This window comes from Anoplophora glabripennis, unplaced genomic scaffold (assembly GCF_000390285.2).
Source record: "Anoplophora glabripennis isolate ALB-LARVAE unplaced genomic scaffold, Agla_2.0 scaffold395, whole genome shotgun sequence".
Classification (NCBI taxonomy): domain Eukaryota; kingdom Metazoa; phylum Arthropoda; class Insecta; order Coleoptera; family Cerambycidae; genus Anoplophora; species Anoplophora glabripennis.
Genome location: NW_019416558.1, coordinates 79,527 through 196,221, shown reverse-complemented (window position 1 = coordinate 196,221; position 116,695 = coordinate 79,527). Strand labels below are relative to the sequence as shown.

Here is a 116,695-nt window from a genome sequence, read left to right as displayed (position 1 = left end):
AAAAAAAGAGCATCGGGTTGAATTAATTACCTGACCAATAATATAAAATTATAGTATGAACTGAACTAGTTTAAATTATTAGATTAGGAATAAAAATATAAAAATTCTATATCAGAAAATGAATAAGAATAATCTTTTCATTTTAGTATCAATTCTAATAAATAATAAAACGCAATATTACACAACACTTTTAATTAAAATTTTTAACTTAACTTTTTCCTTTTTCTCTGTTTGGTCACTATAATTTACTTTATCATAAAAGTAATTAGAAAAGTAATTGCTAAATCCATTTTCCATGTAACTGTAATTAAATTAATATGATTCCTTTTTTAAAGAATATACTTTGTAATTGTAATTAATTCCTTTTTTTAAAAAAGTAATTTGTAATTGTAACTAATTTTAAATTACAAATAATTACCCAGGTCTGGTCATAGGGGGTGGTTTTTAGGGATTGACAATTTCAATTCTTCAAAATTACTTACTTAAAGATAATTTCAACCTATTACACGCTCGAACCTAGAATTCTATAATTATTTTCGAATAGAGGTAGTTTTCACCCCTAAAAAATAAAATCAACCCCCGGCACTGGGACAACTTTGAAGTAGAGGGTAAGTAGAACCTAAATCCAAATTTTTGTGCAAATCGGTGCTGTTTGGGAACATTATACAGTAACGCCGTATTTTACCTTCAATGACTGGACTAAAATTGGTTGACATAACCGGTATGTTATTAATAAACACGGTTTGATAGGCTTTGTTTGTGGTTTAAGTAAATTATTTTATTTTATTTTATTTTTAAATTTCGCTGGCCCTGACAGACAATTTCAAATAAGAGGCAGGACATACTAAAAAAAGTTCAGAAGAGAATTATATTTAAAAAATACATTTAAACTAAAACGCTAAACTTGACACTACAAACACTAAATCTAAATAAATATACTCAATAGAAGTAAACAGTTGCAAGCAGCTACAGCATGTTTATAAAAATGCTTAAGGGCATATTTAGGAAAGTTAAAATAAGTATTATTAAAGAGTTATCATCTGAATCAGTGCTAGACAACTTAAATTAATTCTAAACAACATACAAACATCACCAAAATTATACCACGAATGATACGCATGAAATGAAAACTAGTATACATTGTGAAATACGGTTCTGTGCGAAAGCGCGGAGATTGGGCAGTTCGATCCCTTTCATCGACCAATAATTTTGCCGCCACGTGCTTAATCGTTGTTTATGCGATCAAAATGCTGCTCAATTTACTTTACACATGATTTATATTATGACTACAGGGTAACAGTGGCAGAACAGTTTGAAACCATCAACATATAAAAGAATATTAAGTTACAAGGTTATCAGAAATATCATTAATAAACGTACTGGATAATAGCGGGCCAAAAGCTGAACCCTGAATTATGTTCATGAAACATTATAAAATTTACATTTCTTTTGCAACAAATATGAGCTAACACTTTGATATTTTACAATTTTTTTTTTTATTGAAGCATCAAATATGTACAGGGTGCCTCAAGCTCGATAGTATGGGCCTACTGTGAGGATACAAAAGATTTAAATAAAATTTCGGACACGAGGTATTAAATGAAATGAGGTAAGCTCCATTTTCAATCGAAAGTATTATAGGACAACGCACTTCTAAATGAATACTCACCAAAGAAGCCTATTCTGTAGTTCAAAGTAACTACTACAATGTCTTCATCTAACAAAAACTCTGGACCAAACGCTGTTACAGAAGAATTGCCTTCTACAAAAGCACCACCGTAGAACCAAACTAACACCGGCAAAGGATCCCTCTGATACAGTGGATCCTGAAAAAGACATTGGAACGTAGAATAAAATTAACTTCATAAACTATAGCTGAAGATGCATGAATTATTGTTCTTTCTTCCGATATAATAATACTCGTAGGTATTCTCCAATATTTTTTTTTAGTGGTGGTTCTAAGTGCCTAAAATGGGTTGTTTGCATAAATAAAATTATTTAATAATGTAATAAGATATTCAATTACCGTAGGAGTAAAAACATTCACGATCAGACAGTCTTCAGTTCCTGAGGTAAACACACCACGCGACCTCACGAAAATTTGTACGCAGGCTGGACTTTCTTCCGTCGCATCCAAAACTCCTTGCCAAGGTTCTGCAGGTTTAGGTGCCTAAAACCATCAAAATAAATGAATTTGAACCGTCTGCCATTTTACAGCTGATATTATGACAAGTCAAATACAAAAAAAACTTAATTTCATTCTGTGAACAAATAATCCGACACCACGAAAAATGAACAAAAAAAACTTAGCTTAAATTCTCAACGACAAAGTCACATCTACACTGAGCTGTTCACATTGTAAACATGTTATTGTCTACAGTTGTACCGAACACTTTGTACATCTAATACCTACCCGAAACCTGAAGGTCCCCACTGGTGGCCTGCCGTAAGGAATACCCCTGAACGACCAGAACGGTCTACCTGAGAACGTCCTGTTTGTGCGTCCTTGGACGATGCCGCTTGACGTGGAAACCTGAAGAGCTTCATCCTAAAAATAAACAATGTCAAGATCAATGTGAACGCTCTGCCTCGTTCGATGTCATCATAACAACATCGATGAAAATAAAAATTAAAAAGCAATCAGCACATTTATAATAAAGAGATACTGCACGCCATCAGTATTTTGAAGATCGGTTAAACACGAGTGGTGGATCATCAGCGCAAAATACAGAAAAGTCAATGTCATTTCTATTCTATTATATAGTCTGTTTGGAAATGAAAGAGAGTAATAAAACCCCGAGATAAGAACCGGCCATGGGCGTGGTAATATTTCGTTTCAGGTAATTATCGGGTAACACTAATGCTAACAAAAATGACAGGGATTGGAAAATCGACTATCTACAGACTTTTAAAGGAAACAAAAAATGAACAAGATACTGTAAATCCCCCAAAATCATCTACAGGGAGGTCAAAAGTCGTTATAGATGATTTCTTCAAAAATGTCATTCGCAGAAAAGTACACTCATTTTATTTTAAAAAAGAAATACCAACGCTAAACAAAATTTTAAGTGAACTTTCAGAGGACAACGATTTGCCAAAAATCAGTAGAAGCAAATTATGGGCCGTCTTACGAGAGTTGAATTTTTGCTGGGAAAAGCAGAACAGGAAGTCAGTTCTTATCGATAAAGATGAAATTATTTGTTGGCGAAGATCCTACTTAAGATCAATTAGAAAATTCCGTGACGAAGGGAGGAATATTTATTATCTAGACGAAACTTGGGTCAACGAGGGATATACTGTAACAAAAGTATGGCAAGATAAAAATGTAAAAAGTTTTCGACAAGCATTTTTGGATGGACTTTCAACAGGGTTCAAGGCACCTTCAGGTAAAGGGCGAAGATTAATAGTGACACATATAGGTAGTGCCAGTGGTTTTGTAGATGGCGGTTTACTTTTATTTGAATCTAAAAATACAGGTGACTATCACGAAGACATGAACGCAGATGTTTTCGAAGAGTATTTTACACAGATGTTGGATCTTATTCCTCCGGGGTCTGTAATTGTCATGGATAATGCCAGTTACCATTCACGGCAGACCGAGCGGACGCCTACGACTGCTTGGAGGAAAGCCGATATAATTCAATGGTTATCCGGAAAAAACATTTCTTTTGAAACAAATATGGTGAAAAAGGAACTTTTGACACTTGTCAATCTTAATAAAGATCAGAAAAAATATGTTATCGATGAAATGGCAACAAATCGCCAAATAACGGTACTACGGTTACCACCTTATCACTGTGAACTTAACCCAATCGAATTAGTCTGGGCGCAGGTAAAAGGAGATGTAGCGCGAAATAATACGACGTTTAAATTAAGTGACGTGAAAATTTTGTTAAAAAATTCCTTGGAACGAGTAACTGCAGATAACTGGCAAAGATGTATACATCATGTACAAAAAGAAGAGGAGAAAATGTGGGAACTCGATAATTTAATTGACGTTACTGTGGAACCTATCGTTATCAATCTAGGAGACGAAGATAATTCATCAGAATATTCAGAGGATGAATTTTAATATACCTACTTTTTTATTTTCTTTATTGTACATTTATACAACACTACATTTACTCACCATAATTTGAATTTTCAAAATACATATATTTTTGTGTGGAATAAAAGTCTATTCATTAAATTTAAATAAATATTTTGATAATAATATTGAATAATTTTATTTGAATTACTAAAAACCCTCTTAACCCGGTTATGATGCTTAAAGTAGCCTCATGTTTTGAAATGCTGTTTTTATATTGTTTACTTATAAGAGAAATGGACCGAGAAATTGAAGCGGCATAGACAAAGACGGATTGTCGGGGATTAAATTTTAGCTACCTGCTACAATTTAGTACAGTCCGATTGCACAAAGTTTTGTTAAAAGTACACCTCATCTATACTGATAAAACATGATATAAAAATATTGAATATAAGCACCAGTACTACATTTATTTACGATTTGCATAGATAATGAGCTTTTATTACTCTCTTTCATTTCTAAACAGACTATAGTCGGTATCTGTTTTAAAAGTAGGTTGTATGGATGTTTCATATATGTACTAACGCTAATTTTTGTTGGAAATAGTTCTAATATTACGTAGAATGATAATTGCGATATGCGCCCGCTGAAAAAGTTGTGCATAATTGTTAGCGCAAGAAAATGTGAAAAAAAAATTTAAAAAGGCACATTTTTCTCCCTTCTTTCGTGGATAACTCGGAGAATATTGACATTAGAGAAAATAGTAAAAGGAAAAAAATTTCGTTTTGAGATTATCTTCGAAATAAATGCGGTCCGAAATTTTTATGTGCATTATTGTTGCTGTAGTACAGTATAGACCGAAAAAAAATTCGTGAAAAAAATTTTTTTTTCATGAATTTATTTCGGACCCTGACTTTTAGAGCAGCCATATAAAAAATATGGTTCTGAATACTTCATGACATGGTAATATTGCAGAAATTTTTTACCGAAATAGGCCGGATAGATTTCGCACAATTGAATTGTTAATTAAGAAAATACAGAATTATACTTATTTTTCAATTCTCTCTCACGGTAAAATCAATGAGTATTTTGAATTCCCAATTTTTATACATACTCTTTGGAGTCTCAAACTATCAATCCCCATTTAAAAATTTTCCATTTTATCCATTTTAGCAACAGTGAAAATTTTTTCAAAATTTCTTCGAAAAAATACTTATAAACATTTAGAGCTGGAGCTATTGTATTTGCATATCCTTCAAATGTAATTATAGGATCAAATAGAGGAAGAATTGACGAACAAAATCCACTTTTGATCTTGTGGATATGATGAATCGTCATCGGATCTGAAATCTCAAAGTTGAAGTGAAAAGAATAACAATTGAAGGTAATACCTATCTAAAAATTTGAATAAAAAAATTATCATATAGATAATAAACAAAAAACAAGACAAATAAAGCGTCAGTTGTTTTATAGAGAAGAAAGGTAGATTTAAAAAAGCTTACTAATCTGTTTTCTGTCGATTTTTGTATAGTTTTTACGACTATTATTGTATAAGTACATTAGCATTTTGTTAATAAGGTTTTTTTTCTCTCTCTCTCTAAATAAATAATAGACTATTACACACAGAAAAAAATAACAATTGAAGGTACCTAATACCTATGTAAATATTTTAATAAAAAAATTCTCAAATGGATACTAAACAAAAACAATTCAAATAAAACGTCAGTGTTTTACAGAGAAGAAAGTAGATTTAAAAATGTTTTGTCAGTTCGTTTTTTGTTGTTTTTTTATCGTCGTTCTCCGTTGCTTCGCAAAAATAGCCAGATATTATGATATAACCCAAACGTATTATTATTATTCAGCAAACCCTTTGTTCAGCTATTAATTGTTTAAAATCTTTTGTTTTTGTAGAAAACACTTGTTTTGTAGAGACAAACATCTTTAAATATTTCGTTTATTTCATTTTTATATTATTTGCAACTGTATTTTTATTAATTTTGGAATCATCGGTTTCCATTAATTAGATTTGTAGCCGAAAGCAGTTTCGGTAGGTACAACAAAAACCAAATAAAGCAATTGTTCAATTGTGTTAATCGACCTTCAACTTCCACAGCAATAAAAATAATAAACGAGCCATTATGAAAGGACGTTCATTTCAAATGAATGTTTAAAAAGGAATTCCGATTAATTGGACATTTTTTTATAAAAATCTGTTTCTGCATCTTGACTTGTCTTCGCGGTTGTCTACTATACAGAGATGTTATATGTCAAGGCAATTTGATACCCTTAATCATTGACTTGGCTATGCCTTGGCATTTCTAATAATAGGTGTATTGCAATTTATGGCATAATTTAAGCATATCCAGTTGATACCACAATTACTGTGGTCGTGATAACAAAGAAAAGTTCGTGAATAGTTAAGTTCTATGATTTCCATTATAAAATGTGTGTTTCCTTTATAATATACTGACATACATATACATAGTGGTCCATTAAAAACCAGAAGTTTCTAAACATTTTTTTGGGACGCAGGATACGAACATTATTTAATAAAAAGGGGCTACTTACAAGCGCTTATTGAACCAAATTTGATCATCCACGGAACCTATGAACTGCTGTGATTTTTTATATAAAAAATTTACACTATACTACGTTATAATTTCTAAGAAACGTTTATTTTCATTATTTTTACAAAGTAGCGAGTCTGATTAATAATTTTGTGCAAGCAACATTCCAGTTCAATAGCTGCAGATTTCCTCCATAAGTGGCACATCATCTTAAATCGGCCGGCAAGCGGCATATTGATTTGAGATCATCTCAGTTTCTATAATGTATAATTAATGTATCTTGTCAAAGGTAAGTAGATGCTTTCGAAACTCTTTAAATGTGGTACAGAGCTATAATACATGTTGACAGAATCAAAAATAAAAGTTATTAAATTTATTTAAAAAATTAAGAAAATTGCTTAAAGTAATTTTTTATTATAGAATACAGGAATACTTTCTATTTTGGCTGCAGAAATGAAGATTAATTTAAATGTACTTTTAAAAATTCCTCTTGAGAAAACTGTAGAAGAATGAACTATTATATATTCAACGATATTTTTCTGTAAGAAAAATATTGTCAGTTTTTCTGCTGTTCGAAAAATATAAACAAAACTCACCAAGTTTTGTCTCCTGACAAATCTAACACTTTCTGCATATGCCACTAGCACTACCAAAACTGCAAAAACGATACCGGTGGAAAACATTTTAACGTTGATTTAAAGCAATTTATTGTACAGTTTCCCAAAAAAAAAAACGACTAGATTCGGCTAAACGTCAAAGGCTTCTTTAGATGAAGCTCTTCTGAAAAACGGTTTCGCACTAAGCGAAAAAAGTTTGCCACTAAATTATATATTTCTATTTCAACAGGCGAGGACCCATCTGTCGGTGGTATAAAAACGCGGAAATTTTTTTTGGTCTAGGTCGACGCGTGGCCCTGAATTTGAGAAGTTCGACGGCTGAAGAAGTGTGATGATTCGAATTATTTGGCATTTACAAAATTAATGGGCGGAATAACACACTCGGTACTAACTAGTTACAATATTCAATACGTTCAGAGGTACCTAATTACGAATTCGTAATTTCTTAAATGATACCCGTCCGCGTAGGCGTTTTTTTTCCACCACGTACACGGAACTAAACTAACAACTGTTATACAGGGCGTTTCTTCAATATGGCGAAAAACGACCTTTTAAATGGATACGTTAAAATTCAGTTTTTGTTTTATTTCTCACAGTTGGAAAAATGACTACAGCTACCCTTAAAAGGGTTGTTTCAAAAAACCCATATTTGGGTGAATCGTATATCCACGGAGATTTTTGGCTTTCAAATATCACTACAAACGAAAATTTTTCTATGCGCCTACAAAAAAACGTGGGCTTAACTTTTGATTTCACAATATGTTAAAATAATTCGAAAAATGTCATACTTTTCTTCCTATTTAATTATGTATCTTTTCAAAATTCCCTAAAAAGTAATGTTTTTTAACCCCAGTTTTGTCGATTTTTTCGATTTTTACAATAATAATCATGATTCATTCGATTTGTAACTAGTCATATTTTGTAAAATTTAATTACAAAAATTTTATTCCTCTTCCATTTTCGCCTAAAATCAACTTTCGAAAAGATACATAATTAAATAGGAAGAAAAATATGACATTTTTCGATTTTTTTTTAACATGTGCCGCCAAAAGTTAAGCCCACGTTTTTTTTTTGCTCATAGAAACATTTTCATTTCTAGTGATATTTTAAAGCCAAAAAGCCAAAAATCTCCATGGATATACGATTCACCCAAATATGGACTCTTTGAAACAGATACCGTCTGGACTAATATGCTATTCCCAATGTGCGATTTTTTGGTTAGACAAAATAGTTTAATAAAAATAATCCTTTTGACAAAATCTTAAATAAATTTATTTTTTTTTCACAGGTGGAAAAAAATCAATAAATAGAGAAAAAAATTAAACCATACCACAAATATGTGAAAAAACTTAAACTGTACTACAAATAAATAGCCTGAGACAATATCTTTTTAGCACAAGATTGCGGGGTCGAACCAGTCGAGTGGTGTGACGTCACAATTGCTTTTCGAACAGTTTGGACCGTTTTAGATATTTGACGAATCATTTTCCATTGCAGTTTCGTTCTCTGTCACTCCGTTAGTTTTATACAGTTTATTTTAAAATGAAAAGGTGACAGGCATTGTTGATTGTAGATTTTGCATAATAATTTTGCAATCCAGATTTTGAAAAAAAAATAGCAAATTTTCAACATTTTGCACAGCGAAAACCAAGGCCCGTAGATACTTGAAAATCTAATTCGACCAATGTTTAAACAAGCGCCAGAGCTCGCCTAATTGACGGATTCGAATTTTTCAAAAAGCGTTTGAAAGCTTGAGAGCCCTTCTATATGTGATTAAATTTTGAAGTATCTAAGGGTCTTGGTTTTTGCTGTGCAAAATTTTGAATATTTGCAAATTTTTTTTCAACATGTGAATTGCAAAATTATTATGCAAAATCTATACAACCGATTTTGATGAAATTTGGTGTNATTATTTATTGTTTAAAATATAAGCAAATGAGAAATTAACTCATTATATTACTAATTTTCGACATATTTTGAAAATAATTGTTGTTTAAACAATTTTAGAATATTTAAATAAATTTGTTTTTGATCTTTGATAAACTTATATTATGCACTTACCTTTGATACAAGTGGCCGCGCTCTCCTTCCCCCACCTACGCCACCCGTACTATTTTCTTGAATTTCTGGCTTGCATAAATAACTTTAAACACGTTTTAAAGTAGGTTGCCAATGAAGAAAAGTATTGCAAACTTAGACCTGGTAAGTACTCGGATTACCAAAGGTATTTTTCGATGTTCCAGTACATTTAGTGTAAATGACAGTTAACTTTGATCGGCTATAACTACGTAACTAATTGAGCAATCGATCTGTTTTTTTTTAAAGAAGCGTCTTTCCAATAACTTTTAAAACCTGCTTTAAAAAATTTGATAAGATTGAATATTCACAAAGTTATTGTAATTGTTTATAAGTACAAAAATTCGACCAATGTTTAAACAAACGCCAGAGCTCACCTAATTGACGGATTCGAATTTTTCAAAAAGCGTTTGAAAGCATGAGAGCCCTTCTATATGTAATTAAATTTTCAAGTATCTAAGGGCATTGATTTTTGCTGTGCGAAATTTTAAAATTTTTCAAATTTTTTTCAAAATCTGGATTGCAAAATTATTATGTAAAATCTATAGAACCGATTTTGATGAGATTTGGTGTGATGAGTCTTCATAACATGAAGTTTTCTTGAGCCAAGTCCTATACCCCGTTTAATAACCCCAAAAAAAATCCCTAAAAAGTAATATTTTTAACCCCATTTTTGGCGATAGTCATGTTTTGTAAAAAATTTAACTACAAACATTATTTCCTCTTCCATTTTCGCCTAAAATCAACTCTTGAAAGATATATAATTAAGTAGGAAGAAAAATATAACATTTTTCGAATTTTTTTAACATATTGTGCCGCAAAAAGTTAAGCCCACGTTTTTTTATGCACATTTTCATTTTCATTTCTAGTAATATTTAAAAACCAAAAATCTCCGTGGACATACGTTTCACCCAAACCAAAACAGATACCGCCTAGTCTAATAAACCATTAAAGAACAATGGCTCCTTTTAGAAACTTCTCTGTTCCTTGCATTTTTTTAATAAAAGGCTCCGTTTTTAGTAAAAAAATAAACTACATGTGCATTAACAACAAAAAATCATTAACAATACCAAGATAGTGAACGAATTAGTTTTTATTTCAGAGATAAGAACTATATACTTCATTATCTTTTTTTATTTTTACCACTCCTCAAATGGAAGAACAGAACATTTTAAACGATTGGTTTATATGACTTCAATGGAAAGTTTTGCATTTGTAAACGTATTTTTTTAATAAATTTTAAAAAGAAAACTTATTTTATTTTCCTACTAGACAAAACGAAATATTTCAGTGAAAAAATGCAAGAGACAAAAGAGCTATTATGTGAGTCAAATTTTTGAATTCCAAATATCCAACTCCGTAAAAAGATACAATGAAAAACCGTTAAGCATTGCTACTTTTAACCTTTGAGGGTGGTCCCAGATAATTAAAAATATTGATGTAGGAATGACTGACAGAATAAAGTAACATCCCAAATTGCTTTTTTCTAAGTTTCTCCAACTGTGAGAAATAAAAGTACTAAATTTAAAGAGCTTTTTGGACATCAATAACAACGAAATCAATCTTTCTATCGGCTTCTGTAGTTTTTAAATTCGAAAATTAATTCTTAATCGATGTCAACCATCTGCATTTAACATTTCTCTTGCATGTTCTTCATCAATTATTACTTGAAATTTAAGAAATAATTCAATAAAGGTCAATCATATTACTTGTATTTAAATACAACGGCAGCTGGAAGAATCTGGCAACAGCGCAAAACCTCAAAGCTAAACGGACAAGGTCATAGAGGCTGCTGCTGAAATTAAAAAAATAGCGGTCTTCTCTTATGGCTCTGGCTCTACTATCTGACCTGACCTTATAGATATGATCTATTATACACTTTCATATGAATTACAGACACGGTAAAAAATTTGTTTATTAGGTCAAGTACATTGGTTTAAATGTAGCAAAAAGGTGCAATAAAAGTCATGACAATCTGATAAACATTAGCATATTTAACAGTGTTTTTGAAAGAGTATTAACCGAGAGCCAACATCTAATAGTTGTACTGCTATTTGTTTAACTAATTTGTGCAATTACAAATCATCTTGATTTTATAATGGTAATATTACGTAGCTATAATAAAACAAGTTTAATTTTTACTTCCACGTAACAACCTTTACTTTACAAAAAAACATTGTATATGGTGTATCCTTCAGTTAATGTTAAAAATAATCCGTAGCCTAAAAACACTATTATAAAACGATTAACAGAATCTTGTTGACTTTGAGACGATTGAATGGCAACTTTGTTCTGCGAGTGTGAAGTTCGTGGGTGTGCGCACTTTGTAATTTGAAACACTGTCATTATTTTCGTACATTCATGCTTAGCGGAGATATGAAAGTTGAAAGTTAAGCGACCTCTTGAATTGAAGGGTACCTAATTGTTTAATTAAGAATTTGATTAATCTTGATACGGGTCTATTGCCCTGAAAAATATTCTACTGTAAATTAGTAAAGTGTAATAATATGTCCCCTTCACATAGTAATTATAATTAAGACATTTTAAACAACCTCATTGATTGGAGGCTCCCAAATGTTATTGACGATATGTCGATATAATTAATCAATCACAGTGTGTGTAGCGACCCCAAATGCATATGGAACCGCCATCGATTTTCTCAAAAAGTTTTAGAAAAACTAAAAAATCCGGTAAGCTACCTATTACGGCGCTGACCAATCCAAAACTGCATTCTCTTTAGCTCCTCCAATTTTCGAGATTTTGAATTTATTTCCTTAACGGAGGCATTTGCGCAAAAGTGAGCCATCACAGCGTGTTCAGCGAGTCCAAATGCATTTGGAAAAGCACTTTAATTTTTTGAAAATTTTTGTTTTTCAGAAAAACATAATTCCAATCAATTTTTAGTTCAGTGAAATAGAACGCTCACTAGTGTCGATTAACCAATGAAGCTCCAATACATTGTTCCAAATTTTCAAACCGCCATCTATCGCTCAGCAACTGCATTATATTGCGAAAGAATTCTTGAGCAGGTACTGTAACAGCCTCACATTATCCCGTAAATTAATTGAAATTTTAATGTACAGATGGCGCAGTTTTTCCCAATAAATTGAACTATGTATGTACATTGAAAAATAATTCTATGAACGTTATGTATATTACGTTAAACTAATAAAGAATTTTCTTCTTCTCAACCCTAGATAAATGATACTATAGATAGGAAACTTGAACAGATTTCGTGGTCATTAACAGCGCTAACTGTTGACACTTTCTCCAACTTCTAATGCTTTCCTTTTCTAGGAATGATCGGTAATACAGTGAGTTAAATTACCTGTAGCCGGTAAAAGATGCAAGCGCCATCTAATTGTACGCTCTATAACTATATACCAACCTACTCAATATTTGTTTTAGGTATTCTGCCGCCGCTAAATTTAAAATTACANGTGTGAAGTTCGTGGGTGTGCGCACTTTGTAATTTGAAACACTGTCATTATTTTCGTACATTCATGCTTAGCGGAGATATGAAAGTTGAAAGTTAAGCGACCTCTTGAATTGAAGGGTACCTAATTGTTTAATTAAGAATTTGATTAATCTTGATACGGGTCTATTGCCCTGAAAAATATTCTACTGTAAATTAGTAAAGTGTAATAATATGTCCCCTTCACATAGTAATTATAATTAAGACATTTTAAACAACCTCATTAATTGGAGGCTCCCAAATGTTATTGATTATATGTCGATATAATTAATCAATCACAGTGTGTGTAGCGACCCCAAATGCATATGGAACCGCCATCGATTTTCTCAAAAAGTTTTAGAAAAACTAAAAAATCCGGTAAGCTACCTATTACGGCGCTGACCAATCCAAAACTGCATTCTCTTTAGCTCCTCCAATTTTCGAGATTTTGAATTTATTTCCTTAACGGAGGCATTTGCGCAAAAGTGAGCCATCACAGCGTGTTCAGCGAGTCCAAATGCATTTGGAAAAGCACTGTTTTTCAGAAAAACATAATTCCAATCAATTTTTAGTTCAGTGAAGTAGAACGCTCACTTGTGTCGATTAACCAATGAGCTCCAATACATTGTTCCAAATTTTCAAACCGCCATCTATCGCTCAGCAACTGCATTATATTGCGAAAGAATTCTTGAGCAGATACTGTAACAGCCTCACATTATCCCGTAAATTAATTGAAATTTTAATATACAGATGGCGCAGTTTTTCCTAATAAATTGAACTATGTACATTAAAAAATAATTCTATGAACGTTATGTATATTACGTTAAACTAATAAAGAATTTTCTTCTTCTCAACGGGTCACGTGCAGAAAAACCGGCCTTCCCAACGTGTTCAGCAACCCCAGTTGCGTAGGGTACCGCCTTTAGATGAGCATTTAAATTTTTTGATAATTTTCATGTACTATCGATTTTCTCCAAAAGCTTTAGGACACAGAAAAATCCGATGAACTATGACGGCCTTGATCAATCCAAAACTGCATTCAGTTTCTCTCTAGCGACACGCCACCAGTTTTCTGGATTTGCGATTTTTCTTCTTCAAACTACATTTAAGTTTTTGTTCAGTAGGCAACATACAATACAATACGTGTGTATATTTGGCTGCATAAAATTTCTAAAATCATATGTTTTATCGCAGTAATCAGATTTTAATTTTTGTTGGACAGGCAACATATAATACAATACCAGTGTATACTTGACTGCATAAGAATTATTTATTTTTTTATATAGTGCCGTAGTTGGCAGTTTTATTTAACTATTTGTTGTATAGACAACATACATATAATTTTGCATACTTGGCTGCATAAAATTTCTCAAAATTTTCTATATCACCAAAGTCGCCAGTTTTTTTACTTGTATTTTTGTTATAACTTAATAGGAAATATGACGTTCTATTAATGAGCTCAGAACTGTGAAGGATTATAACTAAATGCATTAAAAATGAACAATTGTAAATAAATCTTCCTTTATTTATACAACAGTAATATAATTTCTGTATTTACTAATGTAGCTTAATAGTTCACAATAAAAAAGAAATGGGAAAAAAAGTTCATTCTTCCTCAATACAGCAAATGTGTCACATTAAAGAAGACTTTTCATTCTGCTTCATACAATTATTTGCAAAGTTGAGACAAAACCGTCTTTAGATGAACACTTTAATGTTTTGACAATTTTCATGGTCGTATAATCGTATAATCCATGGAATTTTTCCAAAAGTTTTTGGTCTCCGAAAAATATTAAAATAATCCAGTAGACTATAATGGCACTAACAAAGCCAAATCCACATTCAGCTCCTCTTTAATTCCGCCAGTTTTCGATATTTTCGATTTTTCTATAACGGAAGCACTTTCACAAAAACTGACCACCACAGCGTGTGTAGCCACTCCAGAATCGCCTCTAGAAAGGCATTTTAATTTTTTGAAAATTTTCAAGCTAAGTACTAGACATAGGTACTAGATGATATTGAAAATTGATATAGGCAACCAATACAAGTTCTGCTTGTATTATTGGTTGCCTATATACAAGTTTTTAATTAACATTAAATACTTATTTTAAATAATTGATAAATAACTAATGACTGATGCCTTTTCAAAAACAAATATTTATACTTTCACACTATATCTGAAACGATTCTTATATACTTTTATTTAAATTATAAATTAAAATTAGTAGTGTAGTGTTAGTTGCATGTTATTAAAACGAAAACTGCTAAATTCTTGATTGTACTACACTTTTGAATTGAAGAGTTATGAAAAATTGTATCTTTGGGATTTCTGGCGAAAGTTGACATCAATAAAAAAAGTACCCAATGCAAAAGTTGTTGGTCATACAAAAATCTACAACTTTTGTAAAGGTCACTTTTTAAGATAACCCCAAAACTTCCGAGAAAAATGCTAAAAACGATTTTTTCTGATTTTTCGTTTCTAGGAAATGGTAAGAGATACGGGGTGGCTAAAAAAGTTGTTTTTTTATACCTAACAATTTGCCGCTTAGAAAGTGTTAAAATTCCAGGGTAGAAAAACCCGAAATTTTGCAATTGTTTAATTTTTTTCTGGTCTTAAAATGTAAGTTGTAGATTTTGCACGATCTACAACTTTTGTATTGGATACTTTTTCGTTTGACGTCAATTTTTGCCGGAAATTCCAATAATACAATTTTTCATAACTTTTCAACCCCTCAAATCAACCCTCTGCCGCCTCTGCTCACGCATTTATTTATTTTTTTCGTTTATTATAAGCCCCCACGTAACAATTTTTTGTTTTTCCTCTAAATAAGCTATTTCGATCGGTCTATTTCCTCCGTTTTAACGCAGTTTTTTTATAAAATTAGTTTTTGTTGTAAAGAAATTTGTAATTTGCCTCTTTTGAATAAGCTGCATTGTAAATTACAAATTTCTTTACACCAATTCATATTTAGACAAACTGTGTAATAAAATCCATAAAAATGTATTGCTGGTTGCCTATTTGCTATAGAGCCCTCTTAATTTCAGCTCAAAATTGGATTACGTAAAAGCGCAGCTAGACTTTATCGCCCCGGATGGACGATTTCGCCCTAAACCATTCGGGGTGTCGGGAATGGTAAAAACAGTTCCATAGCGAAAATGTTTTTATTGAGATGTAATAACATTGTCATTGTGAGTAATAACCTCGAAAACACTTAACGATAATCAAAACTTGTAGACAAAAATATTTTTATTGTGAATTTAATGAAAAAAAGTATCACATACAGTTCAGAGTTGCGAAAATCTATATACAACAATCATCGATTAAAGATAAATAGTTACCTAAACGAGGGTAGGTAGATGACCTTACGAAAAGAAATAAGTAAAAGTCAAATCAACTTCACAAACATAAAAATCCAGTTATAACGTCATACATATATAAAAAATAATGATATAGCTATAACTTTTAATTTAACTCTGAATTATTTAAAAAATAAGTTTAAAACGATAATTAGACGGACGCCTTTAGCTAAGTGGAGGGCGGGGTGTGCAAAGCGACGTGGAGTGCCTGCTGTAGCTCGGAGGGCATCGCCTGGACCAGGTTCTGGAAAAACGTCTCGTCCGACTGCACCTGCCTGACGATGTTCAGCATCCTGAAGCCCTCCGGGTTGGCCGGTTCGATGGACTCTCTGAAGAACGCCTCCGCTATTATGTTTATTATCCTTGGAATATTTGAATTATTTGCACCTGGGGACAAAACCGGCCAGTTACGGACATGAACACGTCTATTATATCTGACAGCGCGAATCAAACCAGCATCGTAAAGGTGAGACCATTGTAAATATTGTTTGATTTTTATTGCCGTCGAGATATACCTCAAACGTCCATTACTACCCACTGCTTACCCGCAAAAGGAAAAATTCCATATAATTGAATGAACTAGTTTACCCCAGCTAGGGCTTCATGTAGTGTGTGCCATCTTGATACTTTTGAAGGTTTTCTGATACTTCTGGAGAAGATAAATAGAAAGTAGTTCAAATGTACCAGCTTAGATACTTGTGAAATAAATTGCACGGTGTAAATCGGTTTACGGTATGTTGACCCACTTAGGGCATTTTTTAATTTTGGCTGTTTTTTATAGTGTCAAGTAACTTATTTTTCGTAAATTGTTTTTTTTTTGTTGAATCCAGTGATGTGTGATATTTTTCTACAACTTATTTATATACTAATTAATTCAAAAAGATGTTTCTAATTTATTCGAATTAGCTACAAACGATTTAACTAATTTTAGATTAGTAGGTCACTCTCTGCCAGTCAAATAGGCAAAAATGGCTGGTTTTTTTGGCACAATTTAGTTCAGTAAACAATGACATGTAAAAATTAGGAAAAATTCCTTATAATTGAATGAACTACTTTACCCCAGCTGAATATTAGGGTTTCGTTTTCAAAATAGCGTCCACAGTTCGCAAAAAACAGATTCTTTCATTAAAAAAAAAAACTAAACATTTTAGAAAAAAATATTTTAGACAAACGTAGAACTTTTTAAAACAAAAATTTTGAGACCAGCCTGATGTCAACTGATAAACAAATGTATTAGTTATTTCAGAAAAACAGCCAAAAATTGCAATTTTTTAAATTTCTATATATCTAAAACAAAAAAATAATTTTTTATGAAACTTTCAGAATATGTAGTCCTTGGCAACTAGAATAAATGCTTTTTTGTAAAATTACAAAATATTTTATAGTTTTTATAAAAATTGAGTTTCTCAATGTAAAAAGATTTTTTTATGAAACTCTCAGAATATGTAGTTCTTGGCAAGCAGAATGAGTACATTTTTATAAAATTGCAAAATATTTGATAGTTTTTGCATAAATGGATTTTTTCGAAAAAATATATTTTTTTCAAGTTCCAATAAATCATACAGTAATGCATTTACGTGACCCATTTTAGGCTTAAAATTTTCTCTAAGAATTGTATTTTCCTGTGCAAATTGTGCACGTATTGCAAAATTATTGGAAATATGCGAAAAATCTACCGAAACTTTAACTTTTTTTTCAAGTCGAAAAATGTAGATCTCCTCCTTTTTGTTGAAATTTAATCAGAATAGCATTAATGCCATATGAAGGTCGACATTTTTTTACGAACTTAAAAAAATATATCTTTTTTTCAAAAAATCGCCATGGCCTCATTTTTTAATATTAATGTCTGAAATTTACACATGCTGTAGTTGAATACTTTTACTTCAATATAAAAAATAGTCCGCAATGACCCCCTTTATTTACAGGAAATATAATTTTGTTGGGCCCCGTAAAATTGTTGCATTGCTCGACACATTGATGCGCATGGTGGGAGAAAGACTGTCATGTGACTGTTGTATTTGTTAGTCGTAGGACATTTTTTTTTAATTAGTGAAAAAATTTCCGCTTTCAAATGGCAACAATGCTATTCCGATTAAATTTAAACGATAAGAAAAAGACCTACATTTTTCAACCCGCAAAAAGAACTCAAAGTTTCGGTAGATTTGCTGCATATTTCTAATTATTTTGCAATATGTGCACAATTTGCACAGGAAAGTACAACCGTAAGAGAAAATTGTAAGCCAAAGATGGGTCGCGTAAGTGCATTACTGTATGATTTATTGAAACTTGAAAAAAATGTCTTTTTTTCAAAAAACTCAATTTTTGCAAAAACTATAATATTTTGCAATTTTACAAAAACACGCTTATTCTACTTGCCAAGGACTACTTATTCTGAAAGTTTCGTACAAATTTTTTTTTTCGCTTTAAAAATATGTTTTTAAAAAATGTGATTTTTTGCCGGTTTTTTTCAATAACTAATACATATTTTTTTCAATTAGCATCAGACTGGGCTCAAAATTTTTATTATAAAACGTTCTACAACTTTTGTCTAAAACATTTTTTTCCAAAATGTTTATATTTGTTTTTAATGAAAACATTTTTTTGAGAACTTTGGACGCCATTTTGAAAATGAAGCCTTAACATACAGCTGGGATAAAGTAGTTCATTCAATTCCACAAAATTTTTCCTAATTTTTACATGTCTGTTCACTGAACTAAATTTTGGCAAAAAACCAGTTACTTTTGAAGATTTGACTTTCCTACTATTACTGGCAAAGAGTGACCTACTAATATAAAATTAGTTAAATCGTTTGAATGTAATTCGAATAAATTAGAAACATGTTCCTGAATTAATTCAATACCTTTAAAATAAAGTAAAATTGTATAAATAAGTTGTAGAAAATTATCACACATCACTGAACTCGACAAAGAAAACATTTTTTATGAAAAATAAAATAAGTTACTTGACACTATAAAAAACAGCCAAAAATAAAAAATGGCCCAAGTGGGTCCACATACCGTAAAGCAATTTGTGCCGTTCAATTTATTTCACAAGTATCTAAGCCGGTACATTTGAACTACTTTTTATTTATTTCCTTCAGAAGTATCGGAAAACCTTCAAAAGTATCAAGATTCAAGAGGGCACACACTGCATGAAGCCCCAACAGTTTTTTACGTGTCTTTGAACACTGAAAACCAACTATTTTCGACAATTTGACTTTCCTACTATTACTGGCAAGGAGTGACCTACTAATATAAAATTAGTTAAATGGTTTGTAGCTAATTCGAATAAATTAGAAACATGTTTTTGAATTAATTCAATACCTTCAAAATAAAGTAAAAATATATAAGTAAGTTGTAGAAAATTATCACACCACTGGATTCACCAATAAATAAAAAAGATTAAGAAAAATAAGTGATTTGACACTATAAAAAACAACAAAAAATAAAATATGCCTCAAGTGGATCAACATATCACGAAGCGATTTACATCGTTCAATTTATTTCACAAGTTTCTAAGCCGGTACATTTGAACTACTTTTTATTTATCTCCCCCAGAAGTGTTTGAAAACCCTCAAAAGTATCAAGATGGCACACGCTGCACTCTCCCATCTTCAAAGTAAAGACAAGTGACTTTCGGGACTTTTATCAATTTTTTTATTTATGCTGCGGTATAATACTCGAAAAAACTACTTAGGAAACGTTGCAAATAAATATTTTCAGACAATACAACAGCCGACTTACCTAAAACATGTTGATTATTCTGCTCTATAAGATCACATAAATATCCGTACACGTGTGGGGCCTCGTCGGCGTCCTCTATAACGGGCAACCAAGAGAACCACAAGGGAATAATCTCGTTCAGGTTGATCTGGGAATTGTTATACTTCATGATCTTCGTAATGGCCGAGATGGCATTTTCAGTCGCGTTGATATTCCTGGGATCCTTCGATTCAGGATCGGTGATCACCTCCACCAGGGCAGGTAGGATTTTGGCCAGTTCGGCGGCGAACTGGTCTCCACCAAACTGGGCCAGGACCCCCCAGCCGTACGCGGTGGCCTGACGCACCTCGCAGCTCTTGTCCTTGACGTAGACGGCGAGCGGCTGCAAGAAATATCCCTGGTATTTGGCACAGGCTGGACCGGTGAATTCGATGACGTCGTCGAAGATGCATATGCCCCACTGGCGGTCCGCCCAGCCCCGGTTCGGCGTTAACAGGCTGACGAAGTGGCTGCAGATCTGGTCAAAGAAGGGCAGGAAGTTGTCTCGGTAGACCATGAACATGGCGTGCACCACGTCGGCGATCTTGCTGAGGACGTATATGTCGTCGGATTCCTCGTCTTCGAGCTGCTCCTGCACCTCCTGCAAATGCGAATTCTCAATTTACAAAAATAAATAAATAAAAAAAAACAAATAAATTACAGACACACACACGTTTGGCAACTAACCTCATCGTAATCCTCGTCCAGGTGCTTCTTATGCCTGTCGTTGGCCCTCTCGAAGTGCTCCTTCATCAATTTATCGATAATCCTAAGTATCTCAGTCATGGACTCCTGGTCGATGTAGGATGGTCCCAGTTTCTGTACGCATCTGGCCAGAGAGTCCAGCATCACCATCAGCACGTCGCTTTCGGGTTCCGTGTCGATGGCCTTGAGCAGTTCGGGGCAGATGAAGCGCCACATGTCCCCGACAAACGCGGGACCCTTGCACGTGGCGCACTCCAGCAGCGAAGGGAGCGACTCGGCGGCCGCGTTCCTCACGCCGTCGTGGAAATAGAACTTGAGCATAGGCACCATCAGTTTGACCGTCTCCTCGGCGTAATTGGCGAAGCCTTCTTTCAGTTCTCTGGCGTAGCAGACCAGCATGCTGCAGGCCGCCGCTTTGTCTTCCAAGCCTGGGAAATCGTATCAGATGAGCGACGAGATTAAAATGAGGTGTTTGTTAATAACTTAAGATGCAGGGCGTGCTCCACTACACGACAGACCTTAAGGTCAAAGCCTGTCCGATTGGGCAACTGCAAACGTTGATAAAGGACTAATTTGGCATCGTAAAACAAGTGGTTGTAAAGATAAATCGGATTTTCCACCATCATGGGAGATTCGTTAACTTAAAACAAAGCCGTTGGAAAAATAAAACGTCTAAACTGTTGGATCAGAGAATTAAACAGGTTGTCAGCGTACTCCAAATGTCGACTAATTGACTTTGTTAAGTGTATCAGGCGTGTCTACAATAATTTAGCTTCATATTTGGACGAGACTAGACTTCCTGACCAAAAAAGAACTAAGAAATTGTTTCTATCAAAAAAATATATATATGGGCTAAGCAAATAAAATGTTTATTTGAAAAAATTCCTATTATTGTAAAATTGTCTAAAGGAACATAATACAAGACATCTCTCGTGAGTCAAAAACTTTGATTAGCTAACTTTTCTATTTCTAGTGAGGAAAACAGTTTTTTCACTGCAGGGAAAACCATCAATTTTAGCGAAAAATGACTCACATGACAGGTTGTAGGGAATAAAATTATCTACAAAATGCGACTTGTTAAATTAAAATCGGTTAATAAACAAAAAAGTTATTGCAAAAAAAAACAAGAAAAGTGCCCATTTTTTAATTTGTTTATAACTATCGCATTTATTGTTAAAATTTTATAAAACCTATGACAAGTTGAGGGTTTTGTCATACTTTAAAAGTGTGCCAATAGTGGGCGCTGTAGGTGCAATAGTTTTCGCACAATTCAATTTGTTTATAACGGAGGCTCCAAAAGTTATGAACTTTAAGCCTCTGTACAGGCGTTAATTTTCAACCAAACATGATTCTGAAAGCGTCATTGTAATCTTAAAGTCGTAATTAAGTTACCTATTAAAAAATATCACCGTTTTTTTGACATTAACATTCTCAAATTGTGCATTAAAAAAGCGTGCGTTTTTCGCTTATAAACAATTTGAATAAAATTGTTGCTATTTATGCTAGCTATCTCACCGAAAATAGATACAATGCATAGCTGACAAAAAAATACAAATTTAAAAAAAAAAGCACCCTCTACGACCAACAGGAGCCAAGATAATTTTTTTTTTTTAAATCATAGCGCAATTGTTTATAAACATTAAGACTTGAAATTTTTGCAAAATATAGTTTACGACCTAAACTACGATTTCCCGTGAATTGCATTGAAAAGTGTTGAAAATTAACGACTCACGAGCCCTTTAAAGAGAAGGTACTTGCTAAGTAAACTGTCCGGCGTGGTGTTGGGGAAAGCTCCTCAAAGCCAGTCGCGCGCGCGAGAAAAGTGAAATTCAAAGTTCAAAGTGATGCATGCTGTAAAATTTTGCAATATCTGGGCTTTTATTCATTGTAGAAACTTCTTTTTTTTTAAACTGGGGTAGCTCGATGAAAAAATACCAATGGGCATATTTACGAATTCGTAGAATAGCCCTGACCCCAGAAAAAATGCATCTGAATTTTTTACTGAATCTTTCTGAATCTTTTCCTGAATTTTTTTTTACAAAAATGTCAAAAATTATTGTTAAAACGAAATATTAATTAAACTTTCAATTTCGGAATTATTTTACTATTATTAAATAAATAAATGAAGCTATCGTTCATTTAAAAATTTATTTTTTTTACATATTAAGCCAAAGTAAACTTATTTTTTCAATATTTTGTTAGTTACTTAATTACGATTTAAGTAAAAATTCACAAATTATTTTCAAATTATTATTTATTGTTAAAAGGTTTAAACAAGAATAAAAAGCATTTGAATTTATTGCAAAATTCTCAAAATTAAAAAATATTAATAAAAATAATGCGGTCGATAAAATTACAATTTTAACTTCTTGAAAGGCGGTGAATTTGATTCCATATCATTTTCTTCTCCATTATCATATGAATCTTTGCAACATAATCAAAATTAATTCAAAAAATATTAATCACAACAATTTTCATTAATAGATATAAAGCAATATAATACGACAATTTAAAATTTAAATTTTTTTCTATTTTTATGAGAAATAATAATTGAAAATAATTTGTGAATTTTTTAATTTTACGTTTAAATAGCTAACAAAATATAAGCTTACTTTGGTTTAATATGTAAAAAAATAACTTTTTAAATGAACGAAAGCTTCATTTATTTATTTAATAATAGTAAAATAATTCCGAAATTGAAATTTTAATTAATATTTCGTTTCACAATTTTTTTGACATTTTTGTAAATTAAAAAAAAAATGCATTTTTTCTGGGGTTCAGGACTATTCTACGAATTCGTAATATGCCCATTGTTATTTTTTCGTCGAGCTACCCCAGTTTAAAAAAACGTTTAAAGTTTCTACGATGAATAGAAGCCGAGATATTGCAAAATTTACAGCGCGCATCAATTTGAACTTTGAATTTCACTTTTCTCGCGCGTGCGACTCGCTTGGACGAGCTTCCCCCACCACCACACCGGACATTTTACTTAGCAAGTACCTTCTCTTTAAAGGGCTGGTGAGTCGTTAATTTTCCACATATTTCAATGCAATTCACGGGAACTCGTAGTGTACGTTGTAAACTTTATTTTGCGAAAAATTCAAGTCTTAATGTTTACAAACAATTGGGTTGCAATTTAAAAAAAAAAAATTCTTATCTTGGCTCCTGTTCGCCGTAGAAGGTGCTTTTGTTTTTAAATTTGTATTTTTTTGTATCTATTTTCGGTGAGGTAGCATAAATAGCAACAATTTTATTCAAATTGTTTATAAGTGAAAAACGCACGGCACAATTTGAGAATGTTAATGTCAAAAAAACGGTGATTTTTTAACTTTTGGAGCCTCCGTTATAAACAAATTGAATTGTGCGAAAACTATTGCAGCTACAGCGCCCACTTTTGGCACACTTTTAAAGTATGACAAAACCCTCAACCTGTCTTAAGTTTTATAAAATTTTAACAATAAATGCGATAGTTATAAACAAATTAAAAAATGAGCTCTTTTCTTATTTTTTTGCAATAACTTTTTTATTTATTAACAGATTTTAATTTAACAAGTCTCATTTTGTAGATAATTTTACTCCCTACAAGCTGTGTGAGAGTCACTTTTCGCTAAAATTGATGGTTTTCCCTGCAAAGTGAAAAAACTATTTTCCTCACTTATTTGTTTAAATTGAAAAGTTAGCTAATAAAATTTTTTGACTCACGAGATGAGAGATGTCTTGTATTATGTTCCTATAGACAATTTTACAATAATATCGCAGATGGGAATTTTTTCGAATTTTTCTTTTTTTTTTCGCTAATTTTCCTGGTCTAATAGGCTAGAATGATGTTTGCTACTCGCTATGTACACTGGACTGTTAAGGAACAGAGAAAAGTATTATTTAGTGAAAAAATAACTCCTACGAATAAAAGATTTGACCCTGAATGCATTTCCAGCGTAGTAAAACATGGTGGTGGCAATTGTCGTCGCAATTTAACGATAGAGTACATAAAATAACCAAAAATAGAAAAACAACACACAAATACATATTTTTTTTTTTTACTCACCAGCAGTGCGTATTCCGAAATTCTTCTGTTCGCCCAAAGACACGAACTGCCAATCGTCGTCGCCTTCCACCCCCTGCATGTCATCGTTATCCAGAAGCGCCACGTCCGGCTTCATGGAAGCCGTTCTCATTACTGGTCCCATAACCAAAGGTAAGTATTGTTCAAAGCTCTTACCAAGAACCTAAGGGCAAATTAATAAGTTCATCACCGCAACCGTAACGAACAACGCTAAACGTGTTCACCTTGCAAATCCTAGACCAAGCCGAAATTAAATAACTCGTCTGCGGATCGTCGTCCGGTAACTCCGCCCCATCACCGTGCGTCTTCAGGAGCATATCCATAACCTCGGTGGCGTCGGCGCTGAACTTCTTCGACCCCACGGCCATTCCGATCAAAGTAACGCACTCGATCGCCTTACCTGAAATATTCCGCAAATAAATTCAGACACCTAAGAACCTTCATACAGAAAAATACCTCTTAATAACTTCAGTTCTTCCTTGTTTGCGTTCTGTATGATGTACTTCAAACAGGGCATCAGTCGGTCGTAGTAGGCAATGAATTCAGTCTCGGCCGTGTCGGCGACACTCGCGATTGTCGTCACGACCTGCTCCAGGACCAGTTTGGTGCCTTTCTCTACCAGTTCTTTGAATTTAGCCGTGAGGATGCCCTCCAGTTTGCCCATGAGGGCATCCAGGTAACCGCTGAGGATGTGCTTCGGGCAATCCTCGGCGAAATTTACCAAGGCGGCTCCTAGAATTTTTTTTTAACATTTTATTTAAATGAACCGAAAAAAGCAAAACTAACAAGACTGATTTTCCCAACTTGTTTTTTTCTATAAGCTTAAACTATCAATAAAAGTTCGTGACAGCAATAACAGTTTTTCTTCATTTTCAACCCCACTAAATATTTAGCATAAGTTCATTAACACCCCGTATACAGGACATTTCAGGACTCTCTATGGGTTTCCGCTATCAGGGGAAGGTTATACTGTACTTAAATACAAAATTGCAACAAAGGACGTTAATATAGTTTTGTTTCCATTAATAATAATAATTAATGAGTATACGGGTTCTTAACGGGCAACAAGTAATTAATGGATAAGCAAATTCTTTATGGGTAATGAGTAATTAGCGTATAACCCAGTTCTTAAAAGGTAACAGAGTATTTAGTGGGTGAGTTCTTAAAAAGTAACGAGTAATTAGTGAGTGCTTGTTAACAGATAATGAGTAATTTCCAAGTAAATGATTTAACAGGTAACAAATAATTATCAGATAAGCCAGTTCTTTATGGATAGTGAGTAATTAACATCTAAGCAAAGAGTTTTTTATGGGTAACAAGTAATTAATAGCTAAGCGAATTGTTAACGAGTAATGAGTAATTAGTAGGTACGCGAGTTTTTAAAATCAATGGGTATTTAAAGAGTAAGCAAGTTCTTAATAGGTAACGATTAATTAGAAAATGAGTTCTTAACAGATAACGAGTAATTACCAAGTAAATGAGTCAACGGGTAACAAATAATTATCGGATAAGCGAGATCTTTATGGATACTGAGTAATTAGCATGTAAACGATGAGTTTTTGGTGGATAACAAGTAATTAATGGGTAAGCAAGTTGTTAACAAGTAATGAGTTATTAGCGGATAAGCGAGTTCTTTAAAATCAATGGGTATTCAGAGTGAGTTCTTAATAGGTGATTAATTAGAGAATGAGTTCTTAACAGATAACGAGTAAATACCAAGTAAAAACCAAGTAAATGAGTTAACGGGTAACAAATGATTATGGGATAAGCAAGATCTTTATGAATATTGAGTAATTAGCATGTAAGCGATGAGTTTTTGGTGGGCAACAAGTAATTAATGGGTAAGCGAGTTGTTAACGAGTAACGAGTTATTAGCAGATAAGCAAGTTCTTTAAAATCAATGGGTATTTAAAGAGTAGGCGAGTTCTTAACAGGTAACGATTAATTAGAGAATGAGTTCTTAACAGATAACGAGTAAATACCAAGTAAATGAGTTAACGGGTAACAAATAATTATGGGATAAGCGAGATCTTTATGGATATTGAGTAATTAGCATGTAAGCGATGAGTTTTTGGTGGGTAACCAGTAATTAATGGGTAAGCGAGTTGTTAATGAGTAATGAGTTATTAGCTGGTAAGCAAGTTCTTAAAAATCAACAGGTACATAGCAGGTAAGCAAGTTCCTAACAGATAACGAGTAATTAGCGATTTCTTAATGGATAGGGAGTAATTACCAAGTAAGTGAGTTAACGGGTAACAAGTAATTATAGGATAAGCAAGTTCTTTATGGATATTGAGTAATTCGCATGTAAGCGATGAGTTTTTGATGGGTATCAAGTAATTAATAGGTAATGAATTGTTAACAAGTAATGAGTAGTTAGCTGGTAAGTTCCTAATCGATAATGAGTAATTCTCTGCAGGTAATGAATCACTGTGCATGAGTCCTTAAAAGGTACGAGCAATTAGTGGGTTCGTAATAAATAACAAGTAACTAGCATGTTAGTTCTTAACGAGTACGAGTAAATAACAGGTAAGTCAATATGTAATGAGTCATTATTCAGCGAGTTCATAATAGTTAATCGGTAATTAGAACCTTAACGGATAATGAGTAATTAATAGGTAAAAGGTAAATACCGGTTATTGTAAATGGGTTCCCTAGTATTAAAATTGACATGTATTCGGCTTCCCTAGTAATAATTTTATCGGGAATTGGGAAATATGTCAAAACTACTACCACGACCGTCAAAAAATATATTTACACTTACCGGCGTGAGCTTGGACCCTCGGATTACCGTTATCGTCCAACAACATCAGCAGTCCCGGCACCACCCTGTCGTGAAACTTCTTCTCGAACACCGGGGCGAAATCAGTAGACATCTGCCCCACGGCGTTGCAAGCGGCATACCTAACTCTAGGGTGCGGATCCTGGAGGTATCTGAGGACGCCATCCATGACGCCCGGCACCCCGTCCATGATCTGAGCGAGCATACCTTCCATCTGCTTGTGACAACCCTCCCCGATGGCGCTGAGCGCCATCAGGGCGGCATGTCGTTGTTTCCAATCGGGGCTGGCCAACATCCTGGGGATGCTCTGCGTTACGAGCGGCAGAATGATTTTCCCGCCTGAAACGGTCGATCGTTAGAACACTCCTTGATTAATACGGTACCAGGTCAATACCTAATCCGCAGGCTAAGCGATCCAAAGCAGCTTCGGCTACGACGTTGTTACAGTCGTTATCTTCGTCTAGAAGCTCGTCGGATTCCGCCCAACCGTCTTCCTCCTCCAGGTCGGCCATGAATTGTAATATCAGCGGGATGAGCTGTTCCATGTACTTGCTGGCATTTTTCCTGACCATCGCCGGCGCCATTTCAGCCAATGTGACCATAACCTACAATTTTTATTGTAAAATGCTAAACGTCAGGACGTTGACAGACATTGGAACAAAACGTATGTCAATTAAATATAGTTTGGATTTGGATATAATTTTACTGAGACAAGTACTGAGAAAATTAACACCGAAATTAAACAAAATCCTTGAAGCAGGATCCTTATTCCTATACCAACAGAAAGTGCAGAGCATTTGAAAGTTATTTTATTTCCTTCGCGTTTGCAATTAAATTTCGAGAAAACAAAAACAGATCATTCAACAAATGATAAAACAATTTAAAAAGGCACAAATGGTTGGCGACGTGTGAAGAAAGGATGAAATCTTCATCAGCAAGTCAATAGGCTGTCCAAATACAAGTCCACATCATAGTTAATGACAGATATATAAAAGGTGTGTTTTGGTTCCGACAGAGAACGGTTCTAGGACTGTTCAACTTAGTTGACCATTTCATTCATAAGAACATTTAAGCCAAGACATACTTATAAAACAGTTGGGTAACTATTCTGAACTGTTTTAAAACTGTCCGCTGACAAAACCAAAACAAGCCTAAAGAAAATTTAAAAAACGCCAATGTATTTGCAAAAAATTTGAAAAACTTTTAACGAAAAGGTTATGTTAAAAAACCCAGCAACTGGCCTCAACAATGTACACTGGGAGTATAATTAAAAAGTTTGATTTCGAAATTCCTTTTTAAGTAATTAAAATTTTTAAGTTTTGTCTGCGACATACAGAAATTCATAACAAATGTAAAATAGGGCAAGTTGTTGTTATTCCGAAAACTAACTCGGATTGTTCGAAAATAAATAATTATTAACCAAATAACACTCATTCCGGCATAAGGCAAATTTTTGGAAAAAATCATTAAAGGCAAAATAGAATTGAAATTCAATTTCATCCCCTTATTACTGATGCAAAATTCTGGAGAATTTCTTTTCGAAGAATATTCCTGAGAGCAAACGAGAAACTATTTTAAGGTATATTACAATATAAAGAAATTTAAAAAATTGGATTTTCGTTGTTTTGTTCCTAAAATGTCTAGTTGTTCATAAATTCTATACCGGGTGACCCGAAATTAACGCCACAAAATTTGATCATAGATTCTTAAGAGAAAGAGTGACCGCAAAAAACCTGTGACTTTCCCCGTTTTTTCACAATTCGCAGAGAATTTAAAAAAATACATAAAAATATATTTTTTGTCACAAATTACTTGTAAAAAACTGAAATTTCAAAAATTACCCCTACTTAGGGGTTGAAATAATACCAAAACTGATAAATTTCAATATTACTAATTGATATAAAAACTATTAGCATGTGAATTATCTTAATATATTTTTTTTTTTGGAATTTTTACAATTATTTCTGATAATCTCTATTTTTGGGGATGATTCCACCCCTGAGTGTGCTTAGGGGTGGATTTTTTAATTCAACATTCACATTTTTCAGTCATGAGAACAAATCTTTCTTTGTATTCAGAATTATTCGATAGAAAAATTCAGATGATAATAGTTTTTATATTTATTGGTAATATTAAATTCTTTATTTTAAGAGTCTTTTCAACCCCTAAATAGGGGTGATTTTTGAAAAAATTTTACGAGTAATTTGAGACCAAAAACATATTTGTATCTATTTTCATTAGTTCTCTGCGAATTGTGAAAAAACAGGCCAGTTTTGCGATCACTATACGGAACCCGTTATTTTTTTATTTTTGCCTAGTGGTCCCCTCTCTCGGAGACCCCTAAATCCACCCCTAATAAGTCTTTTCTTATATCTCAGAACCCTGTTGTACAAGAATCACTAATTTTGATACAAGTGCTATGCTTTTTAGCGGGAAACCCCCGTAAGACACCTTTTTCATGGGGGCAAAAAAATTTGGTCGCATATTTGAATTTCACAATGTTTTCAAGAAAAATGGCAAAATGTGATCGAAATGCATCGCCAGCCACCTACGATTAATAAGTAGTATTTCATACAAATCATGATATGCATTCGATAAATTGTTACATTTTTCTCAAAAACATTGCGTTTTACGAAATAAATATCGAGATAAAAAAATTCCTAAATTCAATGGCTTTCTAGCGGATAATAATTTTTAAGAAATTCAAATATGCGACCAAATTTTTTTGACTCCAAAGACAAGGGGTCCCACAAAAAAGTGTCTTAAGGCAGATCCCCGCCAAAAAGCGTATCACTATCAGATTCCACATATCATAAAACCTCTGTGTACCAAATTTAGTGATTCTCGTACAACAGGATTCTGAGATATAAAAAGACAATTCTTAGGGGACGATTTGAAGGGGTTGTAACTCCGAAAAAGGGGGGTACTTGGCAAAAATAAAAAATACTGGTTCCCTAAATTTGTCTTAAGAATCTGTGACCAAATTTCAGGACAGCCGATATATCGTTGCAATATTATTGGAAATGTATTATGCAAAGTTTCTATTATTCACTGAAATGCTCTAAAAACTTTTCAATATCAAGAAATATGATTAGTTTTATTAAAATTATAATTTTGTCAATTTATCAATTGTGAGAAAAAGCATACCTTTTCTGCCGAGTAGATGAGTGTAATGTAGACGTTACAGAAAACAAAGAAAATGTATAACAATAAAAACAGCGGGTATCGCCAAGCACCAATGCACGTGTGTATTATGAAAAATTTGTGCGCAACGCTCTCCAGAATTTTGTTCTCAGTACTTTTCGGAAAAATATTTTTTAAAATTCACAAACGTTTGTAGAGAAGTAACAAGAACGTCCTCGAGCTCGCATCACTACACCTTATGATCTTAACCTCCAAATCGCAAACAACCAAAATGAACAATGTAGAAACAGCTGTCAGCTCCCGACAACAAAAAAACCTTTCCACTTCCAACGTTTCATCAGACTCAAGGTCCTGTATATCGCAAAATATGGATGATACGGTTCTAGTGACCACAAAAAAATGAGACAGAAAACGATGCCGAAGATGCGAAATATGACAAATCAAACTCAATTGTGGTTAAACATTAAACAAATGGAAATTACGACGCATTCACCTAAGCTGCGATTTATAATTTTCAATCATTTCTTGGCCAACTTTTCCCCAGCTATTTCAATAGGGAATCAACAAGTAAGACAACCTCAAAACATCAAATACATAATTAACATAAAAAATAATCGACTTACTTCAAGAGCCAACTGCCTCCAGCTGTCCAAAGCGCCAGCGTCGCTGAAGATCTTCATGCACATATCGTAGATCGGAAGCAATTGAGGCCTAAGATATTTCGGTGTGTTCTCCGCCAAATCGATGAGAACTTTCAAGAGAGTATCGTCGTTCTGCTGCTGCACGCTCTCCGCTATAACGTGCAGCATGGGCGCCAGCAGGTCGGCGTAGTGTTTCAATATCTGCGTCTCCTTGTCGTTAATCAAGATAAAGGCGCCTACGGCCCGTACGGCCTGGAATCGCACCTCGTAGGCTTCGGTGGGAGCGAGGCTCTGCAGCAACATCTGTTTGATGAGGTCCAGGTAGTTGTTCTGCTGGTTGCCGAACACTCCCGGCACGCTGGTGAACATCTGGAGGGCGGCCTCTTTGAGGACCGGATTCGGGTCGTTTGCGCAGTGGAAAAGAAACTGTGAAATAATGTATTTTCTTTAAAATACAAACAGGAAAGGACCTTTAGGGTTAGAAATTACGAATATATAGCACAATGACTTCATATTTCAATAGTTTTTTTATGAAGTGCAGACTGAAGTTTTTTCTGGTAGTTATTTTAGGTTAGGTCCAGTAAGTTAGGTTAAGTCAGGTTAGATTTAATTCTAATGCGTCAAAACTTCAGATTCATGTTCAGGATCAGGAAGTCAAAATCGTTTGTTTGTTTTCTGAATTGTCTTTAATTTTACAATTTTCCAGAAAACGATATTCGACTGTCACAAAATGACTTCAGATTTACAACCAAGAGGTTAAAATTAAAGTATACATACTTAAAAAATTATTGAAATCTCATTTATAATAAAGGAAAATGTGCATTGTTTTTAATTTTTACGAAAATAAAAACTTCACATCCATAGTTAGCAATTCTAAAAATAGGCTCATAATCTTTACTTATTTAATCCAGATCAAATGGTGATTCATACCATTGTCCCATATATAGAGCTTGAAAGGTTGTTTCTTAAAACACCGAAACTGTACCATTAGTCACACTTTCTTTGAATATAAAAAGTATTTGGCTAGTTCAATGGAACAATAAAACAACTACCAGAATTTTACACAGAACAAACATATTTGTCACAGTTCATTATTTTTAGAAAACAGTGTACATTAAAAAGTTTCACAGAAATATTTTTATATGTTTATCTTTTGCAATTTTTTAATACCTATATCTTAAATTTGTAAACGGAAACGCTTAAATAACCAACAAAGTCGAGTATATGATCCATTACAAAAATGCATAACTTTTTTTAATGAAAAATAACTTTATAATTCTTTTTTCAAGACCAAATTTGATTACGCTTCACTTATTTGGATCTGTAGCTTTAAAACAAATTGTATTGCAATCAAGCATGCGCAAAAAATTTTAGTGCTCCAAATTAAACAGAGTATAACCCACAACAATTCTTGATAAACTTCTATTTTTGTAGCTTACAAAATCAGCAAAAGGATTTTTCTATAGTGTTTTAACACAAATCGAATAAGACTCTTTTTGATGGTCAAATATTTTAAGTATGTTCACATTTCTAACTTTATATGAGGTATTTGAAATCTTTATTTACTAGGCCCAGGAACAAACATTTTTAAATTTTCACTTTTTACTTTATTGAAAAACATAAAACCATCTTTTTTTAATTACACTTTTTATGTATACAACTATTCATTTTTATTGTATTATTAGTAGAAACTCATAGTAATTTTATTTCATTCCCTTATAGGTATTAAACTAACTAAAAAAATACACTGACAATGATTTTAAGGACTTACCTGTAGAAATTCAGGCCACTGGTTGTTTCCATCATCATCTATCAAATTCCTTGCAACTTCAGCGACAACCTCACACACTTTATGCCTCAGCTGTTCGGTCTGTACCTGCTGTACGGCCAGCAAAACCTGGTCTTTCAACTGCACCTGGCTCTCGGCAGGCAATTTTGGGTAGAACTCCATAAAGTCGTTGGAGAAGACTCTCCGCAGCAGAACTGCGGACATCTGTCTGGCCTCATCGCCCAAGTTGGCATTATGGATCGCCCCCAACAGGTGACTCACTTTCGTTTCAATAGGCAAATTTGAATAAGCATCCTTAGAAAAAAAGACATAGCTGTAAAAATTTATATTGCCACTAAAACTAGATGCGAGTTATTGATGATTAAGCGAAATAACGATTTTATTAGCATTGGCGCCCTTTTTATCTATTAATAGCTAAACAATTAATCTATCTAGCAATTCAGGGGAACTTGTGTTCTTTGGTAAATTATCATTTTTTGATGCAAAAACACTTGGTAGGTCGTAGGATTCTAGGGTATGCCTTAGCGATGAATCACGGCCCGGTTTATGAATATATAGGACCATGCTGTTAGAGCGGTACACGTTGTGAGCATGAAAAAAGTTAGCATAAAATATTAGAAAATAATCTCTAACACTGCGTAAATTTTTAATTGGCTGGGAGATAATTAATTAAATATGACAAATACTTACCTCTGCTTGAGTTCTGATATTATTATCTGTGGATAAAAGTGATGTCAGTATTTGGTAAAATTGCTCTTGATCGGCGGCCATGGCGCCTACACATGAAAGAACGATGACAAGTAAACAATATGGCCAACATAAATGTTAGTAACAAGTTACAGACAAAACAATGCAGCCACCTACCTAATATATCTTAGTAAAGATCGGGGATATCAAACTCTGTCTATATCACCTTTTATTACAACAAAAACTGATCATTACATTTCGATAAGCAAAATGCAACACAAAAATAGTTATATATGCAAATATTTGTTATTTTATACATTTGTAGTGGCACTTACGTGGCAATGTAGATTTCGGTATAACCGACAGAGTTATCTTTTTGACAACAAGAAATGTCAAATTACTGTCAAAAGACTCAAAAGTTTAAATGTGTACGAAAAAACAAAACCACGTTTCATAATTTATTAAAAACTCAAATTCTTAAATAAAAGTTAAAAAGTCTTAAGTAAAAGTTAATAGAAGTTCGTTGTCACTAGATTAATATTATTTCACTTAACTTGCTTTTTATTGATTGTTGGTTGCTATAACCTATTTTTGTTTCAAGATGCCAAAAGTTAGATCAACATCGGGTGCCCCCCGAAAACAAGGGTTTAATAAATCCAATCATTCTATGAATCCTGAGAGACCCAAAGATGGGGTGAAAGGTGTAGCGAAAGTGCGTACCAAAGGTACCATCAAGCGCTTGCAAATGTACAGAAATTTCAAAGCGAAAAGGGATAAAACCGGAAAAATCTTGACGCCTGCTCCTTTCCAGGTATTTATTTGTAAAATAATGTTTAAGGCGTATTTTTTAACATCAATAATTTTTAGGGCTGGTTAAAATCTGGGACCATTGCTAGAGTTGAGCCGAATCAGAAATGGTTTGGCAATAGTAGAGTTATTTCACAGAATGCTTTACAAAAGTTCCAAACCGAGTTAGGAGCCGCTGTAAAAAACCCTTACCAAATTGTTATGAAACCCACTACCTTACCTATAACTTTGCTGAATGAAAAAGCAAAAAACGCCAGAGTACATTTATTAGACACTGAGAGTTTCGAAAGCGTGTTTGGACCAAAAAAGAGCAGGAAAAGACCAAACATCTCAGTGAAGGGATTAGAAGAACTAACTCAGTTAGCTGAAAAAAATGCAGGTGAATATAGTAACGAAAAGGATTCCAACATCATTAAAGATGACGGTGGCATCCGAGACCTTCCCAGAGATTGGGTTATGGCTGCGGGTCAATCCAGGAGGATCTGGAACGAGCTTTACAAGGTAGTGGACAGTTCCGACGTGCTGTTACAGGTTTTAGATGCAAGAGATCCCATGGGAACTAGATCTTCGTATTTGGAGAAATATTTAAGGACCGAAAAACCACACAAGCACCTCATATTTATTTTAAACAAAGTGGACCTGGTGCCCACTTGGGTCACGCAGCGTTGGGTCGGTATTCTAAGCAAGGACTACCCCACTGTTGCTTTTCACGCCAGCATAACGCATCCCTTTGGAAAAGGATCGCTAATAAACTTACTGCGACAATTTGGTAAGTAATGTCCTTGTTTGTAATACAGTTAAACAAGTTAAACTTAAGCTGTTTAGGAATGAATATCCAAGGGTGATGACGGTTTTGTGGAAGAATCGTCATCTACTATTTTCCTCCTTAAGTTTAACTAGTTTTCTTACTAAACAAGTGCTCCGCTCTATTTTGTACAAATCTTAATTTACGTGCTTAATTTACAGCAAAATTGCACATTGACAAAAAGCAGATCTCTGTGGGATTCATCGGATATCCGAATGTAGGGAAATCGTCTGTTATCAACACGCTACGGAGCAAGAAAGTGTGTAAAGTGGCTCCGATCGCTGGGGAAACTAAAGTGTGGCAATATATCACCCTCATGAGGCGCATATATCTCATAGACTGTCCGGGGGTAGTGTATCCCTCTGCTGAAACGGATACAGAGAAAGTTCTTAAAGGCGTGGTTAGGGTGGAGCTGGTTAACAATCCCGAGGACTACATAGCGGCGGTTTTAGAGAGGGTTAAGCCAGAATACATGAAAAAGACTTACAAGGTAGACGATTGGAAGGATCATACGGAATTTTTAGAGAAATTGGCGCAACGCTCTGGGAAATTGTTAAAGAAAGGCGAACCGGATATTGCCAGTGTAGCAAAGATGGTTTTAAACGACTGGCAGAGAGGAAAGCTTCCTTTCTACTGTTGCCCTCCGGGTTTTGAGACTCCTTTGGAAACTCCCGAAGAAGATAATACAAAGGAAGAGACTTTGAGTGTCGTGCAGGACTTTAGGAAGATCCGTGTTGGTCTTACCTTCGAAGGAGAAGACGTAAAGTCGTTGGAACCTATTCAGAACGTCGAGAATGCCGTTGAAGAGTACTCGGAAGATAAATCCAGCGCCGATTCTACTATAGATAAAAGTGGGAGTGTAGAAGACAGCATTGATGACGATGGTGGTTCCGATTCAGACATCAGTTTTTATTCTGACATGGACAGTGCAGAGAATGAAAAAGAAACTCAGTATGCAGTGTCTAGTAGTGGTGCTTTTACAGTTGAAAACTTGAGCAAAGCAAAATCGAAGAAGAGTAAATCTGCGAAGGGCGATGAAGAAATAATTTCTGGGAAAAAATTGACGAGTAAACAGAAAAGGGCTGTGGAAAGGGCGCAGAAGAGGAAGAAGATTGGAAGCAATTTCTACGAAGTTACAAATGTTAAGAACAGGAATAGAAATAAGAAGAAAAAAATTGTTTAAGTTGTGTTGGTTCTCTTGTCTCTTTCTGTTGTTTAATAATAATAAAGATTTCTTTTTGAGTATATTTTTTTATTTAGGTACATAATTCAAAAGGTATTATTTAAATATATTGAGTTTATTCTTTTTTCATACATATTGATACCCTAAATATTAAGGTAGAAGTTTTTACTAGAATAAATATAAAATTTGTTCAAGGTAATACGTATTTATTTTCAAATGTCTGCTTAAAAAAAATAATTAACTACATCAGAGAAATACATAAAGAAAATTACATCAATGGCCAGGTATTTATTGTCATATTATAAAACAGTCGAATAGAAATTAAAAACAGCAATTTTTAATTTTTTTAATAAAATGTTTCCCTATTTTTAATATTTGTTTCACCCTGTACACTTATACGTGTTTTTGATGTTAAAAGGAAAAGGAAAGGAAAATTTATTATATGATTAATATAAGGAATATTTTTAATAATTTTTATCTGAATATCTTAAAGCTTGTCTGAATCAAACTAAATGTATTGGCCAATTTTTAATTTAGAAATAAATGGTGTTATTTTATTCAACCATTTAAAATTCCTACAAATTTTAACACTATCAAAATATGGAAAAAAATTACACATTTTTCGAAAAATGTCACGTTAAGCGCCGAAGAAAATTTTGATATCTTCATCACTGGGCCTTTACTATATCCTTATGGTGCCTTTCAAACCAAGCCTTTATCCATCAATAATTTTTACAAGTGAAGTCCCTCTGCTGCAAAATTGTCAAAAATATAAAACAGACACCGGTGTCTGCACTGGCCCTGTGATTAAATGTTGCCTTGCTAGGCCAAAGCAGACACGTTTTGCAGACACATCATGATCGATCACAGGGCCAAAACAGACACATTTAGTAGACATATCCGAACCTGCATTTTCTGACAGGATATATTATAGTGGCGCGGTAGAAACGAGTGCATTCCAAGAAGCAAAATCCGGAAAATAACCACATATTGTGAAAATTGCGACGGTAAACCCAGGTTCTGTTTAGATTGCTTCAATGTAGCACATAATATTACCTAATAATATTAGTATAAGTAAATATTATTTACTTTGTTTTATTTATTCTACCATTTTTATTTTCAAAATGAAAGTATGTTGTTCGAGTTACTTTCATCGATTTCGTTTGTGTTGAATGTATGTTTATTTTTTTTCAAATAAATGACTTATAGGATCACTCTGTGTTATTTTGCTAATTACATCACTGTGTCTGCTATGGCCGAGTCATAGAATCCCAAAAAAGCAAATCATCAGGGGACCACATTAGACACACGTCATAAAATCAATGCACGACGCGCTCAGGCCTGCCCACATATACGGATATTTGCGAATGGGCCAGAGCAGACACTCCACCATAGGAATTGTAGATTGAAAGTGCCTGTTCGGCACATTTGGACAAATACTGAAGCAGACACCGATGTCTGCGCCAGCCCAGTGACTAAAATAACGAACAGATACCGGTGTCTGCCATGGCGTTTAATGTGTTAAAATAATATTTTCCCTAAAATTATTTTGTATGCCTAGATTGCTCTTTTTCAATGTTCAGAAAGCAGAAGTTATCGGAAGAATTAAAGTTTCTAAAATCGAATTTTATATAGCAATCACTAGAATTTTTTGTTAAAAATGTACATACGAAATATTGACAAAAATTTAGAAAATATATATTGATACAGAGCTTATACTTTACAAACTGGAAAATTTTTAAAATCTATCTGGAAATATGGAATTTTCTGGTCAAAACTGGGTATGCATCAGGTTTATAGAAATTGTTCAAAATAATGGTTATTTCAAATCAGATGCAATTATTGATTATGAAAATTTACCAATATACCCTATATGTAAACCTGAGATACTCGAAAATGATTCAATTTAGTGAAATTAACCAACATTTGCATAATTCTGAATAAATTAGTGTCCAAATGCCTCAAACTTGAAATTGAAATAAGAATAAAAGCAGGGATATTACAAAAAACAAATCTACCGCCCCTGTTTAATGGATTACATCCACTTTATGATCCATTTTCGTAAAAAGTTACCCTCCATCCTCTAAACTATGGAGTGTAAAGTGTCTTCCCTTCCATGTCAACGAAAACAAAAATTAGGGGTGCATGAAATGTAAATGAACTGGATCCCATTCAATCAGATTGTGACCGAAACTTTGGCTTTCCATAAATGGAATAATTTCCATGACGCAGTAGTATCTATCTACTTTCTTATAATATGTATTATGGACTATTGCGAGAAAGTTTTTGATAGCTTTTCCATCTGAATACTTCGTGGAAAGGAGTTCCAGAGAAGTTGCCAATCTTCTTACAAAACAGACAGTGAATTTGTAACAAGCTGTTACAAATTCGCTTCTCATTACAGGGATCTCGGAAACGACAAGAGATGCAAACTAGCTTAAATAGGGGCAAAGTTGCGTAATCAAGAGGCCGACATTGTGCCTCTAAAAAAACAAGGTTAACGTAATTAGTTTTCGAAATATTTGAAAAAAAACGAAATTTTGGAAATTCGTTTTTGTTTAATTTCACCCTTGTTTGAGGAGATTTTGAAAAACGAAGAACACTTTCTCATGGCCACTTTTTGCCCTCTATGGAATGACATAATCAGTTTTTATATGTAATGTTTCGTCTCTCCAGGACCATCATCCACTTCGTCTCTCCAGGACCATCATCCACTTCATTTTTTTAAATACAGCCCTGGAAATTTTATTACATTTTTTGCCTCAGACTAACAATACTTAGAGCATACGATAATTCAAGAAATATAGAAATCAAAAAAAATTAGATAAATTTGGAACGAGTACATTGAAGATGATTTTTTCGAGACAAAACGTCTTAATCTGGTTCGGGCTGAGGCAGTACAGTATTGGGAGTCATGAAGGCTTGCAAAAAATGTAATAAAATTTTCAGGGGCGTATTTAATAAAATGAAGTTTACAATGGTCCTGGGAGACGAAACGTTACATATAAAAATTGATTCTGCCATTCGATAGAGGGAAAAAAGTTGCCATGAGAAAGTGTTTTTCATTTTAAAATATCACCTCAAACAAGACTGAAATGAAACAAAAACGGATTTCCAAAATTTTGTTTTTTTTTTCCTAATATTTCGAAAACTAATAATGTTAGTCTTAATTTTTTAGAGGCATAACGTTGGTCCCCAGATTACGCATCTTTGCTCCCACTTAAGCTAATTCGTATCTCTTACCGTTTCTGAGAACCCTGTAGTGAGAAGAGAATTTGTAACAGCCTATATGGTTCAACCTATCAAAGTGACTAGCACTGCATCAGCTGTTAAACATACATTTGAAGTTGATAAATTTGTAATAATAATTAATGCCTCCCAAAACAAAAAAAATTGGCACGTGGTCTACGACAGCGGTATTCAACCTGTGTTCTGTGGAACCCAGGGGTTCCGCACAACCTGGTGAGGGTTCCGCGACTCAGTCAAAAATTTAGAATTTTATTATCGATAATTACAAAATTCTAAAAAATTTATACTCTTAAAACTTTTTATTTTTATAAGTATACGAGTATAAGTTACTACAAGATCTTTATCTATTTATGCAAGTGCAAGTAAGTCGGCTTAAAACTTATAAGCTGGCGCAGCATTCGTCGCATTGGTTACATCGCCTCTCCCTTGATTTTTGGCCAGAAATTTATAAGGAATATCCTGAAATTGCTGCCCAGGCAATAAATGTATTAATGCCATTTGCAACTACATACCTACCTGTGCGAAAAATCATTTTCCAAGTATGTGACAAATACAAAGTATCGCAATACGCTTAACGCAGAATCTGAAATCCAATTGCAACTTACGATAATAACACCGGATTTTAACATATTATGTAAAAATATTCAAGCACATCCCAGTCTTTGATTATATTTACTCTTTTTTTAATTACTCAAGAAATATTTACTTTAAACTTTAAAGTCTTACTTTAATTTTAATTAGTGGAATATTTATTTTGTTAATCGTAGTATTTATAAATATATTAATCAGTAAAAAATGTGTTTGAAAATTTTTTTTAGGTACGGGGGTCGGCAGGGTTCCGCAAGTCGTAAAAGTTTGAAGACCGCTGGTCTACAATACAAAAAAGTTTGGGAACCTCTGCTTTAAACTTTGCAAAACAATTTAGAACCACCTTAAAGTTATGCCGCAACCCGTAATACAAGTGTGTATTATTAAATCTTCGAAAAATAGGACTTTTTAAATAAAAACTCACACTTCGGAAACAAAACTACGTACAGCCTCTACACTGAAGTATATATTTGAGTACTTCGATTCAATACACATATAAAAATCAAAACAGTTGGTCATTGTGATACTTATTCTAAAATAAATAAATTAAGATTGAGATAACATCTGAGTTGCCTCCGGCGGAGTCACCTCGAACAGATTCTGCACCCATACGGTCAAATTTCTTAAACCTCTATGGTACCACCTGGGCTTGTCCTTCCACTTCACCCCCAAGTAATACACGGGAACACCTAAAAAAAATATATAAGTGGTTTTCTATGGCACCCCTTCGATTTTTACGTACCCGACAACGTAATCGCCGCTCCAATCACCGTATTCCACGGTTGCGTCGGAATGGGAAACAGTACCAGGAATACGCAGCACAAGAGAAATATAACAGGTATGGCGGTGTTCACCCGTATGGGTCTCGGGGCGTCTGGATGCTTGTGCCTCAACCACAACATCCCGGCGATACTGGCGGCCACCGACAGCCACAGGATTTGACCGTAGTAGTTTATTAGGATGTAAGCGTCGCTTATCAGCAGCATAGCCAGTGAAGTCACACACTGGAAACGATAAAGGTTCTTAGAGGAAGATGTAAGGTCACTTAAAACTGTTTTTATGCAAAAAAAAAGGTTTTAGCATTAAGGTAAACATCACAGTTTTGTGGTTTTTGTTAGAGCGGGCCTAGGGGGTTCAATAGCGGAGAGCCTAGCCCGAGAACAACAAAGGGCGGTTAAAAATTGTTTTTTAGGTTATGATTTACATGTATTACCCAAACTTTAATAATAATGTATGTTGTATCATAAATAAATTCTAGCAATTGTGATTTAAATTTAAATTTTTAAATCAAAATCTACATTTTTTAATGCCTATTTTGTGTTGATAAGCGTCAGAATATTTACTTTGTCCAAAATATAAGCAGCCATGTCGATATTAGGTCTAGAATTCTAATATTTGTAGCAGATAAGAAGAATCAGGAATTTTCTTATGTCACTTTTCATTTCGCTGCCCCATTTTCAAAACACAGGGTGTCAAAATTAAAATTTTAAAAATTATTTTTATTTTTGACACCCTGTATATAAAATTACTTAAAATCGCGTTTTACAATAAAATACACTCTTGCAACAGTTGCGTACTTATTAAATTAAGCTAGCAACAATGCGGGATCGACTTCTGTATTTACAGTTGTTGATAACCACTGATAGTGACGTCATTGAGCGACGACGCGCAGCTGCGAGGCCTTGTATTAAAAGCGGTAACGGCTCTAGATAAAATTTAAATGATACTACACATTTACTTACTGTAAAAATTAAGCTAGGAATGGGAGTGCTCCTTTTGATGTGAATGAACGAAAATAAATCAGGTAAATGCCCCTCCTGAGATCCAGTCAAGAAAAGTCTCGAAGACGTGAATAAAATGCCGTTAACGCCCCCGAAGGTGGAAAGAGCCACGAATATCGGCACCAACCAGGTCCATTGTCCAAACATTTTGGCACCGAAAGACTGAAATGAGATGTATCACTACAACGTACAATAAGCAGAGGCATAACATACAACATTTTTTAATTTCATCTCAATGATAAATCTCTCTTTCTAACTCATTTCTCTCTTTCTTCAAAAGCGAAATAACCTTGTATTTAAGTCTGCATAGATAATATAAAACTAGTGTTAAATTCGTTGTTATGCCACTGGGAAAAGTTAAAAATATAAAAAAATACAGAGAGCCTTCGTAAATTATTGCAAGTCACGTGACCAGCAATTTTATTCCCTTCACGTTGGTAATTAAATTTCGGTAAAATTAATGATTCGTTTACGTGTACAATGACAAACCATTGCGTCTACGCTCGAGATAATCCGATCGCCGATTGGTAGAATGAAAAATTACACCAATGAAAGTCGATGAAACAGATGTGATTTAGTATAATTTTGATCTCATCGTCTTATTTTACCGAAATTTAATTGCTAACGAGAATGAATGAAATAAAATTACAGTTTCGAACAAAATTACTGGTCACTGTATATAGTTTGTCCTACCAGAGCAACTGCCGGCGAGCTCTCAATTTCAACACCGGAAAGCACAGCAAAATAGGCTACATTCGCAAGAACGTAAACTCCTGTTACCATGGGAAGTGCTATCCATATAGCTCTTGGCAAATTCCTGGAAGAAGCATTATTTTAATGTTTTTTTTATACCCACGAATGTTCAATTGTTGATCGATTATTTCAGTTTTAATTTTGACACTGAATATTATAGTTGTTTTGTTTTCTTGTTTCCGGATCATGTCAGATCAGATATGATCAGGATCAGTAATCCCCTTTCCCCTATGAATCAAGCTTTTTCTGTTATTCAAACTTTTGATCACGATCACATATTTAATCTAACCCTAACCTTAAAATTGTGGTGGTTTCTTTTTTCTCTAAGAAGGCAATTACTATTTTTATTTCAATTGTACACAAAAGAATAGGTATACTTAAACGATATTTAAAATCAAATTAAATGTCAATAGTAAACAAAATCCTGTTCTGTTCGGAATTGGATTCATGAATAGTTCGTGTTTGTCTGATCCTGATTCAGTGATCATGATTCAAAGCTGAGAGCAAAAGAAAATGGCTTATATTTCCCTTAATATTAATATAGTGTTTAGTTGTTTACTGTTTAGTGTATTGGATGTTTTGTGGTGTTTAGTGATTAGTGCCTTCGTTTTCTTTTGCACTGTGATTTCGAATCACTGTCAAATAATAGCCAATCGTGTTTTTAACGTCAGCGTCGTCAGCCAATCAGTTGTCTTGTTTTCAAATTATAATCACGACCGATGTTACGACTAGAATAAGTTATTTGCGTAAGCAAATATCTACTTTAGACTTTACCAGGTAAATATAAACGATTTTCTTTAATGAGAAAATATTGAACCCGAATTTATAACAATGGCGTCAGTAAGACGAAATTACTCAATTGTTTCTGGTTGATTAGAAAGGATAAGCACTCTTTTGCAATTCGTCTTCTTGAACCTTTCTAATATTTTTCACCATTCAACAAATCTTAAAAATAAGTTACTGTAATTAAGTGAAACAGCTGATCCGTCATTTGCACCTTGTTTAATGATATGTTTATTGCGGTTTTTAGCTATAACGACCTTTTTTTTTTCGGAATTGGGTCACATTCACTCAAAGCGATTTTCTAGGTTACCGACAGGTGCGGATATATCATTTACACCGTTAAAACTTTTAAATTCCTTCCAATAAAATGGTTAGATGCTATCTAAAAACAAAAGAAGAAAAAATGCAAGTATCTACTTAGATGTACTGAAGTCAAAGTAAATAAAGAGAGAAAACTTTTCTATAGCATTGTATAAAAAAAATCGTTGAAACAAAAATTCTATTCCATTCAAATAACGAGCGTTCAAATAAAAACGTGGTCAAGTTGGTTCTGAAAATTTGGACGTAGGGCGTAGCGTATAGCAAATGAACTTAAAAGTCATCTGTCAAAGCGCTGTATCGACGCTTTGTTATTGAAACTGACAGCTGCTATACAGCTCGTTGAGAAATGAGGTTGAGTTGGTCGCTATAAGCTACGCCCTACGTCCAATGTGTCAGAGCCAACTTCGACCACGTTTTTATTTGAACGCTCGTTATAAAAGCATGTGTTTAGCCGAACCAACGTAAACAGGGTGTCCTTTACACATAAATAATTTGGAAAATATGGGTAGTAGTTGATTTTATTTAAAAGTCAATAATACACGGATGACAGTTAAGAAACTCATAATAACCAATACCATTCTAATATGTAATATGTACAGGGTGTTCACATATCCTCGTCTTCAACAAAAATTAATCTGAAATTTTAGCATTTTGGAAAACAATTATATATGAGAGTATTTATTGCATTTTTTTATGTGTATAAAAAATTAAGTAGGTCTTGCAAAAGCAACAAAAAATGTATTTCTTGTGTAGATGGAGCCCCTTTTTATTGAGAAAAATTATTCGTTTGAAGATAATATAACTATTCGATAAATTGAAAAAATTAAAGTAGGCCAACTGCCTCTAAATATGGAATATAGAAATTAATTTTAAATTTCAGTTAAATTTAATTAATCTAATAATTTTTCTGAAAAAATATATTACATATTATTTTTTAACCAAGCAGAATCGTTTCCTAAAAGTTCCTCCAGTTTCCACGCAAAAATGTATTGTCCATTGAGGCCAATGGTTAAGACGATATGTGGACACCCTGTATATATGAAATGTTAGAAAACCATTGACTATTTTTGTGGTTTTTAACTAAATAGTTTATTATTCAGTTCTAAGAAAATTAGCTACTATATTTCTATTAATTTCTTAATAAGAAACAAACTGTATACTGTACATACTTTTTCGAGTATCTGGAATATTTTTATAAATTCTATAGTCAGTTAATTAGGAAATTAAAAAATTACTTGTGGATAAAAATAATAGTGTATGACACGTGTGAAAATGTTTCTTATTCTAACAATAAAATGCCGCTTTTAATCTCTGTTTACAAGGATTTAAGTAAAAATAAACGAATTGTTCTCTACATTTCACGTGGGGGAACACCTTCATCTTTTAAATTTTGTCGCGATTCTAATTATACAGTAACAACTGAGTGTGTACTTAACGTCAAATATGAATTAAATATTCAAGATAATAGCGAACACAATTAAATCCAAACAATAAAATTTTATTATAAACGTTGACTTAGCACTTTAATCCTGTTACGACAAAGCAAAGTGACAGAGGGTATAAACAAGATTTTATAGATATGACTACCATTAAAACTGAGATATAAAACGTATTTATATACTGAGAATTTGATATAGAAAATATACGACAGGAACTTATACGACCGTATTTAGACCAAAATGTGATGGTGTGAAGCAATAAAATGTAATCTATCTATAACGTGGTTCAAAATAAAATGGTCAAGGAAACTAAAACGATAATTTCCTATACATATCAGTGACATTGCAGCGAAGGTCGCCCTAGTGTGCTTTGTTTAAACATTTGTTTACTTGTTGTTTCTAAAAATGTTTAATTTTTGTCATTCATGTTAGAAGCTTAGGGATTGTTTTATATCTATACTGTTCTTAGCAACCTATGGAAATTTATACAAACGGCCGCGCTAATGCGCGGAGAGTTTTTGAAGGTTAAGTGTTAAGTTACATTTTGTTGTCGTGAAACGTCAAAGTTGTCAAAGTTTACAAACTGTTCAAGTAAAAAATCTCGCGCGCGCGAGAGCGGCGCTCACGCGCGTGAGCGGGCCTGGTGCTCCTCCCGCGTGCAGACCGTTCATTTCCGTTAATTTTTACTGCTGCTAGCGCGTTTATTATATGAACTGTCAATGTAAAACTTTTTAGGAATAAAAGTTTAATCCTTTGTTTAATTGTCCCTAAAATTTCGGATACGTCCAATAATGTTAAAAAAAAAGCTATTGTTTTGAATACTCGCTGCTAGTTCCCTTGGTTTAAACAATGGACTGTATATTGGACTGAATTTGTTTATTTATAGTAATCTAACAATAATAATATTAATATTAGTTATGTTCGTGAACACACATACATGGGCCCTTTACGAAACTCTCCAACGTACTGCTTGGCTGCTGCCCTCTCGCCCGCGGTCACCCCACCACTCCCGCACTGCTCTCTAGCGACATTATAGGTCTGTTCCAACAATAGTCAGGGACTGGTTCCGAACCGTCAGAAATGTGCATCCAACTAATTCTTGCGATATATTCACTGAAGACACATTTAGAACTTAGCTGGCCAAACATTTCGAACGGTTCGGAACCAATACCTGACTCTTGTTGGAACAGACCTTATGTCTTACCAGCTATCTTGAGACTTGGGACCAAAATGAGGCCTAGGTGATTTTTCTTTTTTTATATTACCGTAAAAATAGTCTCTAATTAATGCAAAAAGAGCGAATTCCCGAGCGGCTTTTATTTGTCTAAACGCTGTTTTGCACGTTCTACTTTGGACTACTTAATTTCAACAAATGTTTCGTTTGCGATTCGTTTCTTCGTATCAATTAGAACCTATATCTACGATATTAACTTCTATCAATCAACTTGCAATCAGCAACTTGCCGAATAAAATTTCAAAAACCTGAACACGTTTTGATTTTATTCTAAAAAAAAGGTCAGGCAGTCAGCGACTTACCGATATGCCGATATGATAGACGATAATAGATCTTTTTTCTGGGGTGGTCCGTACACACCCCTGCTCCCCCTTAGCTACGCCCATGATTAGAATCAATATAGGGTCAAATGTAAAAAGTATTAATTCCATAAAATCTAATTCCTATGAATTTAAATGTTTTATAGCCATTATACTATCTTCCTACAGAGTGTTTTATAGCCATTATACTGTCTTTATAAACGATGTTTCGGTTTATGTTTTGATTATTCCTTCATAGGATTTTTTAGTGTTGATGTTTGAAAAAACATAGTTTATAAAATATTTCCGATTTCGATGAAATTATATTTAATGATTTGTCTGACTAAAATTAAACATTTACTAAATTTGATTATAAAGTCACTGCTTGTGAGTTATTGTGGTGATTCTAAGCAAAAAAAAATCCTGTTTTATTCTTAAAACGAATCATTTTTGACTTATTTTTGCTTTTTTCATTTGTATTAAGTCAGTTACCTTGCACCGGAGATTTTGCCCGCAGTTTTCTACTGAAATTTTTCCCTGGACTTTTCCCGAAGTTTTTCCCCGGAGTTTCCCCCGATTTTACCACGGACCCTTTCCCCGGAGTTTTGCAAGAAACAGCTGGTACACATTTGCTTATGCTCAAAACGCGACTGCTAAACAGCTAATAGCATTTTGCTACTTGCTACTTTTTGTTACAGTATTTGTTTTATAATCAAAGGTCCACTTCCAAAGCTTCAGTCCGATTAATTCCCGACAATTAGGGAGCGTGTTTAAACTGAAACACGTGTTTTTTATTATTTCTTAAACGATCTAAAAATAACCGTTTCTATAGAATTTTTTTTTCAAAAATAGGGAGCAATTTTCTAGGTAAAGCTAATTCTACAAACTAATTGCAATAGCAATATTATAAATATAGGATTAAATGTAAAAAGTATTAATTCCACAAAATCTAATTCATATGAATGTTGTAAAAAAAAAATCACGCAGTCAGCGACTTACCGATATTAGCCCAGTCATTATAGACATGAAAGAGCCTGTTTCGGGAAAAAAGTAGGTACTATTAGAAGTTTCTCTGCGGAATATTGTTCGGAAACCTGTATAAATAAAATATCAAAAAATCAACTCGAGGCTAGTTAGGAAACTTTGTTTTAACAGTGGTCAAAGTTATGGAAAAGTGGTTTTTGACTCACGTAAAAAAACTATTATTCATAGCGAAAAAAAGTTTATACAGAAAAGGTAGGTATAAAATAAGCCTATAAAATGAGAAAAGTCCGATTAAATTCCGATAATTTGTTTATGCAAAACAGCTCAAAAATGGTTGAAAATTTTCATCGCAGACACTTGTAATTCAGGATTTTTTAGGCTTTTTACACCCTTAATAAGTTTTGAAAAAATGTTAATGTTTATTAAATTGTTAAGCGCGCATGCTCCGCCTCGCTCTCCCCACTCCTTCACTAGACCAAGTTATAGAACGCATCGCCGCTATCTTCTTTTTCGCAATTAAATAGTTGAATTCACCTTAATGTTAATGTATATAGGACATGAAAATATAGCTCTTAATGTATACTCTCTTCAAATTTCGGCTCTTAATATTAATAATTAAGGTTACTGCGATTAAATAAAAAAAATTATCTCAGCTTCTGATCAACTTACAACACCGACTTTTTTTTAAATTCGAAGAAAACTAAAGTATAGAGGTTACTATTTTATTTTATAATAATTACCCATCTTAACAATTTAATAAATATTAACATTTTTTCAGTCATTTTTAAACAAATTATATTTGAAAAACTAAATTCTCAGTAAATGCATATGTCAATACAACTATTTAGGTACAAAAACAACTAATGATCAAAACCCTACAACGCCTGTGAGCTTGGGAAAAATGAATTGAAAATAGCATCTTCTTAGATAACAAATTCCGCCAACGCCAAACCAATGAAGCTTTCGGGCTGAAATTTTTACCACTTAATAAGGGTGCAAAAAGCCTCAAAAATCGTGAATTACAAGTGTCTGCGATGAAAATTGCATTAATTATTAGCAATTGAAAAAAACGGACAATTTCGACCATTTTTGAGCTCTTGCACATAAACAAATTATCGGAATTTAATCGGACTTGTCTTATTTTACAGATTTATTTAATACCTACCTTTTTTGTATAAACCCTTTTTCTCAATGAATAACAGTTTTTTTACGCGAGTCAAAAAACCACTTTTCCATAACTTTGACCATTGTTTTAACAAAGTTTCCCAACTAGTCTCGAGTTGATTTTTTGATATTTTGTTTATAATACGTTTCTGAACAATATTCCGCAGAGAAACTTCTAAAAGTATTTTTTTCCTGAAAAAAAGCCTAGCCTATATGCCGATATGATAGACGATAATATTAGATCTTTTTTTCTGCTCCCCCTAGCTACGCCCATGGTTAACAAATAGGTAAAAAATGACTTTAGGTACCTTAAATTGTAGGTAATTTAATAGCTTACAACATAAAATCACTAATTTTCGGATAGGTCGTGGGCAGTAAAAAAAATGAAAAAACACGTAACCCTTGTTTAAGGTTTTCAGGTTTTATTATGATCTACAGGTAATTCGAATACTTAGGAACATCTTTTTCCTTTCCTATCAAAAAAATGACACTGCATCTATTAAATAAGTTACTATGGACTAGAAACAAAACACTTTTTCTCCACAGTATCTTAAACCTACCGAAAGAAGCTGATCGATCCCGCCGTTTGTATTAGTATTGTTCTTTTTATTACTTGGGATAGTTCCCGTAAAACGCAAGCGATTTTATTTCAGCACCTTCCTCCTCTTAAGTGTCCCAATCAAGCTAAAATCACGCCTCCAATTTATACCGACAGAATCAAACACCGAAAGCGTTTTATTTCCTCGCTGAAAACGTGATAAAAGAAAGCGGAGTATGTTTAATTCAGGGACCCAGTTCATCCATTTAAACATATACATATACATCACTATCGCGGATATGGATGGTTACGCGAAAATAAAATATCTACGCTTCTGGTAAAAAGTGTGCAGTTATGTACACGCTCACTTAAACTTCAAGGTAAAAACGTTAAAATTATCGTTTTTTATATTGTAGTCAGTCCTAAAGGCAGAGTCGGATTTAGGATATCTAAAGATATTCGTACACAATCAATTGTGACTGTTTCAAAGTACAATAAAGGGAATATTTCTGATGGGATGATAAACGGATGAGATTCTTAACCCTCAAAGGTCACACTAGTGCGAATTCGCACCACCGATACTTTTTAACAGCTGGTATTTCAGATAGCAGCTGCAGAGTGTTCTGCCACTTCGATAACTCCTTCTATAGCCCGAACAATCGAGCCGTACCACAGCTGCCACAGTCTGTTATTGTCGGTCAAACTAGACGGTCTNATGGATTCGTGTTCAGAAGACAAAAATGCACGGGAAACCCTATACCGCAAGTCAAGATCTCGTCACCTCTCAAAATTCGCCTTTTTTCTGAAGATCTTCAGTGATTTTTTGAAGACTAGAGGGTTATGGGGTAATTCTGACAACGGATTCGGATCCAGGAGGTAAAATTACGTCGAAAAACATGTGTCGCATGTTAAGATCTCGTCACTTCCTAAATTTCTCCATTTTACTGGAGATTTTTAGCGATTTTCTGAAGGTATTCAGCGATTTACGGAAAACTGAAGGGTGATAGAGCAAAACAGACTATGGATTCGTCTCAGGAGACAAAAATACACAGGAAATCATATGCCGCATGTAAAGTTCACATAACCTTTTTTTTTGTTGGCCGATGTAATTTTTTAAACATGTTTTTTATTAATAGTTTAATTGTACCTTGTATTTGTCAATATTTATGGATAATATTGTTTAAATTAATATTTTTATACAAAAGAATGCAAAATAAACATCAATTGACAAATCAAAATAATTTAATTAATGGTTTGACGATTGTTTTTTATTAAGATAATTTTTAAATTTCATATAATAATTTGTTTCATAAGATTTGGATTTTTCCTGTAAAAAAACGGCTATGGACTTGAAAATTTATTTATTTCATTTAATGCAGTTTAATCGCAATAAAATAGCAATTCTAACCTTAATTAAATATTTAAAATAGACTTTACACAAACAAATAACTTTGACTACACAATGTTATGATCTCCACTTTTAAATAAATAAGTTAAGCAATAAAAAAGTTTAATATATCCTCTTTATTTCCCACATAAAAACAATTCACTTACTTGTAAGGATCCTGCAATTCCTCAGTAACAAAATTCAAGAAGTTCCACCCACCAAAAGCAAACAGTCCAGAATAGAAACTCAGAGCTATATGAGTAACATCATAGTTGCCTTCAAAGGCGTGGTCGAAATTTTCTAGGTGCCCTAAAAGAATATAATCCTAATTAACTCAAAAATGATACGCCTCTGGCTCGGGTAACAAAGTATTTGAATGATATCCGCTTTTCAAATAAGTCAGAAGGTGCATTTGAGAGGTTTTCTGTTTAGATTATTATTGGAGTTTGCTTTGTTGTGATTGAAAGGCCATAAAACGATTTGTAGCAGTTAGACTAGCGGGTTCAACTCAACAGGTAGGAGTTGAACGACCTGCTAAAACCAGAAAAGCTCGCATAATTTTGCAGGGTATTGCATCTACTGCACTGCCGAATCTTTGCCAGACAGCAAAACCGGTCGGTAATAAAGTGATGGTCTATGTCCTAATTCGAGAGAAGCAAACATTAGTTGATTGCTCTTACAAATAAAAAAAAAGCGAGCCACATACGGCATTGCCTTGAATAGCGGCGAGATTTAAACAGTTTTTTTATTTCAACGATGTTTTCGTGTTGAGTATTATTTAAAAACATTCGCGTCAGAATGATATCTTTAACGTTGATGTTTTTTTAAGATTGTTGAAATAAATTATCCTTTGGTTCAAGGATTTCGAAGTCACAAGCGAACAAAACATATTTGTATGTACATTTCAAAAAGGAATGGCCCGAGAACCTATCCTTGAGGTACTCAGAGCACAGCTGGGTATTACTCGAATACAATTAATCAGGATTCAAGAATTTGTTGTTTTATTATATCTTCACAACTTTTATATCAAACACAATTATTAAATTTAGCCTAATTACATACTCTTTCATAAAATTTGATATTTTTCTTCAAGTATTCAACATTGTATTCGTATAATGTGAATACTTGATAATATTCTCTACTCGAACTCTCTTTGAATTTTGTATTCGGGATTCATGATGACTTTTTAAGAGAAAATTCAGTGTTCATTGACTTAATACTTCCCTTATTTCAGTTTGAAATCACATTTACTTTTTTTCAACAAAGAATTCAGTATTCATGGATTAAATCATTTTTTTGTATTCATACCCAGCTCTACAGACTTCGTATCGTACTTTCCCTATGTCAGTTTGTTATAACAATTTTTTTTATCTGCAACCTTACAAATATCGTACCTTTTTGATATAACAACAATCTCTTTTTGTCTCTAATCTCCAAGATAAGTACTTAATATTGTATTCGCATAATATGAATACTTCAATACTAGTGTATTGTGGAATCGAGTAATTTTTCAATATTGTATTCAGAATTCACGTAATGAATACTTTTTTCAACAGAGAATTCAGTATTCATGGATTAAATCGTTTTTCTGTATTCTTACCCAGCTCTGCAGACATCGTATCGTAGCTTCCGTATTTCAGTTGCAATAGTTTCTTTTTATTTGCAACGCCAGAAACTCAATGTTGTATTCGTATGTGAATATATGAATACGAGAATTCTAGATTCGAGTACTTTTTGAATTATTATGGATTCGAGTAATTATGAATACTTTTTTCAATATAGAATCTAAATTTCATGGATTGAATACTTTTTGTGTATTCATACCCAGCTCTGCACACACGGTACCTGCCCTATTTTAGTTTGTTGTAACAGTTTCCTTTTACCAAAAACAGCGTACCTTTCCTTCAGATAATACGATAGTCCATTTCTGTCCTTAACCTTTGAGGTAAATATTCAACATTATATTCGAATTATGTGAATACTTGAATACGGGTATTCTGAATTCAAGTACTCTTTGAATGTTGGGACCAGTTTCAAGTAATCATGGGTACTTCTTTAACAGGGGTACTCAGGGACTGAATACTTTTTCGGTATTCATACCCAGTTCTGTTCAGAGGTTAACTATTGACCAATTTTTGATTGCATTTTTCATTTGGGAATGTTCACAATTTTTTTTCTAACCCAACCAAATTTTACATTTAATAGACAATATGTCTGGTTAACCATCTGAATTAGTAAAACACACGACGAAACAGAGCATTACCCTCACTTAAATATGTTTACGAACAACACTCTCCTAACTTATACCCTCATCAGTTAAGATCAGTGGACTTGTCTCGTGATACTTGTACAGTTGTACCAGTCAAAGTCTGCCGATAACCTGATTTTAGAGAATGTAACATTTAGTAGAATTATTCAGGTACAACATACCCACTTCCAAATGTTGCTGAATCGATTGGCAATTTGGAAAAGGCAATGGGGCAATTTCCCATTTTATACATCCTTTATTCAAATTAAAAAAATATTTAAACGCACATCATGTAAAGAAAATTCTTGTTTTGAACAAAGAAATTAAATACGAAATATTTCATTTCAAATTACCTCGTCGAATGACGTAATTTTTGAGTTTCCAGTTTGGTGATTTGGTGATTCGTGGCAATGAAATACAGTGTAGAGTTACACTTAAGAAAAACGCTGATACTATTGGGCACTGTCGGCACTGCCAACTTAGCAACATAATAAGACACGATGTGAATGTAGTGTTAGAAAAAAATTAACTTCTTGTAACCTAATTCACGAACTAGTAGATAACACTTCACTGATTGTAACAATGCAAGGAAAGATTAAGCGGAATTAAAAAAATATGTACTCAGAATCATGTAGCCATTAGCTAATAGAATGGATTTCTCAGCAAGAACATACGTGGTTTAGTAATCACCAAATTGGCTTTTAATTAACTTAGTACCTTCAGTTACTTCAAAAAGATATTCTAAAAAATACGAAAAATTATTGAATTGTGGGAGAGATATAATTATTACGCGAGCAACAAATAATGGATCAAGATATACAGTGTGTTACAAGTTCGACTGTCATAATTAATAGGCAACACTGTACAATAAAATAAATAAAAAAGTTTATATGACGGAGATCCCAATCCCTACCCATTTCGGTGAAAAAAATTGTTTTTTTTAAACTAATGAAATGTGATAAGTTGAATTGATTGAATCGCCGGTTGGCAACATGTTGGTCATTGGATTGACCGTCTTTTCCATAAATTTCATCAACATCCATCGCTTTTTGCAATAATAATGCGCAATTTTCGAAAACTGATTTTTCCGCGTTCGACCTTTATTTCACAGCTAACAAATTGGTGAAATATGACTTTAGATACCTTAAATTGTAGGTAATTTATTTGCTTACAACAAGAAATGACAATGAATTTTCCTACAGGTCGTCGTTTCGTGGGCAGTAAAAACTGAAAAAAACTCGTAAATTTCCCACATATTTTCAAATTGCCAACTTAGCGTCACTTCTTTCGAGTTACTTTTTTGATATTTCTATTCTACATACACATACCACTCATAAAGTGTAATAAAATGTTTACTAATAATTGTTTCAAGTTTTTCAGGTTTTATTATCTAGTTGGACTGGAGTAATTACAGACTTGCACTGCACATCCTTGGCCTTAGCTAGGAATCCTTGACCTGCCCTTGTTGCTCTTGGGCTAGGCGCTGCGGGGGCGGGTCCGCTATCAGAACCCCTAGGCCTGCACTGGTGTTCATTTCGGTTCTTGGTCTTCTCAATCGGACGTTCCGCAGTGATCATTATTATCCAAGTGATTGGACTGTGTTGCCAAGTTGTGACAAAATTCCCCAGTATTATAATATCGTATTATCGACGTATTTAAAGAGAAACTAATGTTACATCAACTTTTTTGTTCATTTATATGCTGAAGTGACGGCAAACAAAGTTCTACCACACTGTATAATTCGTGATCGGTATAAAATTATGGAAGTAATGTTTCCCTTGCTTCCACGGACCTGCCTTGTACCTTTTTTTAATAAAACAAGAAAAAAAATAGCGATATGGTCTTGAACATCGAATTGAGGCGACAATTGTTCCAAACAACCTACACGTTTTGCAGTTAGCAGGCAGAGAATAATTAGAGATCTGCGAAATGTATCAATTAACTCCTTTTATAGTGAATGACGAACTGCGAACCGAATTAACAACACTTGATAGCAGCGTGGGAACAATCCTAGGGCAAATTATTTGTAAAGCACCAAATTACATTAATCGCAAAAATTAAAGGAAAAAAAAAATGGCGAAAAATGGACCTAGAGCAATAAAAATAGAAGCAAATGGAAGCTTATAGTACAGTCATTGAAGCTTTCCACCTTCGAATTCTTTGAAACTGAACCGATCGACTTGAAATTTGGCAGATAGTTAAAGAAAAGGTCAATGAACATTAGTGACATAGCGCTGATTGACGTTTCCACCCTGTTGGGGGTTGACATCCCTTCTCGGGGGTGGAAATTTTTTTTTTTTTCAAAAATAACACTGGAAATAGTAGTAGAGAATCAAATTTTGAGCAAAAAATATTCGAAGAATTTTTTCGAGAAATCAATAGTTTTTTATTTATTCACGATTGAAAACTTGGAATTTTGAGTGAAATAAAACACTTTTTCAAAGTATTTTTCGCGAATAACCAAAAATTACGCATTTTATTAAAAAAAAAGTGTAATGAACAAAAAAGTAGCTTATAAATAAAGACAATCGTTTTTAAAAAGTGTTGTACTTCCTATACAAAGCGAAGTATGGTTAGTGGAAAGGGACTTTTTTTTGGGGAATACTCGAATCGATGTATTCAACGTCAATAAATAACGGAAAAATGATTAATGTTACTGGTATAACGCTCCTAGAGTTTTTTGTAGTACTCAAAACGACCTTCAAAATGAGCACTTATAAAAGTTAATTAGAGCAAAATTGAAGGAGTTATCGTCAAAAACAGATGGGTTGCTCATATTTTTTAAGGAAAAATGAGCAGTAAACGCTGTACCATTTCCATCATATAATTAAAATTAATCGTAGCCCCTTTACAATTAGTTTTGTTTTAGTGTAGTGCGTATTTTTTAATAATGTACGGTAAAAGTTGAAAATGTATTTATCATTATTCAAAAAAAATTGCCTTTTTTATATAATAACTCTGAAACTATGAAAGATACTTAAAAAATGATAGACAACAAAAATGTAGCTTTTTTTATTCCTATAGCATAAAAATAAAGGAGATATCGCCGCTTGAAGTATACATTTTAGTAAAAAAACGACCTGTCTCGAGCCCTTCGATCCTTTCCCTTTAAAATACGAAAGACTTAAAAGGTTGTATATGCAAACGATCTTACAGCTCTTGAAATTATCTTTAAAATGCTATTTTATAGAATACTATAGCTTCAAAATTAACCGAGTTATGGTAAAAAAACCAATGACATTTTTTATCATTTTTTTAACACAGGGGTGATTTATAAGGGTTGAAAAGTGTTATGAGATACAAATTCTTTCATAAGCAATGAGGGAATTTTTATTTTAAATAATTGCACCGTTAAAGCAACCCAAGCTTTTAAAATGTAATTTTTTTTCATTTTTGTCAATACAGGGGTAGTTTTTAAGGGTTAAATAAAGGGTGGAAAAGATCAAATATATTATCAATTCATGAAACATGTTCGAGAACATGGAGCATATTTAATCTTTGTGCTTGAACAAGATTTTCATTAATAAAATGCTTAAAACTTAATTTTTTCAATTTTTTCACTTAAGGGTAGTTTTTACCCCTAAAAAACGAAAAGCGTCAATCGGGCTTATGTCACTTTTGAACTTGAGCCTAAGATGCGCCTTATTCTAAATTTTCATGCAAATCCATGCAGTTTCATAGAATTCGGAGGTTACAGCTGATTTTCAGCTTCAATGAATGTACTATTAAAGTTTCTAGTTTCAGGATCTGACAGTTAAAAATTTTTATTGCTGACCACCTTTAAGCAATTGGAAGAAATCCAGCAAATTTTCTAAATTTTTGCTTCACTTTCAAAAGGTCCACGGGGGTCAAGATTTTTTTTAGCAATCCCATATGTCAGTTCTTTTAATTTGACTCGTCCTCTTTAATTTGATCTATTCAAGAGCTTTGTACGATTTTGGTAAAAAAATTAATAAAAGAAGAAAAATTTATCCTGTTTGATTTTTAGTGACAATTTCATTTATTCGGATCACAATGAAAGAAAAATCGTTTGGTACTTTGAAGTTAAAAAAAGACAAAATATATTAGTCTACTTGTATTGGTATTTTGTAAAGTTATCTCAAGTTTAGCGAAAATCGTTAAATACGCATTTTTTAGTCATTTTGAACCAAATTTCGTGCATAGGAAAAATTTTTTACCAAAAATTGATAAGAACATTTTATAGATCTCAAATTAAAGAGAATGAATCAAACTGCAAGACAGGTGGGATTGCCAAAAAAAAATTATTGAGGCCTGTGGTGAGCCAAAAATTTAGAAAATATTTTTCTGCTGGATTTCTTGATTTTCTTAAGCGATAACAAATTTTAACTTTCAGATCCTGAAACTAGAAACTTCAACGTTCAATTTGCTTTTTTTAATGCTCTACGACCATTTTTCGCCAAGTTATTCTGTAAATGACCAAAAAATTTAGAACTTTTTTTATCCCTTAATTTTTGTGACTTGTTTATTGTCAAGCGGTGCGTTCGGAAATATCCCGGTGCCGACCCTGGTCCTAGCCTCACGAATCCGCTTATTGCAACTGAAATCACTTACCGGTCCCCACGTGGTAGACCCCAGCCAGCACGATGACGACGAGGGCGACCAGTTTGGCCGCCGTGAATATGCTCTGGATCCTCATGGCCCATCGCACGCTCAGGCAATTAATCGCAGTGAGTAGACCTGCAACAATGAGACAATAGACTGTCGCTAAGCGTTCGGTCCCAGAGGGAATGGCTCGTTAGCTAGCGATTCATCGGGGCTTCGCCTTCGTCTCCGTGGCCCTTATCTCTTGTACAAATTTGGTTACGCATGAAGTGGAGAGTGGATGTCCGTGTCCGACACAGTCCCCGAGTAACTAGTAATCTAATAATGAGCTTTCGCCATGGGCGTACGAAAAACGTTCGGCGTAAGGGGCGGGAATTGTAAATATTTAGAAAATAAATGTTTTTTTTCCAAAAATATAACGCAACTTACAAATAAAAAAACAGGTAAATATATCCAATCTACGTTTTAATACCTGGTTATTTTATAACGGGAGGCAATCCAGCTATGAGTTGAGATTTCGGAACATCTGTTTTAGCAATTCTTTTTTTGTATTTAATTATTATTTTTTTGTCAGATTCGTACCTCAAGGGCGAAAATGTTAGTAAATTCAACAAGGCTCTTATAGGCGTACGACATAAAGTGAGCACAAGAAACGCTTTATTAGTTGTTTTTCGAACAATGTATTCATGACAAAACAAGTTAAATGTAAAACAAAGGAGTTGTTACTGCAAGATCTGGGCAGACACGACAATATATACACATTTTAACATGTAATAAATAATGAGCAATCGTTAATAATAATTGTAACAATTTTACCTTAGAAAAATATATGCCCTTGAGCATAAAGCAATGGTGGCTAAACGTACAGAGACGAATTGTTATCATTAAACATCTATAATCATCACAATCATAAGATTACATAGAACAATTAACAACAAAGTACTTAGAGAATATTACCTGCCAATTAATACGGGTTAAACACTTTGATTTTGTACTATTTTGCCACACTGCCCGCCGATCGTCTTACTCCCATCTCCACACTGTTCTCACTTCAACTATTTAGACTTCCTTACAGAATTCCCCACCTAAGCGTTTGTTTTTGCGCTTCCTTCTACCAACTGTCAATATTACATTTTCATTATTATACAACACCCACGTTACAGGTGACGTTGAAGTTGATACGATAAGTATGGTTTTGCACACTACTACCAGTCAGTTTAGTCAAGACCAAAATATAACAGAACATAACACCAAAAAAGAAAACGGCAAGGTGCAAACCGTTAACACAAACCAACCCACACTCGTTTATAATAATAGTGTTTTTAATGTTTCCAATAACTGTAATAAGTAATTTTGTATCAATATTCATTTATTAATTGCTCGAATTATTTTATGTACATTTTTTTAATAATATTATTAAAAACCTTGAGTTAATAAAGTAAAATTACTAATTTTCTTCGTCCGAAATAATAAAAGACGTAAGTTTTTCACTAATTGTAAGATAACTCAAATAAAATTGAAATCTTACATTAGAGTTTAGGAAAAAATAAATTACCAATTATTTTAATTTAAATTGTATTATAACATTACACGAAAGAACTAATTGCCTTTATAATGTCAGTACATATCATCATAAATAACAGAAAATTTTCAGTGCAATTCCGTCTAAGAGAAAATTTCCCGGATATTTTTTTCGTTGCCATGGTAACGTTTTAATGAAACGTCTGAGTAGCTACAAAATAGGGTACCGAACATTTTTGTACGCCCTTAGCTATTTTTTTACACCCACTTCTACATTCAACCTTTAACATTCTCTTAATATAATAAGAATACACGAAAATAATAAACTCACATAGACAGACGGCAGCCAGAAGTCTAACGGAATTCTCTGGAGGTCCGCACTCGTCAAAAAATGGCTTGGCGGCGTACTCGGCGAATGTTATAGCCACGATGGCCTGTGTAGTCGGTCTAATAATGAGCAGGGACACCCAAAGAAGTAAAAAGGCTGCCAAAGGTCCAAACGCGACGTAGATGTAAGCGTAATCGCCCCCGGACCTAGTTACGGAAGTTCCTAGTTCGGCGTAGCACAGCGCCCCAAGGGTGGAGAAGAGGCCCGAGAGGCACCAGATGATGATGGAGATGCCCACGGATTTTGTGCTCACGTAGACGCCGGCGGGCGCGACGAAGATGCCGCTTCCTATGATGGTCCCTGAAACAAAAATTGTTATTAGACATTTCAAGTCAATGGCAAAGGTGTAAATTTAAGTGGAGAAACAGTTTTTTAATGTTCCACAGAACAGAGTACTAATATGAAACTATTATTATTTTTTTAATAAAATAAATAGTGGAGTTATAATTTGTTTCTTAAACTGTCAACGCCGTCACTAGGCAGCTCCCGAATTCGATTGTATGTGCGTGGTTATCAACAATGCCTGTCACCTTTTCATTTTAAAATAAACTGTATAAAACTAACGTAGTGACAGAGAACAATGGAGTGCAATGGAAAATGATTCGTCAAATATCTAAAACGGTCCAAACCGTTCGAAAAGCAATTGTGACGTCACACCACTCGACTGGTTCGACCCCGCAATCTTGTGCTAAAAGGATATTGTCTCAGGTTATTTATTTGTAGTACAGTTTAAGTTTTTCCACTTATTTGTGGTATGTTTTACTTTTTCTCTCTATTTATTGATTTTTTTCCACCCGTGACAAAAAAAATTAAATTAATTCAAGATTTTGTCAAAAGGATTATTTTTATTAAACTATTTTGTCTAACCAAAAATCACACACTGAGAATAGCATACTAGTACAGACGCGTTTAATGTTATTTATGCAAGCGAGAAATTCAAGAAAATCGTACGGATGGTGGTGGTGGGGGAAGCAGAGAGCTCGGCCGCTTCGGTCTGCTCGAAATTGAATCGGCGAGTTCAAAACCGCGACGCGCTTATAAATTTTTAATATCTCAGCTTCTAGAGGTCCGATTTTGATGATTTTTTTTAAAATCGATATCTCGATATGCAAAATCTATCGAACCGATTTTGATGAAATTTGGTGTGATGATTCTACATAACATGAAGTTTTTTTGAGCCAAGTATGAAGGTCCTATGCCCAATTTAAACACCCCAAAAAAATTCCCTAAAGAGTAATGTTTTTTAACCCCATTTGTAGCAATTTTTCGATTTTTACAATAATAATCATGATTCATTCAATTTTAACTAGTCATATTTTGAAAAAAAATTAATTACACATTTACATTTTCTTCCTCTTCCATTTTCGCCTACAATCAACTCTTGATAAGATACGTAATTAAATAGAAAGAAAATTATGACATTTTTCGAATTTTTTTAACATATTGTGCCGCCAAAAGTTAAGCCCACGTTTTTTTATGCGCATAGAAAAATTTTCATTTCTAGTGATATTTGAAACCGAAAAAGCCAAAAATCTGCGTGGATATACGATTCACCCAAACCAAAACAGATACCGCCTAGTCTATACTTCAATTGAAGATTCTGGTGCAAGAAGGGGATAATAAGTCCACTTACTGACAAAGAGCGACCTACAAAGTGCAATGAAAGCACGAGTTGTTTCGCTCTAACATTAGCTAAAAAAAAAAGTTAAATAGAGTATCGAAAACAGAAAAGGCATAAATCTCAGCAGGTGTTGAAAAATAAATTTAACCTGAAAAAAAATAAATTAATAGCAAATTTTGCGAAATATCTACATAAATTTTACGTATTATACAGGGTCGCATGTATGGAAATGGTCGATTATCTCCTAAAGTGAGATCGCCATCGAAAAATCATAAGACTTAAACTCCGATCTAGACCAGTGCTTAAGCCTTCAAAAATGGTAAAATGTGAAAAAAAATTATAGTAGGATGAAACCCATTGGAAAAGGAAGAGAATATAACGGAAATGAAAAGAAAAATAATTTACTGGCGATCTGAGGTCGGGAAGGAGAAGGGGGTGAGTTTTTAAGGGTAAAAAACGGTTTATCTTGATTTCCGGAAAAACTACAAGTCTTATGGAAAAAAGTTAAATGGCAAAGTTGTAGGTAATAAAAAGATCTACAACTTTTGTATTTACACTTTTTTCACATAACCTCAAAATTTATGTGAAAAATTCAAATAACCAAGTTTTTGGTTTTTTATTTTTATCTTTTACAAACAAATTTTTTTTTCACGAAATTTGGTGAAAACTTACCTATTTATGTCCCAAACACGCTGTAATTTTTTTGATTTGAAATATTTATTTTTTCACCTTATTTTTACTTAATATCGAAAAAGCACCCTAATTTTCAATCGAAAATTCTCACGTCAAAATATCTGCTTTTTTAAAAACGTCGGTGGGCTTTTTCTTCGTTGAAATCTCTACTTTCTGATGGTGTAAAAAAATATATACATTACTATGGTAAGTTTTCTCAGGAAATGCAAAGAAACGAACTAGAATCCGAAAATTTTTTTCTAATCATTATGTACAATTTTGAGCTATTTATTAAAATTTACACTTTAATTACTCGAAAAACGTAAGATTCCATGTTACATTGATAAACAAAAAAATTACAAGTCGAAATATACTATTATAATTAACAACCAAATAAGTTAATAAAGTTAATATTTAATAAGACATCTACAATATTTTGAGAAAGTTGTAGAATCTTCTTTCGTTTCTTTGCATTTCCTGAGAAAACTTACCATAGTAATGTATATTTTTTTTAACCATCAGAAAGTAGAGATTACAACGAAGAAAAAGCCCACCGACGTTTTTAAAAAAGCAGATATTTTGACGTGAGAATTTTCGATTGAAAATTAGGGTGCTTTTTCGATATTAAGTAAAAATAAGGTGAAAAAATAAATATTTCAAATCAAAAAAATTACAGCGTGTTTGGGACATAAATAGGTAAGTTTTCACCAAATTTCGTGAAAAAAAAATTTTTTGTAAAAGATCAAACTAAAAAACCAAAAACTTGGTTATTTGAATTTTTCACATAAATTTTGAGGTTATGTGAAAAAAGTGTAAATACAAAAGTTGTAGATCTTTTTATTACCTACAACTTTGCCATTTAACTTTTTTCCATAAGACTTGTAGTTTTTCCGGAAATCAAGATAAACCGTTTTTTACCCTTAAAACTCACCCCCTTCCCCTTCCCGACCTCAGATCGCCCGTAAATTATTTTTCTTTTCATTTCCGTTATATTCTCTTCCTTTTCCAATGGGTTTCATCCTACTATAATTTTTTTTGGTTTCAAAAATTATCGACCCTGGTCTAATCCTGTATACTTAATTTTTCTTTATTATAATAGATTTTTAAAAACCCTAAAACGTTTGTATCTTATGATTTTTCGATAGCTACCTTACTTTAGGAGATAATCTAATTAGCAACCCTGTATAAAGCTGATATTAAAAACAACTAAAATTATAAAAATGATAAACAAACCAAATAAATTCTTTGCCTTAAATAATTTGATTAATCCAACTGTACTATTCACTTCCATTTGCCAACTAGACAAAACCATTGATTAATTCGTTTATCAGTAACATTACTGAACATATGACTAATAAACTCTTACATTATTAAAACCATCCACCGTGTAGCAATAGAAAGGGATAAACAATAATTAAAAATGGCAAACGAATTCTAAATTAATTCTGCTTATTGTATTATAATTGCACATGCTACGATTTAATACTTGGTCGAAATAATTACATTAGCATTAAAACATGCCTCAGAGGATTGAATAGAGGGGTTCGTAATGGTGTTATATTAACAGTATTGCCGGTAAACTTTTGGGTCAGAGATTTCAGCTAGTTTCTATATTTCAAATACCTCCAAGCATTATATCTCGACCCACCAGTCTTCCTCTGAATTTGCCCCTCGAAATAAAGATTTACACTCATCTGTCGGATATGACATATTAAGTATAATGTGACTGCCAAATATGGTCGAGGTACAAGTTTTTTTTAATGAATGTAGAATGGAAACACTGGCAAGTTTCTTTAAAAACCTCTTTTATCACACTATAGACACATTCTAGACCGAGCTGTAGTATTATTATTGCTGTGGAATAGATAACGATTGTTAAAAATGTAGATAATAGTTAATTATAAAACATATGCTAACAGATTTTGCGTTATTTTGGGACGTTATCTTTTAAAATCTCTTAAAATGTAAAGTAGGTATAACTTTATTTGTGAAGTAATCATAGCACCAAATAAATGTCATTATTTTATCTAAAAAGGTTCAGGAAAAATTAAAAGCGCTTACAATTTTAGTTGTTGATCAAGCTCTTTCGGTAGAATTTGCACTGTTGAGATTGCAAATGAGTTATCTATTATACATATTTTCCATTAGTAAATCACGCTTGAATTAAATATTACGTGATTCAAATCCAACTAGAATATACTTCTACCAATAAAAGGCCCTACTACAGCTCCTTGTGGAACACCTAACCGAACATCAAATGTTATGTAATACAAATACTACGTTAAACTTGTGCCTACGAAAGTCCCCACTAGTGGTCCTTGTGGAACACCTGGTCGGATATTAGCACGCCTTCCACCTGCATAACCTCAAAAAAACCGAAATAAACCCACCTTTCCTTTCCCAAACACCAAACTAAGCCACTTAAACTACGGAGCTGAATTATGGATTCTAGAACAACTGTCCCTTACCTATTATAAGTGCAACCCCATTCATCAGGGTGATCTTGCGCTGCAATTTGACGGTGTTGTCGACATCGGGGCCGCCGGCCTCCCCGTTCGCGGCCTTCTTCGATGACCCCATCACTCCGTCACTGCCCGCGTCCGAACTTCGAGACGATTTCAGGCCGATTTGGTGCCTTCCTCGCACATTTCAGAGCTGATTTCAGCGGTTACGGTTATTGCAGCATGCCGCACGTGCTGCGGGAATTGTAGCGTGGCGTAGACTCGTCGCGTGCACGGGGACTTCGGCGAGGTATATACTTGGCGCGCTGACGAGGCGCATGCTCCGTGGGGACGCTCGCTACCGGTTGTTATCGATACGGGGAGCATAGGCGGGGCACGGGAGCGGGAAAAGGCGACGACGAAAATTTCGAAATCGCGTTTCGTACGCATTTTGGAAAATCTTACGCTGTTGCCACGTCTTCTAATTTCGACTGTAATCTGGGGAAACTCGAGTTGTGTATAAAATCGTCAATACATTTTAAGAACATTAATTCTGAGTAATTATTTGGGGAACTTATTTATTATAGCAAAATATGCTCAAGTCCTCATAAAATTTTGTTTATCCTCTTCTCTCCCCCCTATTTTCGAGGGTACTGAATACGAATCTCCAAGTTATTTTTTTGGGGTTATGGTTATAGCTAGGTTTCGAGAAAAAATATGTTGAATATACAAAGACCTATATTGATAGATATACATCTGTACAGAAATTTTGGAGGATAAATATTAATATATTATTTCTCGATATATCCGCCATTTTTATTCCGTGCGGTCGTGCTCTTGAATATCTCCCTCTTCCTCTTCTGAAATAAGGCTAAAGTACAGCAAATCTACTGCCCATTTCAAAGGATAACAGATTAAAATGAATAGCAGAATTTTGACAGTATGGAGAGTGACGTCACAAAATAAAAATTGCGGATTTAATACTAAAACATAATAATATACTAAATAAATATCTTTTGCCCTTAAAATTTCTGCAAAAATGTATGTATGTATATAAGTACAAATATTTTGAAACCATATATAAAGTAAACGTGTTGAAAATAGCAAGTACTGAAATTTGAATGTTGTGTCAAGAACACAGGTTAGAATTTAGATTTTTTTTCGTAATTTAGATGCCACACTGGCACCGTACAAAAGTATAATCGGTAATATTACTTTATTAAGCTGTAATATTTCCCTATATAAAATAACTTAACTTGACCTAACCTAACTTTATATAGAAATTTATCTGTCTACATAGAGATAGGTCAGATAAGTTCTCTTATATTAAATGAAGAAAAAATTAACCGGATCTACTCTTAACTTTACGTACAAATTATAAGAAAATTACGTTTCTCAACATATCTTTTTCATTTCAAAATATGTAAACACTAATGGCCTAAAATTTTCTACATTTAACACGTCGCCAAAATTGCCTATCAACTGGACATAAAATAATAAATAACTCAGTTGTTTTTCTGATGATATGACGTAAGAAATGCGATAAGAATTTCGTTTCTTCTAGTCTTTCTAATAATAAACCATCGCTATTATTGTTAAAGCAATGATAAGTTGTTTTCAAGGTTTTACACTAAAAATATAAAATCCAATCTAAAATATTGTGACATATTTACGAAAAAGTAAAATTAATATATTAAAACTTAAAATCAAGGAGAAATAACTGGTGTTGATATTCAATAAATATTTATTTATATCCTACCATGACAACTCTATTTAAATCTACTACCCCTGAACGCCCTTTGGGACGCCTATGCAAAAGTGAAATAGACAGATAGCAACAGCAATTAACTTGGGAGAAACTTCGCAAATTATCGTTATTGCCATTATCACTTCCTTCGCAATATAATTTGATAGATAAACAATTGTACCTTCACAAATGTAACTTTTCAAAGCTCCAAAATAATAAGAATGCATACTAAATATTATAAATTATGATATCTTAAGGTGCTCTATTGCATCATGTTTTGTTAGCGTGTTGCTTGGTAATTCAGTTCTATAATAGAAACAACAAACTATTCAACGTATCGTACATAGTCAGTGAAATGAATAGTATGTATTTCACTGTACATAGTATACAAATTGTAGAGTTCACATCAATATTACTACAGGCGAGAGTATATGTAAACTCATAATATAGATACAGATGAACTAAAATCGATCTTAATTCTAAAGTAATGAAAGGGAAGGTCAAAAAAATAGATCGACAAATTCTAGAATAATAGTTCATCTGCAATGAGTTAAAAACAGAAAATTCCTGTAGTTATAAAAAAATGTAATTTTGAAAATATAAATAATATGATGATTTTGATCATATATTATCTCTCTTGTTTCCCCAGGTCCCATGGCTTCCAGAAAACTGTATTAATAATGTACAGGGAGATACAGAACTGGCCGCCATTACAGGAAAACCAAAATGGCAAATAGAAAACCGCAGCGAGTATTTTGACTTAAATTCTATCTCGGTAAGATCGTCCTAAGTGGTGTGATTCACTTCCATAAGCCATTCCATATTCGATTAGAGGATCAGAGCAAATGGGAGGAAAGGTTTGATACCCCGGAAAGATGGAGGATGGCTCCAAAGTAGACAGGGCTGCAGTTTGGGGAGGTTTCCCACTGTATTTCAAGCAGAAATGTTCGCGATAACGGCGTAACATAAGGTAAATCAAAACTCGTGGGGGAATGTTTACAAATGCTGACTGAACGGATTCCCACTAATACAGTTAGATTATGTTGGGCGCCAGGACACAAAGGCATTGACGGAAATGAGAAAGCGGATGAACTTGAAACATATTTCATTGGTCCGGAGATCTTCTCTGATCAGGGGGGCTCTGGACAAATAGACTGAGTCATAACACAGGAAATACTGGACTTCGAGACCAGGGCAAAGCCATGCGATGGAGTGTCCTTTGCAGAAAAAAGCGAATGTATTGCTGAGCTTGAATAAAATACGGCCCAGGAAAGTAACGGAACACTGTCACTTTAGGAAACATCTATAAAGATAAAACTGGAAACAGAGTCCTCTTTGCAATAGGATTGAACTGAATTTTTATAATACAGTATTAGAAAAAACAATTGAATAATGGAAATCACTAAATTAAAGAATTTTTTTAGTTTCAACAATATAGATGTTACTGTTTGATTCAGGAACTTTTCAACATATTCAGTTTAAAACTATTTTTGAAAAAACAGGAGGGATATTTATGTCTGACGGATCACAGTGGCTATGGACGAACAAACAAATGACTCTGACAGAAGTTTATTTATCGTCATTAATTTATTTCCTATAACAAACTATTTTAACACAAAAATAATGTTTGGTGAGAACGAAAAATTTGTTCCGTTTATTTTACAAGAATAATAATAATGTGAATGCAGCGCCCGCAGAGTATGCTCGTTTGCATCCCGGGTTTCCAATTCCATCTCGAGCTACATCTTACGACATTGAGCGACGCTTTAAAGAAACTAAATATCTTGGAAGACAGAAACTAAGAATTATTCCAAATGAAGAGTTAGAACTAACTGCATTACTATATTTTCAGTGTAAGCAAATATTCATGGTAAATCCAAATATTAAATTATTGTAGAAAACACAAGAGTCCACAGTAAATGCTTCAAGACAATTATAAATAAGCCAAAGTAAAATTATTAGAACGTTACATAAATATAAATACCGCCCCTATAAAACTGTGCCAGTCTAAAAACTCGCCCAAAATAAAAAAATTCAGTGATTAGAGTACTACAGAGAAATGCTGCGCTTGAAAAATGGTGACCGAATCTATTTTGAAAACATTTTATGGACTTTAACAACATTTATAATAGCCCAGTTACTGTAGCTGAAAATATAGTAATACCTCCGAATTTTTTATAACTGCATCGATTTTTCTCAAAATTTAGAATTAGGCTCATCTTACCCCCCACTTCACTTCAAAACTTATATATGCGCTAGGTGTGCTTTTTGTTCTGAAGGGGTGAAAATCACCCCTTATTGGAAAAAAAATTAAAAATACAAATTTAAGCATTTTATGTAATCATATCTTTTTTATTTTATGAAACTTAATGTATCCCAAATTTTCAACCCGGAAAAACCTTTGAAAACCACCCCATTGGATGAAAATAAAATAAAAAAAAAATTTTCAAATTGAAAACGTTTTAATCATACATTTTTATCAAATTAAAATTGATTTCTTGATTAAAAATCTTTTTTATCAATTGCAACTTTTCAAACCTTGAAAAAATACCCGTTCTTTCGAAAATAAAATGAAAAAAATATTACTGAAAGAGTAGAAACATTTTAAATGTGCATTCGTATTAAATAAACATTTATTCCCTTATTATAATATAGTAGTTATAATATAGTATAGTACTGGTTTATTCGAATATACACATACTAAATACGTATGTACCTACAAAAAAGATCTAAATGCTTCAAAATTCTTGTTTGACCTAAATTTATCACCTATACACGTGTTTATTTTCTTGACGATAACTTTCTTACTTTTTAAGATTTTTAATCGCACAAATGCTCATTTTGCAGGAAATTGTAAGGGGTACGTTAACTGTTGAGTTGATATTTTTTAAGCTCTTCATTTTTAAGTTTGAATGGTTTAAAGGGCTCGAAAATTGTGGTTCTCTCATTCATATGATAACTTAAAATGACGATATCTGGGTTAATATTAATTTTAGAGGAATAAAAATATAAAGCAAAATCTTCAGCAAAAATAAAGCTAATTTTTTTTACTCTTGTATTTTTTTCGTACATCCTTTAATTTTTAAATTACAGCGTAAAAATCGAAGTTTCTTCAAAAATTTGAAAAATTTACAATTTCAAAAATTAAGTTCTTTTTCGAAATCATGCTTTGTAAGTGAGCCAAAGACCCAGAACATATTCTTAGAACATAAATGAAGAAATCTGTAAATGGATTGCATTTAATTTTAATTCTGTCGCCAAAGGCACTGATTTGTTTATATTTTTTTTTCTTAAAAAAAATGAGACTATGATGTGATTTCGATCATATTTTCGTTAATTTTGATTCTAAAGACTTTTAAAACAGCTCATATTAAAGGTTTTTCAAAAAAGGTTCAAAAAGTTTTCTTCTTAATATTTATGGTTTTGGCGTTATTTAACGTTATTTTGGGCGTAAAAATTTCCACCCCCAAGAAGGAGTGGGAACCACCCCCAGGGCAAAAGCACACTTCGGCACTATATAAGTTTTGTTCCTTGAGGCATTCCCCACATTCAGTCAAAATTTCAAGTCAATCGGTTCCTCCTGTTTTTCAAAAATAGTTTTAAACTGAAATATGTCGAAAAGTCCTGAATCAAACAGTAACATATTATATATTTTGAAAAGAGAAAAATTTAACGAAGCTAAGTATGCACTAATACTGATATATAGGGTGTTGCATTAAAAAAAAATCTTTAATTTAGTGTTTTCCATTATTCAATTGTTTTTTCTAATACTATATTATAAAAATTCATAAAAAAAAGCTAAAACTTTTGTATTAAAAACTTTTTTGTAATATCCATAATAAACTCAGAATAAGTTGTCAGATTATAGTGACTAACCCTGTACATTAAATAGAATGACAATCACAAAGAGTTTTGCGATGCGCTTGATACATAAAGCCATGTTTTTTTTACTTAAGTTTTGAATTGATATGTTATTTGTGCAATTTAAAATTTAATATATCATCAACAATGTACGCGTCTAATTTTTTAAATAGTATTCCTACAAATTGCATGTCAATTTCGCATACAAAATATACGATGCATTGCAAAATATAAAAATTCTTATATTTTTTAAATATTTCGCCAGCCTCGTTGCGTCGCCGATGATGTCCGCAGACGCATCATGTATCTACACTGAAATAAAATAGAGAACAAATTATAAAAACACGACGCGGGAGACTGAAAGATCTGAAAATAAAACAGCATTTAGATGTCCCCAGATTGTGTAAGTTCAGTTTCTCACAATCTATTACAGTGTTTACGTACGGTAACAATAATATTAATTAAGGAATATCGCCCGAATATCACCAACCACGTCACCTAGGTAAGTGTTTCATCCTTTCAGTCTGAATATTTGTGCAGAAATTAAAGAAAAAAGTGCAAACACCAGAATACAAAGAGTGAACTCATGTTTTCGTGAATCAGAAGGAAATATGTGGGCTTGTTTTAAATAAACCTACCAATCGCGGGTCCGTAAGAAGTTTTTTTCGCGTCACTCTCGTTTGTTTGTCTTCAAACTAATTGAAAAGTCGGTGGTAAGGGCAGGAGGACCGGTGCATTTTGAGAAAACGACGCTTACAAGCGATGTTAACACGACAGCCACCATCTTGTTTTTGACTGTTATCCAACGCAAAATCTATTTTTATACAAACTTTTGTAAAGGTATAAAGTGACATTTGTGTATTTTTAATCAGAAAAGATGGACACAAGAACGGGGGAAGGCAATCGCGAGAGGTCCAGACGGCCTGTAAGAAATAAGCGATACAGCAGGTTAGGATTTTGGAGAGCCATGTTTTTGCTGCAACACCTTTTAATAATACTAATTGTGTGGATTGCTAAGTGAAACTAACAGTTATATTAGGTAATGAATTGGTGTGTGGAGGTTTGGGATCCGAAAGGACGTTGTTATTGCGTCTACAGCGTGTGAAAATTTTCATTGCATTCCGTACGATTTCGGTTTCAAAACTCTGTTAAAAGTTTTTGGCAAAACGACTATTTCAGTCTTGGAAAACGTTCAATTTTACAAAATTCGCTTTCGTCACGGCACTAATTTTTAAAAAGAGCAATGTTTTCAAACAGGAGTTTGAGAATATTGTTTATGGTACATGTAAACATTATTTATAAGTATGTGGGTTTTGCACAACTCATCGAAAATTGCTGCAACTTCCGTCTTTGAGTTTTCTTTTCTTTTATGTATGAGCTATAGTACACCGACCCCTCCCCCTTGAGTTAGAATAAAGAGAAGTTAGCTGCGATTATAATAAGGGGTACAAATACATATTCTACAAATTTAAAAAAATACACATATTCACGAGACATACAGCGTGGCTCATTAAAACATGATTTGAATTATTTTGTTTATAAATAGTTGCCTTCTAGATGTACTTGTACTAATTATTCATTATATTCATTGGAAATGCCTGAAGATAAAGGAAATACTATTAAAAAAAATCATTAGACTTGTGCTGCCAAATGAAATTTAGAAGTGACCTGGTTTTAAATGGCCACACTGTATATGGGTATTCCTTTATTTTTACATGGCCATGGTTTTTTTTTTCAAGTCAGTAATGGAAATTTAGATTATTTGGATGTAAATGATATTGAAATATTCCATCAACAAAATTGTACAGGTAATTCTCTGGCCAAAAATAAGAAAACAAGTTCGATATAGGTTCGAAATTTGAGATTCAAAGGATGATAAAGTTTTATTATTTTGTTAGTTATTTTCATTTACTTAGTTAACATGTATATGAGTGGTTGGATTGGTACCACTGTGATTAGGCTTTAAATAGCTAGTCATATTTTGATTGATACCATAGTGAAGTATATATGTACACAGACTTTGTTCTAAATAGGTTTTAAAGAGATAAAGAATTATGACCTGTTAGGAAGGAGTATATTCTTTTCTGTTTTGTGGGTCTATGAGTCACAATATTTAAAGAAATGCGTTTACATACAAGATAGATAGTAACTCTATCTAACTCTTTGTTTTAAGGAAATTTGAAAAATACTTCACTAATATAGATAATATATAGTACCTAGTAATTATATTCATAAAGAATTTACGAACATAAAACATAATTATACAAATGCAAACAAAACCGCCATATTCTAAAAAGGCAATTATATGTATTGTTAATACTACCCAAACAATTGAAAATGCAAAAAAATTCAAAGTTACTTGATTCGTACAAGGAGAACCAATAGAGATTTTTGGCACACTTATATATTACAGCAAATTTCATGTATTACCTTTTGAAACAGGGGATAATCTAAAGAATTTTAAAAACTACCCAAAATCAATCGCCCTATACTAGCTCAAAGAAAGCGCCCGAAAAATTCGATTTGTGCAAATAACAGACAAGCACTTTTTTATATAAACAAATAAGAAAGGAGGTCTACTTCTAATAGTCAAATTTTGCGACTGCCCTTTTTAACTTTAAGAAATAACTTTTTTTTTTAAGAACTGCCTTTTCGGTTAGAACTAACCCTTAGATTATGCACTGTTTTGAAAAATATTTGGTAAATGAAAACCCAAGTGATTTCCCCAGCAAAGTCGTGAACATTTTTTTTAAACAATACAAACTGCAAAAAAGTGAATTTTTTTTTGGTTTTTAAATTATTATTTAATATAGGCACTTTTTGATGAATACTGATGTTCTGTGGTATGAAATCACTTTAACTATCTTGGTTTATTTAAATTACAGAAAAGATAAACATATTTTCACAATTCATTGTACTTTTCTAAGAAGAACATTAACACTTCTTCAGAGACAACTTTTTTCTGACTTTCAATCTTTTTGCTTTTGCGTTGCGTTTGGGTTCTATCGCAATAGATCTAATAAGAAAATTATGAACAGGAGAACCTATGGAGAAGACAAAAGGCCGCCGAAAAGACTATTTACTCCTGAAATCAAAAGGTTCCTAAAGGACTGGCTCGTGAGAAGAAGAGAAAATCCATATCCCAATCGGGAAGAGAAGAAAATGCTGGCTGTGCAAACGGGCTTGACGTATATACAGGTAGGTCGACATTCTGAGAAATTTATAAAATATTTTGCTTTCGAAAATAAATTTATCCATTTTTTGACCCAATAAAAGAAATTGACCAGATTTCCTAGCATCAGCAAATTGGTCAGACAATATTGAAGACTATAGTTCTAATATCTTGGCAAATTCTGATAATATTCAGTTACTTATATATTGAAAAGTGCTGATTTAAGTATATTCCACAATGTTTGACAGTTATTTAAGTCTTTAAACTGTTGCTACTTCTGGAGTACCTCAGGGTTCAGTTTTTAGCCCGCTACTATTCAACATATTCGTTAATGATTTTTCTCATAATCTAATAAACTAATGTTATTTTATATGCAGATGACTATTCACTTCTTTTACATCTATTGAGGACTGTATTGTACTTTGAATGAGTGATGTCAGAATATATCAAAAAGTTGTGTTATGACACCACAAAAGAAATTAAGCCTTTTTGGTTACAATTGCTTGACCGCTTTGATGAAAATTTCATAGAATCATAAAATAACACAGGTCAACATTTTATCTAGGCATGTGCACGGGAATCGAAGATGGTATTCTAGGATTTTTGGGGTCGCTGATTACGATGAGCGGCTCCATCATGTCAAGTTCAAGGTCATTTGAAGGTCAAACGGCCAAAAAATCTAAAAATCTGAAAAAATTCATGGACATGTTTTTGAGGTCGCTGAATCCGAATTCGGTGTTTATTTTTTACTTTGCATGCATCCTCGAGGTCATTCAAGATCATCTTAAGGTAATTTGAGGAGTTTTTGAGACAAAAATGCCAAGTACCTTTCGAAGAATCTGAAAAAATTCATACGTATGTTTCGAGAACCCTGAATCTGAATCTGAGATCAGTGAACCTCATTTCAAGGTCATTTGAAGGTGAAATGGTCAAAAAACCGTCCAAAAATCTGAAAAAATTTATGGACATGTTTCTGAGGTCGCTGAATCCGAATCCGATGTTTATTTTTACTTTGAATGCATCCTCGAGGTCATTCAAGATCATCTCAAGGCAGATATTCTAGTTCTGTGGCACAATTGTAGTCGACTGACCTCAGATTCAGATTCAGGGTCCTCGAAAACATACGTATCAATTTTATTAGATTTTTCGGATGGTACTTGGCATTTTTGTCTCAAAAACCCCTCGAATGACCATGAGATGACCTTGAATGACCTCTAGGATGTATGCAAAGTAAAAATAAACACAGGATTCGGATTCAGCGACCTCAAAAACATGTCCATGAATTTTTTCAGATTTTTTGAAGGTTTTTTGACCGTCTGACCTTCAAATAACCTTGAACTTAACGTGATGGAGTCTAACCGACCCGCTCATCGTAATCAGCGACCCAAAAAATCTTGGGATACCACCTTCGATTCCCGTGCACAAGCCTAGATAAAATGTTGACCTGTGTAATAATTGTAAAACAATTTTCCACTGCCATTTTATTTTAAATATCTTGTTTTTTCTCCGTTTCTCCCAGGTGTGCAACTGGTTCGCCAACTGGCGCAGAAAGCTCAAAAACGCGGGCAAGGAACCCCAGCAGAAGACCTGGGGCGACCTCATCAAAACCTACAACAACCAAGTGCAAGGCAACGTGGAGCACTTCAGCATCTGCTCCGATGACAGCATCTGGGAGGAACCAGACACATATTCCAACTTCGACGACGAAATAAACGACCGTATTTCCATTGACAAAAAAAAATCGACCAGCGCGTCGGCAGACCACAGCTACACGTACCCCGACAAAAAGTGCTTCAACAACAACAACTCGGACGTCCAGAATCAGTGCTACTACGTCAGTTCCACCACGGAGACGGACCCCGAAGCGAATCCGTTCGCACAAACGGCCAATAAATACAAGAACCACATCATGGAGAAGTACCTGAGAGACTGCCAGAAGCCCGAGTACCGCGTGGACGAAACAGGCGATGCCAACAAGCCTTCCATGATCTCGAAGTGGTTGGAAAGCGCGGCTAATTTCAAACCTAGTGAGAACAACTATATAGATTGGACGTTTTCGAGGTCGAGCAAGAAGAAGTGCAAGAAGACTGTGGATACAGCTAACAGCATGCTTCTGATTCATGGCAGGGAAGAACTTGACGCAGCCGAGGCGCTTACCACTCTCGCGAATTCTAGGAATTACAAACAATTATAAAGCATATGCAACGCACAGGGTATCTTAGGGAAATGACGACGAACATTCTTAGAACTTTTAGGAATAAAACGCAGATGAAGGAGAAGCTTTCTGTGAATCTATTCTACCAGTTTCACAATGAAACATTTTTTAAAACAATGTTTAGCTCTGTGTATATAAATTTAGGCAATCAGGTACCTACTTATTTATTATATCAATATGTCTTCATTACTTTTTTTTAGTTCCAATAACATGTATCTGCAGGTTAGTAAGCAATATGCAAAATTTTCAAAAACATATTTTTTATAGCATAAATTCTGTCAAGAATAAATAGTGAGATAATCAGTTATATCACGTTAGCTGTGACGGATGCTACGATTTAGCAGACGATTATTATAGTGTTAAAGACGTGAAATTAAAAATTATACACTATTCTGCATCACTTCACTTACCTTTTGTGTTTGTTCTGTTCCAAGTGTTAGTAGTAAAAATTTTCAAGAAAATTATCTTCTGTCCTCTTCTAATTCTTGTACACATATGACTTTTAATGTCAGTTTGTTACAATTAAATTTCACTATTATTTAAACTAATTTGAATGATTTCCAATTGCATAGAGAGACAGCCATTTTAAAAACTATAATTTGTTGAAGGTTGGCAGAATTTTTTGTCAGTCTGGCCACATTATTTCTGAGGTCCAATTATTAAAAAAGTAGTTCATAATTTGCTGTAGGCGGCAGGTGGTGTAGTTAGGTTTTCAATTGTTTCAGTTGAATTGTGACCGCTTAGTTTTTAATTTGTTTTTGTTTTTAATTTAACGAATTTTATTTGTGAATATGACTGGCCAATTTTATGAATACCACAATACAATACAAGTGTCCAGAGGCAGCCAAATACGTACACTTAGAAATTTGAAATTGCAGTATGTACTCTTAATTTGCCCCTGTTTGTAGGTAGGTGAATTTTTTTTTACAAATGTTTACAAAAAGTTTCTATATTTTGTACGTTTACTGGTCAAGTCAGGGTATGTAATGAAGTAGGCCTAAGAATTACGGCCCTGATTATACAAAATGATTTAATATGTCCCTGTATATTTGTTGTAACTGTAACTGAAGTCACTGGTACTTTTAAACCCATTAAGATGACATAATTTCTTATGAGGCGTGAAAAACATGCGAATTTTTATTCTATTTATAAATCACCAAAAATAAATTACTGCTCATGTATGACTAAAAATATTTTTACAAATGATAGAATTCTTTAAAGAATATGTAGTGTTTAATGTCAGATGAAATCATCCATGTAGGATATATTCCATTCTCAAAACCGTAGCAATGCAAAAGCTGCAACGTTGGATGTTTTCTTTTTGTTATGATTTGAAAAAACTTGATGAAGTGGTAGGGTTTTTATTTTAAATGAAGGCGTTTTCCTTTGTTATATACGCCTCTATGTAATAAATGGCAGCTTTAGTTCAATTTTGAATTAAAATTCATTTTTAGAATAGTGTTTTAGAAATTAATATACTATTTTAAGATATTTATTCATTAAAATTTGCTCATTTTTCAAATGCTCAATAAATTCCAAAAATGGCTCTTGTTCAGAAAGCTGATAAATTTGAACAAGATAAAAAATAAATAAATCACTTCCTGTTTTTAAAGCTTAATTCATGTAAAAAAATGTGAAACGGTTTTTTTACAAATGCAAAACTGTGTTTCACTTTTCATGGAGACACCCTTGCATATTGGTTATATTAAATTTAAACGTTTTGACATTTAGGTATGGAATAATTTACTGTAAAGCGATTATTCTGATATAACCAAATTTTATTTTAGGCGTCCAGTTCTAAAATAAAAAATAGGATGGGCTTTTAAAAAATAAATTCGCAATTTTTTTTATTTAAAAATTAGTTCAAAGCATGGGTACTCAAACATTTACCAAATTTTTTTACTTTAATATAACCTTTAATTGAGAAGCTGTTAAAATTAGTGTTTTTTTACTCTAAAATTGAAAAAAAGAACATAAAAATGGCTTATCTAACTTTAATAGTTTTTAAGTTAATGATCACTCAAAAGTAAACGAAAAGATAGGTGTGCCTGCATCTCGAGCACTTTTAAAGATATTTCATTCAAATTTCTTGATAAAATGTGAAAATATTTGATTTTCAAACAAGAGCGATACAAGGGTGGCTCTATAAAAGGTAAAACGCAGTGTAAATAGAAGTGATTATAAATATTTCCAAAAATCAAAAAGATACTGTGATTTTTTACTAACATTATTTTTTCAGAATGTTATATTTAATATTGAGTTTGATATGCTAACATTGAGAGTTTTTGTTATATCTTGTTTAGGTTATAATCTGATTTTTGTTAACGTCCGTTCCCTTAAATAATAAAATAAATCACTTTTTGGGTCAATCGTATAAACTTTATTCTCCTTCTTATCATTTTAAAATACCTGCAAATCTATAATCATTCAGAACGTGACGAAAATTTATTTTTAATAATAAAATACAACACATCACAGACAGAGCGATAGTTTTCCATTTCATGTTTCTTCAGATACGTCTTCCGCCGAATCTGAATGCTGCCCCCATAACTTTACAGTGCCCACGCAAGACGTCAGCAAAATATCCTTTTTCGGGTGAACACTAAGCGAATTCAACACCTTTCCGGGTGTATGCAACATTTTATTAACCTTCTCTGGGTTAACCAGGTCCCAGCACCACAAATCCCCAGTAACCGATCCAGACAATACAAAATTATCGTTAGTTATTATGGAACTTTCAATATTAACGTCATCTGTTTTGTGCCCCGTATACCTAGAAATAGTAAAACTTATTACTTTTGTCTGTCAAAAAAAATGTCCATAACATACTCTCCCAGTAATTCCCCTGAGGTTTTGTCAAACAATCTGACTGTATTATCCGCAGAACTAACCAATACACATTGTCCGTCGTGCGAAAAACTAACACAAGTTATCGCAGCTAAAAGATAAATTAACTGTTACACGTTTCCTTTAAAAAAATAAATGTGTACCTCCGACGAAATCCGTTTCACAACTTCCATTCCGTAAATCGTACCTCCTTACGGAACAATCCACTGATCCCGTTAAAATTTCATGGTCCGTCACTTGAACTGAGGTTACACAGTCTTTGGCATCTTTTAGAGTTTGTATCGGAGTCTGTTGCCTTGATTTAATATCCCAACACATCACCGTATTGTCTAAACTGCCAGACACCACCACCGTGGACTCCTCATTGTATCTAACACAAGTGACGGTGGCGGCATGTCCCCTAAGTCTTCGCAGAGGTTGTCCTGTAGTTACATCCCACACGATAACAGATTTATCTGAGGAACAAGACACTATCTGGCTACTGTCGCATGAACCACAGGCGTCTAGTACTTCGTTTCCATGACCTCCATAAGTTTTAAGTAAAAGGCTTCGGTAGGGATTCCACAACTTCAGTTTTTTGTCAGAGCTGCACGTGAGACAGTACGATCCGTCCACTGAAATATGTTTAGTTTGTTTTATTATGTTGCATTGGTTTGTTTGTAAACATAACCTTACCGTTGAATCTGACTGCTCGAACAGCTCCTTGATTACAGTCTATAGTGTTCAAACATTTCAAATCCATTTGTTTTCAGATTAATTATTGGCTTTTTAAATTATCTAATCCTAACCACAAATTGATTAACTTCTTTGTAAATTTGAACTACTGGAAACGATAACCAACATAAATTGTTTTGTCAGGAGGTACCAACACTGAAAAGTAAAACTTGAACTAATTCCGACAAATTTATATATTTGAAAAGGGAATTTTTTAATTTACGAAAAGCAATATAAAGCTACTAGAGCTACTAGACCATGTGTTGAAGGTTATTTCGTAATATCCGAGATATAAACACTTGTTAAATCCTATTTCATGTTGCAACTTATGTCTATTCTCTTTGCTGAATGATTTTAACTATAAATGTGACATGTGACACTGACAAAGAATATGTCTCTCTCTTGATCTAGTCACAACTACTATAAAAATAAATTGAGCGGCAGACTTACCAATAAGGTTTATATTTTTATGATTTATAGAAATAAGAAATCTATATTCTGTCTAATTGATATATCTCGTATCATTAAATATATTAAAAAAAACAATGTAGATGCACGAAGTAATTTTTAGGTTAAGGTCAACAATCGTAACTTCAGTGAAGTTGCAGTAGTTCATTTGCATCGTCACAGGGATGGTTCCACAATTCTATAATTTACGATTCTGTAACTATGCTGCTTACAGGTTAATCATAGCTTATAAAATTATAAATTTATAGAGAAACGCAGAATCGTTAATTTATTCATAAAAACTGATTAGAAATAAAAATGGATGTCTAATTCGAGATCATTTATTGATTATATAAAAAGTGTATATTCATTTACATTGTAAAAAAAACAAAAATTTAGTACACCGTCAAACGGCAGATATCACACGATTAATATCTACTTATTATTACGTAAATAATTCCTAACACACTAATACCGTTAAAAAAAATAGGCGTCCTAATAATACCCACAATAAATGCTTGGCACGAAAAATTTAAATTTACTTCTTGGTGTCTCTAGACACCCCGTAGTCCGACTGTCCCATTTTGTTCTTCCACATCTTGTTGGTCTTTCGAACTTGGGCGGCCAGATTCTCTACCTTGCTAACCCAGTCTTCTTCTTCCTCTTCGGAATCGTTCTGCAGCAAATATTAAGTGAGTAGTTAAAAAAGACAGTAGGCATCCATTTTTTTAAACTTACCCGAAATGTGGGCGAGTACCAGTCGGTATTTTCGTCGGGATAGGGACTTCTCGAGGGGCTGTGGATGTCGTGCACTGAAGCAGTACCTTGAGATCCCAGACTCCAGGGAGACTGACACATTGGCGGTGGAGAATTAGATTTGAGACAAGGCGTCACCATCCTCGTGCACGGTCGCTGGCACGGGGGCAAGTTCTGGCACTGAATTTCCCTTAAAAAAAAAAGCGTAAAATTCATAATAAATGCGTAGNCGAGATATAAACACTTGTTAAATCCTATTTCATGTTGCAACTTATGTCTATTCTCTTTGCTGAATGATTTTAACTATAAATGTGACATGTGACACTGACAAAGAATATGTCTCTCTCTTGATCTAGTCACAACTACTATAAAAATAAATTGAGCGGCAGACTTACCAATAAGGTTTATATTTTTATGATTTATAGAAATAAGAAATCTATATTCTGTCTAATTGATATATCTCGTATCATTAAATATATTAAAAAAAACAATGTAGATGCACGAAGTAATTTTTAGGTTAAGGTCAACAATCGTAACTTCAGTGAAGTTGCAGTAGTTCATTTGCATCGTCACAGGGATGGTTCCACAATTCTATAATTTACGATTCTGTAACTATGCTGCTTACAGGTTAATCATAGCTTATAAAATTATAAATTTATAGAGAAACGCAGAATCGTTAATTTATTCATAAAAACTGATTAGAAATAAAAATGGATGTCTAATTCGAGATCATTTATTGATTATATAAAAAGTGTATATTCATTTACATTGTAAAAAAAACAAAAATTTAGTACACCGTCAAACGGCAGATATCACACGATTAATATCTACTTATTATTACGTAAATAATTCCTAACACACTAATACCGTTAAAAAAAATAGGCGTCCTAATAATACCCACAATAAATGCTTGGCACGAAAAATTTAAATTTACTTCTTGGTGTCTCTAGACACCCCGTAGTCCGACTGTCCCATTTTGTTCTTCCACATCTTGTTGGTCTTTCGAACTTGGGCGGCCAGATTCTCTACCTTGCTAACCCAGTCTTCTTCTTCCTCTTCGGAATCGTTCTGCAGCAAATATTAAGTGAGTAGTTAAAAAAGACAGTAGGCATCCATTTTTTTAAACTTACCCGAAATGTGGGCGAGTACCAGTCGGTATTTTCGTCGGGATAGGGACTTCTCGAGGGGCTGTGGATGTCGTGTACTGAAGCGGTACCCTGAGATCCCAAACTCCAGGGAGATTGACACATTGGCGGCGGAGAATTAGATTTGAGACAAGGCGTCACCATCCTCGTGCAAGGTCGCTGGCATGGGGGCAAGTTCTGGCACTGAATTTCCCTTAAAAAAAAAAGCGTAAAATTCATAATAAATGCGTAGATATAAATTAAATTAGCACATAAATGTACAGGGTAGGAAAGTACCGATGGTCTATCTGAAGTTACGTGAGAGCGATAAAGTAAGCCATAGAAATCCATGCGATAGAGAAGGATAGCTATAATGAAGGCGTCCATCGGTACTTTCCTACACTGTATACGAATGTAACAAGGTTAGTTCGAGATTTTAAAAACCCCACTTCTGATCTTTTATCAGTCTCTGAATTTAAATGATTTTTCCGGGTAAGCCACTGATTTGTTTTACCATGTTCTGTGAAACTGACTTAATTATTAAAAGCCTCTCATACTTTTTACGAGTACCTTGCTTCATATCGCCTTCTCAAGCTGTTTTGATGTATTTTGTTTTGCGTTGTTTCGTTTCCAAAAAGTTATACCGAAGTCAGAAATCCTTCGTACGTTCATAATAAACTAATGCAAAAAATTAAAGGGTCTAAAGAATTTCCGAAAATTTTCCGTGATTTGTGACAGTGTATTTAGGTTAAAAATTGGTCGTATCGGGATTTAAAAAAAAAACATTTTGAAGCTCTAAGATTGTAGTTTTCAGATCTTTCGGTCGAAATTTTTTAGGAGCTACGGTTATCAAGAAATAGCGCGACAAAGAAATTTTGCAATTTTTCTTTCTTAGTCCACGGACTGGGAGAAATTTTTTCAGCTAAGACATTGCATGGACCAGATAGCTTGGTTATTCAGCTTCAATTTCCTTCTTTTTAAATTTCGATACGACCATTTTTCATCTAAATATCGTACTTTTAATGGAAAAGGATCCTTTTGTCTTCAATCATCGATATCTCGGCAACAAATGATCGTACAGAGAATTGAAGAGCAGTTTTGAAAACTGTAATAAATGTCCTATAACATGCTGCCGCAACTTTTCAGAATTTTTTTTTTTCATCTTACACGAATTTAAAAAAAAAACAGGAAAAAAGGGTAATTTATGATTTTTTAGAAAATGACGGCTAAATTAGAAATATACACGAAATGACTAATGTTAAGCATGACTTTCACAGCTCGATATACCCAGAAGCACCCTGTGACGTTTAATTTCGATCTAGCGAACCGTTTCTTTGTTTCAAGCAGTTAAACTTTAAAGGGTCACGTTTTTTGAGCTTAAACTTAAACTTCATAATCATGATTAAAATGGAAAAAAAAAAATTTTTAATTTTCTCACATTTCTCAAATAACGTGAAAAAAATTTGTTTTGTCTTTGTTTTTTTTTGGAAACCTTCCGGACATTGAAGAAATTAAAATCCAATCGTTTCCAGCACGATTTTTGTGCAATCTGTAATCACTTAAAAACAGTCATTTTTAGAACTACCCTTTTCATTCTCTTAAAAGTAATATAATTTTTTTTTTCTACAAAACTGTTAAAAGTGGGCTTTTTAATTGTCATTTTTGATGTTAAAAATGTCATTTTTTGACACGCGTATTAAAAGTAACTTACTTTTAACACGCGTGTCAAAAAATGACATTTTTAACATCAAAAATGACAATTAAAAAGCCCACTTTTAACAGTTTTGTAGAAAAAATAGTGTATGATATACGTGTTAAAAGTGATTTTATTTTGTTCGTGAAGTTAAAAAACTCGCTACGCTCGTTTTTTAATCATCTTCACTCACAAAATAAAATCTTACTTTTAACACGTATATCATAAATAGCTATTTTTCATCAATTTAAACGTTATTTGCGGTAAAAATGTGAGTAATCCTCAAATTTTTTTTTTCCATTTTATTATGATTATGAACTGTTTAAGCTCAAAAAACGTGACCCTTTAATTTTTTTCAAAAGTTTGACTGTTTGAAACAAAGAAACGGTTCGCTAGATCGAGATGAAACTTCACCGGGTTCTTCTGGGCATATCGAGCTGTAAAAGTCATGCTTAACATTAGTCATTTGGGAGTTAGACATTTTTCTATATATATTTAGTATTTAGTCTTTTTTAGGTTCCAAAGATCTACAAGTCAAAGAAAATTTTATTTACCAACAAGATTTTGAAAAGTAAAAAAAAAGTCTCAAAACAGTTTTTTAATACATAATAATAATTTCAGGATGTATCAAAAGACCTTCAAAATTCCTCGAATCGTTTTTAAATTATTTAAAAAAGCACCAAAACTTCTATAAAATATACCACAATACGTTGAAAGGATTCAGAAACGGCTTTAAATTACGTCAGATTAGATTTAGAGTGCATATAAATTCTTTAAATCCGCTGTCGAAACAGTAAAATTAATTGAGACATGATGATATTCTTGAGAGAACTGTAATTTAATTTTTATTCGCGATTAACGCATGCTGTACAAACAAATTTAACACATTTAGTTTGAGATTGACGAAAATCCCACTTCTGATGCTTCACCTTCTTGCCGCATCATGCATTGCAACATGCAATAAGTACCACACACACATACATACTTATAATCCAACAATTTATTATTTTTAACAAAAGACCTAATCATTAATTAAACTACTCCAGTCGAATTAGAGTGTGAACATGAAAAAAATATTAGTAGACATTTTATTGCACTTTATGACGGGGAAGAGTATGTAGAATGATAATAAATCAAAAAAGTAACTCGAAAGAAGCGACTCTAAGTTGGCAAATTGCAAATAAGTTGCAAATTTACGTGTTTTTTCACTTTTTTTACTGCCCGCGGAAATCTAGATGGCCTATCGGAAAATTAGTTATTTTATGTTGTAGGCAAATAAATTACCTACATTTTAAAGTATCTAAAATCATATTTCACCAATTTGTTAACTGTAAAATAAAATTTAAACGCGAAATAATTAGTTTTCGAAAATTGCCCATTATTATTACAAAAAGCGATGGATGTTGATGAAATTTATGGAAAACGGTCAATCCAGACCAGAGCAACATGTGTGCCAAAGGCCGATTCGATTAAAAGTGAAATTGTTATTCCAGATATTTTTTAAATAACCAAGCCGCTCAGGAATTCGCTCTTTTTGCGTTAATTAGACCTTATTTTTAAGGCAATTAAAAAAAATAAAGAAAGATAGGGGATAGATTTTTTGGGGATTTTTGACTTGAACATTTCAAATTTGGTTAAACTTTTTTTAATTATTGTATCTAAAATCCCGGTCCGATACGTCCAATAGTTAATTAACAATTAACATTATATAAAAAACGTTATCTTGGGAACAAAGAGGCGTTGGCGATTTTTCTTTTTTTTTTTTAATTACCGCGAAAATAAGCTCTTTTTAATGCAAAAAGAGCGAATTCCCGAGCGGCGTTTGCCTGATCCGGGGACAATTTATTTATAACGCTGTAAAGCACGTCCTACTTTGTTAGTTGTAAAAAGGGCTACTTAATTTCAACTTTTTAATTAATTAATAATTAATTTTTAATTATAACCTATATGTATTATGTATGATATTAACTTCTAAAATTAACATTCAGTAATTAAACAATTAGTTGCAAAGAAACGAACGAAATTAATTAACAAATATTCGGACAATTTCACGGTCAAACGAATCGGCATTTGGCACACGTGTTGGTCTTTGAATTGATCGTCTTTTCCATAAATTTCATCAACATCCATCGCTTTTTGCAATAACAATGCGCAATTTTCGAAAACTGATTTTGCCGCGTTCAACTATTATTTTACAGTCAACAAACTGGTGAAATATGACTTTAGATACTTTAAATTGTAGGTAATTTAATTGCTTACAACATAAAATAACTAATATTCCGATAGGTCGTCGAGATTTTCGAAGGCATTTTGAGATTTTGAGAAATCACTCCTGATAACTACATTATTTCATACATGTCACCACGCACCAACACAACATGCATTAAATACCACTCGTACATACTCGTAATCCTGCCTCAACCTGCGAATGGTGTTGCAATAGTCCCTCTCCCTTCTAGCAGTGTACTCGTTAATTTTCCGCTGCTCTTGCAACCAAGCCCGGACATAACCGACGACATTTTTGACGTCGCAACATATCTCGTCGCGGTTATTCCGAACGACGTTCAATTCCGACTCTAAAACCTTTGCAGACTCCGTGGTATACCTTTGGTGTTTGTCCGCAGCCGAATAAGAGCCCTGTATGCAGCGCAACTCTGCGAGCAGGTCCCGATTTTTCTTCATCAAAGCCTCCTTGTCGCTCTGGACGTTCTGGAGCTCCCCGAGGTACTGTTCCAGCTGACTCTTGAGCAGCTGACTCCTCTCTTCCAGAGTGGCCACCGTGGACTGCATCATGGCGCTTTGAGTGTGCAGTTTTTCATTCTGGAAAAAGGTACATTACGATTTTGTTACGAAAACCCCCGTTTTAGGCGCGAGTTCGCTGCCGCGTTAATTCGTGACGCCATTTAGTGCGATCGGGAACCGAGAGTCGCGAATCCAAAGTTTCATTTATAGTCCAAGCATTATAGAGAAATGATTACAGAAATTATTACCTGGACAAAAAAAATATGACCGTATAGAAAATTAAATTTTAAATCGAGTTTCTTGTTATTTAAACTCGATCCAAAATGGCGAACATGGTTAAAAAAAATCGCAAAGTTGCAAAAAACGATTTTTCTAAAACAACTAAAAAAATATAGCACCGATCGAAAAATTTTAAATGAGAAAGTTGTAGGTTTTAAAAATATCTATCGACTGATTATTTGTAAGTATCGATTGCTTTGTTACTTTTCGAGATATATCGAAAAAACCGTTAAAAATCTTCTCTTTTCTCTTCTTCTATAACTCGTTTACATTTACGTTCCCATATTTGCTATTTACTGCAAGCATAGCCCGCGGCAAGCCAAAAAGTACATTTTTGAAAAATTTAAAGATTAATTATTTTTCGAGATATATCGATTTTTTGAAAAAAAGGCGCTCTCGAAAATTGGCTAGATCTTCCAAGCGGATAGCCCTACAGTAACGATTTTTGGTTTATTTTCTTCGTAAAGAGTTATATTATCATGATGTTAAAAAATGTTGACGATTTTATTAATTTTAAGGATAAAAAAATGACTGAAAAAGTTGCACTTTTTTTAGGTATGTTTTTTTTTCAAATAACTATTTCAATTTTTATTTTATGAAAATGACTTTTAAAGAAAGAAACTGCTGACATTTTTTCACGAATTTAAATAAAAAATGTTTTTCTACGACCTTCTGGAGCCGAAGTAACTTTTTTATTTAAAAATACTGTACAGGACGCAATTAATATTTTACAGCGATGCGCTTGATGGAGGTTAAAATTGAATACTTATATTTTCAAAAAAAAATAGTAGGATATGTTTACTTGATTTTTAGTAAGTCATAAGAGTAAATAAATAAGTTACTCATATAGTAATAGTAATTGAGTAGTAAACTGAAGCGTGCAAGCGCTGAATGCGTCAGCTGGACCGGCCGGAGATGTAGGGGGAAGCGGCGCGCGCTCGCTCTGAAAACTGATGACGTGCAGTCTAAATGGCCCGCGCTTGCAAAATCTTTTGATATCTCGGCTTCTGGACCACGTATAAAAATTCTTTTGCACTTAATCTGGGGTAGCTAAACACGAATATTATAGCAATTTTCGCCTTAGAAGCAAAATAGTCCCGTAAATGTTTAGTTTTGATTTAATTTACATTTTTTTGCATTTATTGTCATTTTAATAATTAATAATATTACAGTAGTTTTCGTGTAAAACCTTAATTTTTTTTGCTTCATTAATCATACTGACGTTGTACTTGTTGCTGGCTTTTTAACAATTACTTCATCATTTCAATANCAGAGCAACATGTGTGCCAAAGGCCGATTCGATTAAAAGTGAAATTGTTATTCCAGATATTTTTTAAATAACCAAGCCGCTGGGGAATTCGCTCTTTTTGCGTAAATTAGAGCTTATTTTTAAGGCAATTAAAAAAAAAAGAAAGATAGGGGATAGATTTTTTGGGGATTTTTGACTTGAACATTTCATATTTGGTTAACCCTTTTTTTAATTATTGTATCTAAAATCTCGGTCCGATACGTCCAATAGTTAATTAACAATTAACATTATATAAAAAACGTTATCTTGGGAACAAAGAGGCGTTGGCGATTTCTCTTTTTTTTTAATTACCGCGAAAATAAGCTCTTTTTAATGCAAAAAGAGCGAATTCCCGAGCGGCTTTTGCCTGATCCGCGGACAATTTGTTTATAACGCTGTTTTGCACGTCCTACTTTGTCAGTTGTAAAAAGGGCTACTTAATTTCAACTTTTTAAAATTATTCTTTTTCGATACGTTTGTTTGGATCAATTATATTATGTATGATATTAACTTCTAAAATTAACGTTCAGTAATTAAACAATTAAAACGAATCGGCATTTGGCACACGTGTTGGTCTTTCAATTGACCGTCTTTTCCATAAATTTCATCAACATCCATCGCTTTTTGCAATAACAATGGGCAATTTTCGAAAACTGATTTTTCCGCGTTCAACTTTTATTTTACAGTCAACAAATTGGTGAAATATGACTTTAGATACTTTAAATTGTAGGTAATTTAATTGCTTACAACAAGAAATAACTAATATTCCGATAGGCCGTCGAGATTTTCGAGGGCAGTGAAAAAAGGTGAAAAAACACGTAAATTCGCACGCGGTCATTTTGAGATTTTGAGAAATCCCACTCCTGATAACTACATTATTTCATACATGTCACCATACACCAACACAACATGCACTAAATACCACTCGTACATACTCGTAATCCTGCCTCAACCTGCGTATGGTGTTGCAATAGTCCCTCTCCCTTCTAGCAGTGTACTCGTTAATTTTCCGCTGCTCTTGCAACCAAGCCCGGACGTAACCGACGACATTTTTGACGTCACAACATATCTCGTCGCGGTTATTCCGAACGACGTTCAATTCCGACTCTAAAACCTTTGCAGACTCCGTGGTATACCTTTGGTGTTTGTCCGCAGCGGAATAAGAGCCCTGTATGCAGCGCAACTCTGCGAGCAGGTCCCGATTTTTCTTCATCAAAGCCTCCTTGTCGCTCTGGACGTTCTGGAGCTCCCCGAGGTACTGTTCCAACTGGCTCTTGAGCAGCTGACTCCTCTCTTCCAGAGTGGCCACCGTGGACTGCATCATGGCGCTTTGAGTGTGCAGTTTTTCATTCTGGAAAAAGGTACATTACGATTTTGTTACGAAAACCCCCGTTTCAAGCGCGAGTTCGCTGCCGCGTTAATTCGTGACGTCATTTAGTGCGATTTAGTCGCGAATTCAAAATTTCATTTACCTCGGCATTTAGAGCGCGGTGCTTCCTAAGAATCCCGTTCAGCTCGTCCTTCAAGTTGTTAACTTCTTCCTGGGCACAGGCCAGCTGTATACACCTAGAACTGTTGATCTCCTGGGCGCTCTTCTTGACCTCATCTAACTGGTTGGTCTTGACCTCCAGCTCTTGCCGTACCGAATTTAATTCTTTTTCGAACTGAGCCGCCATCTCCAAGTAGCGCCCCTCCTCCACCTGGGTCTGCTTCAGTTTATCCGCGAGTCTCTTCCTGAGCTCGTGGTACTCCTTATCCTTTTCCGAGTGCGTCTTGGAGATCTCGGCCAGTTGGGCCTCCCTCCGTTTGCTGTCTTCCTCGAGCTGTTTGTTCTTCTGCTGCGTCTCCGCCAGTTTGCTCTTTAAGTCGATAACCTAGAAATACGGAGAGGGTATGATTGATTTTACTGTAACCCTAGTAGACCGATCAAAATAACTCATTTAGAGGGAAAAAAAAAGAAAATTGTTACCTGGACTTTTATAAGTGGAAATGGTAAAAGGGCTTATAATAAACGAAAATTGTATCATCGGGATTTTTGGCGAAAGTTGACGTCAAACAAAAAAAAAAGTATCTAATACAAAAGTTGTAGATCATGCAAATATCTACAACTTTTGTTGTGGTCACTTTTTAACATAACCTCAAAATTTCCGAGAAAAATGTGATAAACAGGTTTTTTTCTGATTTTTCGTTTTTTATTTCTTATTTCCGCAAAAATAATTTAATTTTAACGAGACTTGGTGAAAACATACCTTTCTCTGTCTTAAATAACCTCAAATTTTTTTAGATAAAAAAATCAAGAAGTTTCTGATATTCATTTTTTTCGGCCTGAAACATTTATTTTTTCAAAAAAAAATTCAACTTAAAAAAGTCATCGCACAGAGTTCTGTCGGTAATAATTTTTTTCGTTTTGACATATACTTTTTGGTGAAATAATAAAATTTTTAATCACAGTTCAAAAACTTGCTCAAAAATGCAAAAAAGTAAAAAATTACTTTCAGCAATGAATTTTTCAGTAATTGTTGATAATTTGTTTAAATTTAAAAAAAGATCAAAAACTGATTACACCATTCAATTGTACGGAAAAATACAAAAAAAAACTGTCTCATTCAAAACAATTTTTGTACAGTATTGCAATAAATAGAATAAATAAAATAAATAATAATTTTTTTCCGTGGGATCGATTAGTGTACTTATTTTTTTAAAGTTTCATGAATTCATAGATATACAATGTGTCCAAGATAAGGATGGAATGGCATTAGGATCTAAGAAACGGTAAGAGATACGGGGTGGCTCAGATTAGAAAAAAAATGTGTTTTTTATACCTAACAATATGCTGTTTAGAAAGTTTTAAAATTCCCGGTAGTTCCGGAGATATCCGAAAAAAAACGAAATTTTGCAAAATTGTTTAATTTTTTATTTGAAAACGAATTTTAAAATAAATTACATATTTTACAATGCCACTTTTTTCGCTCTATACAATGGCGTCAACAGTTTTGCAATCCGACGTTTCGAGGGGCCATCATCGGGTTAATTTTTTTAAATAAGTCGCTGCTGTTTTTATGATAAAATCTAGTCATTTTTAATTCAGAATTAGAGGATATTACTATTGTAATCGCTTAAAAAGTTTTTAGCTTGTTTTAGTTATAATTTAAAATTTTTCCTGAGTACGGCTCTGAACGTTTTCAAAATATCTATTGGATGAAGTCATAACAGTATTCAAGTCAATACCGCACAAAATATCCAACAATTTTTTACTGTTAGCAATACTAATTAGAAATAATAAAATATTTCATAAATTCGTATTACATATTTTTTTATTAGGTACAACTTTTTAAATTATGGATTAAAAAGAATTGTTGGACATTTTGTGCTGTATTGACTTTTATTCTCTCCTCTCTCTCCTCCCACAGATACAGGTATTTTGAAAATGTTCAGAGCCGTACTCAGGAAAAATTTTTAATGATAGGTAAAAACCTTTTTAGCGATCACAATAGTAATATCATCTAATACAGAATTAAAAATTACTAGATTTTGTCATAAATTAGCAGCGATATATTTAAAAAAATTAATCTGATGATGGCCCCTCGAAGACGAAACGTCGGATTCCAAAAATGTTGACGCCATTGGATAGAGCGATAAAAGTGGCAATGTAAATATGCAATTTATTTCAAATTCGTTTTCAAATAAAGCCAAAAAAAAAAACCGATTTTGCAAAATTTCGGGTTTTCCGATTTCGCGTCAACAGTAGACTTTGCAGTTAATACTTGGTGTTGCTGAAATCTCAAATCATCCAGAGATAATTTATCATTTGTGCATTTGTAATTCGACTTAGATGTTTATAGCGATACTGTAGAAAAATAAAGTTTTGGGTCAAGCAATGAGATAGTTTTTTTTTATTTTTTCCTGTAGAATTGAATGTTGTAATCAGTTTCTGAATGTTTTTTAATTTAAACAAATTATCAACAATATAATGACTGAAAAATTCATTGTTGCAAGTCATTTTTTATTTTTTTGCATTTTTGAGCATGTTTTTGAAGTGTTATTACAGATTTTTTTATTTCACCAAAAAGTATGTGTCAAAATGAAAAAAATAATGACTGGCACAACTTTGTACGATGATTTTTTTAAGTAGAATTTTTCTTTGAAAAAAAAGTGTTTCAGGACAAAAAAAATTAATATCTCAGAAACTTCTTGATTTTTTTATCTAAAAAGATTTGAGGTTATTTAAGACAGAGAAATGTATACTTTCACCAAGTTTCGTCAAAATTAAATTATTTTTACGGAAATGAGAAATAAAAAACGAAAAATCAGAAAAAACCTGTTTTTCGCATTTTTTCGGAAATTTTGAGGTTATGTTAAAAAGTGACCACAACAAAAGGTGTAGATTTTTGTATGATCTACAACTTTTATATTGGATACTTTTTTGTTTGACGTCAACTTTCGCCAGAAATCCCAACGATACGATTTTTCATAACTTTTCAACCCCCCCAAATCAACCCTCCGCCGCCCCTGCTCATGCATTTATTTTTTTAGGTTTATTATAAGCCCTTTTATCATTTCCACTTATAAAAGTCCAGGTAACAATTTTTTTTTCTCCAAGTGCAATTTGGTTGGACTATAGTTGTGCTTACGGATTTTTTTAGAGTCTCCACGATGCTTTGATAAAACTCTACTTCGCAGGGACAGTTAAGGCAGACGTCTGTCAAATTCTTGGCTTCTCCGGACAGGTTCATGCTCTTTCTGCACTCGGCGTTTATGCACTTGCCCTGATGCTTGAGCGCTTGGATTTCTCTGTTCGTGAGGCTTTTATTCAGCTCTATCAACTGGAAACACAGCACAATGAACAAAAATTAGTTTAATGTCATAAGTACTCACAGTATTCCTCAAATCGCCGACAATACCCCTGTACCGCTTCACCTCCATGTCTTTCACGGCCTCCTTCCTAGCCAAGGCGGTCAACTGGGCCTGCACCTTGGCAAACTCGTCCCTCAGCTTGGAAAAATCCTCCTCCGCCTTCACCAGCTTGTCCCTCAACACCTCTATGGTGCTCTTCATGTGGCACTGCTTATTCTTCTGCCGATCTTTCATCTGCTTCAGCTCTACCTGTGCCGTCTTCAACGCCCTATTCTGGTCGTTGTAGGCCATCTCCAGCTTGAACAACTCGCTAGTCTTCCTGTCCAAGGCGTTCTTCAACTCCTCCAATTTCTCCCTGCACGCCGTTATCTGAGTTTGGCACATCTCGGTGCTCTCTTTAGATTTGCAGTTCTCCATCTCGTACTTCTTGATGGCTTCCTGGAGCGGAACTATGGTGTCGTGTAGGGCGATGATGGTGGCTTGGAGATCCTCGTTTTGCTTCAGGGAGCACTTCAGTGTCTGCCTTATGTTCAAGATGGCGTCGTCGTGGCGGGACAGGTCCAGGTCTCTCTCGCTGATTATCTGCCGGAGTTCGTTGATTTTGGCCTCGTGGAGCTGGTTCATCTGATTTTCCAACAGGACTTTTTGCTCGGCGGCGGTCAGTTGCGTGGAGAGCTTGTCGTTGAGGGACTGCACGTTCATGAAGGCTTGCATCAGCTTGTTGGTCTCTTCTTGAGTCGACTCATTTGAGAGGGTCTGAAAAGACAGAGAACGGTATTGAGAAACTGTTTCCTCGCTGGTCCTTTTAATTAATAATGAGTTTAAATAAATGTGTACAACGTTGGTTGAAAGGTATGGTAAATATAAATCCATCTCTCTTGATAGTACCTAGAATTACCATAGATCACCACCATTTGTCACTTTATTAGATGTGCCTCAAGGCTCAAACCTTGGACCACTGCCTTTTTGATTTTTATAAATGATCGAGGAAATAAAGAAGGGGAAATTAATTTACTTTTGTTTCTGTAGAAAATAAAGTACTTTAATGACTGTGTTATTGCAAAATAATGTGAATGTCATAGCCAATTGGTTTGCCAATAATAAATCTTAATGTTAAATGTAAATGAAGGCAAATAATGTCCTTTGACATCAAAAATCTATGCAAAATATATCTAACCTTAGCAAGATACTTAGCTGATGAATTTGCTGCAAAAAACTACTCTATATTTGCTAGATATTGCTGCTGACCAATGCCTACTACTAGCGTAGGTTGCTCTGTGAGGTGTAACCTACTTTATAAAAGAAAAAGGGCCCCAAATTATGGATATTTATTTTGAAAATAACACAAGGTGGAAGATAAAGACATGATTTAATTTTATTATTAGTTTTTTACGGGAAATAGAAAAGCATAATAGTTCAGGGTCGATAAAAGTACATGAAACGAAACAATGTATTTTTTAATGGATATTCTAAATTTTATGAAAAACAAAATGTACATTCGTCCGAAAATAATATGTGGGTGACAAAGTTGACATTTTCGTTAAATTTATCCATGATAACCTCGCAGAACTCGATTCTACGATCATAACACAGGTCAACAAGGGTCAAGAAGCAGACACACTAATATGCATTCCCGAAGGGTTTTGGTGCGCTGAATCCGAATCTGGCCGCAGAATTGCTCTATCACGTCAGGTTTTTGAGATATCCTAACCTAAAAATGCAAAAAACACTGTTTCTCGTCATATTTGAGGTTATGTAGTAATGCCATCTATTCTTTTTCTATAGCTATAGAGAAAAAACTAAAAAAATCTTAAAATTTCAACACCCTGTAGATCGGTAGCGAAACGTTTGCGGACTTATGTTTATAGGAACTTTTAGTCATAAAATAAGCCAAAGAATTACTCCTTCCCTTATGTACATGATATTTAGGAACACCCTGTATACATACTCTATTATTTATTCTTATTCCCTGTAGATAGCTGAATCCTTTTGGAAATAAATGTTATTATTATAGATAAAATTAAAATTTGTGAAATAGGTTCATTATACAGGGTGGCCAAATGAAAACGAAACAGAGCAATTTTCAGGAACTGCGTCAAGATTGTAGAAAAACGCTCAGACCTGTCGATTTTAGATTCAAGGAGGACATTCTTTGCTGGTATTTTTGACTCCGCCACTTTCACCACCAAGCAAGGGTAAGCATCACCCCAAAATATTTAAATGGCATTGAGGGTTGAGTAATATTTCTTTTGAAAGCTCTTACAATTCTCTTTACAACAGACTTTAAATTTTATAATTCCGCCCAATACTTATTAAGAATTTTGATTTTAAAGTTGAAACTTATGTACAAACAATAAGTAACGGTAAAAATGTCTGTCATTCGAATTAAGTACGCCAATGGTAGGTATAAATTTAGTATTTCTTGCGTTACATTGGTTTTTGGCGATTGGTTACCACTTTCGTAAATAAAAAAACATAATTGTGAAAAACAGAAATTAATGCTATACACACACAATGAACGTAAAATTAGTGGATTCCAAATTATTTTCTAGTATTATTTGGAAGCGTTGGTTGGTAGTTTATTTAATTGTGTTTTTGAAAATTCAACACTATGGTTTATTCCATTGCGGAAAGGGTAGATATCATTTCGCTTTACTTTATGAACAATAAATGTACGAATAGAACAGCTCAGCTATTTAATGAACAACATCAAGATCGACATGTCAAGAAGAAGTATGTTCTAGAGTTAGTAACAAAATTTCGAGAGACAGGGAACGTAGCCAATAAAAAACGAGAAATTGAAAAACGTATAGTTAATGAAACTAGTGAAGTTGCAGTTTTGGGACAAGTTCATCTTGATCCTACATTAAGTACGAGGCAGCTGGCATCTGTGTCTGGGATCAATCGAACTAGCATACAAACCATTTTGAAGAAGAATAAATTCCATCCATACAAAATACATTTAGTCCAGGAACTTCATGAGGATGATTATGACCGCCGTTTGCAGTTTTGCGAAATAATGAGTGAGAGAGCAGGAAACGATCCACAGTTCCTTTTTAACATCTGTTTTTCTGATGAATGCAGTTTTTTTTTTTGAAGGACGGTATATCGTCACAATTGCCGCTATTGGTCCGATTCAAACATAAGAGTTTTTCACGAGGTGCATACTCAGCAACCGGAAAATTAAATGTATGGGCTGGAATTTTCGGTGGCCGGCTGGTGGGTCCTTTTTTTCTACCTGGTAATTTGACTGGCTAAATGTATTTGCAATTACTGGAAGACGCTATTGACCCTGCCTTGACTGATATTATTGAAAATGTTCCAATAGTATGATGAAGATCATTTGATTTTTCAACAGGACGGTGCTCCTCCGCATTATGCGTTAATTGTCCGTGAGTATCTGGACCAACGTTTTCTACGGAATTGGATTGGGAGAAGAGGCAGCATTGAGTGGCCTCCACGATCACCGGATTTATCGCCCCCTGATTTCTTTTTGTGGGGATAAATAACGAGTAAAATCTATAAAACACAGCCAGCGCCGCTGGAAGATTTGCGTCAAAGAATCGTCGACTAATGCCATCGAATCACTCCGGAAATGCTTCGAAATGTGCGCGAACGTTTCGAACAAAATCATTATTCGTGTATGGAAGCGGGCGGTCATCAGTTTGAACATTTAATCAACTAAGTAGTAAGTAAGCAACTAAACATAATATAATTTTTTTCGAAATATTGGGCGAAATTATAAAATTGTAAAGAGAATTGTAAGAGCTTTCAAAAGAAATATTACTCAACCCCCAACGCCATGCAAATGTTTTACCAGCAAATAATGTCCCCCTTTAATCTAAAATCGACGGGTCTGCGCGTTTTTCTACAATCTTGACGCAGTTCCTGAAAATTGCTCTGTTTCGTTTTCATTTGACCACCCTGTATGTATTTTAACACTGACGAAATGAAATTATACTTTAAATTTTTTCGTTCGTTTCCAAAAAAACTTCGCGCTACTATTAAAAACTATCGCCTTATACGAAGAATTATTTTAGCGAATTTAAAAACGATTTTACTTTGTATTTTTTATTGTATGACTGCACTATACAACATTTTTGTTCTATTCACAATACTTACCAATAGAAACAAACCAATTCACTTAGAGCACTCAAAAAATCGATCTTAATACGGAAATTTAGCGGTTCTTGTGAACATTAAACGAAGTGAAAATATTTTCTTTAAGCGAAAATCGAATTTAAAAAAATATAAATATCTCACTCACCAATAATTCCTGTAAATTACACAACTGGTCCGCCATTATCGTCATCTCCTCCTTGAAATAGCTTATCACTTCTTCGTAGCCCTTTTTCTGTTTCAACAACTTTCTCATATGGCCTTTGTATTGCTTTATCGCGTCCTGGAATATCAAAAACGTGTTAAGTCTCGTTTACCCCAACCTTTCGGAGCAAAGGCAACTAAAGCATCACTATGCATGCAATTACACAACCACTTTGACTACAGAATATACCTCTGACGACCTCAATAGCGTTTGGTACTTAAATAGTTGATTTTCCAAAACGTCAACGTCTTGCAAGCTGTCGCAATGCTCCACTTCCAAGTCATAATTGAGCTCTTGGAGTTGTCCATATTCCCCCGACACGCATTCGTACTGCAAACACGTTAAAATGTCAGCTTTCAAAAATACGCAACCAGAAAAACAATCGAACATCGCAATAATTGTTATGCGTACCTGTTGCACTAGGTTGTCTTTCGTATGCTCCATGTCGGATAGAACCGCGTTGAAACAATCGACGAGCGCCTGTTGCTGTTGTTGCTAGAAACGTTTTCATCGAGTGAGACGTCGAAAAATCGAACGATCGCTAAGATTACTTACATGCACTCGGGTATAATAGCCTACTCGAAATACATGCCGGCAGTAACAAAGGAAAATAAAAAAATACCTGATGGAAAAAATAATTTATTCTTTTGTCATTTGTACTAAAACGGCAGCCAATTGTTATTTTAAGTACATTTTCATTACAAATCATTAATAATTAGTAGAATACACAATAAATTACTACATCACTTAAATAATAAATATTACATGGTAACTCCGGACAGCAAAAATAAATAATACAAGCTAATAAGTCATTAGTTTGGGGAATATACACGTATTAGTATGTAATTTATTGTTACGGAGCGGTTATATTTCCTACGGACAAAGTTATGCGGTTAAATCCTATTTAAAGAACAGTCAAAAGAAAATAAACATGAAAATGAATGTAAAGATTAAAATGAAGTGTCATTGACGTAATACAAAACAATAGCACCCGTTAGTTTTCGTTCCGGTAAATCAAATAAAATTACATCATAAAAGTTGTAGTGAAAAAGGCACTTTTGGCAACCTTGCAATGATAAAAATGGGTTCTAGAAGAGAGAAAGTTAGGTTAAAATCTACACTAACTATTGAATTAAATTTTTCTTCCCAGCAAAAAGAGTCGTAGCACATTATATATAGGGAAATATTCCATTACACCTTTAGAAATATAAACGATTAAAATACAAAAAAAAAATATCTGTTAATCGGGTATTAATATTAATGGGGTATGTCAAACGTCATGCACCGGTTTTTTGTCATTATTATTCGGCGGTTTGGGATCTGACGAGCCAAACCAACGCGCAGCCCAACTTAAACTCACGTTTTCCTCGGACTTATGTTTCAATTCGTCCAGTTCCTGCTTGGTGGTCACCAGGACCTTCTGCAAGTTGAATATCGTGCATTTCTGGTGGTCGATCTGCACAGAGATACAGAAACATTGAAAAAATAATTATTTTAATCTAATTTAAAATTTTCTCAGTCAAAACACCTTTCCAAATAAAATAAATTTACGCGGCTTCGACTTACCTCCATCTTATACTTTTCCTGGGACGCTTCCAGCACGTTGATAGAATTTAAGTATAAATCCACCTGTTTGTGAGATATCTCGGTTAAAATAAGGCGTAACAAGCGTAAATAACAAAGCGTTTAGAGTAAAGCGTAATCTATCTACATTTAAGGCTGTTTGAAATGTAACTAAAAACATTACCTTCTATAAAGCTGACGCGCTATATGTTTGTGACGTCACTAACGGTGGTTTGGTGAGTTCTTAATTGTATTTACTGAACCAACCGAACAGAATCTCTTCCAATGACACTATAATAACGAGCGATCAAATAAGAACGTGGTCAAGTTGGTTCTGAAAATTTGGACGTAGGACGTAGCGTATAGCAAATGAACTTAAACGTCATCTGTCAAAGCGCTATATCGCCGCTATCAATTTGAATATTTTCGTTTTAAAAAGCGTTTAAAATGGTGTTTTCTCAAGAACAAAAAGTGTTTATCATAGAGTCCTACTTTAGAAATGGACGCAAGATTGATGGAATATGGAAGTATTCTATTGAGGAATGTTTCATAGAATTTCAAAATCAATTTCCCGGCGTTGTTGAGTACAAAATTTTTCAAAGTGCAGTTCAGCGTTGTGTTAATGTTTTTCGTGAAACGGGCAGTGTAACAAGAAAAGAAGGAAGCGGCCGACCTAAAAAGCGGACTGAAGAATTAAAAGAAAATGTCCAACAAATAATGGAAAATGCGCCAAGAACTTCTGTACGTGTTTTATCACAAATGGTGGGAGTATCAGTCGGTACCTGCCACACAGTGTTAAAAAAAGATTTGCGTTTGTTCTCCTATCGTTTAACTTGTCAGCAAGAACTTCATGAAGTTGATTTTCCGCGACGGGCTGTATTTTGTGAATGGTTTTTAAACAACTACGGTGAACTTCATAATATCACCTTTTTTTCTGATGAAGCCTGGTTTCATTTAAGTGGTTACGTAAACTCACAGAATATGAGAATGTGGTCTTCTGAAAAACCAGATAACTTTTTTGTCGAGGGCCCTCTACACGCTCAAAAAATTGGAGTTTGGTGTGCTCTCAATCGAAGGAGGATTTATGGACCTATTTTTTTTAATGGTACTCTTACTGCGCAAAGGTATAGAGAAGAAATTATCGCTCCTTTTGTTAACCAGCTGGAAGAAAACGAAATTACAAACTTTTACTTTCAACAAGATGGCGCAAGGGCACATACGGCAGGCGAGACGATGAATATGTTGAGGGAAGTTTTCCAAAATCGACTAATAAGTCTCAATGCTGAACATGAATTTCCACCGAGGTCATGTGATATTACGCCGTGTGATTTCTTTTTGTGGCCTTACCTTAAAAACACTATTTTTGAACTGCCTATTCCTGATTTAAACCATCTGCAGGCTCGACTTATAGACAAGATTCGTGAAATTAACAATACCCCGAGCATCTTAGAAAATGTCTTTAATTCTTTGAGGAACAGGTGTGAAAAGTGCTTGGAACAAGGAGGGGGACACTTTCAGCAGCTGCTTTAATTTATTGTTATAACAAGGAGGGGGACGCTTTCCGCAGCTCCTTTAATTGTTTGTTATTGTCATCACGATTATTCTTTAAAATAAAGTTTTATAGTCATTAACGTTATTGAAACTGACAGCTGCTATACAGCTCGTTGAGAAATGAGGTTAAGTTGGTCGCTATAAGCTACTCCCTACGTCCAATGTGTCAGAGCCAACTTCGACCACGTTTTTATTTGAACGCTCGTTATAATTTATGTAAAAATTATGAACTACCAAGCATTCTTCTGAAACTAACCGATTGAATACTAAATCTTTGCCAGTTGTAGTCATATTCTTTTTTGTCCAGACGGTATCCGTTTCAAAAAGTCCAACAACAACACCCTGTATCTCTAAAACGGTGCCGTTCCAGACCTCTATGTTTATAAGACAAACACAGATTATTTTAAAGAGATCTATCTGCCCTCGAAGTTTCCTGCATAAAATTCGGACCACCCTGTATATGATTAAATTTTCAAGTATCTAAGGACCTTGGTTTTTGATGTGCAAAATTTTGAAAATTTACAATTTATTTTTCAAAATCTAGATTGCAAAATTATTATGCAAAATCTATCAAACCGATTTTGATTAAATTTGGTGTGATGATTCTACATAACATGAACTTTTCTTGAGCCAAGTATGAAGGTCCTATACCCAATTTAATCTATTAATAATAATCATGATTCATTCGATTTGTAACTAGTCATATTTTGTAAAAAATTTAATTACAAATATTTTTTTCTCTTCCATTTTCGCCTAAAATCAACTATTGAAAAGATACATAATTAAATAGGAAGAAAAATATAACATTTTTCGAATTTTTTTAACATATTGTGCCGCCAAAAGTTAAGCCCACGTTTTTTTGCGCATAGCAAAATTTTCATATCTAGTGATATCTGAAAGACAAAAAGCCAAAAATCTCCGTGGATATACGACTCGCCCAAACCAAAACAGATACCGCCTAGTCTATTTACATTTTTCCATCTATTGGATGTGAATATTTTAGTGAGGATCCATATAAAACTGTAATATTCAATTTTAAAGCGTACTAACGCAAAATTTCAGGCATTTCAAAGCTACCATGCCAATACATTTCATCTCATTACATCGGTACTAGAGGAAGCCAGTTTAAAGAATTTTAAAAAGTTAGTGGTTGCAATTTGCGTGTGATTTTGCATTTATTATTATTAAAATTAAATCCACAACTTTCAAAAGTCTAATACAATCATCAGTACATAAAAAAAGAAACAATTACAAGAATTAAGAGATAAAATAGGTCATTGACAAACAAGATAAAAAGAAGTGGCCCTAAGTTAGAGCCTTGAGGCACGCCGGGATTAGACGCAAAGAATTTCCACTTTACAACGGGAACTAATAGGCCAGCAATCTATGTTTACAAAACCAATTCAAGATGCTGAAACAGCCACTGAAGTTAGTTTTGAAATATCTGGAATAATAGCGAAAACTTGTCGGCCTTTTAAAGATGGTGAGTTTGTTAAGCAATGTTTGGATATCGCCGCAAAAAAAAATTGTCCGGAAAATGTAAAGAAGTTTGAAAAAATTCAGTTAAATCGGATGACTGTTCAAAGAAGAATTACCGCATTAGCAGATAATATAGAAGAGCAATTAGCTACGAAATCGAGAAGTTTTGAGTATTTTTCTATAGCGCTCGACGAATCTACAGATATAAGTTCAACTGCTCAACTATTAATATTTTTACGAGGTGTAACGCAAAATTTTGAAGTGAGTGAAGAACTGATTGGTATGAGTTCTTTGACAAGTCAAACCAGGGGAAGTGACATGCTCAAAGCTCTTCTAGAAAAATGTTCTATAATGGATTTGGATTTAACGAAAATATCTGGAATTACAACTGACGGAGCACCTTCAATGGTTGGAAGTACATCTGGGATAGTAACTCTGTTAAAAACATATTTACAAACTAAAAACATAAATACCAAGGAATTAATGCAGTTTCATTGTATTATACATCAAGAGGCCCTCTGTTCAAAATTATTGGGATTTGAAAATGTTATGAAAGTTGTAGTACCTACCGTAAACTTTATAAAATCACGAGGTCTCAATCACCGACAATTCAAACAATTTCTCGAGGATATTGAAAGCGAATATGGTGATCTCCTGTTTTACACTGAAGTAAGGTGGCTAAGTCGTGGGTTGACACTACAGCGATTTCTTAACTTGATTGAAGAAATCCAACTATTTCTGGCGGAAAAGAAAAACGACGTCCCCGAACTCGACAACCCTGATTGGCTGTGTGACTTAGCGTTTCTTGTAGACATCACAAATCACTTGAATGTCTTAAATACGCGACTCCAAGGCAAAGATCAATTGATTTCGCAGCTATACTCTCATGTTTCGTCCTTTCAATGCAAATTGAGTCTTTTCAGGACACAAATCAATTCAGCCAATTACGGCCATTTTCCGAACTACAAAAAAATTATGGAGAAGTTCAATAAAACTGACGTCAATTTCGCTCATGTTGAAAAAATTGATATTTTGATACAAGCTTTTGAAAATCGTTTTGTAGACTTCAAAAAAGTTAAACCGCTATTGGACATTTTCAGCAATCCTTTCAACATTTCACCCGAAAATGCGCCGGAATTAATGCAGCTGGAATTAATAGACATGCAAAATGATGATAATTTAAGAAACAAATTTAATGAAGGTAATTTACTCAACTTCTACCGTTGCGTTGATAAAAACGCTTATAAAGAGTTGCGAATAAATGCATTGAAATGCGCAAGCTTATTTGGATCGACGTATATTTGTGAACAAACGTTTTCAGTGATGAAACTTAACAAAACGAAAAACCGAAACCGTCTGGCAAATGAAAATTTGGAAGCAATTATACGTGTGGCTACAAGTAATGTGGAGCCAAATATAAAAAAACTTGTTAGTTCAATGCAATGTCATGCATCAAAATAATAAAACATGAAATATTACATTGTAATGATTACATAATTATTACAACAAACATTTTTGAAGGTTATTTTATTTTTATCATTGTATTTCATACTATTTAAAAATAAAAAATTTTGTGTTAATAAATATTGTTTGTAGTGGCCCGTCCTTGGCTTATATTTTTCCCGAGTGGCCCCTGTTCCCTATAAGTCTGTGCATCCCTGATTTAAAGTAAAAGTAGTAAAAAATGCTCCTAGGATTCATGTTCTCTGTTTTCCCAAGAGATGAAACTTGGTGCAGGTTGTGTTTGTAACCACTGTAGTGACGTCACGCGCGAAGCGTTGAGGCTTTATAATCTAGGTGGTAATGACCTTACCAAGGATGGTTTTACATTTAAAAATAATATAAATTAGTTAGAAATGCGCTAAATACGAAAACGGTAAACTCACAGCCATCTGCAAATTAGCGGCCTTCTCCTCCGAATTCTTCAACTCGTTCTCCAAATCGGCGACCTTCTCCCTCAACGACTGCATCTCCTGGCACATCTTGTCCCTGTCCTTCCTAACCTCAAACTCCGCCTGCTTCAGCGCCAGCAACTCCTGCTGCATCAAGTCCAAAGTGTTGCCCTGAACCTTAATTATTTCTTCCTTGTTCTCGAGCTGAAACATGTCGAAATCAACATCCATCGATATCAACTGATTAAAATAAACAGGGCCTACTGCGATGTACTGCACTTACCGCTTCCATTTGTTTCTCTAATTGCTCCTCATCAAATTGGACCTGGACCTAGAAAACGAAACGACGGGATGAAGAAACGCGTCTAAGAATAGAACGATAATAGTGGACTAGTGGACTATTTCGAGTACAGTGTTACGGCACTATTAAAATTAAATAAGACGTATGAACCTCCTGAGAGCTCGGTAACGATTCTTTTCATTCTCAATTTTGGAAGGAAGGAAAAGATAAAACTCTATTTTTAGCTCAGCCTCTTTGTTTCCGGTACAGCTAAGATTAAATTTTTGATAACTTTGACACGCGATGTGCCTTAAACGGTTAAAAATATATACTAAGCGATTCGTGAAAATTAGAATACACAAAGTGTACAGGGCGTAATTTTTAAAGGGGGATTTCTGGAAAACATAACATGAGAGACTGAAAATTGAAATAGATGTAATAAAATGAAGCGGTGACATATTCAGTTCTTCTCCTTCGCCGAATAAAAATTATACGTTTATTTATTAACCGTCTAGCGCCCTGTTGTCATATCACATCAGGTGGATTCTTATTAAGTAGTACACATGAACTAGACCAATGTCGGGGGGTCATTGACACTAAGATTTATAAACTAAACCCAGTGCTTTAAAAGAAATAGTATTAATACACTCGGCAAAAAAATTAAAGGAGCAGAAAAATTTCCACAAATTTTTTTTGTGATTTTTTAGTCTGTAACTTCGTGAATAATGATCGTATCGAGAAAAAAAAAACATCTTGAAGCTTGAAAATTCTAGTTTTCAAATCTCGAGGAAAAATTTTTTTGAGCATCACTCTCGACGCAATCAACATTGAATATGAAGCTGAATATTGAAAAAAAAATCGAAATTTTCAAAATTTATTATTTTTCAAAATTGACTCAAAATTTTGAATTCATATTTTCGATATTTGATGAGCATCAATTGTTGATTGAGATGAAGCAAATTTTTTTTGGTTATTTTTTTCACAATTTCGCTTTAAAAAACTGATCAAAGAATATTGAAAAATAAAATAAAATTTTTGAAAAAAAAATTTTCAATTAATAAAAATATATTTTTCTGGACATTTGAAATATTCAATGTAAATTTGTAAAATTGATAACGCAAAAAAATTTTTTTTAATTTGGAAAAATTGAATTTTTTCCAAAATTTAATTTTTTTGTTTCAAAATTTTGAATATTGGGTTATTTTCACAATTTCGCGTTAAATACTCATCAAAGATTGATAATTAAAATAAAATTTTTGAAAAAAAAAATCAAAATTTTTCAATTGCAAATTTTTCCGGACATTTGAAATATTCTAGGTAAAATTGTAAAAAAGATAACGCAATTTTTTTTTAATTTGGAAAAATTGATTTTTTTAAAAATATAATTTTTGTTTGTTTCAAAATTTTGAATTTATATTTTCGATATTTGATGAGAATTGGTGATTAAGATGAAAGAATTTTTTTTCAATTTTAAATTTTTCTGGACATTTGAAATAAAAAAAAATTGTAGAGCGCAAAATTTTTTTTTTAAATTTTGAATAATCTGAATATTTTTTATTTTCAAAATATTGGATTTATATTTTCGATATTTGATGAGAATCAATTGAGGATTAGGACGAATGAAATTTTTTTGTTATTTTCCCCAAATTCGCGTTAAATACTCATCAAATATTGAAAAATAAAATATTTTTGAAAAAAATAAAATTTTCAAAATATTTCAATTTCAAATTTTTCTGGACTTTTGAAATATTCTAGATAAGATAGATTGTATAAGAGATGGCGCAATTTTTTTTTTTTAATTTGGAAAAATAATTTTTTTCAAAATTTTATTTTTGTTTGTTTCAAAATTTTGAATTTATATTTTCGATATTTGATGAGAATCAATTGATGATTAAGATGAAAGAATTTTTTTTGGGATATTTTTCTCACAAATTCGCGTTAAATACTCATCAAACAAAAAAAAATATTTCAAAGAATCTAAAACAACAATTTTCTGGACATTTAAATATTAATGTAAAATTATAAAAAAATAAGGCAAACAAATTTTTTAAAATTTGGAAAAATTTGATGTTTATTTCAAAATTTAATTTTTTTTTTCAAAATTTTGAATTTATTTTTTCGATATTTGAAGAGAAGAATCTGTAATTGATGTTTAAAGAGCAGTAAACCTGCTACAAACATTGGCACTTTTCACAATATTTGCAAAGTAATCGTTGATTATCCAAAACATTTCATACATACGTTTCATACAGTCGTTTTAGAAAAGTAACGGGCAACACTGCCCAGTAAGAGCGTAGACAGAGTTTAAGTGAAGTTATTTGATTTCAAAAACATGAATGTCAGATTAATATTTTGCACTAACCTCTACGTTTTCTAAAAATCCAACTTTAGAACGCCTTTTACAAATCTTGCAAGCCTGAAAGTTAGTTTTAATTAGGAAAATACAGGCACGAGTGTTACCCAACTGACCTTGACGTCTTTCTCATACTTCGCTTCGGCTTCTTCGAGTGCAGACTTCAGCGAATGGATGGTGTTCTTCAACTTCAACAAGTTTGCTTGATTCCTCTAAAAAAATAAAACTTTCTGTTACAAATTTGATTCTTCTCTGTCGCGCTGTGATTACTTACCGCTTCTTCTTCTTCCCTCACTTCCTGTGTTTTCTGCAGGTTCATCTGGAGGTCGTCGATCGTACATTTTAGTTTCACGACCTCCTCCTGAGTCAGCTGTGTACATAAAATAAAATGAGACAGTTGTATAAATGGAATATAAATATTTGAATTATGGTATAGGATTTGGGAACATGGATGAAGTTTTCGTCTAGTCGTAGTGTACACAAAATGGTGGGAACACTTACTCTTGTAGTGTTATCTATCCTTCTCTTCTGAATTTCGAGCGTTTTTAATAAATTTCGGTTCTGAAATAACCAACAATTTTAATCTTTGGTTCTGTATTAAACTAGTGATTTTAATAAATTAAAAAAACCAGGCAGTCTTTACCTCTTCGTTTAGCTCCACCATTTCTTTCATTATCTTTTCGTTTTCCCTCGTCAGTTCTAGTATTCTACAATTACAGTTGTCCTAAAAAAATTACTAACTCAACTTAATTCGAGTGTTTTTATGAATTTTATTACCGACTTGTGTTGAAAGTTTGTCATGGCTTCTCTTGCCGTTTTTAAGTCGTTTTCCAGCAGAATCTGAAGTTATATTGAACGCATTAAATGCTAAGAAAAATCTGCCGAAAAATTACCTTACGCTCATTTTTTTCAAATAATCGATCTCTATCTTTTGTTTGTCGTTTTCCTCGCATAGGCAATTGTACCTGCTTTCATACTCTCTGTGTTTTTGCTTTAGCGCTTCTTTGTCTTTTAACTATACTTAAAAAAAAATGAAAATCAAAAAGTAGGTTTTAGGCGGTTTTCTACGAGCGGACATACAAATTGACAAAATTTCCTTTCCAATTTGTTTATTTGATCTTTGTCTTCTTTTAATGTAGATTCTAAGCTGACATTTTTTTGTTCTAACGACTTGGCCTGTAAATGCGATAAATCTGATCACTGCAATGTATGCTTAATTGAAAAAAGTTACCCTGATTATTAAAGTTTCTCTTTGCGCTTCTTTTTCCCTACAACACTGCAAAAAGATTAAATCAATCAGAAAACGGCGAATAGTAGTCCATAGTGTGTGCCAATAGCAGAATCGGAGAAAAAACAAATGTTGTGGGTAACATTAACCCTCAAAAGTCACACTAGTGCGAATTCGCACCACCGTTTTTTTTACCCCACATTTGATATAAATACGTTATGTTTTCGTTAACAAATAAAGAAGACATAAAGGTTCAAAGTCGACAAAATCCCAATTCGCACTAGTGTGACCATTAAGGTGGCCCACCCCAAGTGTGACCTCTGAGGGTTAATTGTCACCGCTATTCAAGTGGGTGGTTTCCAACTTTTTAATTACATCACAAATTAAAAATAAATTTAAAAATATAAGACCCGCATTTTTCCTTTTCATTTTGACTTCACTGAAGTCCATAAGAAAATTAAAACATGGATGTGATGTCATTAAGCGAAAATTTTATACACTTTATCTGATTCATTAGAAAACATTAGAGACTGATCGTCTGTTACAGAGCCATCATTTGTGTACAGTATAAACCGAACGGGGCCCAGAACTGATCCCTGCTGTACACCCCAATCACGATTCCATTCCGTGTACTTGAAAGATTAACATACCGGTTTCTTTCTTTGAGAAACGAAGTTATTCAACTTGAAGATTCCCCAGTACCTTTTGCAGTAATTTGTTATGTCCAATGCTATTGAAATCGAAAAAAATTCCAACAAGGTATTCGCGACACATTCAATAAGTTTATCGCAAAAAACATGTACACATTAGCACGAGATGATTATTTTCTGATATTACGTCGTTTTCTCAATAAAATTTAATATATGATGTAAAAAAGTATAAACAATGCAATAATAAAACAATATCTATTTGCAAATTGCAATAAATAATGCAAAATCATGATTCGAGGTTCTAAATATTAGCAGTTGCTGGTTTATAAATTGAAAAAGTTATTTAAGCGAACCCATAAAATATAAATTAGGTTTTCAGTTATCAAAATTTTCAAATAATATGATTTTAATTGGGATATTAGGTGCATAAATTACTTTACAAGACGTTTCAAGCGAAAAATCATTTAATTTGTGACAAATCGCCCAATCTGGCAATGGTGGTATCTCCCTTTCCTTCGGTTATCTGAGACCGTAGCGACTTCTAGCGGCGAACGCGGAAACTTTGGATTTATAGAAGCTTACCTAAAAAAACGGTGCGGAATCGAATGATTATTCCTAATTTTTCGCTTAGTGACGTCACATACGTAAAATAAAATTTCAAATTGAAATTCCTTTTGATTAACATCTACACTTTCTTTGTGGTTGAAGGAAACTACCCTCTTGTCAATACTGATCGGGGTTTTAGTCCGCAGAGCAGTTGTTTCCCACACCATTAGTGTAACAGACTGTCATTTCAAATTCGAATTAATTCTTTGTAGTTTCCAAAGACATTAGATAAATTTCCTTAATGCTTCAAAACTTTTATTTATTCTAACAAACTTTTTATCAATTCAAGCACTATGTATTATTTTTATTTCCTCGAGTTTTCTATCTATCCTTAACTTATCACAATTATTGTTTTGTTTGACAGGTGATTTTTCTTCTCCAACTTCTTTATTTGTCATATCGTTTTCTTTTTCTTCATTAAGTAATTTCCTTCATTTATCTCACACTACAAAAGCATTTATATTAATTTAAGATACAAAAATTATTTTGGGACGTCAAGTGAATTTGTATCTACGCAAATTTGACGTCCTAAAAACCATAATTATTATGGCTTCATACTACTGACGACGCCCTTCCTTCCAAAATTTCTAATCCTCGGTCGATGTTATACAATTTGACAACCAATATTTTAATCAAGTCCAATTGGTTCCTCAGCTGGTTATCTTTCACTTCGATAACACAATTTAAGTCTACAAAGTCAGACACTGACGGATCGTTTATTATTTTGTGGTTGGCGCCCAAGTTTTCGACAATGCTGCTTAATTCTAAAACTAAACCTCGGACTTCGCAAACGCTGCGAGTTTTATCCTGGGATTGGTTTAATTTCTCTTGTAGGGCGCCGATAGATTTCTTAACATCGTATTTAATCAATTCGTTCTCGCTTTCCTGAGAAATAATGATTTCATTGTTAATTTAAGTAGTTCAAATATACTGTTACATTTGAACTACCCAGGGAAGATACTTATGTGCAATTTACTCTTACCAAGATTATAACCTTCTCCAGCAACGTCTGGATTTCTTCGCGCTGCTCTTGGATGCCCTAAAAATATGTTTGTTGTTCGAAACACTTGCAAGACCTCTTTCTTTACCCTACTAGATGTTAATTTAAAGTAACAGGCGTTGTCTGGTTGGTATTAATAACGTTTATTTTTATTGCTTTCTATATTATTTACATGCAACTTGACAGGAACGTGGTTTGGAACGGAAACGTTCCTTTGCCTGAGCCTAGCCTCGAAATCGATGTTCTTCAGAACATCTTTAGTACTACCTACGAACGTGTTACATCTACCTAACGTGGTGGACGTGAATTTCGAACGGTCCTTGACCGGTTTTAACAGTTTTTTAAAGTCGTACAAATCGTTCTCCGACCTACACAGGTGCAACGGTTTTCCGTCGTCGCTTTCCTCACTGATTTCGGTGTTCATCTTACGCCCAGTGACCTGCTGGACTACAAAGTCAGTTTCGAACTTCTGCCTGCAGTTGTAGCAGAAGAAGGCTTGCTTCTCGTACAAGGTCTTCAGGTTCTTCGCGAATTTTTGTTCAGGTTTCTCCTCGTCTTCCTTCCTCAGGTATATAACGGTGGACCGTCCCGACTGGACGATTTTTCTCGTGTGGTTGATGACCAAGTAAGGCTCTGCCGTAGAGCTCCTCCTGGTACTGTCAAGGGACGGTTTAATTTTCACCGGCATGTCAGGGACGAATTTCTAGAGGGGAGGGAAAGGGGAAGGTAATTGGAAAAGTCCTCGATCGGTAATCTCTAATGGTAAGGGCATTTTTATAAAGAATTTGAACATGGGGGGAATATTTGGTGAAACTAATCTTTTTTTTTTTTTTATTTACAACTAGTTGTACAAAAGAGTGTATTAAAAATGTGCTTATGGACAAAAAGGAACAATAAAAGTACTTTTTTTGCTTGATTTTTAGAGAAAGCTTATAACTATCAAAGTAGGACATGCAAACCAGCTTTATAAACAAATTGTCCCATGGTCAGGCAAAAGCCGCTCGAGAATTCGCTCTTTTTGCATTAAATAGAGCTATTTTTACGGTAATTAAAAAAAAAGTAGAAATCACCTACGCCTCTTTGTTCTCAAGATAGCTTTTTCACATAATGTCAATTGTTAATTAACTATTGGACGTATCGGACCGGGATTTTAGAGACAATTAAAGAAAGGGTTAAATTTTTATTTTCAGAAAGTTTTACATTGATAGTTCATTTAATAAACGCGCTAGGAGCAGTAAAAATTAACGTTAATGAGCCTGCACGCAGGAGAAGGAGCGCCGGGCCCGCACATGCGCGTGAATGTCGCTCTCGTCGCGCGAGATTTTTGACTTGAACGTTTCAAATTCGGTTCACGATGTCTACTAATAATTTTTTCAAGTTTTCAGGTTTTATGAACTAATTCGACTGGAGTGATACAAAATTTGCCTAATCAGCTTTTTAGTAATTCAAAAAACAATCAAAATCACTAGTAAGTATGTCGAACGGCTTCAGAAACCATTAAAATGTATTAAAACGGCTTTATAATACATACAACAAAATAATTCAAAGTAGTTTAACAACGTATAAAATTACTTCGAATTAGCTGAGAAATACATTAAAATAACTCGAAACACCCTTAAAAAAACAGCAGTTTTATAACAGTTTTGAAAAATTTCTTAATGTTTCGTAACTTTCTTGTAACTTTCTTCATTTAAGGTATATCGGGTTTACTCAAATGCATAGATGTACTTGAAATGTATATAGCGTATTAGCCAGTGCTCCCTCTGTGGGTCGTATTTTAAAAAAAAATGTTTGAATCTAGATTTTGAGATATTTTCGTTGAAAGTTGTTCATTTTAACATAGGTTTATATATATGGCGAAGATGGACGGTGCGGCTCTTTTTTGCCCATAACTGAGAAAAAAATGTAGAAATTGTGAAACAAAACTTAGATAGTATTATCTTATTTTTGATATAAAACTAATGTAAGTTTTGAATATAGTACAGCTGTATTAATTAGAAACAGAAACCAATAATTGCATTTCTGTCTGACTTGACAATTAATGTGGCAACGTCGCAATCAGCCGACAGCAAGGAGGGAATACATTTGAAAGACTTGATAAAAACGAAATTGATTTCAAACATGTACATTTTTCCTAAATCCCATGTACATTATTATCAACAATAAATTATCCACAACAGATGATTTTTCGTAATGTTTTTAAAAACTAGATTAATTAAAAAAGACTAGGAAGCTGTGATATATTTATTGGAATAAAAAATACAGTTGATAAATCCTTTTAATATATTTAATGGTTTATAAAAACATCGTAATCAGTACCCAGCAATATTTAGGGTTACATAAAGTTTTTTTTACTTGATTAATATAATTAGTAATACTTGAGATAAAAGCATTTGTACGTAATAACAAAGGAACAACTTTATATCTAAAAAATTAGTTACAGTTGCAAAACTTTTGTAACATTACTAAAATAGAGATTAAAAACACAAACGGTGAGTAATATTGTAATTTCTATCACAGAACCTTCAAAATTGCATCCATTTTCTTCGACTTGGACGAGAGATGGGCGCGAGTATCATTTCATTTCTTTAGTACTAAATTAACATAATTCTCGTTGTTTTACCAGTTCACATGATTTACGGATTTTAAATAAATCCTCGCGAGGATAATACGATATATTTGCTATATATAATAATTATATTGTACATAGTTTACTCACAATACATTTTTGAACGCGTACGCATCTTTACCCGAATTTGACGCGCAATATCTCCGATGTCCGAGGTCTGTAGGTTCGCAGTGTGTACAACTGCTAGTCAATTATTAGCGCTGTTGCCACATTTACATAGTTTTTATGCGTTCATTAAATATAATTTAAAACTACTTAAATGATATTTTTATGTTGTTAATTAGTCAATATATATGCTATGTGCATATGAGTAGATTTCTTGGCGATATAGATAATGTTTATCGCAAATAATTTCAATAGAATTTAATTTTTTCAAATAGGCAGTGGGTTTTAGTCCCATAAGAAAAGCATAGGACCCCCCTGCGCTCCTTACTTCCCTCGGACCCCGATATACCTGCTTAAATTTACTATTTTTGTCCGATTTGAGTTTGGTGGATTGATAATAATTTATTAAAGGAGAATCGATTCTAATTTAAATTTACCGCTTATTCTCTCTGATCACCATCTATAATCCAGTAGGAAAGGATTAACCGCATTTCGTTTGGTTACTTACAAGGAAAAACTTAGCAGAAAAAACCAAGAATTTTTAGTAGAAAATGCATTTTGCTGTTCCTAGTATTTTGTGAAAACTCATCTAGTCATTTTTACAAAAATTTCTTTCCCGGACAACGTGTGCTTCTGAATGAAAATTCACCAGAAAAAATTGCATCCCCGGGTATTTTCCCCCGCCAAGATAACAGACATCAAAAAAACTATTCCAGATCTAAACCTCGACGTCTATTTCCGCAGATCAACCCCACTCACCTGTTGTTTCAGCTGCTTGATCTCCTTCCTCAGCTCCTTGATGATATCGTCCCTGAAAGCCGTCTGTTTGTCCGCCTGTATGCACCTCTCCTCCAGCTGCTGGCAGTCCCTCCTCAGCTGCATTATTTGGTCGTGCTTCGAGGCAATCTCCTCCACCAAAGCTTGCTGACTGTCCGTCATACTCTAAAACAAAACAGTGTTAGATTAACGATATTTATAATGGTGACTCGTATTACCTAGGGCTCCTTTTCGGTCGAAAACGCGAGATTCGGTTCGCGGGATACGGGTTAAAAAGAACGGACGTGAAATGTTTATTACAGAACAAATAATGCGGAAAGACTCTTACCGTTTTGAGATTCTCACATTCAGCCCTTTTGCATTTGAGCTCCTTCGCCATGCCTTCCACGTCACCGAAGGACTTGAAGTAGTCGATTTGCACCTCCAGTTCCTTGATTGAGCTGCGAAAAAGAATTGTTTTAGTTGCCCAACGGTCTGTGACCGACCAGTACCTACCTTTCCCTGATTTTTAACTTCTCCTGCTCCTGAAACATACAACGTTTGCTAAGTGTGATGAAAAACGCACGTTTATTTAATATCAGCGTGAAATAAAACAACATCAGAAGTGGGATAATTTAATTATGGATGCTGTTACATGGATTACAAGGATTAAGGATCACGTTAGTATTGGCTGCGTGGGGATTCAACAAGGGGGGGAAAAAGATACTCTTTTTTTGCATACCTTGGCAGGGCTTTTGATGGGACACCTGGAAAATTTAAAAAAGAACATATCAACGTCTTAAGTATTTCCAATTATTAAACAGTGTAAAATATTTACAAGCGATAAGTCAAATACGTACTCATCTTTACATTTTACGTCACAATAGTCCCCCTCCGACTTCGCGGACCCGAATAAGTCCTTGTAGGTAATATCGAAGAACTTGAGTCCGCCCACGCTCCACTTCTGCTCTTCCCGGACCCTCCTGATGAACTCCACCAGGTTCTTCTGGTCGCTCTCTAAGGTAAACATCTTCTGCAAAGGTTCAGCTAGTAAGTTATTGGTAACGTCATACTCGCGGTACCTCTTCATCACCTGCAGAAAAATTACGTGGCATCATCGTCGATTTTTAAGGTTATGAGGAGAACTTACTGGTGTCGGATAATTTTTTTAAAGTCAGGTCGGGATTTCACTGGAGGCGAAGAGAGAGGAGTGGGTAGATGAGGTAGTGGGGTTAGTTCTTAAATATATGAGGCTATGTTTTTTATTTTTGTTAATTTCTAGCACTTGGAACGTCTCGTGGATTCTTTGCATTTAATGAATCGACTTGATGAAGACTAGTTTCGATAAAAATTGACTTGCTTGAAGCAAAAAGACAAATATGTACTAACATCTGTTTGGTTTAAAATTAAAATATATCATATTTTATTATTTGCTCTCAACTGTTTTAATGGAATCAGTTTGGGCAAGGGAGCTATTCACTATTCAAGGCAGGAATCACGAAAAATAACTATAAAAAGATCTAAATTAGAATAAACTTTATAGGTATATTTTCCAAAAAAAATATAAATTGTTTTTTTTAATTTTCCTCGTTTTTAGCGTTTTTATATCTACGCCATTGCAAACTTAAAAAAATGAGAACATTTAGGACACGATGTTTCTTACAAATCATTGTGTTTTCTTACCTCGCAAAGACATTGGGCACTTTTTTGCAATTTATCTTCCAAAATCCGCACTCTTTCGGTGGCTTCGTGTTCTAGTTCTTCCACAGCTCTCACAAGCATTTCGTTCTGGTCGGACAAGTCCGAGATCCATTCTTGCTGGAGCTTGACCTTTTCCTGAAAATCCGCGTACCATATGAAAATGAGTGTCAACACCAAGAAATGAAAATTAGGATCAAACTGCATTTAAAGACCTACTTTATAAAAATATATACATTTTGCAGTAAGAATTAGAAATAGGAAAGAAATGCTATATTCAAATGGTTCAAACTGTATCCGTATCACTTTACCCAGTACATTTACTAGAAAACAATTTTGTCTTCGATTCTCAGACCGGCATAATGATGATCCAAACTTTTTAAGCAAGGTGATATTTACAGACGAAGCCACATTTACTCGTCGGGGCGTTTTTAACTACAGAAATAAACATATTTGGGACAATGAAAATCCGCAGAGAACTTCATTTTCATGAATTTAAAATAAACATTTGGTGTGGCATTGTTGGAAATCATGTGTTTGGCCCTGTTGAATTGCCATATAATCTGAATGGCCGTTCGTGCTTACATTTCCTACAACATGATTTTCTAGAAGTTCTTGATGTTTTACCACCATTAAATGTGAGACAGAATATGTTCTTTATGCAAGACGTTACTCCTGCCCATTTTCCTGTACAGGTGCGAAACTATATCCTAACGCACAATTTCCCCAACGGTGCCAGCACGTTTCCATGACCCGCACGGATTCCAGATTTAAATCCATTGTACCAGCGTACATATTTAATATCTAAGTACAAACCATATATTGAAAATTAAATCGCAAAGTTATGACCAATTTTTATCAACCCAGAATACATTCTGTAGCGACATCTAGTGTCGACAGCATAGTTAAATCCAGATTCGTTTTCCTGTACCCAGAAAACTTCCGAATCCAAATTTTCAAAGTAATTCTTTGAAAACATTCTACATATTTTAAGAATTTTGAATTCAACATTTTAACTTTAACACACTGTTTTATTTTCCAGAAGTAGACTAAGGTAAGTTTAGCTAACCCACTATTTTGATGTAAGGAATCTACTCTTACTCTGTGTCACATTAATTTTGGGACACTCTGTATACATAATTTCACGATGAACTCCCCTGTGTAGAAAATACGGTCGGAAATGCTTCTTTGTGAAAACTATTATGCAATTAGACCAAGCAAATTAAATTTTTACTCGAAAAAAGCCCTATCCGCTAGATTATTGTAAAATTGTCTAAAGGAACATAATATAAGACATCTCTCGTCTAGTGAGTCAAAAACTTTTATTAGCTAACTTTTCTATTTAAACAAATGAGAAAAACAATTTTTTCACTTTGCAGGGAAAACCATCAATTTTAACGAAAAGTGACTCACAGACAGCTTATAGGGAGTAAAATTATCTACAAAATGAGACTAGTTAAATTAAAATCGGTTAATAAACAAAAAAGTTATTGCAAAAAAACAAGAAAAGTGCCCATTTTTTCATTTGTTTATAACTATCGCATTTATTGTTAAAATTTTATAAAACCTATGACAAGTTGAAGGTTTTGTCATACAAAATAATTCCGAAATGGAAATTTTAATTAATATTTCGTTTAACAATAATTTATGTGACATTTTTGTAAATTAAAAAAATTTAAGTATAAAAGATGCATTTTTTCTGGGGTTCAGGGCTATTCTACGAATTCGTAAATATGCCCATTCTTATTTTTCCGTCGAGCTACCCCAGTTTGAAAACAAAAATAAGTTTCTGTGATGAATAGAAGCCGAGATTTTGCTAAATTTACAGCGCGCATCAATTTGAACTTTTTTCAACATTTTTCAATGCAATTCACGAGAAATCGTTTATTTTGCGAAAAATTCAAGTCTTAATATTTATAAACAATTGCGCTACGATTTTTTACAAAAAAATTCTTATCTTGACTCTTGTTGGTCATAGAGGGTACTTTTTTATTTTAAATTTGTATTTTTTTGCCAGCTATCCATTGCATCTATTTTCGGTTGAGATAGCATAAATAGCAACAATGTTATTCAAATTGTTTATAAGCGAAAAACTCACGGTTTTTAATGCACAATTTGAGAATGTTAATGTCAAAAAACGGTGATATTTTTAAATAGGTCGCTTAATTACGTCTTTAAGATTACAATGACGCTTTCAGAATCATGTTTGGTTGAAAATTAACGCCTGTACAGAGCCTTAAAGTTCATAACTTTTGGAGCCTCCGTTATAAACAAATTTAATTGTGCGAAAACTATTGCACCTACAGCGCCCACTTTTGGCAGACTTTTGAAGTATGACAAAACCCTGAACTTGTCATAGGTTTTATAAAATTTTAACAATAAATGCGATAGTTATAAACAAAT

The 116,695-nt window shown here is 33.6% G+C and overlaps 7 protein-coding genes across 8 annotated transcripts in view; 2 read left to right on the top strand and 5 right to left on the bottom strand.

Annotated features, from left to right (window-relative positions):
• The window catches only part of LOC108909712 (esterase FE4-like), a 16,540-nt gene extending 9,263 nt beyond the window's left edge, over positions 1-7,277 (bottom strand). The window contains exons 1-4 of the mRNA XM_018714120.1: positions 7,191-7,277; positions 2,414-2,548; positions 2,027-2,170; positions 1,670-1,826 (exon numbers count right to left, since the gene is read on the bottom strand). Coding sequence (XP_018569636.1) covers positions 1,670-1,826; positions 2,027-2,170; positions 2,414-2,548; positions 7,191-7,277 — 523 coding nt within the window. The remainder of the gene's footprint in view (positions 1-1,669; positions 1,827-2,026; positions 2,171-2,413; positions 2,549-7,190) is intronic.
• An 8,610-nt stretch (positions 7,278-15,887) lies between these two features.
• On the bottom strand, positions 15,888-33,939 carry LOC108909726 (importin-5). Its single transcript, XM_023454926.1, has 12 exons — positions 33,848-33,939; positions 33,674-33,759; positions 32,966-33,277; positions 31,177-31,620; positions 27,804-28,014; positions 27,392-27,748; positions 25,084-25,359; positions 24,852-25,027; positions 24,610-24,790; positions 20,547-20,992; positions 19,842-20,460; positions 15,888-16,485 (listed from the first exon to the last, which is right to left on the bottom strand). The coding sequence occupies exons 2-12, from the start codon at positions 33,752-33,754 to the stop codon at positions 16,268-16,270; spliced, it is 3,321 nt and encodes a 1,106-aa protein (XP_023310694.1). The 5' UTR covers positions 33,755-33,759; positions 33,848-33,939; the 3' UTR covers positions 15,888-16,267.
• A 142-nt stretch (positions 33,940-34,081) lies between these two features.
• Positions 34,082-36,524, top strand: LOC108909716 (nucleolar GTP-binding protein 2). Its single transcript, XM_018714123.1, has 3 exons — positions 34,082-34,481; positions 34,538-35,246; positions 35,444-36,524. Exons 1-3 carry the CDS (start codon positions 34,272-34,274, stop codon positions 36,463-36,465), a joined length of 1,941 nt encoding a protein of 646 aa, XP_018569639.1. The 5' UTR covers positions 34,082-34,271; the 3' UTR covers positions 36,466-36,524.
• Positions 36,525-40,750: 4,226 nt separating this feature from the next.
• On the bottom strand, positions 40,751-64,725 carry LOC108909715 (large neutral amino acids transporter small subunit 1). The gene is made up of 8 exons (XM_018714122.1): positions 64,467-64,725; positions 59,649-60,005; positions 57,806-57,931; positions 51,153-51,294; positions 42,777-42,900; positions 42,045-42,245; positions 41,045-41,306; positions 40,751-40,991 (listed from the first exon to the last, which is right to left on the bottom strand). Exons 1-8 carry the CDS (start codon positions 64,576-64,578, stop codon positions 40,849-40,851), a joined length of 1,467 nt encoding a protein of 488 aa, XP_018569638.1. The 5' UTR covers positions 64,579-64,725; the 3' UTR covers positions 40,751-40,848.
• Positions 64,726-70,455: 5,730 nt separating this feature from the next.
• Positions 70,456-75,853, top strand: LOC108909719 (iroquois-class homeodomain protein irx-3). 2 transcript variants are annotated; one of them, XM_018714128.1, is made up of 4 exons: positions 70,456-70,549; positions 70,920-70,995; positions 73,086-73,245; positions 74,739-75,853. In XM_018714128.1, exons 2-4 carry the CDS (start codon positions 70,925-70,927, stop codon positions 75,411-75,413), a joined length of 906 nt encoding a protein of 301 aa, XP_018569644.1. In that variant the 5' UTR covers positions 70,456-70,549; positions 70,920-70,924; the 3' UTR covers positions 75,414-75,853. The 2 variants fall into 2 exon arrangements, with proteins under 2 accessions (XP_018569644.1, XP_018569643.1); XM_018714127.1 differs by having other exon boundaries at positions 73,062-73,245.
• A 2,011-nt stretch (positions 75,854-77,864) lies between these two features.
• LOC108909717 (WD repeat domain-containing protein 83-like) lies at positions 77,865-79,092 on the bottom strand. The gene is made up of 4 exons (XM_018714125.1): positions 78,957-79,092; positions 78,425-78,895; positions 78,264-78,372; positions 77,865-78,207 (listed from the first exon to the last, which is right to left on the bottom strand). Exons 1-4 carry the CDS (start codon positions 79,021-79,023, stop codon positions 77,934-77,936), a joined length of 921 nt encoding a protein of 306 aa, XP_018569641.1. The 5' UTR covers positions 79,024-79,092; the 3' UTR covers positions 77,865-77,933.
• Positions 79,093-80,915: 1,823 nt separating this feature from the next.
• On the bottom strand, positions 80,916-114,430 carry LOC108909725 (early endosome antigen 1; the record flags this gene model as incomplete). The annotated part of the gene is given in 22 exon segments (XM_023454930.1): positions 80,916-81,266; positions 81,329-81,536; positions 88,260-88,675; positions 88,797-89,198; positions 91,956-92,147; positions 92,200-92,934; positions 96,446-96,580; positions 96,692-96,832; positions 96,914-96,997; positions 97,863-97,958; positions 98,069-98,131; positions 102,982-103,191; positions 103,271-103,318; positions 105,630-105,683; positions 105,737-105,832; positions 105,895-105,990; positions 112,598-112,780; positions 112,944-113,055; positions 113,111-113,139; positions 113,337-113,361; positions 113,455-113,687; positions 114,278-114,430. Coding segments are annotated over 22 exon segments (3,849 nt in total), but the record flags the coding sequence as incomplete, so codon positions are not given.
• Positions 114,431-116,695: the final 2,265 nt, after the last annotated feature.

What these genes read in the sequence shown, in the direction of transcription:
- LOC108909726 (XM_023454926.1), bottom strand. Translation starts at nt 33,754, where the DNA reads ATGGCCGCCGATCAAGAGCAATTTTACCAAATACTGACATCACTTTTA. An exon ending in TCGCTTAGCCTGCGGATTAG is followed by an intron (nt 27,749 to 27,803) that starts GTATTGACCTGG and finishes CGACCGTTTCAG; the next exon opens with GCGGGAAAATCATTCTGCCG. An exon ending in CTTGGTCTAGGATTTGCAAG is followed by an intron (nt 24,791 to 24,851) that starts GTGAACACGTTT and finishes ATTTGCCCTTAG; the next exon opens with GTTCTTGGTAAGAGCTTTGA.
- LOC108909716 (XM_018714123.1), top strand. Translation starts at nt 34,272, where the DNA reads ATGCCAAAAGTTAGATCAACATCGGGTGCCCCCCGAAAACAAGGGTTT. An exon ending in TGACGCCTGCTCCTTTCCAG is followed by an intron (nt 34,482 to 34,537) that starts GTATTTATTTGT and finishes AATAATTTTTAG; the next exon opens with GGCTGGTTAAAATCTGGGAC. An exon ending in AAACTTACTGCGACAATTTG is followed by an intron (nt 35,247 to 35,443) that starts GTAAGTAATGTC and finishes CTTAATTTACAG; the next exon opens with CAAAATTGCACATTGACAAA.
- LOC108909715 (XM_018714122.1), bottom strand. Translation starts at nt 64,578, where the DNA reads ATGGGGTCATCGAAGAAGGCCGCGAACGGGGAGGCCGGCGGCCCCGAT. An exon ending in GAATTGCAGGATCCTTACAA is followed by an intron (nt 42,901 to 51,152) that starts GTAAGTGAATTG and finishes TGCTTCTTCCAG; the next exon opens with GAATTTGCCAAGAGCTATAT. An exon ending in GCTCGCCGGCAGTTGCTCTG is followed by an intron (nt 42,246 to 42,776) that starts GTAGGACAAACT and finishes ATCTCATTTCAG; the next exon opens with TCTTTCGGTGCCAAAATGTT.
- LOC108909719 (XM_018714127.1), top strand. Translation starts at nt 70,925, where the DNA reads ATGGACACAAGAACGGGGGAAGGCAATCGCGAGAGGTCCAGACGGCCT. An exon ending in AGAAATAAGCGATACAGCAG is followed by an intron (nt 70,996 to 73,061) that starts GTTAGGATTTTG and finishes CTATCGCAATAG; the next exon opens with ATCTAATAAGAAAATTATGA. An exon ending in CGGGCTTGACGTATATACAG is followed by an intron (nt 73,246 to 74,738) that starts GTAGGTCGACAT and finishes CGTTTCTCCCAG; the next exon opens with GTGTGCAACTGGTTCGCCAA.
- LOC108909717 (XM_018714125.1), bottom strand. Translation starts at nt 79,023, where the DNA reads ATGGATTTGAAATGTTTGAACACTATAGACTGTAATCAAGGAGCTGTT. An exon ending in TCGAGCAGTCAGATTCAACG is followed by an intron (nt 78,896 to 78,956) that starts GTAAGGTTATGT and finishes AACATATTTCAG; the next exon opens with TGGACGGATCGTACTGTCTC. An exon ending in TCAGGGGAATTACTGGGAGA is followed by an intron (nt 78,208 to 78,263) that starts GTATGTTATGGA and finishes TACTATTTCTAG; the next exon opens with GTATACGGGGCACAAAACAG.